The sequence below is a fragment of the Embiotoca jacksoni genome, unplaced genomic scaffold (assembly GCF_022577435.1).
Source record: "Embiotoca jacksoni isolate LCO1_2020_lvr unplaced genomic scaffold, fEmbJac1.0.p SCAF_13, whole genome shotgun sequence".
Lineage (NCBI taxonomy): Eukaryota > Metazoa > Chordata > Actinopteri > Embiotocidae > Embiotoca > Embiotoca jacksoni.
Genome location: NW_027185263.1, coordinates 16,854,228 through 16,998,406, shown reverse-complemented (window position 1 = coordinate 16,998,406; position 144,179 = coordinate 16,854,228). Strand labels below are relative to the sequence as shown.

The following is a 144,179-nucleotide window of genomic DNA, read 5'->3' as shown; positions in this document are numbered from 1 at the left end:
AAAGGGAGTGCTGTCTTGTGGGACAACAGTCTCTCTTCTTTGTAATAAACATGTGACAGCTGTGACATTTAAGGGTTGCTCACCCTGACATCACAACAGAAGATGACTGACCTGTTGAGGGCGTTGAACATCTCAATAGTGACCAACACAGACAGCGCCATGGTTGTGGGGTAGCGGGACTCAAACACCTCACAGTCTATTTCCTTGAACATGGGGTTATCCTCGGTGCACTGCATGAAGTGTCGCTGTAACGACAGAAGCAGATGGGAGTTAGTGCGCATGAGTGCATGTGTGTCTGCTCCTGCGTGTGTGTGCGTTGGCAGGATATCGCTGGGACCTCTGCGACGTGGTTTGATGGGACTCAGATCTGATGGGGGAACAGCTGCAGAACCTTGGCCTCGCTCCAGCTCTGTGTGAAATCACTCCACATGGGTCTTACTTCCCTTTCTATTCCTGTCCACCTCTGGGATCGTCCACCATTATCGTGTCCAACAGCAGGGAATGTACAAAAGGCATGGAGGAGGGTACATCGGAATATTACAGATAATAAATTCATATCTTCCGAGGACAGGACTGCCGATAGAAGACGGACCGAGCAGAACAATGTTTTGTAACTCACCAGCTGATAGAAAGACACTTGTGGACCCTCTTCATCAAACAGGTACCACCATGTGGCTGCACCCACTGTTCCAAGACCCACATACCCTACAAGGAAAAGCAGTCACAATCAGATGCATACGCGAGATGTCCTTTCATATTTGTCAGAAAAAAATACTACCGGTAGATAAACAGACAAAAATGTGATTCTATACTGTATCATACAATTTTATTGTGATGTGTAGGCGATAAAAACAAACGAGAATGACAGAGCTGACAGGGAGACTAACATGAGGGCTGATTTTTGCTCCAAACTGAAAACCTCCCTGTGAGCGAAGAGTGCCCCCCATTGGCTATTAGCACGTAGCTATTCCTGGATTTTAATGAATGGATTATAAAGAAAAGTTTGTTTTGAAGGAGAAGTTTGTAGGATTTAGTGGCATCTAGTGGTGAGGTTGCAGACTGCAGCCAAATGAAACCTCCTCGCTTCAGTCTGCTCTTCCAACAATGTAAGAGAGGCTACCCGTGAAAAGACCCCCTCTGGAGCCAGTGTTTGGTTTGTCCCCTTTAAGCTACTGTAAAAACATGGCGGTGCAACATGGACGAGGACCAGCTCCTTATGTGTATATGAAGGGCTTATTCTAAGGTCATGAAAACACAATGATTCAGGTGATTATACACTAATGAAAACTAAAATTATGAATATTATATTCTATTTCTAAAACAGCCATCTAAATCTTCAATGACTGAATAGTGTAAAAGCAATGCTTTGTTTATCAGTTTGATGTGTGTTTACACTAAAAAGTAAGGGCCAAGGAACAAGAGAATAAATCACTAATTTAAGTGGAAATGACTTGAATTAAGTCAAATGATCTGCCTGAAACTAGATTTGATATCTAATAAAACATTATTCTACTTGGTCAGATCCAGTTTTTGCAGTGTATCTTTGCAGTGTTGGATACATACTGATGTGAAATGTGTGCCGATGCTGCATTCATGTCACATTTGAGTTTCTGTAATTACCAGTTTCTTTACTTTTAAAAGTTGAACATTTCTATTCATAAGCTATCAAGACAGTGCAGCCTTTTCTTCCAACCTCCTGCTGCGCTCACATGTAAACCCGTCTATACTCTGACTTGAATAAACTACTGTTGATCGATATGTGATTATGTCAGAGTGAATCCTACCTCCGATGGCCAGGTATCTGAAGAAGAGCCAGCCGGAGATGAGGGGCTCCTTTGCGTTACGGGGTGGTTTGTCCATGATATCCAGGTCTGGGGGGTTGAAGCCCAGCGCCGTGGCAGGCAGGCCGTCTGTCACCAGATTCACCCAGAGCAGCTGGACTGGGATCAGAGCCTCTGGCAGACCAAGGATGGCTGTCAGGAAGATGCTGTAGACAGACACAGAAGAGACACACGGACATCAGCTGAGGATGCCAGACTGAGGTTGAAGACAGTCCCCGACTCCTGTGTCTCAGAGCGTGTTCAGTCTCACCAGACGACTTCTCCCACATTGGAGGAGATGAGGTATCTGATGAACTGCTTCATGTTGTTGTAGATGGCTCGGCCCTCCTCCACAGCAGCCACAATGGTGGAGAAGTTATCGTCGGACAGCACCATCTCAGACGCTGACTTGGCCACGGCGGTGCCAGAACCCATGGCGATGCCGATCTCTGCTTTCTTCAAGGCGGGGGCATCGTTCACACCATCTCCTGTCTGGGACCAGAAGGGATTATTTTGTATCATTAATGTGATCCTGAAATCCAACCAAAACACAACATTTGCATAATGACTCAAAAAAATATTTTCTGAGGCTGCAACATTAATTGTAAACTGGAGGATATTTTGTAGTGGAGAACGAGCTCCAAAGAACAGAGGAACATTTTCAGGAAACAAAGCTGAATAAACGTTTTTGAAAAAGAAAAAAACTCAAACAATTTCTGAGCCGCTCATAAACCAGTGATATGTGGCATTTTAAACTGGACAGAATTTGTTTCAAATAACAGTTGTTCCTTCTTTAAATATTGAGCCCACATAACATTTTTGGTGAAGATTATTTTTTCAGCGGTGATGAGTCTTACAAACTAATGATGATTGAAAGTGAAATTCTATCTCACTGTGCAAAGTCTAATTATCCTTTCAGATTCAGACAGCATTACGCTCAAGCTGAGCGAGTGAGATATTTATCTGACATGGCAGGACCTGAAAGCGGCTTCAGACCGCTGTGAACGGTAGAGTGAGTCTGACAGGAAAATGGTGATATTGTTGTCTCCCTCCCCTCTCTCCCTCCCTCCCTCCCAACCTCCCTCCCCTCCCCTCTCTCCCTCCCTCTTCTGAGAAGCGTGTCAGATGGGAAGCAACAGAGCAGACCGGAGATGACAGCTTTTGATAGCAGTGTCTGAGAGAGCAGCTTCACAGAGATCTGAAACATGTTACGCCTCACTGCTCTTCTTCTCATGCATCCTCGACAAGTCATTCACATAACAAACAGCTCAAGGAAGGAGAAAATGCATTTTTTTTCCCTCACAACTTCCATGAATAAATAAGAAAGTGTACAAAGTGTGGATCTTTAGGAGGCAGAGAAAAGAAGTAAAGATGAAGTAGGTGGGCCTCTGTGTAGGGCTGGAGGAAGAAGTAGAGATGTCTACTGGTAACGGTCATTGGAGCTGCGAGTTTCCTCACCATGGCAGTAATCTCGTCGAATGACTGCAGGTACCCGACGATCTTGGACTTGTGAGCCGGCTCCACACGGGCGAAGCATCGAGCCCGTTTGACGGCTTCTCTCTGTGCCTCCTGCGGGAGATCGTCAAACTCGCGGCCGGTGTAGGCCTTTCCCGTCACGTCCTCCTCCTCCCCGAAGATGCCGATTCGCCTGCAGATGGCCACAGCTGTGCCCTTGTTGTCTCCCGTGATCATGATAACGCGGATACCCGCCTCGTTGCACAGTTTCACTGAACCAATCACCTCCTTCCTGGGAGGGTCCAGCATGCCCACACAGCCGACGAAGGTGAGCCCCAGCTGAAAGGAGAACAGACAGAGAGAGGGATTCAGTTTCTCAGGACTGTATCTGAAATCACAATCTCTTTCTTCAATTCCACTGAAATGGATTTAACCACTTTCTCTTTGTGTTGCTGCAGAAAACATCTAAAGGATTTCTCTCTACTCAAAAAAGGGATTGTTCCAGGAAGGAAGAACAAAGTGTAAGAGCTATGTTCTTTAGTGGGGAAAGGTTTAAAAACTAGTGTTGTTCAAACTAAAGAGAGACGGCAGCAAAGATGACATGAAGGGATCAGTTGGACAAATCTTTTAACTTTAAGGTACATTCATTTAGCATCTTCACATTGGTTTATTGTGTCTTTAAGAATTGATTTTAAAGTTGTATTACTAGTTAATAAAGTTCTGGATGGTTGAACATGTCAATATTTAGTCAACAGTCTCTTCCTCTTTTCTCCGAGCTACTGCTTTAGATCATTGAACCTCGAGATGTACCAACAGCATATTTCACAAAATGTCAAACTTAACTTTTCAATGCTGAAAATGTAAAGAAGACTGAAATATGAGCCTGTTTGAACAACAGGGGTTTATCAGCTAAACATCAGGTGTTACCACAGTCCTCTGCTGTACCTCATACTCTACAAACTTGCTGGCGTTCTCCAGGTCCATGTCTTCTTTACGTGGTGGGGTGTCATGAGTGGCCAGCGCCAGGCAGCGCAGTGTGTCCCTGCCTGTCCCCCAGTCCCTGATCTTGGACAACAGCTGGTCCCGCAGGGCCGGAGTCAAAGACACCTTCCCTGTTCCGAGCCGCAGGTACTGACACCGCTCGATCACACTCTCTGGAGCTCCCTGAGGGGACACGTTGTAATGGACAACACAGAAGAATATGAGTGAAATTGAGGTACAAATGGAAGAGATGAAAATGTGAAATGCGTGTATTATTCAGCCATGCCTTGATGAACATCTTGCTCTGGGAGCCCAGCTTGACAGGAGTGCAGTAGACGGACATGGACTTGCGGTCGCGAGAGAACTCCAGGGTGAACTCCTTCTTCATCAGCTGCCTGATCACCTGATGGATGAAAAAAGAGGGAGACCGGAGTGGACATGAGAGAGATGAGGGTGACAGAGAGACAGAGATGGAGCTAAGTAGCCACATTCAGGTGCATCTATCAGGCTGGCAGCTGGTGGGTAACTGAGAGGTTTGGCTGAGCTCCTGACAGCTGAAGGATGATGCTTCAGACTCAACATTTAAACACCCTGTCTGCATGTCTGGCTGCTGCCTCCGATGTTGGTGTACAGCAGCATTATGATGATACTGAACCTGGCTGAGGATCATTAGCAATACTTAAAGGGAAAACAATAGCAAAATGATAACTAGAAGGTCGACCAAACTACTGCAGGCAAAAAAACATCCCTATTTCTCATCTACTATATTTAATGTAAAGTCCTGCTCTACCAGTAGGTGTCCCTCTAGTTCAGAGTCTGTGTTGGTCCCAGTGCCACTAAAAGGCTGAAAGGTTAAACACTGATAATAGCCTCCGTCCGGCCAGATGTCTGTGGTGTACACAGACATCTGTGTTAGGGGACTTCAAACATCTGATGGATGTTCTGAAATCTGTCAGTGTGACAAACTTCTTCTCTCTATCAAACACAGAGAGCAATGGGAGTTTGTCTTGGCATGCTGGGGAGATTATTCTCCTTTTTTCTTCTGTTTTCTGGCTCTGAACGACCAACAGAGACTTGAAAAGTTAACATCACCTCATCTAGAGTTTGCTATAGAAGCATGTTATTGTTTCTTCATGTCCTATATTTGTTCGCCAAGTAGGTTCACTGAACCAATTTAGAGGTTTCAAATTAAAACAAAAACATTCAGTGAGAGATTTTCTTCATCTGACTTCTGTCACTGACTCTTCTCATTTCATACTTCAAGGCATTTGTGACTCCCAGGCCTCCAGAAAGTGAAAGCAACAGGAGTTTTAATGACTTTTATTGACATTGAAGTGGAAAAGCTCAGAGTGGATGACAGGCCTGTCGGCACGGAAACACCAACATCAGCTTAGCGATCCGTTGGTCACAGGCCTCACTCAACACTTTCCTCATCAGCTAACAAGAACTTGAATTTGCTGTAGGTTGCTTTGTGTAAAACTGAACTGAACTTAAAGTACTGCAGCAGGAAAGCTTGATAAGTGTTAGACTATTCTTGTGAGTGACATTTTCAACTCCTAACCACACAGTTCACATCCTGAAGTAAAACGTGTGCCGAACAATAACCTTATGCTTTATCTAATAGAGTCTAAACCCTGACCTGTTGACTCACTCTTAGTCACCCAGGGTAAAACAATACTTTAATGTGAAATATGATCTAACACAAATATGTACATGCCGGGGCACATGAGGCCGTTATGTCCTCCCCACAGACAGTATACAGTCTGGTATAATGAGCAGAGTAACTACAGTCTCATTGGCATATTCCTGCTGATCAGTACAGCAGCAAACAGTGTGCAAACAGGGGAGTAATACACAGACCTGGTTTAACTACCTCTGATTGAACATTAAATGAGTACTCCACAGATTTGACAATGCAGATCTGTAACACTGTCAGACTCACAATTGGCAGTTTAAAACAAGATACTGTTGTACTGCCTTACGTCGCACCATCTCCAGAGGAACAGTTGTGTTACTAGGACACAAGTTAAAAGTTGCATCTGTTTTACCTCAGTAATACACACATTTATGCAGTAAGGCCCACTAGAAGCTAATATTTCTATATCAACACATTTGTGATTGCATGCTTCATGTCTGGTATAAATTCTGACTTCTTTGATTTGAATTTCTGTGAAATCTGTGTTCCTTCTTTAATATGCAAATTCATGCAGAAATGTACTCCAGAGGTTATTTAGATAATTTTCTCCATATGGGTGCTGTAAGTAGCCTGCAGAGTTTGTAGTGAGGTATCCTGTGTGTTTACAGAGTCACACAGAGAAGAGTCACAATGACGCTGGACTGCAGATGAGGCCGTTGGATCAGCTCTTCAGATGTGTTGTGTTAGTAGCAGCTAATCCTCAACCAGCTAGCCTCAAGCAGATGAGGAGCAAGTTACCGAGAGTCTGGAGGCTCATTTTTTTTCAAACGCCATGCCAAAATATTTGTTTTATTCTAAATGTCATGTGTGACTTGAGCCAGTTGAACTGAAGATCACAAAGTCAGCGTCACCAGACTTTACATAGAAATATATGCAGAGGCGTTTTAATACTCATTAAGATCACATCGCCGGATCACATGCATTTTCACATGTAACTCACCGAGTTGCAGGCCCCGGCACGTTCCACCTTTGTGAGTCCAGACAGGTCGGTCTTGAAGACGTTCATCTTCTCCACCAAGGTGGTGAGAGCTGTTTCTGTAGCCTCACCCACCTTCTCGTAAACCCCTTTGGTCTGCAGGAGAACAGAAATTAATCAAAACATGTTGCTCAACTCTTTAGTGAATTCAAAAAGTATTTAAAGAATTTGAGGAGTGTTTCAGGTACTGTATGCTCCTGTTTGTCAGAACCATTCAATTCCAAATAAGTGAAATCCAGGTGCAAAGAGCCACCTTGTACATGTCTCCATTATGTTATGTGAGCAGCCGAGACAATATGTCTCATGGATAAACATGCTGCATGTAAATCTGCAGGTCATTCACCTCCACCAGCACCATGAACTTTAAGTCATACATGCAAAGTGTTATAAAACGTGTGTCCTTCCCAGCTGAGATGAAGCAGTAATGGCACACTACACATCATTTGTTTATGTGACCGGCCATAGAAAGCAATAAAACACCTCGCTCCCCTCCAGCACTCGGCTCCTCTTTCCAGTTCTGTCTCTGCCGCTCTCTCCTGCGTCACCACACTCTCATCTCACACTCAGCCACTTTATTCAGAAATGCACCAAATTGGTGGCAAAACGACTATTTACGAGAGCAGAAACAGTTAATTTAGGGAGGATACATGGGATTTAAGAGGTGCCATATCCTTGGCCTCCCTTCTCAGCATGGTTACCATGATACCATGGTTGATGACAAAGAGGTGAGAAAGACGCAATCCAAAGCAGATGAAAAAGATCAGACATCAGAGTAAAATTAGCTCAGCTGAAGAAGCGAAGGCTGCATGCGTGTGTATTCAAAAGCTATCTTTTGTGGAGTCACTGCAGTCTGATTATGCAAACGTAAACGCATGCTGGAATTTTCCAAGAAACCCAACCCACAATGCTGCGTGTCACAGATGGATCTATTTTGCATAGAAAGTAAAAAATATTTGTTTGTGTGTGATAATGACCTCATTGTAGTCCAGTGAGGAGTCATTGCACATCGAGCACACAGTGGCCAACTCCAAAAGCCCATCGTAGTCTCCACACTGGACGGGCCTTTGTCCTTTAAGTCTGGAAGGAAAAACAGAGACACACATACAAACACACACACGAGTGTCACTCACAACAGCAAAACACAAAGGAAAAACTCTTCACAGTTCACTTCACCTTAGACACGGAAACCTCATGAATATTTACGAGTGGGGATGGCATTCAGTTGTTTAGCATTCCGAAGTTGACTGGAGGAACAGTGGTTGTACAGTAGTAAACAGTGTATTTGGATATGCGCGTGTGTGCGTGTTCGTGTGTGTGTGTGTGTGTGTGTGTGTGTGTGTGTGTGTGTGCGTGTGTGTGTGTGCGCGCGTGCGTGTTCGTGTGTGTACGCTCCTGACAAGCAGTGCTGATTGCATGACAACCATGGATCCCTTTCCCAGTAGAGACTGCAACGGTTGCTAGCGAAGCTCCCACACAATAACCCACACTTGGCTGTTATGAAATCGACAAGTTCATATAGAGTCAGAACATTGTGCTCACCAAACAGCAAAATAAACAACGCGCACACACACTGATCAGCCAAAGTCCCTTCTCCTATCTGGATTCCTCCACAGATACATATTTTTTTAAGATAAAAAAATGATTCTCACAAAATTCAAAATCTGTTTGTCCAAGTTCACTGCACTTCAACAACCGCATCCCATAAGGTGAGTAATAGGAATACAGAACATATAAGGCTTATGTTAACCATCATCGTTAATGTAAGTAATATTTTCACAATACCATAATATGCATATAATATTACAAGCTGTTACCCTGGTTATTGCAGAGATTTTATCAAGACATGAAGCTATTTTTGATAATAATAATAATAAAATCAGATTTAACAAATTTTTTTTAATCGCAAACCAAATCAAAGTTTGCTTGACTACATCCATTAATATAAATCTTCTATAAAATAAATAAATAAATTGAGCCAGGAACAGGAAAGTAAGAAAAATACCACCGACAAACACGTCTCATATCAGGAGTTATTAATGTGGGCAGAAGTCATGTGTTTTCCTAATCAGGAGATAAATCGGTGACACTCACATTTGTCCCTCAGGGGCATACGTAGAGCCGGTAATGGAGAACTCATGCAGGGTGCAGCTTGAATCTTCCACCTTGTCCGCAACGAACATCTGGAGAGGAGAAATGGGAAAAACAAACAGAGGCGGAAGAGTTATCTTATTAGTCCGAACTGTGGTCGTTCCTTGTGTGCTCCAGCTGCCCACTGCTGCTAGGTTAGGATGGGTCAAATGCAGAAATCTGGATGAATTATTCTGTCTGTGGAGCTGTTAAAAAAATAGCCTGTTGTTCAGGTCAATGAGAAGCCTGAAGAGGAGCCACTGATGGTAGCTTAGTGCATGTGTGCATGTGTGCGTGCGTGAACTCAGATGGAGGTTTGAGTCTGGAGAAGGTAATCCTGCTTACTAGCTATAGAAAATATTTTATTTATTTATTTACGCTCAACAACTGTAACAACAGCAACCAAGAAGGTTTACCATGAGAATACAGGACATCTGAGGTTTATGGATGCAACAGAATAATCTGGGATTAACTACTTCCCTGGTTAGCACAGAAGTTATCACATTATTACATAAAGCCTATAGAAAAACTGCCTCCAGTGAATTCATTATGACTAAAGCATGGCATGTTATGTAAATTGAGTTTATATGTACATATAGTCAATGTCTGTATTATAGGGTACCAAATCTAAGGCGATCTAATGCAACTGTTCTGTCATTAAGTATACTTTCTAATCTACTGAATCATCAGGATCACAATGGTGATGGTTTTTTTTTTATTTGTTTGAGGTGCTCCTTCAGTTCTATGTTTCAGCGCTTACAGTCATACTTGATGGTTGTGTTTGAATGCTGTATTATATTCAGAACTGTTTCTAATATTCTGCCCCCCGGTGTATCTAGATACCAAAAACGTATTAGATCAAATAATCTCCATGTGTTCCAGTACAACAACACCTTCATTAACTACGACCTCAGATCATAAACCAAGAGGCAGCCCACAGTGTCATCAACCATTAGTTTGTAAACTGATGTTTTGAAGCCTTGAGTTTGGTGTTTTACCCGTCACCATCTTGTTTTTCCGGAGCCAGAAGTGACCATATTTAGACAAGATGGGAGGAGTGAGGAGGGGTGACTGAAAACTAGAGGATATAGGGCCACCTATACTGGAAACCTGAGTGAACCCCAGGTCTGTCAATCAAACCAGACACGCTCTCAAACTGATATCGAATTAATGATAGAAATATTTTAAGATGGAAAATGAGAACAATGATTAGAAGGAGTGAATTTATCTAATAAAATCATAATGACTGAAGTTTGCTTTTAAAAAGGAGTCTATTAAAAGTCAGGTTGTTTTTTTTTGAGCCAGGCCCCAGTGCAATTTTCAGATCTGGAGGCTACATCCTTTTTTATTTAGAGTATATGTTTAAAACTGTGTAATAGTAGACTTTACGGCAGAGCTTTTGCACTGACTAGAAGAAACCCAATGAAGTAACCACTGATAGCATACAGTATTTCTAACATAGCTGGTCAAATATTATAGTCGTGAAATGCACATAAAGTCATACCCAGGAAAATGTACCTATTGTGTAATGGTGCACGTATAAAACCGCGGCATGTTGATGTAAATACTTCACTCAATAAACAATATCCTGTAGCTCCAGGGAAGTGAACATATGCATGACCTGTGTGATGCAGGAAAAACAGCTGTTGTTTATGTGAGCTATACTTTAAAGCGATATAAATCAAGACAAGGTGTGGATTGGACAACGGTCACTGCAGACAACTAACGTAAAACATAAAGTGTAAAAGTATCACAAGTAGAGAAGAAACAATGTCAATGAAGTGACATCAGCTACTCGGCAATCTAAATTTACAGCCACCATAAACTACAGATCATGAGTAAGCAAAGATATGAAGCACAGGATCAAATAATGGCTGTAAGAATAATAAGAATAAGAATAATGGGAGAAATCTTCACTGTGGAAAAAAGGGTCGCTGAACAACTCAAAGAAAAACTGGAACAAGTCAAAAACCAACAACCAGCCTTTGCAGAAGACAGAAAACTGTTCCCTCTTTCCCAGAACACGTAAGCAACATGGGAGCAGCAGTGCTCACGTCAGGATGTAAGGCTTCATCGGTCAGTCGCGCTGCCAAACACGCTCCAGTCAACTGCTGGAAAACAAAGACTAAGCCAGTGAAAGGAGGAGGAAGAGCTGAACTCCCTGAGCTGTCCAAGGATTTGTTTGGTGGCTGCTTTGTTGGCACATCTTGTTCCTGAAATTTCCCCAGGAAGTGTGGTTCACGACGCACTGGTAATACCAATACATCGATAAAAGACGGAGGGAGTGCAGCGGCTGGCGTTTTATATCAACCATCCTTCATCGTCCATCGCCCCTCCTCATCTGAAGGACACGCATACATTTGGAACGAGCTAACAGACTGCCCTTGACCTCCAATCCTTTATTCATATTCAGTTCTTTTTAAGAATGGGATATTCAAGTTCAACACTACACACACTACACACACAGACACACACACGCACACGCACGCGCGCACACACACACACACACACACACACACACACACACACACACACACACACACACACACACACACACGACCTAGTTTAACTCTGAGACTCCATTAAATCCAGCTGATTAAAGGATTAATGAAGCAGCAATTTGGTTAAACTTTCCTTCCTTCTCAACTTGTGTGTGTGTGTGTGTGTGTGTGTGTGTCACTGACTAACAGCACCCATCAATTTAAAAGGAACACAAGATCAATGACAGACTTCAGATAAGAGGCAGCTGATGTTCCTCTACAACTAAAGTTTTCAGCATTTTAATGGAGTAATTATTCTCTGCAACAGGATTACTTCATTCAGTCGACTGCTGTCTCGTCTGGACAAGATGAAACGCAGTGAGAAATGACTGTAATACTAAATCATGATTACAGCCTCTAAAAGATTCGAGTTTTGGTGAGAACGTGCAAATTAACATTAACAGCGCTGACAATGTCCCTCTTTTATTCTTATAAACAGTGGATGATTGAGAAGGAGATTATAAGTGACGGCTGTGTGACTTTCACTCACCTGTTCAACTGGAAGAACATCTGTGACTCAAAAATGAAAAAAATGTGAGCGTAGAGTTGAACTAAAGAAATCATTAGTTACTTTTGCTTCATCAGAGACAAGTCTGCTATGTCAGGTTACATGGCTGGTGCTCTCATAGAAAGTCATTCAGTGTATTTACATTCAGTGATTAGTATCCATGTACAGCTTCTACCCTCTGTATGGGTTTTTTTCTTGTTAGTGCCAATCCAACACACAATTCAGATTTCCTCTCTGTATGCACAACAAATTCACAGAATAACATGCACTTGTGTTTATCTCAGTTTGATCAGCCTCAGTGTTTACTGTTTACTTCAAACAGTGTAAGAGCTGCCTCAGGTTACTAAACTGAAACTGGTAAGGGTCTGATTTCTGCATTTGTGCCTACTGTAATCTTACGACCCTGTGCAAAAAAAAAAAACAAGTTTTAAGACCTGAAACATTGCAGTTAAAATTATGCTAACAAGGTGTCTATTTTTAAATTTGCTTTTACGCTAACTTTCAGAGCGCAAAGAGCTCAATAGGGTTCCACACCTCACTTTCTATTCCACGGGCCGGCTTATTCCACTGGTGTACTTTAGGTGGCTTATATTTTTAAGCAATCACAAAAAACAATGCAAAAAAACTTGACCACAGTTGTTCATCAAAAATTAATCTACAAAACAGGTCATTTGCATCATGTTTTGACTCCTAATCAGCCAGATCATGTAGACGGAAGAAGAAAGAACCAAAGTGAGCTGCAGACAACAAGCTGCACACCTCCAACTATTATGCAAGGTGACTCCTTCTGCTGCTCCCTGTTGTTGTACAATAAAAACCTAGTCACTCTCCTGGCATGATGGTGGCAAACCAAGTGACTTTATAAAACAACATGAGTTAATTTGGCTGTTCTGTAAACCGTATTAAGGACAAAGCTGCTTAAGGAGATTTGCTGCCAACAGAATTCTTAGACCTGCACTATTTAACTAGCCTGGTAAACCCAAAGTCACTTTGTGAGAAGATAGTCTGGCAAAGCTCCATTGGGGATTGCTTCCAGTCGTTACATCCTAATGTGCGTAGTTAGCGTAGGCTAATTCGGAGACTAATGGAGCAGCTTTTAACCAATCAGCACTGACCACCAAATGAGGAACCCGATGTGAGTCGAGGACAAGGCCATGGCTGTAAAATAATATTGCAGATTTCTTTTTTACTTTAAGCATAATTCTTGCTTCTTCAATTTTTCAATATTTGCAGTTTATAATCTTTTTATCTGGCTCTACCAGCACCACCACTATTGTTGGAATGACAAAACAAACACTTGACTTCAACGTCATGACACTCAGCCACCCCCACTTGTCCCTCGATGGTCCGCCTTCCAGAGCGGCTGAGTGAACCTTCATGTCAACTGGAGTGTGGCTCATATAAACTGCCCACGAGTAAACACGGGTGTGGCCAAATCATCCAAGACTGACTAAAACTTCAAAAAGCCACTTAAAAAAAATAGGTTATCTAATTAGATGGTAACCAAGTAAGTATTATCACGTCTTTACGCAATATCTGCTATATTATTAACAGGTAAAACCCGCAGCAGTAAAAGGGGACTAAGTACAGTACTGAAGTTTAAACAGGATCATTTTTTAGCATGTTATTCACTGACTTTTCCTTTAATTTTGGGATGTCCTGTCCTTTAAATAGCTTCGACCTTCTGTTCAATTCTTAATTTCTAAAAGGTCATCAGGCTTGTTGATCTCTGTTCCACTGTTCTGTGGTCAACAATGACAATGCAGGAACCCAATAACTTCCACAAAAGCTCAAAGCAGAGCCTAAAGAACAAAATTCGGTTGTTCTTTCATCTGGTAAATTTTTCCCTCTCTACGTGATCCTCTGTGGTCTCCTAGGAAACAAGGCCCAGTGTGATCCATGTGAGTCAGGGTTAGTGGCAGAAGTTTGTATTTTCTACTCACTTCCTTTGTGTGTGTGTGTGTGTGTGTGTGTGTGTGTGTGTGTGTGTGTGTGTGTGTGTGTGTGTGTGTGTGTGTGTGTGAGAGAGAAGGGAAAAGGGAAGCACGGTGTCTGGATACAGAGGGGAATCCCTGGAAATCCTGTCGATGTGGGGATACCCTCGAGGCCAGGAAGACACATGCCACTGTGTCAGGCCCACTGGCTGGAGACCCGCTCAGGAATAAGTACCGATGGATAAGCCTGTGCAAACATGTGAGCAAATGAACCGTGACGCACAAAAACCATAGGAGGGACTCACTCGTTAAATAACCATGAAAAACGACCATCTCCGGGAACACCGTGATGAAAAAACAACTGCAAAGTGGAACTCTGTTTTTGTCTTTGTGAAAATGTGAACGTGCTCTTATCTCCCACCAGGAAGCTGAGAGCAGCGAGCCAGAGAGTAAAGGTGGAAGCAGAAGGTCAGTGTTTACCAGCGTCAGCCCTTCTCATTCTTTCTCTGTCGGGGAGGGTTTCGGGGCTGCGGTGAGATCACTCCTCCTGCTAGAGGGAACTCCCTGCAGCTACGCATTAATCACACAGACACTCCACGTCATTGTGGGGAGCGGGGAGGGGGCGGGCAGTTATACAACAACAGCAGGGAGTGTGCCGCACAGGAAACGCTCAGTCCTCTGAATCTTACTCCATTTTGAAACAGAAAGGAATTAAGATCATAAAGAAATCAATATTAATTTTTTTTTCCTGGCTGTCATATTCAAATATAACCAAACCACTTTATTTAGTCTGTAGCACGATCAGCTTCTGCACCATAGAGGGATTAGTTTGGGTTTAAATTACGTAACAGTTATGTTGCTGTGATATTTATAAAGCTGCATTTTAGGGTTCTTGTTTGAGAGAGTTATCAGTTATCACACTCAGTTTTTCTGTGCTTTTCTGGCTTTGAGCAATCAACAAAAACAAAATTCAACTCTAGAATACAGCACTTCATGGGTCCATTCGGTTCTGAGGCTTCAAATCATTCGGTAATGTCTACAGAATTGTTGTTGTCTCAGGAAGTAAAAAACAATTATTATTTATATAAATTTGTCCTCAAAACATTTCTTTTCTATGACTTTATTTGCTATATGTTATTTGTCATTCTCCTTTGTTCTGATAGTCTGCTCATCGTATTGCTGTTTTTTTCCAATTGCAGCTGGTTTTAAACTGAAAATCTTTTTCTAAAATCTATGGTAAATTCTTGCACCTTCTAGATCAATACTTTAATTCATGAATAAATACAAATTGTCCACATTGATAGTAATGACTCCTCTTTCAGTAAATAAACAAGCTGCCATGGCGTGAGAGGTGAGGTAGAGGATGTAAGGACAAGAGGTGTTAACTGAGATTAGGTGTGTGTGTGTGTGTGTGTGTGTGTGTGTGTGTGTGTGTGTGTGTGTGTGTGTGTAGAGCCCTAAACAGGAGCCAAGACAAACAGCAGTGCTGGCATTTACTTTGTGCTTAGAGTAAAGTCAGTTAGCAAGCAACGCGCGCGCGCGCGCGCACACACACACACACACACACACACACACACACACACACACACACTGACAGACAAAGGAAAGGGTGAGGTTATGTGCTCCATAACTCGTGAATAGTTGTGGAGAAGATCTTCTGGTGTTTGTTGTCCAGTGTAATTATATATATACCATTTATACACCAAATCCTACAGAACCGTGCAGGACATGGATCATTGTACGGTGTTTAATCATGCGACGCGACATTTTGGAAACTTTCACTGTGCATGTGTGAGCTGATCTGGTGATATACTGTAGAGCTGTGGGTGCTGCTCTGAAACTCAAAGATGGCTGAACTGTGCAGACTGGCATTAATGATGAAGATCAAAGCCTTGTAGAATGACGGGACGTGGAGATCTAATACACCAGTTTCTGCTCCTCATCGGTTTAGCTGTGTTAAAGGAATACAATAACAGATAGGTCTCTAAGCTAAACTGTACTATCAGCAATCAAATATTAATTTGAACAAAAGCCTTTTTTCGATTCCTGGTTGCCACTTACTCTGCAGACGGACATCTGGTTGGTGGTGAGGGTTCCTGTCTTGTCAGAGCAGATGACAGAGGTACAGCCCAGGGTCTCCACTGAGGGCAGGCTGCGGACGATGGCGTTCTTCTTGGCCATGCGACGTGTGCCGAGGGCCAGGCAGGTGGTGATGACGGCGGGCAGCCCCTCAGGGATGGCGGCCACAGCCAGGGCCACTGCAATTTTAAAATAATATATGGCCCCTCGAACCCAGGAGCCGCCGTGGACGGGGTCTCCGAAGTGGCCGATGTTGATGACCCACACGGCCACGCAGATCAGGGAGATGACCTTGGACAGCTGCTGGCCGAACTCGTCCATCTTCTTCTGCAGCGGCGTCTTTTCCTGCTCTGTGGATGCCATCTGATTACGGATTTTACCAATCTCCGTGGCGACGCCTGTGGCAACTACAATACCTATGGCACGGCCTGCAGCGATGTTTGTGCCCTGAGGAAACAAAGACAGAGGTGTAGCAGTATGGGGAGGTGTAGCAGAAATAAATCTGTCCAATTGGAAATCAAAGAAAGTTGATTTTTTATTAAAACTCTTTCTCACCAAATCAGTTATTTAATCAAATCATTTAGTCACCAATAAAAAGGAGCAAAGAGTTAAATGTACACACAGCTTGTGTGATATGATCTTTCTTAGAACTGCAGTAACTACATCCAAGTACACAATCAAATGTCAGGGTTGCATAGCTTTGTCTTTGATGATATCCGTTCCCGATATGAAGGGAGAAGATTAGCTCGACTCAGGGAGCTGCAGAGGTGTGCTTACAGAAAACAGCATGTTCTTTTTGTCCTGGTTGACAGCTCTGGGGTCAGGAACAGGGTCAGTGTGTTTGATGATAGAGACAGACTCCCCTAAAGGAAACACAGCAAGACAACAGTGCAGGATTAGATCTGGGAGTGCAACAGGTGGTGATTATTAGAACCAAACACAGTTACAGTCACAGCCTGAAGGAGAGGAAAGTATCGCAGACAATATTACAAAAATATACAATTAAGTTCATACAATAAAGTTACAAGGGAGCACGTCACACAGTTCTGTGAAAGCGGGGCTGTTTGGAGAAAGGAGGAATACCTGTGAGGATGGACTGGTCCACCCGCAGGGTGGTGGACTTTATCGAAGTCACTCTGATGTCAGCAGGCACTTTGTCACCAACTATCAAAAAAGAATAAAGAAAAAAAAAAAGAAAAAAAACAGAACATTTTACTAAATGATTACTAAAAATAAACATAAAAAAAAATGTAAAGAAGGCAAATCTGTTGAAGTTCGAGTGAAGTCTGGAGCAATGCTGGCAGCTCTGTGAGGCCGTGATGGTCTGAGCTAACTGTTAACATTAGTATTGTATACCACCATCCTATCACAACGACAATGCTAACATGCTGATGTGCAACAGGTATTATGTTTACCATGTCCACTATCTGGGTTCAGTGTGTTAGCCCGCTAACATTTGCCAATTATTAAGCACAAAGTAACGCAGTAGTATTTTTATAATCATAGTATTTTTAAGATATCTGTAGCAAAGTTTATAGTAATCTATCCAATAGTTCAAAAATATTTCACTCCAAGGAAAAGTGAGGGAATCTTCAAAATTGTTATTGTGCAGGGAAATAGAGGTCAACTAATTGTGTAAATTAAGTGAAAATCAGAAGATTACTTATGATTACAAAAGTGTCACCTTCTGGGTGCCATGGATTTCTCAATAGTACATAACAATATACATACAGTGAAGAGACCATGTGTACTTGCTCTCTGAAGATTTTCCTTGAGTTTAAACCTTCAGGAAAGTCTCTTTGTGTCTGCGATTGCTGCTGCAGGTGACCACTCAGTTACACCCTACTGGATGTCTATGTTTAAACAATAAATCCTTGAGCAAAGAAACAGCGGCAGGTGCAGTCCAGTCTCAGGCTGCAGCCGCAGGTAAACAACAGCTCGATACAACCTTGATAGACTCACGTTGCTGTTTTAAAATGATCGATTCCACCCCCCCCCCTTTGTTCTCTCTTCCCTCTCTGCTCTGCACCTCACCCCTTCCTCACACACGTCAGACATAAACTACAGACGAACCCTGCAGTAAACGTATCAGATGCATTTCATCATCTCCACCAGTGTAATTGTCGGCTTATTAAGCCTGAATATTAAAGTCGTATTTCATAGCCAGAGCATTTTAAGCATCGAATACCCCAAAACTAAATGGTTATTACTTCCTCTTTATCAGAGACTTACAATGTACTTTTCATGCAAATATTTTCACAATAGCAGGAGGGAGGGGGCTTGTGAAAAATGGATTGTTTGATGCAGCCAGTGACAATGATCTCAGAGCAGAGGAGTGGGAAATTGCTCTGAACACTCCAGACAGATGTAACACTCTTGAGTAGTTTCTTTCCTGCCTGACAGACCTTTCATTACTTGGTGTAATAAGTGTCTCATTAATGCCAGCTCAGAGTCCTCAGCCGTCACTGCTCTTCAACGTTAATCGCAACAAAAACAAGAACTCGGCAGTAAATCTCTCATGATTTTTCAGCTTGAAACCGATTTGACATCTTGTAGAATTTCTGCTTTTCATCGTTCACAAACTAGAAGACACTCAATAGGCAGTTCCTCTTCTGTTCGGGCACACTTAACTGTAAAAACTTTTCAAAGTAGTCAGACGCTGATTAGTTTCTGAACGTTCCTCATTCTGATCTCACTGCATTTCTCTCTGACCTCCATCATCGCCTCTTGACATTTGCTCAGACTTCTGAGACTCGAGGGGAATTTGTCAAAAAAAAACAAAAAAAAAAACTACGGACAGAGCGAGAGAGAGATGTGTGGAGCTTTTACAGCCTCCACTTTCATTTCCGTCCATTTCTCTGTCTGGTTGTGAGAGAACGGGAGTGGGAGAGGCGGAGGGGGAGAATGAGAGTTGTGTTTGTGTGGGAGATGGCTGGGGGCTACAGGTTCACCGTAGCAGGACTGGCTGAGAGGCTTTTTAAACGCCTACCCACAGATTCCTGCTCCCCTTTCTGCCATGGCCTCCCACAGACACTCTCCATGTGCTCGAAGACACATTTAATACCAATACAGTCACGTTGTCTTCAGATATGCAGACTTTTAAATATTATAAAGATAAGAATTTGTCCGGCTGTTCTCGTTAGCACTTGAAATCATCATCATACCTCAGATTTCACTAATAACTTGGAATGTAACACATGCACATCTGATCACAACAAATGGAGCCAGCTTGTTCATGCAGGCTAAGCTCTCCTTCCATTTGGTAAAACTGGTTCCAAACTAAATCTGACTGTCTTGCATAATATTCTGGAGTGACTTGTTACTGGGAATGGCTTGTTGCAGGTTTCTTCTCTTCAGGTTCTGTGTAATCCCTCCAGGAGTTCCTGACAACCTGACCGCATCAGTCAACCCATTTAAAAAAAAATAATAATTAAAAGAACAGGAAAGTTCCAGTGGAGTCGCAAATCACAACTGTGTTGTAACTGTGGCTGGCATCGCTGGCAGCGTGCGAGAAGGCAGGCAGGCAGCTCTGGTGGAAACTTGAGTAAATATATTTAATGTTCTTCTCCTTCCCCAAAGGCACTTGTGGTCAACAGTGTCCTTTTCCAATATCTCCATGCAGTTTATTTTACCCCCTGGCACCAAGTTCCCGTGGAACAACCGCAGGCTCATGTGAAGTACAGGAAAGCCCGGGAAAATCAATGGAAGAGAGGAAATGAAAGATTTGTTTTCTTTGTCACCGTATCCCTGCATGGTTCAGTCCGAGGGGTGTGCTTGAAGATCCCTGATACTTAGTAAGTGAGGAGAGTGCGGTGCAGCACCTACCTCAGCTGTTTACCCCTGTTTAAAACTGCTTAGCAACAACATGACCAAAGCGCTTGATATATGACTTTGTATATTTTACAAAAATGCAGCAGGGTGCACAACATCACTGTGAACTTTGATAATGAATGCACTCAGTACTTGAGACTAGCTGGGTTTGAAACTTTAATTTGTGTTTTATCTTCAACAGAGACTTAATCTTCATAATCATAATTATCTTAATAATCAATAAACTGCCTTTTCTCTGTCAACCATAGACCTCACGAGTTTCAGGCCAATAAGGTAATATTCTACAAATGAAAAGTGGATAAACTGTGCTAAGGTGACATCACTCCCCACAATGTCTCACCTATAGATCAAAATCTAAGTTGTTTTAAATAGATTTCCTTTTATTTTACTGGTTTGTTTTTTAGGGACGGGCTTCATTGATTAAAAGTAGTAGCCAGTGTTGTTGCACAGCCCCCTCCTCTTTATCCCACAACAGGACATCTATCATGGATCCATCCAGCAGCTGCTGACAGTCAGATATAATATCAACCCCCTTCTCCAAACAGCAGATGGCTCGTTTGAAGCCACATCTCTCTCCGCTCCGTGCTGTCATCACAGGTGTCGTTATAACCTCGGTCGCTCGTGAACTTCAGCGCCACGGAGATGAGCCGAACGGAGCTGGGGAGTGTTGTCATGGTGACGCCGTTGGTGTTGACAGTGGCTGTGATGGTAGTGGCAGTAGGTGGGGGCCGAGTAGAGTCATTTTGGTGCTCACTACCTGTGTGGGCTTGTCTGCGTCTGGCTGCGACCGCACGCATGTGTGATCGAGGATGTCGGCTATAACAACCCCAAATTGCGAGAACACAAAACATGTGTACTAAGCTTAAAGTAAACTAGTCTCTCTTTAAATAACGAGATAAATTATTCAGAGAATTTGATTTCATTCTATACCTGCGGGGAATGCCATGAGAGCCCTCGTTTATTTGGATGGATGATTTCATTTTCATTTTTCAAACCTTTTGCTGAAAGCCAAGGCTACACTACAGCATGTACAATCCTTCTCTTTGCCTCTCTGTGTTGTGATTATGAATGAACGCTGTGATCACACACACACACACACACACACACACACACACACACACACACACACACACACACACACACACACACCTCCCCGCCGAGCCCTCCCTCCTTTCCCACACATCCCTCTGAGCCACATGAGACGAATCACCAGCCGTGCAAAGCCAAGGGTTACACTCCAAAAACCGGTCATGTTGACGGCGAAGTGATCTCCTCGGTGCCGCCTGTGCACATTTAACGCTGGCATACACAGATGTTCTGAAGCCAGAGTGACAACAAGACTATTTTTAGCCGAGGCTGCCCACACATGGGCGAGTTTACAGCAGGGGAATTGTCTGTATGTGCATGTAACATGGAGGGAGTGTGAGTGAGGAGCTGACAAACATCCAGAAGCATCCAGGTGGTGAGACTGAGAGCATGGAAAGCAAAGGGAAGGGGGGAAAGCTGTGGAAAACTTAAACTGGGCCTTAAATACAAGGAGTGACCACAGCCACTTGCAGAGAACCTCACACACACAGACACACACACACACACACACACACACACAGACACACACACACACACACACACACACACACACACACACACACACACACACACGGATAGCAGCCCTGGCACCTGCACATCCAGGGAAAAGACTCTTATGTAATCCAGTCTGAGATATTCCAATAGTGTTTCCAGACTCATGAATGGGTGGCAAAGGCTTGTGTGAGTGTGTGTTTCTGAGCCTTTCTGTGCCAATGGGAGCATACAGGCAACAGGGTGACAGCAGTGAGAGTCCTCTGGAGGTAGACAAAGCATAAATCAGCCTCAGTGAGTGACAGTAAGAGTTTGACTAACCTGCCACCTCCACTATGTCCCCGGGGACGATGTCTCTGGCTTTGATCCTCTGGACAGCCTTGCGGTTCATGCGGTACACCTTCCCCATCTCCGGTTCATACTCCTTCAGAGCCTCGATGGCATTCTCTGCATTGCGCTCCTGTGCAGAGAGATATGAGGAGGAGAAAGTCATGTCAAGGACAGTTTGAACATTTGCTATTAGATTGATGCTCTACAATAAATGTAAGCACGAACAAGTCAATAAGCACATAGTATCATAAAAAAAAGGCAACACAAACGCACTAAGAGAATGAAAATGAAATTCTCTGTGAATTTTCAGGACTCCAGTGTGTGTTGACGTGTTGCTTTGAGGAGTGACTTGTTACACTGTTTCCTAACAGCAAAGTGAGTATGAGCTGCATGAGGGCATTTTGCATGAGCTCCATCGTTTGTTTATGTTTTGACTCGACACACACATGCTCGACTGTTCCACTATTGACTTGTCTTCTCCCACTACAATGTGTTATTTGGACATACAGATGTTAACACATGTTAACATGGTGTCACTGTGATTAAAGTTCATGGATAGTTCTTAAATATGTCTTATATATTTGGGCACCCTTCTTAAGATACTTTGAGAATCTTGGACCAATTCAAAACTTTGTTTTTGTTTGTACTCAAATATAGTGAGGTAAGTTTGTGTGTACGTGTTTATATATATATATATATATATATATATATATATAAAAATACATGTATTTATGTGTATGTGTATGCGTATATGTGTGGGTCATATATGCATTTAAAATGAGCAGAGTTCATTCATATAATTGCCATTTATTTATATTTTCATTTATGTATCGATGCATTTACCTTAATAGGCAGCGAAATTTTAAACCCTTCTTCTATTATTAACTTTCTCCGTTCACCTTTAAATTGAAGACCTTTTTGCCTCTCTGTGTTCCTTATTACAAAATACAGTCTAATTCAGGAATTGCAGAAATCTCAGCAAAGGAAATACAACTGTAGGTTGAGGTGTCGTTCAGTTAGTGAGTTTAAAAATATGTTTGAATTTTTCTTTTGTACACTGTTCTGCGATAAGATTTGTTTCTGATTATCTTTCAACTCAAAGTTCATAGATAAAAAGGTCCATGAATCCACGTTTCCAGGGAGACGGGATGTTTTTAACTTCCCTATCTCCTTAACAATTCTGAGCCTTTGTAGAAATGTGAACACTCAATGGAAAGAACCAACATGTGTTTGTACACTTCACACAGAGAGCATCAAGAGTGTATCTCACCTGCCAGACCCCAATAACAGCGTTTGCAATGAGGATAAGAAGAATAACAATAGGCTCTACGAAGGCGGTGGTTGTCTCTTCTCCTTCTTCAAACAGAGCCAACACCTGCAATAGACGAACATACAGAACACATTAGAAAACACAGTATTGTACCTCCACTCCTGAAGTCCCGAGGTAGCTCACAAACATGTTCAGAGGGAGTTTTCTTTGAAACATTGGGAGGAAAAAGTGTCTGGTTTTCTTTCCCAAGATTTTCCTGCAACAACACTCAAACTAAAAAAATGATTTGGACAAAGCAGCTGCAGCTGAGTTCCAGTGAGTGTGTACCCTTCAGAAGTAAATGTATTTTATGTCAGATGTACCACCGCAGTCCTATCCGACGAACTCAAGTACGCCAGCACTGACAGTTTGTATTCATACCACGACTTGGAGCCGCAGGAAAATGGACATTATATTTATCAATAACTTGTAATTTATTCAACTGTTTATCCATTAATTTGAGCTTATTATTTCAACCATCTGTCCACTAAGTGACGTATTATTAGCAAACCATTTCAACTGCTTATGCATAACTTTGAGCTATCTGTTTCCACCGTGTATCATTACTTTTATGTCATTATTTCAACCATTTATCCATCAGCATATTTAATAAATTAATCATTTAAGCTTTTAATCCATTGGTTTACTGTTTGCTTATCATTTCACAAATTTTTCCATTAGCTTACCTTTGTCTATTCAACTATGCATTCCTTTTAGAGTACTATTTCTGCTTTTGGAAGATAATCGGAAACCTGCAGGACTTTTCTGTGGTACAGAAGCCTCTGGTTGGAATCTGCACTACAGTGACTGCAGTAATAACCTGACCTCCACAGCCAACAGCAGGTGATAAAGTGCAGCTGGGGCGAGTAGCGGTCCACTCAGTGTGCTCTATTCACAACCCAACACTCAAAAGAAAGGTTGGCAAATGGCAGGAAGGTCCGAGCCTGTTCTTCTGCAGTACATATCTGACATCCATGTTGTTTTTTTACAATAGCTGCAGGGATTCAAAAGAAATGTAATTAAGCCATGCAGTTCTAATTTTACACACACACACACACACACACACACACACACACACACACACACACACACACACACACACACACACACACACACACACACACACACACACAATGTTGGGTTGCCTAAAAGGACAATGGCAAAAAAAAAAAAAAAAAAATTAAATGAAGTGAGGTCACTGGCCAAATTAAGACATTGGGATTATACTGAATGAACTGGACTCATTTAAAACAGGAAGCTTACGAAGCTCAGTTTAGATCCGGTGCAGAAAAACTTTTGGAAGGTTTTTGGAAGTCACACACAAATTGACATTTACATAAGGATTTTGTGAGATCCACTTCTTTTGGTGGTGCAGTCATTTAGGATGATTCTGTAGATGACCGTGAGCAAAGAGTGCTAAAAATGACGTGACAGTTTAACAGCTAAATTAGTGAAGCTGATGTTTGTTTGACTGAAAACATTATACTTGTTTACGAGTAAGACAGAGACAAATATTTACTCACAAACACAGCTGGAATTATCACTTATGAAAAGCATTAGCATTCATTTGTCATTATGTTTCTGGCCACTTGCTGAATGCAAGTCCAATTTCAGCTCTCCGTTTGCAGCTCTGTTTTTGTGCTCACAAACTTCTTAGAAAAACACATGTTTCTGGAGCTGCTACATATTTTACCGTGTTCCCAAGCTAGTTGCTAACTTTATCCATCCATCATTTGGAGCTGAGCGGGTAGCATACAGTCGATTTTTTTTTTATTTATTTTTTTTATGGAAAACAAAACTGTCTGTTGTGGGTGAAAAATGGTTCTGATGAGAACAGTGAGAGTAAGTAAAAACAGAAACGTTGCAGGCTACGAAACCAAAACAATAAGCTGAAAGATGCTAAAAAGCTCAGAAGAACTTGCAGTCGGGTGATATTTCATTGCGAGTTTGTTGCTACGAGCTACGACCCTTTTCAGTTCCAAGCAGTCATGCAATCAATTGTGCCTTTGCCACTTCTCCATAACTAGACATAGTTCGATAACAACTGAACACATGGATTCGACAAAGAATGCAGAGATGGTTATTACTTATTGTTATAATAAGCTACAAAGTTATTGTTAAAAGATAAAAACAGAAAATGATCTCTCCTGTTTCCACCATTTTGTTAATGGCAGATGGAATGAGACAAAATGACTGCACCACAAAAGCAGCAGAGAGGTGGATAAAGCATCTCTACTTTCCAGTGATCTGATGGGGCTTATGAAATGATAGAAGAATATATTCTCTTCAGAGTATTGAGCAGCAGAGTGAACGTCACGGCAGCCTGAGCCCGGTCGATAGCTCATCATTCACCATCATTTGGGACGGTAACTCTCCCTTCTGGCTGAGCCGAGATTGGAGGGCAACAATGGCAGCGCTCTCAGTAAAGGACGGTTCAAAAGACATGTCACACAAACAGCACACATTCAGGGAGCGGTTTGAATACCGAACTCCTACTTTCACACTGAGTCGGAGTTCAAATGGAGAGCAGAGTGGGGGTCTTTTGGTTTTTAGAATTTAAGGAGGGAATCTGGTGGAAGCTTAACTGCGTGCATTTGTCAATCTGAGATTGAATTAAACTCAGTTTAAGGACCAGGTTTTCAAATCAAAGCCTCATCATCAAAATAAACCTCCTCTTATAGCTTTAAACATTGCACTCTTTACACCCCACATGCATAACTGAATGCAGAGACACATACTGACAGATGGCCCATTATATCTGAACGTCTCTAGTGTTTAGGAAACAAAGGCCTCAGCGAAATGGAAAAACATTGTATCATCTCAAATTGATCAGAAAACCATCTTCAGACTCATCGTTTGTAACTTCTTAAGTCCCTTTCTATAATATGTTAATCTCCCTTAATGTGGCTCAACCTTACGTAGTGAGGAAGTGCAATGATTTTCAGGTGGCTTATGTGGCTTTCTGTGTGGCTCTGCTCTAATAATTCCCAATCAAAGAGTTGTATTGCTGAATACGTAGCTTCAGCTAAATGAAATTACTTTAATTTTCAAAAGACATACAGCAGTTGAAAATTTAAAAATAGAAATTGAGGCACATTTAAGGCTATAGCTCCCTGAACTGTTTGTGAATTAAATTCTCCATTTTTTTTTTTTTTTGTTGTAAATCTATTCACATATACAGAATATAGAGTTTCGTTACGTCACCTAACCTGCCCTATTTGGCCTTAATATGAACAGATGAACTTCACTGTTGGTTCATGCAAAGGAAGCAGGAGAATCTAATAATCTTAATTTGAATATATTTAAAATAACAGCCAAATGAGTCCCGGTCAGGGTTTAACTTGAACTCCAGCTCACTCAGTTTTAGCCACTCCCAGATTATACTGGAAGAATACTAAACAGAGCCCAAATACAAAAGCTAAAAGGAAATAAAAAGGACTACACGAATATAATTCGTCTACAGGCAAGCTCAGAAATGTGTGTTATAAGAAAAACTGCTCTGGAGTGTGACATATTTTTGAATTCAAGTCAGATCAAGAAGTCAGGTCACAAGGAGTCTCGCTTTGGCTACTAAGCTGAAACCATTCCAGGCCACGATGACACTGTAAAGCATCAGGGTCTGTGCGGCAGTGGAACAGGGGCTTGTTCCACTATAAACACCCTTATTAAAAAGTGAGGGAAGCCGGATTTACATAAGGAAAAGGGAGCCAACTCTCCAGAGTCATGCAGTTACAGCCCACACTTGCACTCCGAGGCCCTGCACTGACACGAGGAACCGGTTCAGATATGTTATGTCATATACATTTTTAGAGCAGTTTTCCTACGGTCAGAAATAGAAACAGCAATTCCATCCAGAGACACCGGGGACGTGCTGTAATAAATGGAAAAAAGTTATTATGCAGTCAGGATTCCCCCCACTCCGACCTTCACCACCTCCCGACTGCAACCAGGGTCACAGTTAGAGGCGCCGCAGCAAAGGGAGTTTTGATTGATAGTTTAATTTCTACTTCGGCAGAAGCACTGTGTCTGTTATCCTCACTGAAACCATATCAACACTGGGTGGAAAAGCCTGTAAAGCACATGTTTCCACTTGAAAACAGACCTAAAACTGGGTTACGCAGAGTTCTAACAGGGGAATAAAGCTGCTGATGGCCAACAGAGAAGTCTATTAGGTGAATATTTCCAGACCATTGTCCAGTTAGGGTTTCAAATCCCAAAGGGGTTTTTAATTTGAGAATAAAGATCAAAAACAAATATGATGAGAGCCACTGGCATCTGAATTATCTGGGCGGTACTTACGAAGGAGACACAGGCAGCTAGCAGCAGGATCCTGACCAGGAGGTCTTCAAACTGCTCCGCCACCAGCTCCCACAGGGATTTGCCTGAAATATGCAAATACACGTAACACACCTTTATCCATTACACTTGATCTACAGTTCAAGCCTTTCAGCGTAAAGGACTTAGAGTGTGTCCTCATGCTTAAGGGTGGATATGATCTACAAGATGTATTGACATTAGCTCTCCAATACAGATAAAGCAAGACTCATGCTGTGTTTACAGAAGAGTAGTGGTGTGTGTGTGTGTGTGTGTGTGTGTGTGTGTGTGTGTGTGTGTGTGTGTGTGTGTGTGTGTGTGTGTGTGTGTGTGTGTGTGTGTGTGTGTGTGTGTCTACGGGTGGAAAGGTGCTGTAGTGTACACGCCCAAAGTTTACCCCTCAGTCTACAGAGAAGAAAAGATCCAGGCTCAAGACACTAAAGTAAAGATAGTAAAGGGAGGAGAATCACAGCTCATTACAAAGATCAATATTTACCTTCTTCAGCCGGGAGCTCTGTGGATGTCATATCACGCAGGGCCGGAGAGAGTGGAGAGGTTGGAGTTGGAGGTGGGGGTGGGGGTGGGGGTGAGGGGTGAGAGGACAAAGACAAGGTTAGTTAATACATTTGATGAACTCAGCCTGACTCTGAGATGCGCAGACACGTACGGACGGCTCTGCAGAATTGTTCCGCTTGGTTATGATGATTAAATGCTGCATGCAGGGAGCATCGCAGCAACACGGATGTTTTTCCAAGTTGAGCATTACTGTCTGCAGTCACATTGTTACAAACTCTAAGGTATGCTATGGACTCTCAACTGTGGATGCTTACAAGTCTCCATTATCAACTGCACAGCAACTCTCAGAAAACAACACAGACATTGTAATGAACGTCTTCATGAACCTTTGTATGATTGCTCATCTTGGACTGGTAAACTGACATCACTGATGGGAGTCAATGTACCCACAATGCACCAGATGGAGTGTGTCATCTCATAGAATGAATATCTTTTTATGAATTCATATTTCCCTGTAACAAATTCCAATTGCAACAAAATCTTGAAAATCTCGGGCTGCAACTAACACGTATTTTCATCATCAATTTATGTGTCCTTAGATTAATAATTGGGTCCATAAAATATCTATAAATAGTTTTTAAAATGTTCAACATATATTTTCAAAGGACAAGCTGGCCACTTCCGATTGTGTTTTGGTCTGTTTGTCAGACAAAACAACCAAAGATTTAAGACATATTTAAATTTGAGAGAGCTCAGACCTCGTATTATTCAGTTTAACTTTAAAAGAAACCGCTACTGGTTATAAACAGGTTCTGCCGGTACTTACTGTGTATTCGCGCAGCTGGTAATTTGGAAAATTACCATTTGAGAGCGTTCACAAACAGACAACATGGCCGCTCCCAAAAATTCTGCTCTATATTTGCCGTCAGAAAACAGAAAAGTGACATCCAACCTTGTTATCATCAATAAACCAACCAATCAATAAAATTTGTACACTACATTTCTATTTCTTTTTATGTTCTGTTAGCAAACTAAGATAGGCTAGACTAACCAAGTCTGTCCATTTCACCTTTATGATTTTCCTTTTTGCTGCCACATCAGGTGACATCAAGCCTCCCTCTCTCTCGGTGGAGTATTCCCAGTTTGACATACATTCTGCTCATGAACGCACCATCAAATTAATTGTTTCGTATGGAATATACTCTCTTCACTCAAAAAGGCCATTACCTATAAAAGGTGTACATTCCTAAACTATCTTAGTCAAATTGCAAAAGTTTTGATTAAACATTTTTTGCCAAGAATTTTTTTTTTTTTTAGCAGTCACTACCTCTCAAATGTGAGAATTTTGTATTTTTTCTGCTTAAATCACCGCAGAACATTTTGGAGTGACTGATGAATATTATTTTTACTTCCCAACCTTTGTCACTTCATTTACAGTTAAATGAAAAAATATTTCAAAGATGAAAAAAAAATAAGGAAAATAATCAATGGTTGGAGCTTTATCTGAAATGACTTTCAAAATAAAAGGTACGCTTTAAATGCTTGTCCAGGCTACACTTTTTCTTAATCAGTTGATGTCATTGACATTCATGGTGCAGCCTGAGCCTGGACACTTAGTTTTATTAGTGTCAGCAGTCAGTCTACTCAGCCTCCTGAGATCAAAAACAAACCCATGAATCCAAACACGCTGCTCTTTTTTTCCACATCATCCTCTCGTTTTTTTTATCTGTCGTTTAAATGGAAAAGTAGAATTTTGACTTTATTTATTTAATTTTTTGGCACTCTGAGACAAGGTAAGCATCTTATCCACCCTGATTTAAACAAGAGAACACAACACCCACCACACGTATGAGTCACTGGTCTGAGCAGAAAACACATCCTTCATGTTCTAAAAACGTCCCAATTGACAAGTACTGTTTATCAGTGTCACCACAATGACACAGACAGGCTTAGTCACTGAATTTGTCAGGTCCTCATCCAGTCCTACGCAAAGGTATGACTGAACAGGTCCACTGTAACAAACAACATCCACCACATGTGAAAAACTTAAGTTGATAACATCAATCTGATTTTTTTTTTTTTCTGCATCTGTCTGAGATTAAAGTCAAAGTTTTTCATGATCTTTTTTTTCCGGAAAAGTGGGTTTAAGAGTCTCAACCACAGAATAATACCTCAATAACATCTACAAGAAATGCTTATTATATATGGAGTGAGTAAAAGTTTCAATTACAGCGTTCACTACAGAATGATTTAGGAAAAAGATGCTATATTTAGAAGGCAGTGGGCAGCAACCCTAAATGACAGCAGGATTGTGCTGTGAGCAGTGGAAACCTCGTGTTCCTCTGCATGTTTTGACCACACCGCGCAACACTGCGAGTCTCAAAGAAAGAGTAAGGGCCGTCATGCAGCCCACAGCCTCCTTCCAAAAACAAAAGTGCATGGCGGAAAGAAATTGTACTTGATTTCTTGAATTGTTTTAATATATAATTTAAGGTGTTTCTCGGTGGTCAAGAGACATCAAAAGCAATCTGGGAATTTTTTCAGGTTTGCCCAATAAGATCTCAGGTGGAATAACTTTTTTAATTTGGTTTGTAATAAACACTTTTTTGCAGTCCATATGTGTAAGAACACAGATGTAGTTACATAGGCTGTAAAGTCTATCATCTGCTGAACATTACTAGTTCTGCACAATCTATTAAAAAGCAGCCTTCCTGGGGAGACTGAGCCTTAGGCAGAGGTCATCTCTCTGCTCCACAGAAGACCCTCCTCTGCCTGTGTAATAATAGCTGATGAGTCACTGTGAATAGCTTTTCTTGCTGTCTGGAGAGTTTTCAGAGTTCAGCTTGGACAAGGTTGAACTCTCGGGGGACTTTTGGCTGCATTCTGCCAGCAGCAGCAGAAATGTGGAGAAGTGGGTTCTGCTGTTTTCCACGGTCCACCAGTCTGACATAAGCCTGTTTCCCCATTACTGTGCCTCCCCGGTTGTATAATGTTTTTATGGCAGACAGGCTGGCTGCAACTCAAGTGCTGGAGACAAAGACCGACTGACTGAAAGGACAAGACAGACTGGAGGGTGAAGGGAGGGGGGGGGGGGGGTGTTACAGAAAGGGAAAGAGCTGGAGGTGTTGAATGGGGTTCCCCGGCTTCCCTCTGCCAAGGATTCCCTCCCAGTCATCTGGGCTGTGTCAACCCCAGGCTTGCCCAGGCACATTCCTGAACACTGACTTCACCTCCCTCCCTCCTTCCCTCTCCCTCTCTCTCTCTCTCTCTGTCTCTCTCTCTCTCTCCCTCTCTCTCCATGTCCCCACAGAACCTCCCGCCTCCTCCTCCTCCCTCCCAGCCGACCCAGACAATGAATAAAAGAGGCTGTTTACACTCAGCAGAAAAATCAAGCAGCTCTGAGCAGAGGGGAGACACTTCCTGAAGACAGTTGCCAACAACAGCAACAGCGTTTCTGCATCCAGAGTCAAGAAGCAAAGCAGGAAACTGCCCATCAATCAATCCACACTGCAAACAATCTCCGATAAAGCACCTCTCAGTGCGAGCTCCTCTTTCTCTTCTGCATCTACTCTGACTGAGTCCATTAAGGAATTACAGCCCCAGTTAGTGGGACCCCCAGTAAACATCACATGTGACTGTGGTTTAACTGTATTAACGAGCTGGAGTTCAGGCCGTCTTGTGAAAACTACAAAAAACAAGACCGTTTTCAGCAGTTACCATGGCGACTTGGCTCAGGAAGGCTGCTTGGAAATAAGCGTTTCACAAGGTAATGTTCCAGTGTCTGTCAAAATTTACCAAGAATAACTGTTATACAATCAGCAGGGCCTTGATGCAGCACACTCTTGACTGCAGGCACCAAAAACTCCACACATTCAGATGTAGATAAGCTCCTTTGTGGCTTCTGCAGGCTGCTAATACACAATTTGCAGGAGTGGTCCTATGCAGACAAACAGACACGCCTCCAAATAAACAGCTCACAGTCAGCCAGCTGGTTGAGTGTGAGCAGGTCTGTGTCTGACTCCACTGACTCCAGGATCCTGCTCCATCCACTAACCAGGAGAATGTAAAACAGGCCTATAAATACCATGATGGTAACCCCTAATGATAGCTTCCTATATCCACTCCATCTCCTAATGCATTCTCCCACCGGAAAAGGTCGGAATGCATTAACCACATCAAATGTGAATGATAAATGCGCCTCATTGTCCACCCTAACATTATTATCTCTGCTGCACAGCATGGCAGGTAACTGCAGAAGAGACTTTGTCGCAGGCAGACAAAGTCAGTGTGTCCTTCATTTACATAAATATCAGAGGGGCTCTCTTCTCTGAGGAAGTCAAACAGTCCATGGCAAGTGGGCGAGTGTCAGCAGCTATCTTTAGGCGCTCTGCAGACCTCTGAGAAACAACCCATGAGAGCCAAACGAGGGCAGTCTTACGAGTTCACAATCATTCCTCTGCAGCATAATGAAACAAGGGCATGAAGCCGTCACATGCAGCGGCTCTTCAGTCATTAAAGAAGTCCGTCATATCGGATGAAAGCTGCACTGCTCAAACAAAACAAGACTAATGCTGTGTCCCAAATTACGTACTTATGCGAGTACACACTGTTAAGTGTGGAAAAATGCGGTGCACTGTTCGTACCTCAATGGTATACTCATGACTGTGATGGAAAACTGGGCATTTTTCACCATCAACGGTGGCCATCATGGCTACGTAGTGTTAAGAAAGGGACCAAAAAGCTACAGTATTTCCAATCCGTAGCAGCCGAGGAAGCTGCCGCTATTATACAATACTATACAAATATAACTTGTGCACGTCCACAAAAAAAGTGTATATTTTGTACGAAGCACATCCATACTATTGTTGGATAGAAACCATTAGCATGTTAATTGTGTGTGTGCATGAAAGAGAGAGCATGAAAAGAGCCGGCAGATATGTTGGTGGGTGATGCATTCAAATTTGATGGTTATTTCCAGATATTGCAGAACGGCAGTGTGCGAATTGAGACAATACAACACTGTCAAGAGTACATAACAGAAACATGCGATATGACACATGTACAGACACAATGATTGCCTGAGCTAAGTGCTAAAATTAGCATGCTACCAATGCACAAAATTACAATGCTGATTTTTTTTCCAGGTCTAATGTTTACCTTACTTTATAATACTAACAAATATGAATTAGCTCTTAACACAAAGTACAGCTAATGCTCATAGAAATTCCACTGGATTTATAGGTATCAAGTCATAAACCAAACTGTTCGACTGACGAAAATGTTGAACTTGGTGTTCGATGAAAAGTCAGCGGATCTCTGATGTGATTACAGCTTATTTTGAAGGAGCATGAAAATGTTTACCAAACGTTTGTGTCAATCCTCCCAGTACATGTTGAGATTTCACTGGTTTAGTAAAACATTTGATCTCGGTGGCGCTAAAAGATGAATCCCTACATTCCTTCAGATTCATCCATCAGTGAACATGAATGTCTGATAAAAGTTTTACAGTAATGCAGTTGTTTAATACATTTCAGTCTGTATTTCAGGACGACCCGACGGACCATTGCCATTCCTGCAGCTGTGCTTTCAGCAGGGACAAAAACACTTTATAAGGAGATATTACCAATCACAACTAAGGAACAGTTAATACGGGTTTTTTTTAATGGTTGAGAGCAATTACAATTATATTAGTCAGTATTTTATATTTGTAAGTGTCACTGAAAGCCCAGTAGAGTTTAGAACCAGCTATTATTTATGATGAGAAATATTTATAATGTATTATAAAATATTCTGACATATTTTTTGTTTTTGTAACTATTTTGAAATACTAACTCAAAGTTTTTTGAAGCACCAAACCATAAAGTGTCAAATGAAACGTAAAAGGTTACTATTAATTTCAGTCCACAGTAGATTTTCCACAAAGACTGAATGAGACTCGATCTGCAGGAACATTTTCCCAACTAACAAAGGTTTAAAACCTGCTGACACATCCAGACGGACACTCTGAAAGGACTTTAATAGTCCACAAAGGAAGGAAATAATGGGTTCATTTCTGTGAGAGGTGAATCACATTAACATGCACAGCAGGAAAAAGTACACTGGTGGAAAAGAAGTAAGACGTCCTGCTCAATAAAATTAATATCATTTCAGTCGCTACATCTGATTTACTGATTCAGCTTGTAATTCTCCTCACGTCGGGGACACAGAAAACATCAGCTGTCAAAGTTGCACTGAAAGAACTTCTTTTGTGAAGCTCATCCATGAAAGACTGTCATGTCAGACGAAGAGAATTCATATCAAAGTAGAGATTTTTATCTTTTTTAGCCGATTAAGATAGCAAATGACACAAGACTCAACTCAGTGGCTGCAGCAGCTGTTGATTGGCCGGACTGTCTGTGACGTCATCAAGCTGTGGTCAGGGAAAAAGAGACTAGGTTTTTCCTTTGGTTGTTGCACAGGATAGTGCATGCTGAAATCAAACTGCAGCATCACTCATATTTGACCTGTGAGTGTATCTGGGACAGCTACACAAGCATGTGAGTGGCCTGTATATTCTGCTTTCATATTTTTAGGAACTTCACAAACAACAAATGGTTTGGTCAAACGGATTAGAAAGTGCACACCCCATAAATTCTGAAATGACATCTACATTTATGCATTTACTGTCCATACACACATGTTGCTCAGCCTGCATTCGATTCAGGTTTAAATAAACACTCTGAAACACATAAAAAGACAGTCCTGCCCCACATTTTAAAACTCTCTGTGATCAGCTCTGCTAACCAGTTACAGAGGAAATAGAAAAAGGGCCTGTCAACAGAACAGGACATGCATGAGATGATTAGCACACAGCTGATATCTTGTCTGGGCTCAAAGCTTCCTCTTTAAGGTCACAGCTGTGTAAGGAACCATTTTTTTTTAACATCTCAACAGGGCAGGAGGATGGCACCCAGCCACCCAGTAGCCAACTGGAGAAGCTGAATGCTGTAAAAAAAAAATAAAAAAAAAAATAGTCAGTAATCCCCCTAAAGGCAGACTGAAATATCTGTGTTAACACCAGGCTATTTATGAGGATTATTCTAGGTTTAGAAACCAGAGCGACACTTTTATCCAATCAAATGCCTGGTGCAGTACAACTTCATTGATCTAATCAGTGAAGAAACACAGGCTGATCTAAGTCGTGAACAATTTAAACTAGCTACAGCTAAAAAAAATGCATACACACAGACAGTAGAGATGTATATTACTGTAAATGATAATGTGAAACAACCTAAATGCCCCCTTTGATTTGCCATAATAATATTAATTGCAATGATATTCTACATTTTCAACAAACCTATAAAAAAAAAAAAGACTAAAATCAACATTGACTTAATCCTACAGATAGATTTTGTTTGTGAAGCTAACACCTGATATATCTTATTCTCAATTGTTTTCCAAAATGACAATAAAACATACAAACTAACAGCAACAAAAATCCCACGTCTGTTTGGGTTCACTGGTCGATATAGTCCATCATGATGACAAGCCTGCGTCTTGTTGTTTATTTTCAGACCATAAATGGTGCCATACTACTACTACTACTACTATTTACCACCACAGCACCAAATCTTCAGCTGGAAATAAATCCCACAAAATGCACATGTTAACGTGTCACATCTGCTAAAAAAACACAGTGCGCAATTCTTCTAGGAAATGAATTATCCTTCAAGAAATAAAGTGCATATTTGTGACAGTTTTTGAAAAGTAAGATATCCACTTGGCTGTAGGCTCAGGGCTTTGTCTTTTCATTGGATTTTTTTTAGCAACAATTTTACCCTTTAAAAATCAGTGTTATCTTAAAATATAGATTCATAGTGAATTTTATTTTTATTTACTACAGGGTAGTGTCACTACACTTAAACTCAATGAATAAAATACACTAAGCAGCGTGTCATAATGGACTATGTGACTGAAAAGGTGGAAAAAGTATATTTAGCCATCATATCCAAATACCTAACTCTTGTAGTATTGACTTACTTTTCCAGGAACCAATGATCTGCACTCTTTATTTTACATTCAGCTCATTAGACGGCACAGACAGGCCTCTATCTCGCTCTAAATGCTATTTGATGACCTTTGTGGTATACACCTTGATGGTATACCCCGTTATGGTACACCTTGAAGGCAGACACATGATGTGCAGCATATGCTCTGTGTACACACACTCCTTGAAACACAAACACCTTAAAGCACACGTCTTCTCAGTGGACCAAACTGTGCTGCTGCAGAGCATCCGGGCAGCACGCTCGAGCCCGCCGACTCAACATCATCTTAACATCAGGGCATGACGATGACTGACAAATGCAGAGGTGGGAGGGAAGGAGGCAGAAGACAAGTGACAAGCTCGAACAGGATCGCAGCTACTTTGAAGGCAGCCGGGCAGGCACACACAGAGCCCACTAGAACTCACTAGAGAAGTGACTCAACACTCCAAGGACTTTAAGTGACTTCCTTCTACGACTTAACTCTCCTTTCTCAGCCCACATAACGCCAATACCGTTACCACAGCTTAACTGTCAACGGGACAATTTTCAGTAAAGTGGGAGCCGGCAGCCCCTGATTGAGTAGCGAGCTGCAATGTGCAGTCATGAGTGAATCGGTGTGAAGGAGGAGGAGCAGGAAACAGCACAACTTCTCTCGTATTTCAAATGAAGGAGCGAGTAAGTCAGGCTGCTTTCATGTTGAAACTACCCTGTAAGTAAGATCCCATCAAAGGAAGTTGTAACTATCAGTTGTGGCAGACAACGGAGTGGAAAAAGTGTTGCAACATTTACTAATTTCACAAAGATGGCATCCCCTAATGATCACAAACACCGCAGTCTTGGTACCTTTGGGATTGCATCAATGACAGAAAACAAACATCTTTTAGGTGCCAGAGGTTTATTGTATTTCCACTTTTGAAAAGCATGCGCACAGGTCTCATCATGGGATCAACGAAAAGAGCTAAAATAAACAGAGGCTCAGTAGAGTTTGGGGGCGATGAACAGGCTGATTGGTTGGAAAGCATGATTACCTGGCTGAGAGTCATCTTATCTAACATTGGACACTGTATCATGATGGTGTAATGACATTACCAGTACGTTGTTTAACCTGAATAGGTTGCGCAACTCTCTGTGAAGGAGTGTCAAGGAACATGTTTACAACCCAGACTAAATGTAAAGGCTGTCCAGCTGTGCAGAGTAATTTAAAAGAAAGTAAAAAAGTGATTTATTTAACATGCTTTGTTTAAAAATGCTTCTCAGTTCAATTATATTCTAACATTTTAAAGTCTGAAGCCGTGATGGATGAAGTTCTCTTTGGAAATTCTCTTAAATGTTAGAAAAGAAGACTAATCAATAAATTAAAGTCTTCAGTGATAAAAGGTCATCTTCCCTAGACACTTCTTCCCCCGAGTGTCAGTTCTTCTGAAAACTGCTGTCAAGAGGCCCCCCCCCATGAAAAAAAACAACAACAACAACAACAAAAAAAAAAGGTTGATTGCTCATGGGAACAATATGCCCTTTTACTGACACTTTCTAAAAAACGAATGCCGTGCACCTTTGAAAACGAGGTTGCGAGTGCACAGGACACAATCATCAGGCACCGCAAGCCGTAACAGCACAAACCCTCTTTGTGCACCCACACATACACACAGAGGGCGAAACTGTGTGCGTGTGCGTATGTGTGTGCATGTATGACTTCCTCTTGCCTCTACTTCATCAGAACCAACTATTTCAAAATGAAAGTGATAAACCGTCTTATAAACTGAGGTGCTTGTATAGTTCTCTACAGTAAATTATGTGGATGTCTTCAGTGTGTGTGTGTGTGTGTGTGTGTGTGTGTGTGTGTGTGTGTGTGTGTGTGTGTGTGTGTGTGTGTGTGTGTGTGTGTGTGTGAAGTTTGAAATGACCGAGCTGCTCGTAGATCATAAATGGAAGGTGTGAATAAAAGGCCAGCCCCTTTCTCTCTTCTTTTTCTTTCTTCAGCACTGACTGCATTGTAGAAAAGCCCATCCAGATGTGGTGGATAAGCTAAACTTCCAAAGAAGAGAGGGTCAGAAACTCTGGTGCTGCTCAGGAGGGTTTCTCTGTCACAGCACATACACATACAAATTACTCCCCTGTCTTTACATACAGTGACCAAAACATCATAAAAAGACAAATAAATACCAAAAAAGGTCAAAGTAATCATTTAAATCCTTTCCTCCTAATTAAACAAATAAATGGATAGTACAGTTTGAGTGGATGTTGCCATCTGTACCGTGAAACAATCAGATAACCAGGCCAAAACATGTAACCTCACAGAGGATTCACATCATTTTTTTACTTATAAATGATCTGTATAGTAAATCAGATGACACACTCTCGTCATGTTTTAAATCGAAGGGACGGCTAACAGCTAGCAGACAGTTCTCTGATGTTTCCGAGGTTAAACTCCCTCATCCATCCCAGAGATCGAGAGGCAGAGCGAGTGTGTAAAACCTCTCCAGGCCCACGGAGGAGTCAAACATGTCACACCATCTTCCCAGCATGGCCGTGCCTCCTCATGCAGACACTTGGAGCAGCACTTAGTGTAATTTTAACCTCCTGTTTGCCTACTCGTGTCTAAACTGAGACGAACGCTGAGCAGAGTGGAGACCTCGCATGTGGACATGTTTTGGGTTAATGATCCTGCTGATAATGAGATCCTGCTAACCAGTCAGTGCACACATGTCAATGGGAGAGAGGTAACCATACCATCCTCAAACCTCTTTGAACGGGTGCTCGCTGGAACAAAACAGCAAGGCTCCGATGGAGTCCTTGCTTCATTTGCAAAATCTGTAATTTGTGAGCAGAGGAAGGAGCCATTTCACAGCCGTAACTGTAAACGTAACAGTTACTCTGCAACTGTAAACTAACTACAGCCACTCTGATGCAGTTTTTTTTATTTTTTTATTTTTTTTTAACATGTTTGACTCGTGGAGACCCCTGAACAGTTAGACCCAAATGAGGAAGCGGGTATCCCCCCCCCACCCTTCAGTTTTTATCTGTAACGTGCTCACACAAGGCAGGAAGTTCACAGCTAAAAGCAAAGAGATCTTATCTGTGGCAAGACGTTGCTTTTTTTCCATGAAGTCATCACAAGCCCCTGGGTAGAGTGGCTGGCTGCAACAAAAGAGCCACTGTTTGACTGGCACAATGTGCTGCTCTGCTCCACAGCTTGGCCGCACATGCAAATGACAGGCCAGGAGGGAAAGGTGTGCTGATGTCAGGTCCGAGCTCGGCACAAAAGTGCCCGTCAAGCACAAGTATGTGTAGATAGGTAAAAGATGATGGAGACTTTGGTGTGTGTGTGTGGGTGTGTGGGTGTGTTTGCGTGGGTGTGGAGAGTCCACACTGCTCAAAAGAAGCTGTATATTCATATTAATTCGTGTTTTGAAAGCCAACACCAGATTCTCTGTGATCTTTATCACCCTACAATAGTCCATTTTAAATCTTTTTCCTTTTTCTATCTTGTAATTTGAACTATAAAATAAGGCCATGTGAGGAACAACTGTTGAAAGTGAAAACAGGTTGTTCAAGATTTTGTTTCATTATGTGCATCTTCTTCCTCCTCAGCAGCCTGAGCCTCCCTGCTCTGCACTTCCTGATCCCTGCATGACAGCCAGGGATGTGTGTCCTCACACACACCCAACTGCACACACCGAGTCAAGACACAAAGTCGGGGAGGGTTGGTTTTCGATGAGATATAAGCTCTTTTTGGGGTTTTCTTTTGGAACTGCTGTCGCAGCCGTTTGACTTTACTTTCAAACGCGACCTGACATGAGGCGACCTCGTGGGACAAACTGAATTTAAAAAGTAGCTGCATTATTGCACTTGATCAATGTTAAAGGAGTTGATTTGGATTGCTCCTTCCCTCTCCAGATGTAGTAACTTTAAGCAGTGTGATGTGGCTGTATGATTTCAACACAGGAATGTGTCTCACTGAATGTGCCACTTCCATTTCCACTGACTGTGCGCCACAGGGAATATGATTGTTTTTTTACGCGCACGATCTGCCTCAGCTTGAAATATAACGGCAGTGGAGGGATTTCCTGGCAAATGAATCGATACAGGCTCCAACACGCAGCACCTGAACTAAAATAAAGAGGGGGAATAATTTATAAAACTACTCACCGTTCGGTCCATATTTCTCCAAATTGACTTTGACCTGTTCCACAGTCAGCCCAGTGTTTTCGTTCACACCGAAGTTGTCTAAAACTTCAGTCGCCGATTTAGTGTGAGCATTTTCCATCTTGGTGGACTGGGCTTAGATGATCAGATCAAAATGCATGTAGTAGAGTAACATCTATTGTGGCAAGTGTGGGGAGTGAAACAGCAGTAATTTCCACCGATGGACGTTCACGCGCTCGGTCTGCTCTGTCACCTGTCCCCCCTGAAGAAAACCTCCGGATCCGCAGTTCAGGCGCTGTCGTCGCTCGGTTGATCGACTGCCGCTGCTACTTCATCTCCATCTGAAGGTGTGCTGTGTCTGTGCCGGCGCGGACCGCCTCTTCGCTGTTGAGCACTCCCTTCTGCGCTCCCATTGGCTGCGCGTACCTGAGCGCACGGTCCCGCTCCCGCTGCCTCATGCAGCCACTTCAGACATCTTCCGCAAAAACAGGATACGTGAAGCGTAACGTGTGCTGCAGGTGAGCAGCTTGTACGTGTACCGTCATGTTTATTTCTCCTTATAGGAAATGTATCCTTAAACACAGCCAGCTGCACATCAGCGCACTGGGGGACGAAGTGGGTCGTTCAAGGACACCATTAAAAGTGTGGTTTTAAAAGAACTAAGCACACAAGACTGCTGCTGCTTATGTGAGACCAGCGTATATAAAGAGTGCAAGTTGCATGTAATGGACACAAAAACGTGAACAGAGTCAGTGGTGGAAAGAAACTGGAGCAGTCCTACTGTGTTAAACTACAGTTGAGGCTGCAGTGGAGACTACTTGTACTTTACTTGAGTATTCCCATTTGATGCTACTTTATGCTTCCACTTCACTATATTCCAGAGGGAAATGTATTTTCTACTACACTACATTTATCTAGCAGCTTCAGTCACTTTTAAGATGAAGATTTGACACAATAGATGAGTGAACAAGCTTTTAAAATACAAACCATTGTTAAAGATTAAACTAGTTGTTTCCAACCTGTTGGGCCTCTGACATCTCACAAAAAGTGTGCATTCGGGGTCACATTTCAGATATCTGAGTTGTTACCAGCTCTATTAAATCGTGATTTTTTTTTTTCCCCCTCTAAACTTGGTTTAATTTCAATAAATGTTCAAATGATCCAATGACTCACCAAAAATAAAAATAAAAAAACAGAAAAAGTTCAAAAACTGAAAAGAGATTTGCGGATCAGAATTAGTTTCTTTCCTTTCCTCTTCCAGTAATCATCTGACGACCCCTCAGTTTTACCTGCTGTCCCTGTGAATACAACTCTATACAAAATTGTTCAAACTAGCTCCATTTCCAGCTGCTAAAATCGTAACATGCTGTTTCCACTGTGAATCTTCAGTATTAATAATCTAATGATGTCATATATTTCAGTAAGAGGGACCAAACTTTATTTTAATACTTTATTTTGCTGCTAATACTTGCGTACTTTTACTTTAGTAGGATTTTTTTTAATGTAGGACGTTAATTTATGGATTTTTGTATGGATTTGCTTTTAATGGTATTTTAAATTGCTGTATTGGTGTTCTGCTTTTATTCAAGCAAACAATCTAAACACTTTTTCCACCACTGAAGTATCAAATACAGCCCTGAGGCCTGTTGCACAAACATTATGTTGATTTAGTCAATTAGGGACGATTTTAGTTTCTCCTTGAAATGCTCAAGACAAAAATTAGACTTGACTAATTTTCAGTTGAAACAGATAGCAACTTCAACCTCCAGGCTCTTTTCCACTGTGAAACTGTCCTCACAACTATAATTAAAAAAGACCAAAACTTGGCGTGTAATTTATGGTTTGATTGCAATTTTGTCGAGTCAAGATGGAAAAAAAAACCCTCTGAAGACAGCATATGTAATCACTAAAAATATGTGTATTTTTTAATTCAGTCATTTGTTTCACTCATCAGCGAATGTTTGAACTGAATTATTCTTAAAAATACTTTGAATCTTATGCACATGAAGAGACGTGAGGAGGTTGAACTAAATGATTTGTCAGCATGTTTCCAGTTTGAAAATAATCACCTGAGACAGAAATCTATAAGATGTCTATATTTATGAAAGCGCCTCCAGACAAGACAAGATAAGTCACTGCAAGGAGGATGGCAGGAGGGACCATTTTGAATTATTCCAATAACTGGTGAATTTGTGTTTTAACAGAAAAGACATGGCAGAAATGATCAACATACAGTAACTGTGAAATCTTTGCATATTTTATACCAGCTGCTGCTAATTGGAAACAAGGCTTATCTGTAGAGTGTAGAATTGATGTTCCCTAACTATAAGTACAAAGACATGGGGTGACTTTCTATTATGTTTTTTTTAAAGCTCACCTCTAGAGCTCAGGTTTGGACTATGGTTTCATTATTTGCAAGATAATGCACTTTTAAAAACTGGAAATACAATTGACACAATAAGCAGCCATAAGAATATGCTGTGTAAAACATCAGAGTAAATGTCATTTGTCTACTATGCTACATGGGGGTAATGCTGTCCTGTCACTTGTGAACTGAGTTACAGTTTGAGCTGCACAATAGCAGCTAATCAGAACAACTCAAAATCTGACAGCTGTGTACTCCGTCCTTGTGATGTTGCCAGACTGTTTCCTCAAGGAGACTTGGCAGGAGCGTCCTTCTCATGTCCATTGTGAGCGTCCTGGTGTTGTGAAACGGCCTCCGAGTCCGACCTCAGGACCAAGGTTGAATACCACCGATTCAGAGGAGTTTTCAGATGAAGGGCCTGACCTGTGAAAGGACAGTTCATTTTGAGTGAAAATGGAAGCAAACACAAATTTCAACATGTAATGTGTCAAGGCCCAGAGAGTTATTATAAAATATAGGAATTACATGTATTTGCAAATACAGCATGTAATATCCATGAAGAATGACATAAATAAATAACAAATAAAAACATTGTCCAATTATTTTCTTACAACAACCACAAAGTGAGGCTTCCTTATTAAAAAAAAGATTTCTTCATGCTCTATGAACAATATAAAAGTACTAACGTTGCAGTTTCAACTCTCGTAAAAAATACACCTGTACTCATTAAATGTACTAAAACTATCAAAAAATATGAATGTGCCAATGCATTTTAATGTTGTTGTTGACCCAGAATCAGTTTGTCTGAATTCCTTTATATACATATACGTCATAAGTCGGAGCTGGAAATGATATCACACCTGACATGACTATGTTACACTACAACTTAAATAAACCAGGTTAGCCTCTGTCAGCCTTTGCTAACAATAGCAGTTAATAACGATGCATTCCTGGGTATTTTCTGCATGAAAACACCTTAACAGCATGTCCACAGTTGGACAGAAATGTGTGAACAGTTGATTTGAGAGACGGAAAAGGCAGAAGTGCAAACAAACAGCTGTCCCGATTGTAGACGCCCAGAGTGGCCATTTTGGATTTTGAGTTCAGGTAAGGTTCTTCCAACTTTCCAAGTCTAAAATAACACTTCAGGCTATTCCAGTTGAAATTTCTGACTGGGAACTTGGAAATTTCCATTCAAATGGGACACTCCTAGTTCAGGTGCTCCTAACCTTGGGGTTGCGTTGTCTCTGATGGGTCACAGTATAAATATTAGGGGAGGTGAGATGGTTTGTGAGATGGGAAAAAGTAAAAAATAAGGTGCAATTTCCTCTAATGTTTGCTTTTTCTGAAATATTGGATAATTTGAAAAATTTTGAGAAAACAAATCACAACCTTCATGATGACACCAGTGGCAACATACTGATTGTACATATTTTAGCCCCGATGGTTGCATCCTGGAGACTGAAATTAAGAATCCAGTTTTTGGCTAAATAATTTTTAACATGAAGTCACAATCCTTGTTTATTACGACCCAAATCACCCACTTTAACTCGTTGCAACAGCCCCTTTCAACCAGATAAACACAGAAACATGCAGTACATCAAACTGCTTTTGTCCTGTGACTTTAAGCTCCACACATGCTCATATTCTAGTAGAACTGATGGCATCAGGAAAAAAGTGCCTGACTCCCCTCAGTGTGCACTAAAACATTGTTTTGCATGTCATTCACTGAGACCACTTTGGGACTTGGACTTCCTGGAAAACTGTTGTTTCCTGGAAAACAGCACAGGTGACCTCATATGACATGATCAGTAGGTGTAACTGAATCTTCAAACTGCCCATTTCTCTCTAACTGACATCCCATTGGTTGAAACCTGTGAACAATACCTCACTGGCCTCAATCTATTATAAACCTCTATTGTTTATGAAAGAAACATGAATGTTTGCCATGCCTCACAACTCATGAATGTGGAGCTCCTGTTAGCACTTCTGAGGGAAATCAGCAGTTTATTGATGCAGTGGCAGAAGTTTAATGAATTTGCCTATTCATCGTCGGCTGGGGACGAATCAGCCAACTCAATGCAAGTAGGGAAAGCGGTGTTCCAGATTTCCCTCCCATCACTTTATCCTGAGCGTAAGGTTACTGCAGCACAATCTCCCCACAGTATGCGGACTCTGAAATGGGTCTACTGTTGGAGATCACAGGCGCTGGACTGGGACCTCGTTGGGCACAAAGTATAAAAGGAACAGGGTGCTCCAATTCTGTCCCTGCTCACAGCCGGCCTCTTCTCTCACAGCAGAAAAACGTGTATTTATATCTGGAGCTTACGTAACTTCCAGAACTGCTGTCTGGAGGATGGTAGCTGGCTACGTGAAGTTCTTGGATGACAAGTGCCTACAAGCGCCCTCTTGCTTGCTTTGGAGGTTCTGTCTTTGCCTCTGTTTCAAATTTCTAACCCAAGGACTTCTATTTTGAAAAGCAGAGCTCAGCTCTCCACAGATCCTCAGCCGACAGCCATGGCTATAAGCACAGGTTCCACTCAGGCTGCTTGCTGCCCACTCACACGCCTAGTCAGTGAGATCATTAGTCATCAGCAGTGTCGACTTGTGGCGTGAAGTTCTCTCTAACTTGTGTGTGTGTGAGTGACTATCTATCTGTGTGAGCTAAAGCCTTTTGCATCAGGCCCCATGGTGACATACATTTCAAGAGCTCTTATGAAAAGGAAATCCCCACCCTGACCCGCCTCTTTGGATCGCCCCTTGTTTTCCCTTCAGTGGCACACACTGGGGGACTGTGCTTGTCTCAGTGCCAGTCACACAACATTTTCCACGCAGCACCGTCAGACTTCTATTAGCATTTGCCTTCCCATTTCGCTTGTAGCACTCATTTGCATGAAGGAAATGATCTGTGGCCTCCCAAGCATAAAAAATATATATATTTCCCTCTACCTTGCATGAATCACAAACTCACTGCAGCCCATCTAAGATGAGACATGCTATTCTCTGTGCACCTGAGCTTCAGAGCTTCATATGAAAAGAAGATTATTTTAAATTAAGCTCTGACAAACAGGCACCCTTGATGTTTTTCTGCTGTCGATGATGCAGACTGGGAGACAAACAGCTGCTGCTGCCATTGACTTTGAATCAAGGAGATGATGTGAGTGACCACAGTATGGAGCAGCTGTACCTGACAAGCAGCCCAAGCGACAAGTCAACCCCGCCCAGCAGCCTCGCCATTAATAAACCGCTCCCCTCTTTTCCCCCTTCCTCCTTCGCCTCTTCCCCGTTTGGAGGCTCTGCACATCTGTGAGAAAGTCATTATTTCAGTCGGGCGCCGCAGGATGTCACACCGCCTCTCAGCCCCATGAAGAGAAGGGAAATGTTTTATGTCAGGGGAGAACTGCCCTTCTTTTATGCTGTCTTAATGTCAACTCAACATTTGAATGCAAATGTAAATGAAATTATATTTTAAATAGCCACATTATTTAGGAGACAATCACCTTTTCGAGCAGCAGAGGAATTAGCTAGTTTCGGTTTGCACCATCTCTTGCAGGGACCTGGAAAAATGACCCCAAATTCCTATATAGAGTAATCAAATATCTCCCAAACAGAATTCCTTCACAAACTTAAGATGTGGAAGTGATGCCTAACACACCTTGAATCAGATATATTTTAAAAAGCTGTCTCATTACTTGCAGAGAATCATTGTTAAAAAGAGATAGAAAGCTCTCAGTCTTTTATGTAAAAAAAAAAAAAAATCCATTCAGAGCAACTCTTTTATTTCCTCTCATTAGGGTCAGTTTTCCACAGTTATGGGAGTCAGTCAGTCACTAAGGCTTTAAGGTTGGTTTCCTAGAGTGAATGCTCCCTGTTAGCACCCGGTCTACTGGTCACAGTGAGTCCTGTTGGGAATATTACAGCCTTGCTCGGCCAGTCTTGACTTTGTGTGTAAAATAATTCAGGAAAAACAGTTAGGTCGATGGGAATGGGATTTAACTGACGAAGATAACACTCCTGATGTCAGACTCATGATTGACATTAGAAAAAAAAGTCATAAAGCAGAATGAGAGATATTGTTTGACCTGATTAAATGGATTATTTTTCCATGTCAAAACCTGTCGTGTCTTTACCTGCACTTGACTCCCACTGAACTGTCAGTTCAGTTCTGATAGGTAATGCTGGTAGCAGCTGATGCAGCCTGGAGCTGCTCGTCTCAAGCAGAGATGAAGAGAAGGTCTGCAGACGTCTGGGAAGCTCACTTCTTTCTAACTCCACAATTACACCGGCAGCCTCAATGTGCTGACTCAAGTGACATCATGTGAAGCAATTAACGGGGCCACAAAATGTTTCATACAACTTTTTCACACATGCAGTCAAACTTTCTCAGGACCTGTAAACAAAGATCTCCATTATATATTTACATTTAGTGTTTTTGCAGATTTTCTCGAAACATCTTCTTTTTTTTTTTTTTCAAACAAACTCTTCACTCAGGAAAAACTCTCGGTTGTAAACTTTCATCAGTCTATGAACACATCATGCCGCCTCTGCTGGAACGTCATCCCTTCCTCTCCTCCTGCTCCTCAGTCTATTTTTCCAAAAAGGCTTATTTGCAAGATAAACCTTTCAACAACCCGTGAAAACCTACACAATGAAGGTGTCGGAGTATTTCCGAGGCTACAAGAAACCGTTTTGAGATAGTGGTAAACAGCAGAAGTCGGGAAAGTCACTCATTCACTTATTTACACAGCAATACCATATCTAAAGTTTGTTGAGATTAGCTAACATTAGCCACCATAAGCTAATGGTCATATCAGCAGTTCTGTATCTGCAAAACCTCTCAAGAGAGCGCTTTATTGACACTGAATTTAACTTTTGTGTTTTTGTTTGAAGGGAATAAATCACATTTATTCTGCAGTTTGTCTTTAATTGTGTTTATTTTGACCAATGAAGTTACAGAACATGTAATCCTAAGTGTTTGTTAGCATCAGTGTTTTTAATACAACTGCAGATTCTTTTATTTGTCTGTCATTTTCACTCTCGCCAGCATTGCCCAAACAAACCATGTGAATTAGCCACAGCTCTTATATTGGTCATGATTAATGTTTGTGTGTGACAGTATTAAACTGCACAACCTTTGACAGATTACTTTCTACACTTGTCACTATTCATTTTCTGCATAACGCCACATTCCAATTCAGAATAGATGCACACACACAAACACACACAAACACACACACATCATCATCATCATCATCATCATCATCATCATCATCATCATCATCATCTCGACCACCACCACATCCAGGCTGTTTGCTACTCAACCATTTCTGGACAGGATGAGTCACCGTGCGATGATGAGGCTCATCCTGTCAATCAGCCCGTCTGTGATGTAATCAAATGCGGCATATGAAACAATTACCTGCATCGCTGATGATGAGTGTTTAATAGACAGTCCAGTGCAGGCCTGTGCTGTACATTTGGACACACATAAACTGAGATCTGGTTTGAAACTCAGCTCACTCTAGTATCACTAGTATCAGATCAGAGTCATTTATGCTAATGTGAGATTTCACTAATTCTGTATTCAATGTCACTGTTCCTCGAATATGTCTTTTATGACTGCTGGTCAAACAACAGAAGTCATAAAAAGACAGTACTTAAGGGGCTTTGCTGCTATAATCCTTTGATATGTTTTGGCATCATCAAAGCAGAGGGACCCACATCCACATTACAGAATCTTAATTCCAGTATTTGAGCCTCTGAGCTCAACCCACAACTCAGTCAGCCCACAATCAAATCATTGGTCTCTGAAGCCCTGTGTTAAATCACCACCAAAGTGCCCTTAAAGGACTCTGTGTGCTTTGATTATATGACGCATGCATTTTAATCAAAGAGAGTAAGGAAATAAAGACACATCTACAAGAGGACATATTTCAGTCATTTACATCTAAAGAAAGATGTATAATTTTTTTAAACCTGCTAATTGACGACTTAGTTTCATGTTTTTCTCCCATGATCTTTTTCCTGGGATGCCCTGGAGACGCTGCTTGTTAAAAATCTTCTCACCTTTGTCCGGACTCCCTGTGAGTACTTGAGACATCACAAAAATGATTAACTGGGACCAAACAGTTCAATCCATGACTATGAATCTGAGCAGCTTTTCCACTTAGTTAGAAGCCAAAACCACAGAGTATCATTTCCTCATGTCATTGAGATGTACAGCGTTGGAGTCTTCCCGGTAATGACAAATGGTAGAATGACTTCGTGCATGCAGAGTACGTTAACACTGTAATTCACTTTATTTATTTTTTTTTTTATAGAGGAAGTAACTAATCTGAAACAATATGTACCTATATTGCATCACAGCTAAATCTCTTCCAGTCACTTTATCAATCTGTGTCAAGAATCCAGAGCTGTAAATCAACAGCAGCGCAGATTCAGACATAAGACGAATGGACTGCCGGAGACAGCACACAAACACAACATGAAGTGTCCTCAGGCAGAGGAAGGACAACGCTGAGTGATGAATATTGGTATATTCTCCTGTTAAAGTGATGGATTGGATTTTGCATTCTGGATTTGCTCTTCTCGCTCGCCTTCAAGCTCACTAATATTGCTATTAATAGCAGTGATGTTCAAACTGAGACGGTTCCTTCTATCTCTTATGGAGCTCCTCATCATTAGCCAGAGGCTGCTGGTTTGACAGGTCATCTACACCAATTAACTCCAGCATGAAACGCTGTCAACAAGCACAGAGGTTGTTTGACTTGACATTGCAGATGCTGGTATAAATATACAGACGGAGCAGCGGTGGATGTGTTCACATGTTGGCCTGTGTGCTTTGAAGGGTGTCATCAGTCCTGTGTTATGGATTGATGAGATGAAAATAAAGAGAATTCCCACCTCTGCTTTTGGTTATGAAGAGAAATGTCCCTCAAAATTAAAGAGGTGACGGTTTAAACAATCACACTCCAATCAGGAGATTTATTATGTTTCTTGAAAGTCAGTTCTGCTGTAGCGTTGGTGCCCTGCCTCCTTGAATCATTCCTCCACACTGATCACCACCAAGGACACACTGGGCCATTACAGAGAATCAAGTGGCGGGTCGTTCATCCTCCCCCAAGAGCTTTTATGTAAATTACCGATGAACGTGCTATTTCATATCACAACAGACAGAGCGCAACGGCAGCGGAGGATGTCACTTCCTGTCTGACAGCTCCAATTCCCAATCGGTGACCTAGGAAATAGATGGCGTGTTGGGGGGAGAGGGGAGACCGAGAGGAGCAGGTGATACAGAAAGCAGAAGTGTCAGGACCTGGTGAACGAGTGTTTTTACATCAGATTCATTGACGGTGCTTAAACAGAGCTGATGTTGAATTGCTTTCTGCTTTGTCTCTGTATGTACCACCCTGTGGAAATTTGAATCCTTTTTAAAGCCAGGCTGTAGCGGAGAGAAAATAGTTCTGTCACTCACAATATTGGTTTTCAGATAAGGAATAATTGTGGCTAAATGCATCACTTTGTTTACTAGCTAGTCGCTAACTTTGCCTGTTTGTCACTTGGTGTTGGGAAAGTAGTGTCTAGTGAGTCTTTCATGCTGAAAACAGCTGCACGGTGGCCAAAAACAACATGTTGGGAGCAATGACAATGACCCAAATCAGCAGTGTTCTTTTCTGTTGGTTATTCACTATGAGCACCACCTTTCACATTGGATATTTGATGCATTTTTATCATAAAAATATTAAGTATAGGAACTAAAACCCGACCCTGTTATGTTTGCAGGCCAAATTGACCCATTACAGTTTAAAAGTACAGGAAAAATATTTTTGATCATTTTTGGAGCATTAAACCTTCTCTGCTGGCTTAATTACTGTAATGAACATATAAATGGAAATGACACATTTAACACATTTGAAAAAAAAAAAATTTTTTTATCGAAAATGACTGAATTTTAAATCATGATCATCATCATGATCTGTAAGATTTCACCAAATAGGGATTAACTGAGTTAAAGGGTTCAGGGAGAAACATTTATTTTTTAACAACTTTCAGAAACGTGCACTGGATCAGGAACAGCATTCTTACATGTCATAACAGGAAGGTTTAATATAGAAAGAAAATAATTTTACTGCTTGTAGCTGAGTTACCTTTAGCTCCAGAATGTACAATAAAAACAAAGTGCATTTAAGTAGACTAGCATTTGCATAAAAGCTGCAGAATCCCCATTACAAGTGCTTTGCTATGTACTGAACATTATAAAGGACCTGTAATGGTGATACATGTTATAGTCCATGCAAGATGCAAATCACAAACACACACACACACACACACACACACACACACACACACACACACACACACACACACACACACACACACACACACACACACACACACACACACGCACACGCACTGGATCAAGGATGACTCCTTGTCTGCCATGGCAACTCTGAGAGCAGGAAGACCAATAAGAGTTTCCTCCTTGTTCAGAAGCTTGAATACTCACAGATGTCATGTTGCCCTGGCTCTTGTCTTACAGGAACAAGTGTGTGTGTGTGTGTGTGTGTGTGTGTGAGTGTGTGTGAGTGAGTGTGAGTGTGAGTGTGTGTGTAGCTACATGTTTTAGGACTGCTGTGTCCAGCGGCTCTCCCATCCCCTCGATAGTTTTTAATGAGTGGCAGATGGCTCCTCTCTGTCAGCACCTCTTCCGCTCATCATCTCTTCATCAGTCTGCAGTGTATTAAAGCAGAACTATAGTAGCGTAATGACAGAAGCTTAATGTTTAATGCTCTTCGTAAAGGAACTCCCCTCTGGAGTGAAAGTTCAGAGGTGTTGTTTAGATTATGCTCAGGGGTGATTCAGGCTGTTGGGACTGACATGACAAACATTTTCAGATGGAACAGATGGGTGAGGATAGTAACTCTTCAGTTTGAATATCAACACTTCCTCTTTTAGAATAAATGTGTGACCTTATTCAAACAAGCCAAGAGAGACACACTTCCTCTCTTTGAGTCCTCACTCCCTGTCAACAGAGTACATTTCATTTAAGCACCAGATTTCATGGCGGTGTTCCCTTGGGTATGAATATTTATTATATTACATAAACCAGTGTCATCTGTCGGGTTCACCCACTGACCTGCAGGAAATATGATGTTTAATGTACTGTGGATCATCAGAGGAGGGAGAATAAACATTTAATTATTTTGTTGAAACCTTAGAAATTTGACTAATGAAGTTAAGCACTTTCCCATTTTCGAGCTGCCGGGAGGAGTTACTGTGCAGCGTGAAATGCAGAAATGATTTCTAAGCAAGAAAAACACCAATTTGAGAAACATAAAGTGCCCAGAATTGTGAAAAAATTAAATGTTCCTTTAACAGCTTTTGTCCCTTCCTATAATTAGTTGTATAAACTGCACTGTCTGAAAAGTTTTCTAATTGTTGTTGTTCAGTCCAAAAGTTTGACTGTTATGTGCAAAATGTCTCCTATTTCAAGTGGAAACTATTCTGGACATCCAGCTTCTCCAATGTAATTATTTGTTACTTTTCCATATAATTAATAATAATAATCATAATCATAATAATAATAATAATAATAACGATAAAAATGGAGAATAAAATCATTTAAAAAATGATCATTAGTTACAGACTGATATATAACGGTTAAATTAACAGTTTCCCAATTTAATCTAATGATAATACATAAAGTAACTTTTCCTGATTATACTTTCACACCAAAATGTTCAGACTTTTACTCATATTTTGCACCGTGATTGTAATAATTTTACTTAAACCTGCAGTACCAAACTTGTCCCCTTCTGTCACTGGCAGTATTTACAAAAACACTATTAACACGTGCTTAGCTCTTAACTTCCACCGTAGACTACTTCTACTATAACCACTGTTGCGACTGTAAAATGCTGGTTGACTTTTTAACATCACATTCACACAAAATCACTTATTTCTCTCTTAGAATTTAATCCATTTGTTCTGATAAGATTTAGAAAGTCCAGAAGAGAACAGAATTATTTTTTATCCCTCTTCAAATTAACGGAGGTCTGAACCAAATATGTGGCTCCTCATATCAGCTAAATTGCTCAGTTGGGATCAACAACTAATTACTGAATTTGTCTGAAGTTTGGTGTTGTGAAGGTAGTGAACTGAGTTTTTTAGAGCCTTTTTGCTGACAACAACTGCACATATCACATAAATGAAGAATATCAAGAATATCAAGAATAAAGGACCAATGAGAGAGAATCGAAACAGTAAAAAAACAAAAACAAATAGCTGAAAATAGCTCCTGATGATGGGAACTGCAGAATGACATGATCATTCTGTGAGTTCATCACTGTGTGAGACGCTGTTCATATTGCAGTCATTTGCTGAAATATCGCTGCTTCAAGTTGTAATACTAAACTACAGCTTGGAGTGAATTTGGCAGAAGGAAAGTATACACACCATCCTGCCTCAGTGTTCAGACTTAAGTGATGATTTTTCCTTCAGTTTTATATCAGACACGTCTGAATGGTAAAACTGCTCAACAAGTCCCCGAGGCAAACTACCTCCTTCCTTGGCCATTAAATACCAACATGCAAAGACGCTGTACAGCAGATGTATTTTCATCTCCCTCATTCACAGCAGCAGTGAGGTTTTGTGAGGTTTGTGCGCTGCCAGTCACAGCTACAGAGTTTTAAGAGTAAAGGAAAGAATAACAGGAAGGGGAGGAGAGAGCCGTGGAGGCAGGTGGGTCCAAGATGCTGTCAAAGAGCTGTTGGTGTTCCACTCGCACAATACACATGGAAATAGCTCCAGTGTGGAAAGTACAGACCAATCTGGCCTGATCAGGTTCATTCTTCACAATACCTGGACTCCGGAGGGAACGGAGGGCTTTTACATTTAAAGAACAGCTTGAAGAGAGAGGCTCCAAGAAACGTACTTCTACTGCACATATAACAAATAAACTGTCCATCACGAGTTTGTGAGGGAATTAATGGTCCAAAATGAGTGAATACCAGACAGCCATTGTAAATTAAATATAATCCGTCTATAAGACACGATGCAAAATTGTGAATAAAAACAAACCCACAGACTGTTAGGATGTGGGTTAGGTCAATACAATAATATAAGTGCTTGTCTCAATGTCCAACTTTATCTATAAAATTGCAGTCTGCCATCAGCTGTGGTTGGAAAATGGCTTATCTGCTCGTTACAGATATATCCAAACCTCCATGAGCACCATAGAAACGATTAAAATGACTGACAGAGAGGAAACTTCTCTGTTTTTAGTAAGTGAAGCCCAGACAGAGAAGACAGCAGCATGCTGTGAATTTAATGAATAATAAAATATGCAGAGTAAATTTCAGGAGACACGCGTTACATTTGAGTAAAGATCCAAAGTGAATCACTTGGAGATTCTGGGGTGCATCACTCTGCGTTACGTTTTTCCCTCCTCTCATTCAGACCATTTGTATTTCTGTCTGTGTATCTAATATGAATAAATGGTTTGCCTCTGCAGGTGTTTTTTCTTTCATTAAACTGCTTCGCTCATCGTGTCTTCTCTGAAACTGCACTTTACTTCATCTACAACTTAACTCCATCCAACATCCTCTGTGGAAAGAAGCTTTCCATCACAATGACATGTCTCTGTGTTAGTGTTGTATCGTACACATTTTTCTGAACACACACTGATAGAGTACACCCTGGAGCCACTCCATTCAAAATGACAAGGACATTAACTTCATAAACACTTTGCCAGAATAATTCAGCTCTTATTCATCAGAGTCATTATTTTACAGCACTGCTTTCCTTTCCAAACGAGAGAATAGAACAATTTCAAGTGCTTTTACAGCCATGTTTTTCACCTTATTTTTACATTTTTAGAATCAGTTCTTTATGAGGCTGTAAAGCAAAGTGAAACACTTTTCTTCCCTGCCTTGTTTTTGGCTGTTGGGACATCAGTGTGTGCTCAGTCGTGTTCATCTTGGTATCACGTCAAAGAGCGTAATACCCATCACATCGTGGTTTGCGCTAATGTAAGTCATTTTACGTAAATTTGTAACATAAGTCACTTAATGTACGCTACATAAGTTAAATGTGTTGCATTATCGACGTAAATATGTACCTGACTGAAACAAAATCCACAATGACTTTGGCTTTCTAACGGACTCAAACTCTATTCGTCTGGGTGAAAGTTTGTTATATGAAACCTCTCTAAACCTCCACAGACTTTATCACATGACCTCCTTCTTCTACTCCAGTCATACGTGCGTGTACTTTTCACTTCTACAGGTGGGGTAAAAACGTGACACTGACACGGTATCCTCGAGTGGACAGACAGGGGTATTACACACTTAAGCGTGACAGCTGCTGGAGCGTGTACCTGCTTTGCCTCTGGACCTGGCCAGTCTGGTCGTACTTAGCTCATCTTCTCAGGGATGTTTCCCCTCATCAGCGGCCTTACGTCACAGATTGAATTCTAACAGATTGAGACGGACAGGGGAGATTATGCAGCCTTTTAATGCCTTAATGAGCTGTCACCCCGTCAGACTCAGACAGATAATTAACCTTGATAATTTGTTATGTCATAATATCATCGTAAGAGACTTTTGTGGGCCTCGCTGTGGTCCCAGTCGTGCTCTTCAGCTGACATCCAAGTGTCTCCATTGCCAGTATGAGGCGATGGAGGGAAGGGGAAGAAAAAGTTAGAGAAGAGGAGTGATAGTGATGGAGGTCAGAGATTAGACCAGCGGATGTTGATACCTCAGGGAGTGCTGGTCCTCTGGGAAGTCTCATGCTTTTTATAGTCTCAGTGGTCGGACCAGAGGGGCCGCTGAGATACCATACACTTCATTTTCTTCACTTTCTTCCTCTAAAGGAAAGCCAACATAATGTTTGTATTGAAAGTGCAGTGCTCTTCCCATGACTTTCCCTTAAAGTGGCCAAGAGGACTGTTCAAATAAACACAGCACATGTACTACATGACTCTCACTCGCTGTTCTTCTCCCTGATGGAGGCAGCCTGGGAGAGTCGCATGTTTACTTTACTGTTATCAGACATAAATGGCATTAATGACGCAACACCGGGGATGTATGCAGCGAAATAGAACTGAGAGGAGGAATATGCAGTCGGCGGTTCAGTAAAAAAAATTCACTATTGAAATGTGAGAAAAGGAACGAGGCAAGAAGAAACCATGTGAGCGGTGTGAGTGTGCATATACTGTACACACACACACACACGCACACACACGCACACACACACACACACACACACACACACACACGCACACACACACGCACACGCACACACACACACACACACACACACACACACAACCAGGCACGACACCAGCTATGAGAACAGTGAGAGGCTGCATCATGTCTGTGGGTGGGACAAGATGAGCAGACAGTCCAGCTTAACAAGCTGTGATCTGAGCTGGAGCATTGTGAGCACCGGCCGGGCTCTCAGGCCGGGCAGAGGGAGGGGGGCGGTGGTGGTGCGTGAGGGTTTTACAGCTCACCTCCAGGCTCTCTGTCTGTTTGTTCTCTGTCACACGCAAACACATCTGGAACCACCACTTATTCTGGAGGGGGATACACACTACTAATGGCTTGTACTCCACCTTGTTTTTGGTTTTGTGTCATCTTTATCAGCTCCTCTAACCTGGTTATTTTCTTCCCGAAAGAGTGCAGGCAACTAAGAACAGTTACTCAAGTTGTTTAAAAGGGGCCTCTACTCTACTTCATACTTCTAAACATGTGAAAGGGAAATATTGTACTTTTTACTCCATTACATTTTACTGACAGGCATAGCTAGCTAGGCTACAGGCAGAAAGTAATGTGCTGGCCCCTGATTTCACCTTTATTCCTGGGTCCCCCAACTTGATTGGATTATAATTTGATTGAATACCAAATTATTCAAGAATATGTAGTATATGAATATAATATCATCTAAACATTAAACAAATGAAAACTAGATTTTTAGACTGAGCTCCTTCTCAAAGAAGACTCAGTATTAAGTATCATTATTTTGGTTTGATTATTTCATTTGTGGTGCATACTAAAGGATTAATGCACGATTTATCAAATTAATTCCCATGAAGTTGACTCAGGGTTCATGTTAGTTCCTCACTATGACTATTTGGTAATTCTTTCTACAACTGTAATACACATACAAACACATATATACTCTCAGAGAAAAGAGCTCTGGTGAGAACTTTTAGAACAATCTGAATGGACAGACTTATTGAAAATCAGGGAACTTTTTAGATCTGAATTCCCACACACATGCACCCAGGAGCTAAACTTTTGGTTCTGTATTAAAGCAGTTTTTCTTATTGCAGTCAGATTAAAAGTTCCCACATATCAATGTGTGAAACACAACAATCAAAGGGAAACTTTGGTTCACTAAATGTGAAAAAGATGGCATGTTATTGTAAGAAAGAGCATTTGATAGACATGTTAATGCTTTGAAAGAGACAAAACCATGTTCTGCAGCTCAAATAAGAAGCATTTTTGTCTCTATTGTTTGAGGTGTTAGGATGCTGCAACAAAGCACTGAACTTTTAGAGTTGTCAGAGGAGTTTGTACAATGAGCAGAATAAATTAAACAGAGCTGCAGAGGAGTTTGATGATTGTATTAATGGTTATTTTAAAGGGATCATTGTCATATTCATTGTTATCAACAGGAGGATCACATAAAGATATTCACATCAGGTACTGAGATGAAATAAAATGAAATCATAAAAGCGATCGAAGCACAGTGAACTCCTTTTCTAAACCAACCGATGATGAGATGTATTGGACACAGTTCTTCCGCTACACTGGAAAACCATGTCTAGAAACACAGTGCAGATAAAGTGTGGAGAATGGCCTGGCAACGAGAGACATGCACGTCGCTGATGGCGCCGTTAACTAGCAGACCACCAGCAGGATGGGAAGTAGCTCAGGAAGCAGTGATGTGTCTGATAAAGGGAGACAATACTCATCAGTGGACCTGACAGTCAGTCTGGTTTCTAAGACAGGTTCACCCTGTACTGTCTCTACGACTGCTGAAAAGATAAACCTCAGTAGTATGAATACATTTACATCCATCCTTACGTTTGTCTTTCTTTTGTTTTTAGTTCTATTAAAGTCCTCGTCCATTCAACGATCTATTTTACTTCTTGTTCCTACAGATTAATGATTGAGGCTGTTTTCATATTCATCTTCTGCGAACATGATTTGTGACATCACAAACAGTTTGGAAGCTGATGGTGGTCTTGGAACCACCAGTGCACATACAGTACACAGAGAATGGACTTTATATGAAGCATGAGACATCTTGTGTTGTGCATTTAAACTTTAGAAAAGTATTTTATACATCTTAAAACATGCCTGGGCAGTATCTTTAAATTAAAACCTTCCTTCTGTTTGTACTTATATATATATGTATGCCCTTATTGACAACTTATGTGACATCACAACAAGTAATAACAGGATATTTCTGAGAAAAATGTTGTGTTATCAGATGTTTTCTTTCTCCAGATCAGTTCTATAAGCAAAATAGGGAATCCAACAAATCATTTTCTCAAACATTATACTTTAAACTTCTCACATTTCTCACACGTCTCTCTCCTTCTGCCCCTCTGTTATATACCTGTGTTCTCAGCAGCTCTGTGGATGTGTGATGCTGCAGTCTTTACCGACACCTTTACAAAACTAGGACACAAGCAAGGGAGCCGTATGTGTACTTCAAGTGTCTTTCATATATATGGAGCAACTTAAGTTCCACATGGACACTTTAAAGACCCTAAAACACTATTTTATCAATCTGCTTCTGACAAGTTTGTTTTCTTCCTCTACTTGTCCCATTACTTTGAGGTTAGTGAGGCTCGTTTGAGAAAAAAGTCTATCGTGTACTTCTGTGGACAAATCAGTGTTTAGCAATATTTTAGATAATTGTGGGCAACTTTTGTCCCAGTTGTCAGTCAAATACCTGATAGAAATTCAGCTAAATTGCTTCATTAGATTAACTGAATGTTGTTAGTGTTAAATTTGTAAAGGGAAACTCCACCAATTTTACACAATAAACTCTGTTTACATGTCTTATGGAGTACATCTGCATTATGGGAAAGTTGTATGCAACATTTTGTGGGTTGGGAGGGAGCAGCGCGAGGTTAGTGACGAGCTGCTATTAGCATAACACATTCAAATCTCAGAGTGAGCTGTCAGTAGTTGAGTGTGCACCAAAAAAAGACGACAGGCTTTCTCTGGTTCGGCTGCATCAATGCTGGTCTCTTTTTTCTAACAATGTAGCCCAACAATAGAAATGCAATGCCAAATCGGTGGAGTCAATCAAATCTAATCAAACCACATCCACACAGTCCTAATGGGTCAGATTGGCTGATTTGTGTGTGTGTCAATGGCTAAATGATCAACGTTTATACTGTAGCCTACTAAGACACTTGGATGTATCCATACTCAGCTACAGTTTGCATCCTTCTGCAGGTTTTGTTGAACTGATTTGTGCCATTGAAATTTATCAACTTAATTGTGTTTCCCTTTATATGATCATTATCGTCTTTCATGAACTTTCACCGCTGTTTGTTCTTTGTGGTGTTGCAGCTGTGATCCACTATGATGTTGATGCCACCATAATAATGGTTGATGTTGTCCTTTCAGTGTAACCCAGCTCCCGACACCTACTGACAGTCACACTATCAGAAAAAAAAGTCTCACACTACGTACCTCCCAACGTTTTAACATCCACATCAGTGAGTGTGTCATATTATACACCTGCACTAATCTACAGCACTAATATATATTAGTAATAATACACACATATTTACAGTTACTGATCTTGCACAGAGAGACTTGTGACAAATAGACTTGCCCTTGTCTTTTGCTTGTATTATCGTTTGGCTTGGCGAGCTCCGTTCCTTCATTTACCACTCAATGCTTCAAAGAATCCATGTTATGAGCTGCCCAGCTCCAGATTGCACCAGATTCCAAGTTAGGGCAGAAACGGGCTGAGGTGTTAAAAGTTAGTAGGAGGTCTCCTCACCTCTATGAGAGCTGTGCTGTGAAGCATTGAAACCCCTGAGAATTGCCGCTGCCCACGTTACAGCCTTTAAATAAAACACTGCCCTGATTATACTGCTCTCTTCCAGGCACAGACCTCGGTTTCAGACACATGCAGCAGAAGGCAGCTTGCCTACATGGCCTAGATGGAAAGACCGGCTCAGTACAGTGAAGCGCAGTACAATAAGACAACGGGCGGGATGATGAGTGCAACAAATCTCAAAAAAGAGTGAGAGCAGTTGCATTACAGTATATTGATCCTTGTGTTGCTAAAGACGTCACCTACACTGTAAAAATCTGCCAGTGCAGTGAGATGATTTACTGTTTTTATTGCAAAGCACAGGTTAGATTTTAAAGTTTTTGAATAGGAAAATAACATTTAATTTGTTTTAGGTAAATCTGCAGGCAAAGCTGCAATCGGCAAAACAAATCAATTGCAGTTTTCTTTGTCTTGATGTCAGTGAAATACGAGCTTTAAAGGGCCATGGTTCAGTTTACTCATCACAGGCAGTAGTCTGTGTGATGATGTCTTCTGTGGCTCTGCTGTGTCAACTCTGAGAAAATGCTGTCTCATGTACAGATCTTACAACAGTATATAAACAAACTCAAACAAAGGCAGCATATCACTGTGGCTGAAAGCTCTGAAAAAGCTATTTTGTTTCAGGACACTTGTGCAGTCGCGTAGAAATGTAATCACTAGGGTTGCTGAGCTGATGATGTCAGTTAATGTTGCTGTCTCAATGGAAAATCCGGTGCACTGCTTTCGCTCATGCACTGGAATTTGGACTCCCAAGATCACAAGGCCGAACTTGGTGTACTCAGCAAGACCTATAGGCTGTTACCAGGAATGGAGGAGCTAATGAAAGGACAATATACAAGACAGTGTTTTTGGAGCTTGACCCAAATTGGGAACTTTTTTAGCCCCGAGTATGGGTCAGGTATGTAAAGATATATCTGGCGCATTAAATTGAACCTTTCTTTTAAAGGTCACACACTGTATAAATTAATATTTCCATTTTTTTTTTTTATTATTATTATGAAGCAGCTCTTGGTGCGATACACATTCTGTGTAAGTGTCAAAATGCAAACACCCTGTATTAATCAACAGTGTTATTTGAACAAGCGGTTTGGACCTCTGTAAGCTTGCGATGTCACAAACTCACATTGATGTCATATGTCCATTCTCCGCTGGGCTCACTGTCTAACCTTTTATGAGCAGGAAAACACAGAGTGGTCTTTCCATCCTGGAGCGAGCAGACTATAAGACTTAATAAAACCTGTGATTGGTCATCATGGATGTGCACCACTCAGAAAAGTTAGCCAATCAGAAGAGAGGGTCACTGATATTAATGTGTCTTAAAGACACAGATACAAAACAGCCTTTTCTTCATAGAGCTCCACAGAGACGGGTAAGAGAGAAGATGTAAAAGTATATCGAGACTTTAAACCACAAAAATATCCTCTTATGGATATCAAAACTTCAAAATAAAACACCAGATGTAAAAAAAAAAAAAAAAAGGTTAAATATAGGAGCTTTAAACATGTCCCTTGCAGGCCACACATCTGTTTTGAGGATACCCTACCCTTCAGGATATATTATAATGTGGAGTTATTTTAGAAATGAGGACAAAAACACCTTTTTTATGACCTGATTGGAGAAAGAATACAGGTATGTACTGCCGTGGCTCCTGACACAGGCTGCAGTCTGGAGGACATCAGGTGACGGCTAGCCAACCTGAGGCATTACAGAATTTGAATAACAAATGTCTGGCAGGCAGTGACGGACACTGGATGCAAACAAGACTGAGATCATAGACACTGGGTTTGGTTTCTGTGTGACACGCAAACCTCTCTCAGTGTGCACATTATTGCTGTTACCTAAGGAGGTTGAAAAACATTGTCAGGTATTGTCATTTATTGTAGTATAAAAAAAAAAATCCGATCAACACAATACTTTAGCAAGAAACATATTCAAAGCAAAATTGTGACTTCCAGAAGTGTGCGCTCATGTTCAATGTTCCTATTATGCAAAGTTCTCTGTTGCACTGTTGAACCTCCGTCTCTATCTTTCACCAGCGGTTGAAGATAAGACGAGTCTCATACAGAAAAGCACATCAACATATCAGACTCTAATTTAGACGAGGATGACCATGTGCAGTGGTTTCCTTGTATGATTAGTCCTCAGATGAGGCAAAACTGTTCATGTGAAGTTGTTTTGGAAGCCAGGTTTCATGGCACATGGCCACTGTTGCAGTCAGACATAAATTCTCCCCTTCAGTGAAAACAGGCTGAAGCCTGTGTGATGCAATAGTGCTTCAGTCTAACAGAAACAGATAAACTCGACAGATGTGTTAAAGCAGGTTCAGTTTAAAGATGTGTTGAGAGGAAGTTTCTGCTCTGCACTACTTATTCCTGGACTCCATTACAGCGTGTGCAATGGAAAATCTTTCAGTTTATGCACGAGCTCTCACACAGGTGGCTGAGACACCCGACTCTTCAATGAAGTGACAAACCAGCTGCCTCTGACAGACAGCCAGAAAGCCTGCCTGCTACAGCACAACTACATTTACTCCATTATTTGCTCTCGCTTTCTCTGCAGCAAAAATTCAGAAAAGGGAAATCCCAAAGGAAAGATTTGTCCAGTATTTTGCCCCTCAGTTTTCTAATGATTTGAATATTTCTGCCGACAATTACCTGTAATTTTCAGTGATTTCAACAACTATAATTTAAGACCTTTCCTTTGTTCCCTGTTAACAAAAACATGTTTTTGTCCTTTTTTTGTAAGAACACAAACACAACCCAGTAAAACATGTATGCATACAGGCTCTGCTGCTCCAAGTTCAAGTAATAATAGAAATGGCCATTAACTATTAACCAGCTCCCATTCACTTACGCCGAGGCTTCTGTGTCTGTCAAGGTTGTTCGGTCAGAAAGGATACAAAGCCAAGAAGGCTCAATAAAAATTAACGAATTAAAATATCATCTTTCATGGCCATGACTCCACTGGAGCGTTCACATTCGACCTGAATGAGTTCCAGTACAGTGAACTCTTAAGAACATCGCATTGTGCCGTGAGTTAATGATAGAGTTACAAGTAGACCACTGCAGCACATTGCTGTGCATCAAAGTGTGACCTGAATCTGGGACAAGTGGATGTGGAACAAGTGAGGCACGAGTTGCAGCAGGCTGTTAACATTTTGTCAGCGTCTGGATTCCTTATCAAAGTGAAAAGCAGATATATGTATTAACTGTATATGGACTGGAGGTTCCATGTGCATGCACCCGAGCACATGTTTGACCTTTTTCTTTTCAACTCAGGGCAGCAGAGCTAACATCAGTCGATGCAGGCAGTGGATGACACACTTCTCCGTCTGGCATGGACTCCGTCTTCTGCACGTGTGGTGTATTTCTTCTATAAAAAAACACACTTAAGCGACCAAGGCGACGTCCCTGAAGAAGATTAGCTTAATTAGATCAGTGGATCGCTACACTGTAATAAAACAGGCCTGTGTTGCTGCATGGCGTGGGCCATACGATGTCTGCTTCTCTTAACACCATGATGCTTCTATGTCTGTGCATCCTTGCCAAAACAAAAAGAGTATTCATGCATCAGAGAAGGTTTGAATTTTTGAGTGTGCTTGTCTTTGTGGGTTTGAATCCCAAATGTTGCAGTGGTGCAGCAGCAATGACCTTGCAGAGCAGAGGCTGGGATTTTCCCCTGCATAATGTTCCTGTTCCTTAGTACCCACCATCCCCTCCTATGCTTCTCTTATCTGTGACTTTAATAAAGTCCAGTGTGTGGATTTGTGGGTGAAGGAGTATTCTGTCAATCCCCTGAGCTCTGCTGAACAAGCATTGTCCCTGCAGGATGTAGATCTCCAGCAGAACATTTATCCAAAAGCATCTGTTTTGGATTCAACAAAGTACACAGTGTGCAGCTTCTGTGTGCATACACTGCAGAAGTTGCTGTATACAGGTGGAAGATGTATTCAGATCCCTTCAGTGAAAGCAGTAACACCGCAGTAAAAATACTCCTCTGCAAGTAGAAGTCATTATAAATACTTTTTAAGTAAAAGCACAGAAGTATTGTTAGAAAAATGTGTATAAAGTATTCAAGTTAGAGAATTTGCTGTGTTTCATATTGTCATAGAGATCACAGGCTTATTTAAGCATGAATTGTTGACTTGTGTTTTGTAAAATGCAGCAAAACAAATTCTCACTGTTGTACTTCATTTGGCACTATAAAATCTCAGATACAATTTATTCAATGAATTAGTATTATTGATTCTTTGTAATTATATTTGTTGTTCAGTTCAAGTTAAAAAGAAATTCTACACTTCAGACACTCCCTGCTTCCTTTTACATGGAGGACGGGATGACACAGGAGTCATGACATGGGTCATGTTGAATAGTAATGTTCCTTTTGATTACCATCATCACCATTTGTAAACCAAGAATTACAAGTGGACACTGTAAAGTCTAATTTGAATTGTTATGATGTAAAATAAAATGTTACTCTACCTTAAAATAGGTTTGCAGAAGTAAAAAAAAAAAAAAATCTAAGTTCAATGCATGTAGCTTCCATGACATCACCCATAGGGTTCCTGAAGAGCACTTTTGAAGCTCAGCTCATCATGTCATGTTGGCAGTGCCCCACTCAGCCTCACTCCCGTCATATCCAAAAATGGCTAGATGGGTACCATAGAGCCTTAAAACAATTTAAGCAGATTAGTTATATAAAAATTCCCTCCCTGTACTGCTGTCATGAACAGGAAAATTAGAGACCAAAACCGTTTTTTGTACCAGGCAGCTTAACTTGGCTATAATATTGGGTATTTCAACATGAGGGTCCATCAGGATTGACTCTCTTTTGGAGTCAATCTCAAGTGGCCGTTTGAGGAGCTGCAGTTTTTGGTGTTTCTCCAGATGTTGCCACTTGCATATACTCAAGGGGGAGCTGATTCTTAACTTCTTTAATTCGTGTTTTGAGGCTTAACCTGAACAAAACTTTATCATATAGAGTCCTACAAATCCAATTTTTCAGACAGAATAAGGTCAACACCTGAACCAGTAGAACAGATTAAAATAATCCTAAAAGACAGCAGATTTTTCCTCTTTCAAGGAGAGTAAAACTTTAAAGACTGGATTGTAGTCTCAAATGAAGGAGAACCCTTTAATTATTTTTTTTTAAATATGCATAACAATGCATCATATGTTTTGTTTAAAAAGGTAATTGCAATAAGTCCATTTGTGTCCATGTGTGACACCTCTAAATTGAAGTAGAACAGGCAAAACTCAGGTATAAGACATCAAAATTGTACAGTACTTAAATGCAGCAGTTGAGTGAATGTACTTTTCCATCCTTGTGCATATGTCTGATGTCAGACACATATTTTTCACCAGCAACTAATAAGATTGCTCAGTTTGGGAATAACTGGAGACACACGTGGAAGCTTTGTGTAGCGGTGACGTTCTTTCTTTCAAGCCAACAAGAAAACTACAGGATCATCCACCCATCCATTATCTATACCCGCTTTATCGTGAACAAGGTCACGGGGGGGGGGGGGGGGGGGGGGGGGGGGCTGGGGGGGGGGGGGGGGGGGGGGGGGGGGGGGGGGGGGGGGGGCTGGAGCCTATCCCAGCTCACTTTGGGCGAAGGCAGGGTTACACCCTGGACAGGTCGCCAGTCCGTCACAGGGCCAACACAAAGTGACAGATAGAAACAAAGACCATTCATGCACTCATTCGCCCCTAAAGGCAATTTTGTAGAATCACCAATTAACCTGACATGCATGTCTTTGGACGGTGGGAGGAAGCCGGAGTACCCGGAGAGAACCTACGCAGGCACACGGAGAACACGCAAAATCCATACAGAAAGGCCCCAATGAATTACTGATGTTGGTAGTCAAACTTGTTTGTAAAAGCAGGGCTGCTGAGAACAACAGAATGCAGACAAAGGATGAAAAGAGGAGAGGAAGAGAAAGATAGAGAAGAGAGAGGTTGGCGTGACAAAGAAGAAAACAAGAGCGGAGAAGAGAGGCGGGAGGCGCTGCTGTCGTCCAGGCGTACAGGTTGGTAGGTTCACCTGGCATGGGCAGCCTGCTCCGCAGCATGAAGACACACAACGGGGACTAATGCCGGGTTTATGATACTCTAGCAGCTTTCAGCCATCTCTCAGCACCTGACAGCCTCCTACAAGAGATGGCACGACAACAAGCAGGCCTCCTGTGTCACAGATGAGCAGTGAAGAGTGACTACACAGCTGATGGCACTGTTTCCCGAGGATATCTTTCATTTGATCTTTGCTGCGCTTTGTTACAAGCCTTGAAATGCTTTTCACCAGAAAGGAGGAAGCACACAGCACAAACCCAACCCTCACTGACATTTGTTTGGGAAACAAAAGGAAAAGCCACAGATGGTCCACTTGGGTTTTTAAGTGTCACTCATTTCATCTGAAGCTGTATTGATGCTGTATAAGAATCGACTCAATGAAGGACTTTAAAGCTGGCGAAGATCTAACACTAACATTTGGCTTGGCTGTTAAATGGTGAATGAACTGCACTTTTAGTGTGTTTTAACCATATTGTGTATATAAAATAATGCATGTCCCAGATACTGGCGCCGCCAGCTCATGCTGGTGACATAATTTGGAACCACGGTCTGTGCGGTCGTAATCGGGAGGTGTTTCTTCTCAAACACGTCAGTCAGGCCAGCTGTATACTGTATACAGCCACTGGTTTGTACCTACCTTAGATTGTGACTAAGTTACCTAAACAAAGTCAAAAGTATTTTTTCCAACATAGCCATAATTTAGCATGCACCACTTGCTGATGAGGGGGGATTCACTCCATCAATCAATTTCAGTCATTTGGGACGGGAATGTTCATCCTCTTGAAGGTTACGCAAAGATGTTTGAGCTGCTGAAAATCCAACATTTGCACACTTCCGATGTCCTACTTTGCTGGCTGCAATGCAAACAGCATTCAGTGTAGCTTTGGAAGGGGGAAGGGCTTATGATTAAACTCCATATCACAGTTGATTTGACTTACTTCTTGGAAGGGTACTGACTCAAAGGCAGGTATCACACCAAACCCTGGTCTCCTTTGTGAAAGTCCTACTTGCAGTTTAACACTTTTGCAATTTGTCAGATGACCTTCTGGGGGGCATCAACATCAGAAACACTCATGCCAGCGGAGGATGAGGCGGTGGGACGCCTGTCTCCCCCATCCAGCAACACAGGAGCAGAGACCACCTTTACTTCCCATGTAGAGGCTGCAGGGGAAGTGGATCCACGGTGGTCCTTCAGGCAGCCAGAGGAGGGGGAGAAGGGACAAATAATGAATAAATAAAATAGAAAAATGATGAACATCTGCCATATTGAAACACTGTTGATGGAAGGTTGATATTTCAGTTGTTAAATTCAAGGCAATGTTGATTCAATGTAATCTTTTCAACATTTAAACTTTTAAAGAGTTGATCCACCATTGATTTTTCAACTTGATCAAAAAAACAAATATTTCTGCCCAAAATTCAATGTTGAATTAATATATTTTGCTCTCTGGGATCCCTCTCGGTCACCGCAGTCATCCATGCGCAGAACAAGGAACAAACATGGCCTTTAGTTTGATGCAGGCTCTGGGCTCGACAGGTCGTCTCCATCACATTAGAGTCACTATCTCGTTGTAGTCATACGCAGCCCTGGTCCAAATGATCCAGATTAGTTACTCGGCACCGCAGCTGTCATGTTGGAAGACCCAGCTATCCGTTATAGTCCACCTTCTCCTGGAGCCACAGGTGTCTGTTCCTATAACAGCCCGCTTCTAACCCAGATAGGAGAGAGGCGAGGAATTAGATCAAAAACCGCGAGCTTCTCCCTCCCAGTGCAATCAGACAATAGCATGTGCTAAATATGGGTGTGGGCCTTCGGTGTTACTTATTCTCACTGGGTTCTTGAAACTACCCAATTATCCCTGAGCCTCATGAGAGGGGACCCACAGCAGCCTCATGTCCCAGGAGGGTGACAGAAAGTAGGTCTCATTATGACAAGGTGAAGGTGGAGTTTCCTCCAGCGTGGGAGCAGTTTCATCAGCGGGGTTGAGGGTGTGGACGCGGCCAAAGGCACACGAGGAATCAGCAAGAGGAGCTAGAGAGATGAGCAGAAGGACATCGTCGTGCAAACTGAGTCAAACCAAACACATTTGTTACAGTGAACCTTGTAACAACAGAGACATGTAATTCACTGTCATTACCAGACTCAGGATTTGTAGTTCTCATTACTATTGATGTTGAGTTTTTAGGATTTTTTTTTTTGTAATTTGTTTCACATTAGAAAGGAGCGGTGTCAACCTGTGAACTAATCATCTTGGACTGTAATGTACTCCTGCATTGTGTTGTATTGTTCTGCGGCATTTCAGTTGTCTGGCCTTGTTCGACCTCAGGCGGTCCCGTTTCATTGGACTCTTGTTGAAACTCAGTCCACTTGTGGACATTTCAGTCATCGTACAAACAGACATGTATATATTTTTCTGTGAGCATTTTTATTCAATTTTGTGCCACTCTGTCATGTTTATCTGTTTGTGGTTTGTTTTGGTATTTTGTGAAATGAACAAAATGCCAGATTTATTGTATTTACAGTATTGATTTTTGTAATTGATGAATGGAAGTTTACTGTAGCAAGAGTTTTTTGGGGGCAAGCTCCAATTGGTCCTCAGTAGTATTGTAATTAATAGCTCTTCTGCATTGACTTTACTTTTCAGACCTGGAGGCTATGCCAGCTCTTATATGCAGTCTATGTTCTTTATGTTACTACGTCATCTTGTTGTGCGTCCTCTTCTGTCGTAGTTTAATGGCCCAAACAGGACTATTAGCTCCACCAGTCGTTGAACAAACTCCAAATATCTGCATTAGTGGACAGTGTGAAGAATTAGTGCAGTGGTTTTTTTTTTGTTTTGTTTTTTATCTCATTGCAAAATGTTGGAAAAGCAACTAAACACCAACTGAAAATCTTAGTTTTGGTGACTTTGAGTGTTTTGACTTCTCACCTTGCTGCAGTGATGCATTAGTGTACTCCAGGGTGTGTCAGTACACCATGACATCACCTTACCTCATTGAAAGATGATTATATAAAAATACATAAGTTGAAAAAAGCATAACTCCCACAGAACAAAGCTGCAGCAGCAGAAACAGCTCTGAGGGTGAACTTTGCACTGGTGGCATCATCACGACAGGCTCGATTTGCAACCAAAACAAGTGACCACACATGAGAAAGCATTTGACAGTGTGCCTCCGAAAGTGACGCAAATGACACATGCAGCATATGTCTGGTGACAGCAAAGATCCCTCAGTGGGAGAAGAAGGGAGGCACCACAGGAGGAGACTGCAAAGATGCACATGGATTTGACGCTAATGGTTGTTGGCGAGTCATAAGTGTAAACAGCTGAAGGAGATGATCGTGAAAAGCAAATGTTGCGGTCGTGCTTGGTGCATATGGCCTCCTGAAACAAACTGTGACTCTTTCTCTTACATCACTTCAGTCCTGAAAGTTATGCTAACACAGCAGTTCTTTCCATTCGGTCTCTACTTGTGCTCCAGTTTTGCCTTCAATTACATGTAGTTGCTATTAAACAACTGATTTTAACAGTCTCAGTGAATGTCTTTTTGATGCATTTATTTCTGGAGGCATTCCATTAAATAAGATGAATAAACTAAAGTCTGAAATGTGGAGGCTTTAATTCTGTTTCCATTGTTCACATTATTCCAACACAATTTTCACATTTCACTTGAACAAAATATTTTTTGTTAAATTTCTCCACATCCCCTCCAACTCTTAGATGATCAAATACATTAGACCTTCTTCTAATGATGATGTTACTTCACCCAAAATCACATCTTTCTAATCTCAACAAAGTAACAACCAGCTAAACCAGGGCATCCCCACACCATGATGACATCACCGCTACTGTAACTCTTTTTTCTACCTTCACAGCTGCCTCCTTTCACCTTGAGTAAACGAGAGCACTGGGAAGCTGCGTGAAGAGTAAAAAGCGCAGGGGAGAGGAGCAGGGGCAGGAGGAGGGAGAGGGGGGGGAGGGAGGAGGGGGAGGGGGGCAGGAGAGCTGACTCACTCTGGTGTGTGGGGGGGCTTTGGTGGCGCAGAGGGGCACTGAATCATCTGCAGCCTTATTGAATATTTCCTCCATTTGATGTCATTATCGCCCCAGTGATCATCACTCCCATCATCAGCTCTGTCCCTCAGACTCCAGATTCCAGGCAGGGGAGACACGTCAGGAGGCAGGCAGGCGGAACAGAGGCTGAGTGGGCCCTCGAGGTGAAACCAAGGGGAGATGGAATAAACAGAGCACCACTGTTCGGCTGGAACCCCCCCCAAAAAAATCCTCAACTCTATTTTAGTTTGCAGACATTAGCTTATTTGGCTCAAAATGTGGGTATTTTTTGAAATAAAAGTGTAAGAAATGCATTTATTTTGTTCCAGCTAGAAGCAGCGGGAAAGAGAACTATTGATTGTGTTGGATCTGTGGGTAAATCGAAGCATACACGCTCTGGGTACAATGTCTACTAGGAGGAAGAGAGTGAGTGAGTGTGTGGGTTCTAATCAATCCATGATTTGTCGGAGCACAGAAATTCAGCGTTGAACCCACACATAAAGAAAGATGACAGCACTAGTCCAATTGAAGTCATTTCTATTTTTATTAGAAATGGATCACTTTTCAACCCAAGCAGTACTTTTGTTTTACCTTCATTGTGCCATGCATACAAAATCAGAGTCAAAGTGTCCATCTGTTAGTGCCCAATAAAGTTTATATTTGTTAGGGGTTGATATCAAAGTCTTTTCCTGTGCAATTGATATTCACAGATATGTACATTCAAATTAATCAGCCTCAAATATCAAGCATCCTTGCCAAAAGAAACCAACAGTAAAAGTAAAAAGTTACAAAAAACCTCAAATTAAACTATATATTTATCTTTTAAAATAGAATTAATAACAATTCCGCTAACATGAGTTAAATTATGATTGCTTCATTTTTAACCATAGGCACGTCGTAGATAGGTGAGGTGTCGCAGAAGCCCAACGGAGGCCATGCATCTCCTCCTGTCTCCTCACTGCAGCTGATGTTTGTGTAAACAAAACCACCATAGCGTTCCTGTGGTCCATTGTGGGACCACTTCAAAATAAAAGTCAAAAATAAAAAGAACTGAAGGATGTCTAAAGGTTTCTTCTGCTCCAGCTTCTCACAGGTCAGTTAGCTATCTGATATGTGAACAACAGAGAATTAACTCTACCAGGAGCTCTGTTGGAGATGTTTCATGGTTCACAATGACTGGTTTCTTTGGTATAAAACTACCATGACTTCCTACAAATAAAAGAATCTCTTCTGAAATTTAAACAGTAATGACTGAAAAACTACCCCGCGGTCAACTCACTTTCCTTGAAACTGATGTCTGGATTAATCAACATACAAAACTCGATGCCTCCTTTGAAGTGAAAGGACGTGTCGGATGTGGCTACAGGTTCACCTCAGCATTCATAAGATGTGGGCTTAGTGTGATGTGATTGGAAGTCGCATTAAACATTTAAGGAAGCGTCGCACCGAATATCTGTGGAGTTACAAAAGATGAGGTAATTCAGTATAAAAGAATCTCTCCGCTTAATGATGTGTTACAGGTGAATACGTGGGATAAATGTGTCTAATTTACACTCAGCTTTGTGTTAATCAGTTTATCAGACACAAGTTATGAGGACATAACTCTCATTGTTGATTCGATCAAGTTTTTTTTTTTTTGGTGGAAATAAAGCAAGACTGTTGAAATTTAAGATACAACGAGAATAGTAAGTAAACAGATCTGTGGATGGAACTGGAAGGCCTTTAAGAGACTCAGCGTTTCTCAGTGACATTTTTTGCTGTTATTCATTTCAATGAACATCAATTTATGACATCATGATGGTCTTTCATTCATCCACTAGTAAAAGAGTGAAAACACTTTAACGTCTTGGCAGAATAAAGGAAGGAATGCATTGCAATCGTATATTATCACAGTTTTCCCTCAGATGTAATGTTCCTTTATTCCCATCCTATGCAAAGACTATGGCTATTGTAGAAATCGCTGTTATCCTGGTCAGCTGTCACCAGGTCTGCACCGGGTCCTAGTTCCCCTCAGACATAGATCAGATGTATTGTTGGATATGTATGATAATACTAATCATACCTTTCAATGAGAGCCCTAAAAAATACCATCATCTACTTCTGTTGACTGAAAAGTAGAAGTAAACAGGAAAGGACAGAAGGTGAGTAGGAAGAAAGGAAAGGAGGAGGCGAGGAAGGAAGGAGTGGAATGAGCTAGTAGGTCATTACTTTCTCTCCTTGGTGACTAATGAGACTCCAATGTCCTGAACAGTATTTTTAGGAGGCTCTACATGTCCACCGAGACATACAAGTTGCCAAGGTGACCTGTTTTCACCGTGATCAACTATGTAACCCAGAGTGGCTGCTGCTGTAGGAGGGAAAAAAGGGAAAAAAGGCAGGAACCCGAAAAAAAAAAAAAAAAAAAAAAAAAAGGCATTTACTCCCCCCTGAAGGTTGTGAATTTGGCACACTTCATGTCCTTTAGCACGGCATCTTCAAGTAAAAAAAACAACAACAAAAGAGAGACCCCGCCATTGTTCCTGTTTCATTGAATGCACATGCTGATATACTGGATTCACCTAAGGCAAAAAGGATTGTGAATAAGTGTGGAAAGTGCTCTTTGAGTCTCCCCTCCACAGCGAATGTCCACAGTGCTGCAGAGTTACCGGTGTCAAGAGAAAAATGAGGGGTGTGTGTGCGCGTGCGTGCGTGTGTGTGTGTGTGTGTGTGTGTGTGTGTGTGTGTGCGTGTGTGTGTGTGTGTGTGTGTGTGTGTGTGTGTGTATGGGGGGGAGAGTGGGGGGGTGGCTGTTGGAAGAAAAGCTCTGGATGATAAGGGAGGTTTTTCTCCCTCAACTCTGCTCCTCGTTCAGAGTGAACCTGCTGAGTCAGGACGTGTCCCCTTCAGGTGGCTCTCCTCCCGTTTCCCTGACGACCTCTCAAGGGGACATGTTGAGTAGCTTGGTAGACTTATTGGGGTAATTGATGGCTAGGCTGATGGCAGCGATATTCTTCAGAGCCTGCACAATAAAAAGAAGAAAAAAAGAGAAGTGACTGAGTTTGAGAATTCAGAAGAAAAGATGCAGCGAGAGAAAATCAAGAGGAGTGAGACATTAGAAACCTTCTCTGGCAGTGCAGGCTGAATGGTGATAAACAGGAGCGCGGAAGACGTGATGAATTCTGGGCTGTTTAAGTCACCTTATTTAACATCGGTGTTTAACAGATTATTCTGCCCTTCAATGTTTGTACTTATTGAAATTTGATCACCATCATCTGTGTGTTGGGACTGTCAGTCAGTCAGGCTGTCGTCTCTCTCAGTTTGATCCTGAACTTGTTGTATTTAATTCAAACTTTCATCTTGGGTCATGTAGACTTGAACAAACAGCCAAATTTCACAATAGACTTACAGGCCTGGTGTTACCAGACTCACATTCACTGTGTGAACATAGACGTGTATAGGCTGCATCATAAAGGGCGTAGAGCTCGAGTTCATTTTGAAGCTGAAGTAATCTCCATCCAATTGGCCACCATGTGACTTATGTTGTGCCTCGAAACTCTTCCACCACCACTGTTGGAACAACCTTCAGAAACATACGCTTGAATTCGATGTGATTGCGCACAGCCACTGATCACTGATTGGTCCAGCCTTCAGAGTGACCAAGCAAATCTTCATGTGAACAGGGTTTCATCACAGTGAGGACTGAAACTGTGACAAACAGGCAGGTGGAGTCAGTCTACTACATCGTCACTGTCCTGTGGAGGACATTTCCTTCTGTGCCACCCACAGGTCACATATGATCATTGGATCCATCTGCTAGCTATGTAATGAAAACTGCACATTGAAAATTCCAAGGTTGGCTTAACTGCCTTATACCTGTCATTTTGTTGACTGGCGTGTGCTGCCATGACGATGGTCATACGTTAAATCCATCTTCCTGTACCAGTAAACATATTCTGGCTCAAACATACAATTCAGTGTGACAAAGAGTTTTGGTGTTAAAGTGTGTGTGTGTGTGTGTGTGTGTGTGTGTGTGTGTGTGTGTGTGTGTGTGTGTGTGTGCGTGCGTGCGTGTGTGTGCGCGTGCCCCCCCAGGATATCGATGAATGCAGCTTTAAATGAATATGTTAAATCTTTCCTCAGACGCCTCCTACAGAAGAGACCAGATTTACTTATTTCTGAGGTTTGATGACGATCCTCCAGTCTGCACTTTCCATCGTGTGGCTGTTCAATAATTTGTAATTTTGCAACAAAATTTCTGCTCCTTAAAAAGTGTCCCTCTCCCGGCGACTTCCTCTGAGCTGAGAACAGTGATTCCTCTCCGGCTGATGCCCGACACTCAGCCGGACCTGCTGATAACATGCTCACACGGTTTGGTGGGCAAAGACATCATACATGTCATTTGATAAACACAGGTATCTTACACTGTGGTAAATTCAGTGGAAAATAAAAACCACTGAGCACAATCCTCTGAACACCGGTGATGTAATATATATATATATATAAAAAAAAAAAATTTAAAAAAAAATGTTTTTTTAAGAAGTAGGCCACCAGAGGAAGTTAAAGCCTTTAAGAGAGCTCAAAGAAAACTAAGTTGAAGTAAGTGAAACTGTAGATGGATTTTTTTTTTTTTTTCCCCAGCCCCTTGAATGTGAACTTCAACCAATTCACCCTTAGCCTTTGCATCACTGTTATCATAATAGTTATGACTACTGTGCCAACTCACCTATGGTTTTGTTTTCAACCTGACAGGTATTAGGTAACTGCTCAACAAAGCCACCCACAATGTTTTCTCACCACCCCGCCTCCTCTGCTCCTCTTAACTGCCTTCAGGCTCCTCCACTGTATTACGGGGTCCTGTGGCTCGCTCTGCCACAAGCGCGAATGGCCTATAATTACCACATACATTCGTCCTGAGCACGACCCACACACGTTCAAAAACAAGGGGAGCGGGGTGCCACGGGATCTGCTGGGAGTCAACAACTCGCTGATTCACTAGCAGCAGAAGAGACTCCAGTGGTGAGCTGACTCACAGCGGCTGAGGACCGTTCAATCAGCGGGACTGCGTGGTTAAGGAAGAGTTGCATAAGACCTCAGGGTGCACGGACAGCTTCTCTGCACTACTCGCATCCACATGAGGCACCGATTCACAACTGAACACATCCCAGATGACCCGAGAGTCTGACTGAGCTGTAGACTTTGATTTTAGAGGAAATGTTTATAGTGATTATGAAAAAACAAAAAAAGTAGTGAGAGTCTTACCATTGCAGTGTGATTGAGGAGCTGCTCATCAGTGGTCATGGCTAATAAGTACTCCTGGAGGATGCCCTGTGACTGGACAACACATCAAACGGTGGTAATTAATACATCTCCTACACCATTCAAACATTTAGAAACGCAGATAACCTCACAGGCCAGATAGCTGTCAAGAACAGAAGGAACTTCCCCAGACAGATTAACCCAAAGAGGTTACATAAGACACCTGTTCAGTTATAAATGAGGCCTGGCTCCCTGACCTCTCGCTTCACCTCCATCTCGGCATCAAATTAAACTGTAGAATGTTGGAAAAGTCATTGAAAATTAAGAAGAAAAGACAGAGAGCTTCTGATAAAGCCCTACAGGACAGAGAGGTACTGCAGGTTACATAAGAACAAGGACTTCAACAACACAGATAAATGGGCCGAGACCGGCCAAATGATTCATTTCTATCCTGTAAATATGTCTATTTACGTTTTATATGTCTATTTATGTATGTCTGTTTGGGGTTTTTTTGGACGCCGAGAGCGAACCTAAAACAGGAGTCAAATTCATTGTATGCGTCAACATACAGTACATGGCCAATGAAGTGATTCTGATTCTGAAATGGGGCTTTTACAGCCATGGAGACACAGTCCAGAGTCCCGGTCCACCACGGTTCTCATAGCACCCTGAATGTTTGGCTGGGGGATCGTCCCAGGACCATTTGTACAGTAATGCACGACAAACTATTTTGATTCCTAAATATAACCCTCACTTCCTGGGGTAGAGAGTTCATTGAATCTCAGTGGACCTGGCCACCAACTCCACGTGCATACAAAGACCGAAGACCGATGCCAAAACGTGAAGAGCTTTGACCACTAAACCTTCAAAGTAAGAAGGTTGCAGCCTCAGAGGTCTCCTTGATGTGTCGAGCTGCTCATTATAGGTTCCCACGATTTTGCAAGTGTCAACATGGAGCTGTTGAACTCTACTGTATCTCATCACTGCAGTTAAGCTCATATGATGCGAGGCCTCCTGATCTATGTTGTTATGGAGGATGGTGACAGATGGTGCAGTGACCACGGATCCTTACAGGTTTTCCAATATTTATGGTCAGCTGCAGGATGGACAGTGGTTTAAAGAGGGATTTTAGCATGAAAACAGTCCAGACTCATAATTAAGATGTGAGGAAGTCCTGGAACAATGTGTCCAGTTCCAGCTGAATCCTATCTGGGTGTCGCACAGCAAAATTGTCACCTATTAAACTGTTTGAAACCAAATTCACTGTTGTCATTCAACTGACAGTTACTATGTCCAATTTATATTACATAGTAATAGAAGAAATAAAACACCAACAACACCAGCCGACCGTCACTGACATCTTGGACAAGAGGTAGAGAGGATAGATTTTTTTCTGAAACCCAAAAAACACATTTTACTCTTCTTGTGAAAAATGCTGGCAAAACATTATTGGGACAATTGGATGAGTTAACTTCTCTTTTTGTGAACAACCACTGTGCGTGTCCTTGGGCAAAACACTGCAACAAAATCCTATTCATGCAGCTCTCATTTACCTCAGCTAATACCTTCGTCTCAGCTTATTTCAGGCTGTGAATGAGGAGCTGGAGGTGACGGACAACTGCAGCAAACTCGTTTGTGTTTTGCAAACGACACGTCTCTGTGATGATGCTGGACGGAGGCGTTAGGACGTGTCACACACCATCATCATGTGTCTGTCGCTGCTAGCACAGGACTGCGGTGTCCATAAAGGGCAACCGAGGCAGCACTGTGGAGTACTGCTACTGCCCCCTGGTGTTTGTTTACATGAGCTTCTCCTTCTCCCTCACTTGCGGGTGCGGATGGGAGCAGATAGTCCGTCCCGTGTTACAAGTCAACTGATGTTATTCTATTGTCAGATCAGAAGCTAAAGGTGCAGAAGAGGTAGAACTTTTCTGGGACTGTCTCGTTCAATTGAATCCACAGATGGGAAACTCCTGGCTGATGGCGTGCTCATAATCCTCAAGACTTCTATTAATTAATAATTCAAGACAACTGAGCGAGAGAGAGAGAGAGAGAGAGAGAGAGAGAGAGAGAGAGAGAGAGAGAGAGAGAGAGAGAGAGAGAGAGCGTACACACGCATCACAAAATAGATAGCATCTCTTCCTCTTTCAAGCAGTCTGCAGGGAGGCTCGGTGGCACTGTGCTGTGTAGCAGATGGCATGGCCGGGCTTTGGCCCTAAGCCCAGCGCAGAACAGGTGGGTTGAGGGAAAAACATGCTCATCTTACAGAGACAGATATAAACAAAGAGAAAGAGAGCGGTGGAAAGGCAAGTAGGTAAACAATATAATGTGAAGTAAATTCTATTCTCATCATTTCATTTAAACTTCCTCATACAGAAATTGTTATCAAACCAAAAAAAAGAAAAACATGGGCAGGTTTTCTTTGGGGACTCAAACATGTTTTCTACACATTCAGCCTTGTTGAATCTGCTCTGTATTTAACCTACAAAGTCAATAAAGCTGTCATCACAGCAGAAACAACCAACACAACTAAACAAACAGCGAGAATGTCAACTAGCCACACCTCCCACTTTAACAACGATACAATAACACATGTGATCCGTTTCCTTTCAAGTGGCCGGCAGATATATACATATTTATATGTTTATGCATGACTCACGATGGCACGGGCCTCTGCGATGAAGAAGAGTTCAGTGAGGGCTCTGTGAAGAGGCAGCAGCACGGTGATACTGGTGGGATCCTGGCTCAGGCTGTTTTCCATAGACATAAAGAGCTGCCATAGAGGTCGCAGCAGCGTCAGCTCGCAGGCTCTGGAGCACAAAAAAAATTAACAGGACGGTGAACAAACATGTTGCTGGAGTTTTAGTGTATCACAAAAAATGAACAGCGACTAATGGATAATGGTAATATTGTTATTAAATGAATTGTGACTCTATCTTTCTGTATGATGACACAGATTTTCGGTGTACTTTTCCATTGAGACATGTAGATTGTTGTGTCCTGGCTTGACAGGTCATAAACTCTGATGGAAAATGCCATTAAAAGATCCCTTAAAAACATGTATAGATGTATATAATTATCTGTTTAGAATAATATTTACTGTCTGACATAGTCCTTTCCAACAAAAACAAAAAAACTTGTTTCAAAGCGGGAGCATTAACTTCTCATAAAATGTGTGATCGTTATTGTGACCAGATGGTGGCTGAGTCAGTCTGGACATATGCAAATTCCTAAACACATACTTTACCTAATTTCCGTGGTGATTACCAGCCTGAAAAGGCTTTTATGCAAACTACCTGTGGGGATCAGGCCTGCTCCTCCGGGCCAGCTTCAGGGAAATATGTGCACTAAGCACGCTTTTTAAAATTAGCATTACTGAGGTCCAGGTGCATGGGACTTCTGCACTGAGGTGAGAATGTTTGTGCATATCACTTTGGGTGTCTACACATGACTACAAGCCCACAGTGAAAAAGTGTGAGAGGCATAGAAAGAATCAGAGGGAAATAGAAATGTAAAAGCGAGACCGGACTTACGTCTGTGACTGACACTGCAGCAGACGCAGCAACAAGTGAATGGCTTTTAGTCGCTGGTTTCCAGTCTGACGACAGGCCACGCCCACCTGCCACTCCCAGATGTCATTCAGTGGCAGGTGACTGAGCACTTGGTCATCGGCTAACATTTGCTTCAGTATCTCAAAACCTGATTAGAGATAACAAATTGTGGAAAGAGGATGAACACCTGAGCAGCCAGAGGATTGAGTTTGAGGTTAATTTGCAGTTTATGAAGTAGTCTACCGACTAAAGCAGGTTTTAACAAATCTAAAAGGAGTGTACGAGTTACAATGTAAAGCACCTGTCTGAAAACGTCCCCTGTGGCCTCCTGTAACCGTGAACTTGTAGCCCCACTCTGTGTTGCTCATGTCTGACATGAACCTGTAGTACAGGGTATCACCTGGAAAAAAAACCAGACATGTAGCCTCAAGTACAAACTATCTCAAATGCACACACGTAGAAGAACTTGGAACATAAAAGGGTCCATACCAGGGATCTCAAAATCAGACCATTTCTGAGGAGATCCACTGAAGTTGTGGACATCCTGGAGGAAATCACTGCTGCTCGACATGATGAGCTCATCACAGCCTTCCTCTGTGTAGCAGCGGGAGTCAAATTTTACAGACAGGTAGATTGCGCCAGGAATGTGCACCTTGTCCTGAGGAGAGAAAAGATAGACATGACATGAGTTTTCAAACAGAATCAGCAAAGATTACAGGGGTAAATGTAAAGTTAAAATACAAACACAGTCCTGACCTTACATTTGATTAGAACCTGCACTAATAGACAGCTCTACTGAAAAATCTCTTTTTCGATAATCAACATATATTTTGTGACCAGCTCAAAGGTTGACATTATAAATGAGAAGGTATTGAATTAAAAATGTGTTAAAACAGTTACAGCGGCTGCTAATTAAAAAATAAAAAAATAAAACAGTTCACCCACCTCAAAATTGGTGTTGTTATCGTACGGGTGTTTGGACTCTCTGACCTGCACGGCCATACCTGGCTCCTCCATGAACTGACAAGCAGTGAGCGACAGACTGCACAGCATACTCTGACTGCAGCCCTTCAGCACCCTCTGGAGAATCTAATTAATACGGAAATATCACAATCACATCAATCTACAAATCACCATGAGCATATCATATGTTCATACCACACAGAATGTACAGGTCAGTAGGAACACAATTATTCTCCTTGCTCACCTTCTCCCAGAGCGGCTTCTCCTCCAGCTGCATCAGCATGTCCAGGATGTAAGCCATGTGTGAGGCCCCGTTCAGTTCCAGGGCCTCCTCGCTGAGCGCTGCCTCTGCAGGCCAGTCGGCCAGCAGCGAGGCCAGCACGTGGCGAGCGTACAGTGTGGCGATGGCCTGGTTGACCTTCACCAGGTATTGACGAACTGCCCGGTTGCTGCGCACATCCAGTTCTTTGTGCAACAGCGCCGAGCTTTTGGTGCGTCTCTGTTTGGCGTAGCTGAGCTGCAGGTCACTCTCTGAATTGGTGATGAGCTTCTGGGCCACTACGTTGATTTCCTCTGTGGCCTTTTCACAGTGACTGGGCTTAGACTGTGGGAGGAGAGCAATGAGGGCATAACAACATTGACATATAAAAAAAAGAGTAACTAATGTTGATACTGCTCATCTTGCAGACTAACATTTTTAAGTTGTGTTTTTGACATCTAAAAATTTCCCTTTAATGTTGGTACAACATATTAAAATTGGAGACTTTAGGGCTCATTTTTTACAACTCACCATGCAGGACACCACGATCATATCAGTGTCCACGGCCTTGGTGTTCCTCTCCTCGGAGCGAAGCCGCCTTGTCGGTTGCCACTTCTGAGCCAGCGTACGGATTGTCTCATCTGTTTTTATCTCTTCTCCATCAAATCTGAAAATAACACAAAGGCACAGCATGTAAGAGAAGCCAAATTAGATTGTAAAATATGACCTTTACCAGGGCAGACCGCACAAAGAAATCCAATTGAAAAAAAATAAATTCTTGATGCTGACCTCTTTTGCACCTCCAGGAAGAAGGAGTCGGTCCTCTTCATCTGCAGCTCATACATGGCTCGCAGGATGGGCAGAGGGGCGTTCAAGGCATCATGGGTGATCTGTGATGAAAAAATAAAGACTTTAGATTATTGTGTCATACTACATTTTGCTGCATGTATTCCATGGATAGCATCCCTCATCACCTGGAAGCAAATCTTTGTCTCCTCATCGAGGCCCTCCAAGGGGTCGGGCTTGTTGACGTCGGTGTCGTCGGCGCAGCAGCTGGAGTGGTCCGAGTCGTGCTCCTTGTCCTGCTCTCTTTGGTCTCGCTCAGGGTCCTGGGCCATTGAATGGATCTCCCTCTTGGAGGAGTACAGCATGATGGACAGAATCTCCAGATCTCTCAGCAGCCACAGCTTGCTGAAGCCCGTCCCTTTGCTGCACTTCCTCACCAGCAGCTGGGTGAGCCCCGACTGCTGGATGGCCTCCTGTGCGTGCTCCACGCCGTGCTTCTACACAAGACAACATGGAATGAGAGAATGTACACAAACATATCCGTGTGGTGTTTTGTTCATTTGTTCCAGAGCTTCCCACACTGGTCATGTTTGATACACTGTTGATGGAAATAGTCTTTCTAATGTGGAGAGGTGGGATTAGGTAGATACCTTGAGTGTGTTGTAGAGGCCTTTTAGGGCCAAGGACAGGACCCAGGAAGCCTCCACGGCATCAGGGGAGCCATTGTCCTGGCATGCCTGCAGTAGGTGGCTGATGATGGAGGTGAAATTGCTCAGGTAGCGACTGAGCAGCGTCTTTGGGCAGCCTTGGCCCTCTGACTGCCCCGGAAGCCCGGCTGTGGTGGAATCCTGAGACTGGATGAGTTGGTAGTCCTTCACTATGATCGAGAAGAAACACGCAGCGGGTTAATCCTGTCTTTATTTCTCAGCACTGTCAATGGTGTTCAAGTGTTCACTGCACAAACCTGTTTTCCTCTTGCGCGTCTTAACATCCACCACTGCAGCATGGTTCTTCTCTGTGAAGTGTTTGAGCAGGATCATGTTGTGCTGTTCATTGGCGTTGTCGATAAACACCGTCTGGGTGCCCACACACAGCACCTGACACACACACAGCGGAGTCACAAGAGTCAGAGAGCACTGTCAAGGCTTACAGAGGTGAAAGTCTTTGCAGTGGAACGAGCCTGAATAGGGTTGTACCTACCTCAGGGAAGCCCACCAGCACCAGCAGGGTGAAGAGGTTGGTGCGCTTCAGAGTTTGGGGCAGCTCCTGAATGCAATGGTCAGTGAAGGCAGCGATGACTGTGCTCCACTCAGGGCAAGCATTTAGACTGTGTAAAATATCTGCCACTGTGCATGCCCAGTCCAGACCGATACGACTGGAGAACACAGAAAAAGAATAAAATGGTTCTCAATAACATGCAACATGCATGTATAATCGTCTAAAAAAAATCTAGAAAAACAAAAACAAACTTTCTCGTAAATAAGCTCTCAACTGTGTGGTTACCACCAGGTCTTTATCTGTTAATACATTACTGTGTGTATTTGGAGTTAACATGCAATGATGGAACTAAACAATCTATAGACTGCAGTAATAACAAATGTTTGTGGCTTCATGAGGTCTTCCTTCTTCTTCTTACCTGTCTAAACACACAGCCCCAAGGCTGAAAAGCAGCTGGGTGGTCTTCCATCCCTGGATGTCTGAACACGCTGCCTCTCCTTGTGTCAGCAACTCAAATTTGTCAGCCAGGGCTTCAGTGACAGCAGTGTCGGCCTCCGTTGGAGGGATCCGGAGCAGCAGCTGACCCAGGAGTCCCAAGGTGAGGTGGTAGGTCTCGTTGAGAGAGCCAGCATTGGAGATGACAGCCCTGAAAAGCTGAGGCAGGATGGCGCTCAGACTGGGCAGAGACAGGGTGCTGCCCTGAGGACACAAAAAAGGCAAAATAAATGTTATTACAAATGGAAAACAAACTGATGCAATACAAATGAAAAGTTAACATGAACATGAGTTTTGGGTAAAAAGTAATTTAGTATTTTAACACCACCCAGACTAAGCATTTCCCCGTTCTCAATCTTTACGCTAAGCTAAGCTAAAAAGCTGCGAGCTATAGTTTCATTCATGTACAGCTATGAGAACGCTATCAGTCTTCTACACTCACTCTATTTCAACTATGAAATGATTTCTTAAATTTTAAACTTTACATAGAATTTCAACCCCAAAAACCAGTCTTTGGTTTGACATACTGGTATGGCTAGTGGTAGCATGGCGGCTAGAAGTCCCAGGACTCTCTCTCTGGAGCACTCTGAAAACACGTGCTCCTGAAGGGGAACCTGGGGCAGTCTCTCATCTGTCTCCTTGACAACGTCAGATGGTGGAGAGTTGACTGTTCCTGGTCCACACTCTGAAACTGAGGACAGAAAAATAACATTATTCAGACAGAGATGCGACAGTCGTGATGACTACTGAACAAAGCAGCGAGGACAATGATTTCAGCACATACCTTGAACCACAGGAGAGAGGGGGTCTTCGCTGGACACAGAGGGAGTCTGGCTGAGGCTGGGGGATTCTAGGGTGTCTTGAGTGACCAGCTTCTTTTTGTCCCCCTCTCCAGTGCTTGGGGGGGATGACACCTCTGGAGGAGCAGGGGTAGGAGAGCTCACCTCCTTTACCTTTTTCTCCTTACCTGATGGTTTACTTTGGTTGTGGGAGGATGACTGTTAGAATATGAAATATTGTAGTGAGATTTACATTACATATTTAATAGGTATATTGGCGTATCTCTGTATATTTATGTACATCAGCCAGATCATCTTCATATATTCAGATGTGTTCCTCACCTTGCCCCTGGGAGATGTTGGAGAGCAGATAGCTGCAGTGCTACCAGGGAGGGAGGAGGTGTCGGTGGCTGTACTGAGCTCCTGAGAGGACTCGGGAGACACCGGACACAGATCACTGTCAGAGGCTGAATCATTGGAGGACAGCAGAGCGAGCAAGGCTGAGGAACGGAGACCTACGTGGAGGAAAAAGGTTTGCCACAACATTAAAATCTAGGTCACCATTGTTTCAGAGACCATGTGACACATTGGTAAAATAACTGTAATTTATAATTCTGCAAATACTGAATTGTGGTGTTATGATAATAAAAAAAAAAAAAAAAAAAAAAGCTACAAATAGATGAGCTACATTTCTGTGTAAAGAAATACTTTGTCATTATAAGTATGTAAAATGCGTTTTGGTTTTCCTGATGAGTTAAATGAAAAGATCAATACCTCTCTATATATGTGTATATGTGACAACCATAATTGGTTGTCAGTTGGGGGCCCTCCTTAGCTATCTTATTGCCACGTGGACACAGCTTTGAGCTTTATCCGACTTCACTGGGGTTGTTAGCGGTAGCCATGGTTAGCTAGTATCCCTCATAGGTTGGCACTCGTGACAAAAGCATCACAAGTGCCAGCCAATGAGGGCTGAGGTAATGGCATTTGAGCTTCGGATGAGGTCATGCAGGAGGTTTCTCATAGTGAGTCATGAAATGAATAGCCTGGTGTTATCAGACCCAGAATCATTTTCTGCCGTTGTATCCCACTGGGCAAAGACCGCAGGTGAATTTTTGAAACTATTGGAGCAGCCTTTAGCCAATCCGCATTGACCACCGTATGCACCAAAACCCAACCACTGCTGCTACAACTACATTTAGAAAAAAACAAAACACTCGACTTAGATTTCATCACACCATACTGGTTGCTGATTGGGCCACCCCTCAGAGTGGCTGAGCAGATGTTAATACAAACAGGGTTTCCAGACTCTCATCACAGTAAAGAAAATGGAGTTAAGTGAGCAATAGTCTAGCAGAGCTAGGTTATGAAGCAACTGCTTTGACAGAGAAATATTCCTTTAAAAACAAAATTGTGGTTTGGACTAACCTTTGCCAGTCTGCCCCTTGAGCAGGCAGTCGGTGATGAGTTGGGAGCAGCGTGTCTGAAGGTCGGAGGCCTGGTTCAAAGTGTTGCTGTCCAAAGACCCTCCCTCCATTTGCTTCTCACTGCTCAGTTCTGACGTGTAGAGGGCCAAAGCAGCAAACAGCAGCCAGGAGTAGTTGTGGATGTAGGGCTGGATCAGCCGGTGACGGTCACTGATCCGTATGGTCACCATGGGGTACACTGTGATGCGATGGGTGGGCAGGTGGCTAGAGATGGGAATGTTATAAAATAATCAAATGAACAATTCTGAAATAAAAAACTGAAATAGTTTTTTCTTTTAACAGGATTAAAGTGAACTTGAAATGTGTCACCTGTCTGGATACTTCTTTGCATTGTAACAACCAAAGCACAGGTCGAAGTCTTCGCACACGTTGCAGTTGATCCTGCTGCCCACAATGAGCCCCTGGCAGTGGTCACAGGCGTATTCCATGTTCACCATCTCATGATCGTCCTCATGACCTTCAGGTTTGGCACCACCTGGTTACAATGCACACATCCACATTTAGTTTGACTCTAAACTGCTCCTCCTGTTTGAGTTTTCATATATCAGAATGAAGTGTGTGAGCTCACTGAGGAAGCAGGTCTTGCAGAGGTCCATGTCCATGCACTGCAGACATCGGTAGCGGTGCCAAGGTGCCATCCTCTCACAGCCGTCACAGGAGATCACAACATTGAGCAGGTCACAATAGCGTGCAATGAACATGTGCATCTGTGGATAGGACCAGATGAATGAATATCTATTAAGAACACAGTATTTTTGTCATCGAACGATCTTGCCTTGCTTAACAGATCTTTGCAAAGATGTAATCTGCAGTACTATTCTGGTCTACTTTTGGGGTGCATAAGGAGGAACATGAGAAGTAGAGAAAGGGCCAGACTTGGCATGAATCAGGTTCAACTATGAGCCATTTGTTTCCCCCGACAAATCAGACCCACGACGATATTGTCAGTGACACTTTAACGTCTTTTATGGACTGTGACGCACCTTTCTCCTGTCCTCCATGGAGTCCTCTTCCTCGATCTTGTCATACCACTTCTCAAACATCCCGTCCATACACTCATCCATCCACTCCTGGTTCTTCTTGTAGTCTGCGATTTCATCCTCCTCTGTCCATTGACTGTAGATTAAATTAAACCCAAGAAGTAATCAATCATCTCTGAAGAGATTTGAAAATGTATTCACGAAGAACAAAACAATTTGACTCTTCACTTTTTGTGAAAATGAAAGTTGTGTCTTTTGGACTTTGCCGTTATCAATCAAAAAGGCCACATTTCATTTCCACTGTGTAGGGCTATATTTTCTAAGATGGGGGGCTGCTGTTACCTGATGGCAATGTCATGAACACTGATGTTCTCCTGGGACATGCTGAGCAGGAGCTCCGGGAGCTTGATGCTCAGGAAGAGAGGAAGGTCGTGCACCTCCCAGCTCATGTCTAGAAGGTGCAACAAGCAGGTCTGCACACATGACAGGGCCGGAAGCAGAACTCTGGAAGCAGTGATCAGGATCGGGTTAATGCACACACACTTTTACACTAATCACTGCTTTTTAATTCCAGTGACTGTAGTTAAGAGTAAACATGGTGGGTTAGGGGGAAAAAGGAGAAGGGCTTACTTCTCATTGAGGCTACTGAAGCCCTGCACTGCCTCCACCAGCATGAGCACCAGCTGATGGTAGGAACGCCTCACCTCCTCTCCGAGCGCCTGACCACTGTCTGACAACTGAGAGAAGTAACTGAAAAAGAGAAAGGAAAATGTTACTACTGCTGTCCAGTTATGTGTCAGCATACAGCTTTTCAACACTAAACTCACTAAACCAATCAATACAGTTTGTCCATAAAACATGAAACTTGTTGGGGACAACATTATTCCAAACTCAGCCTATACAAACAGTTGTCTAATGTCTGCTGTGGCTCTGGAGTTTGTCAGGTTTCAGGAAATGACATCATTTGTTTATGGAGAATACAAATTGCTGTACTTCAATCTGGCAATGAACAGACATCACTGTTTATCAGTCAGGTGAAGGATTATGAAAGATGCCATTGCATTTTAGAAATGTAGGACTCACGTCTTTGGAGATTTGACATGACATGACTAGAATAGTCATGATATTTCAGAATCAGAATCTGCTTTATCGGCCAGGTATGTTAACATATACAAGAAATTTGACTCCAGTTGTAACTTATTCTCTCAGTGTGCAAAAACAAAAACAGACAGACATAAATACACTTATCAAACATGGACATATATACAGCTAAAAAAGAAAGAAACAAATATATACATTTATACACCTAAACAATATTTCTCTCCCTGCAGCATTACATTTGGCCACTCTTTTTTCTCTTGTTCTCCTTTTATCATATAACATAGAAAACTGACTGCTGTTGTTTTTTTTAACTGATTAAACAGATGTACCTGGTGAAGTCTTTCTGGCATGCCAGCAGCTCCTGCAGGAACAGGATGCAGGGAGCTTGGAAGAGGTGTGGCTGTCCCAGGGAACGTAAACACTGCTGCACCATCTCCAGCACCTTGCACACACTCAGAGCCTGTGCTTTGTTCAGGGACAGGGTCTGCAGAATGCTACAGGGAAAAGAACTGGATGACTTAAACCTGTATGATATGAATTATGCAAACACAAAAGGCAAATCAGTCTCATTTTGCATGAACAAACAGACGTCAGCTACCTTGCTGTAGTGAGAGCCTGGTCCCTTGTGAAGTTCAGGATGTGTTTGAGTATTGGGTAGCGATCCCTGACAGACGGGGTCATGCGGGGCTCTTCGGTGGAGCGACAGGACAGGAGGCGTAAACGTGCCCGACTGAATGGGGGTTTACGCGGTAAGGCAGAGGGGGAGGCCGGCTCCCCCGGCTGGGATGAGAGGTTCTCCATGGAGCCTCTGTTGCCTCGTCTGCCATGTACACAAGAGTTTGGGACTTGAGAACTGGGTGACTGAATCTGCACTGCCCCGGCATCACTGCCCTCCACAGACCCTGCAGTCTGAGGTCCCAGAGAGGGACTGGCCTGGAAGTCCCCTTCTGAGATTGAACCGGAGCGGAGGAGTGGAGCACTGCTGCCCTCTGCAGCCTTGGAAGAGTCACTGCCGTGGCATGGTACTCCACATGGAGCGAATCTGAACAGCAAGAGGCTCTTCTCAATGCACATCTCAGCTGGAGTGAAAGAAAATGGCAAAAATCATATAATATTAAGATATAACAGTTGTTGAAAAGCACGGTTTGGCATTACTTTAGCTTGAGTCCTCACCAAGTGTCTCCATGGTAACCTCATCAGGGACCCCTTCCTTGTCATCAAGAACATTAATTTTGCCAACCAGGTATCTCTGCTTCATCTCCAACTGACAGGAAACAATAGTTCAGTAACAGAGCAGGAAGCGGAAAGTCAACAGAGATATAAACTCTGTCTGTAACACTCACCATCCATGTTCTGATGCTGTCTGCCATCGAATACACCTGCACAAACTCTTCACCCAGACACGACTTACAGTCCTGATTAACTACTCACACAAACACAAAACAAAAGAGAGAAATCTGCTAAGTTAATCAACCATGCAGAATTACAGTGACATAAAAAACTGAACAAGCAGGACAGCTTTTTGCTTCATGACCACTGATCACAGACAGCTTTACCGTAGGTCTTCAGAGCGAGGTTGAGGGCTGGTGTGTGGTATATCATGGCTGCCCAAATGGCATTCACAGCTTGGTCTGCCTTTGACCCAGCCGCAATCTCATTTCTCATTGGCTGTTTTCTGCACGACTGCATGAGTGTCCTCATCAGCTCTGTTCGACTGTCTGTCAATTCCTGGGAAGGGTTCCAACGGGCAAAGTCTTCCAGTAAGTACATTAACTCATCAAGAGTCCATGTGCCGGTGTTCGTCTATAACACAGAAAAACAACAAATTAATTGAGTGATTTCTACCTGCTGAAGTCGTCAGGCATTCCAATAGTGTAATCCTCTGACTAATACTTGTACATAACTGGATTAAGCAGACTTGACTTCACCTGGTCTGTGGCTCTTTTAGTCCAATTCGTCTCCTTTGTTTCACACAACCCGTGTCTCAGGATGGGTTTCCATAGAGGTGAAGCCTGAACATGGGACATTTTACCTGCTGGAAGCTCCTTTACAGTGCGAATCTCTGCAACAGACAGTAAACAACAAATATCAGCATTTACATTCTTATTCAGGGGTCTGAATTATACTCAGGTTTGATATCATTTTTAAGCAGCCTAAATTAAATGGACCTCAAAACCAAATCAAACATTTTTGCCCAATTTGGAATTTTTTTTTAACTGTGATCCAGCACAGTAATTTCCAAGTTTCTCTGGTCAAGGTCACACAGAGAAAAGCTTTCGATCACAGGCCTTTGTTTGTGGGAAACCGGCCTCACCATGAGGGGATTTCAATGCCAGAGTTCTGGATGCCAGGCGACCCATCAGGCGAGCCACCAGCAGCTGCAGGTCCGACATCCAGGAGATGGTAATATCCGGCAGACCAAGGGCCGTCACGGTGAACTTATAACCCCACTCATTATTGCTGCTGTCAGAGTGGAAGAGGAACTGCAGCTGAGGACCAGCGTCGAATGTCACCTTCTGAAGGAGCAAAGACACAAACAGACATGTGTAAATGAATCAAATATCAACAGTGTTGTATATAGGAACCACTCAGGGGTTTTTCATGGCCTACCTTTGGCCACTTCTCAGTTCCAACCTTCATGTCATAGCGGACCTTCCCACCTCTAGAATCTGTGAATTCCAGGTAGTCATATCTGTGAATATGAAGAGCACAGAGAATGGATAAATAAAATCGACACTGAGAATTGAAGAAAAAAAAAAAAAAAAGCATTTGAATATTTGAGATTGAGCACCTCTTCTCTGTCTCACAGCGCTCGTCAAACTCCACTTCAAACGAGGTCGCCCCGGGGCAGGCGAAGATGCTGGTCTCATGGCGGCTGTTCTCGTAGTTGTGAGGGGACTCCATGTTCCAGGTCCTCAGCACCACCGGCTGCTGGGGTTGGTGCCAGCTCTCTTGATCAACCTTACAGTGAGATGTTATATATAATATGTTTGTTACTGTCGGTGGTGGAATCTACAGTAACTAAGAACATTTACTCAAGCATTGTACTTAAATAAAAAGTTGAGGCAATTTACTTTTGCTTTTCCTTTTTATGCTCTTTTAGCTTTTACTTCACTCAGTGAAATACTGTACTTCTTACACAAATACAGTTATAGGCATACATTCTAGTGCATCAAGGTCTGTGATCAAAACGGACTGACCTTAGAAAAGATGTCTCCAGTGTCACTTGAAAGGCTTTTGAGTAGCTCGACCAGAGAAGAAAAGCTTTTCAGCAGCACACTGTGGGGGATGTCCAAAGAGCACAGTTCCAACAGGAAGATCATCTGCCAGGACCGGAACAAATATTACATTTATTCAGCACAATCAACTCTGTACTTGTGTTACAGGGCAATACAAAATTAGAGGTAAACGTGTATTACCAGCTGTCTGAAGACTGTGGCAAGGATGGAGCTGCCTAATTTGTCGGTAATTTCAGCACAGGTGTATCTCTCCAGTAGAGAACCAAGGACATCTTTTATACTTCCCAGGAACTGATCCACATCTATTAAAACAAACCGTTTCATCACTCTAAAAGCATATCAAAGATGAATTATACCCAGAGTCAGTGTTTGTGCTCAATCATTATACATCTTCTTAAATTAAAACATTCTTTAATCTCTCAGACCATCACATTTGACAGATTGCCACCAGGCTTCATGCTCATATAAACACAGAACCTAAACCTGGAAAAAAGAGGCTAAGTAAGAAAGTTACTTGTGTGCGCAACACTGTCGATGTATTTACATTTTAGCAGGATGTCTCGGGCCAGCGCCATTGCGACAGCAGTGGAAGATCCTCCTTTGAGTTGCAGGTAGCACCAAGAGAGCAGACTCCCCTGCAGAGCCCAGAACAAGGACAGCAACACTGTCCTGCTGGCTCCACCGCTCTCATCCACCATCATCACCTCACACTGAAAGATGGGGGACAGAGGAGGAGAGAGGACCGTCAGAAAAATAAATAGAATCATGGCATTTTACATTCAAACATGGTGAGGCAAAGAGAACTGCTGATAAACAGTAATAATAAAACATATCCAAACAATTGACTCACCTCTCTTGTTGCCACCAGCAGCAGCGTCTCCATGACTGACAGTATGGGGTTGATGTCAAAGTCTGAGGGAGCTCCTTTAGGTGGCAGCAGGAGAAGGCCACTTGGATCCTGATCACTGCGGAGAGACAACACAGCTGTCACTGATCCGATGTGATGTCAGAGTGTGTATGAGTATATGCTCATGTAAAGCTGCGTATGCTTACCTGAAGTAATTACAGAGAGATTCAAACGTCACCTTCACTGACTCCGGCTGATCCTCTTCGGTAATATTTTTCTGCAGAAAGGCATGTTTTTGTGATTATTATGATGAAAATCATGATGATAATGATGTTTATTATCATAAACCTACCATCATGTGAAAGAGTTTGTCCCGCCTGACATGTTTATCAGGGAAGAAAACAGCTGCTCCATTAAGAATAGCTTTGACTGCTTCCTTGTGCAAAGCTTTCTCCACTAATGTCTCTCCCTCGGGACCATCCACAACTGAATCACAAAAAACACAAATATTTTTGCTACATTGACACAAATTCTAACACATCAATTATAACAAGCTTCAAGGAATCTGCCATCTTTTGAGAGAATACTGCTCTGAGCTGTGTGGAAGCTGGCAGGTTCTTACTGTGGCAGAGGTGAGTGTAGAGTTCCCACACAGCCTTCGCAGAGCCATTCAGAGGCTCTGCACTGCTGGATGTGGACGGACAAGCTGCTGCCGTGGCGTCTTCATCCGGCCGTCTGCTCTCCTCGGGGTCCTGGGACTCCAGTGGGTTGGGCAGCATGGGGAAACAGTTCTGCATCAACTGGAGCAGCAGGACTCTGCTCTTCAACACCTCCTCTCCCACACTGAGACACAGACACATGCCCAATTACAGCTGAGAACTCAGTACAGACATATGTTTCCTACCGAGTGACAACTGAGCCTCAGCATGCTAAATAGTAAATATTACTGTAATATTATTATAATAGAGAGCTTGTGATATAACAAAAAGCAGCGATAGCACCACTACTCACATTTCCCTGAGTTTACTGTAGAAGTTCCAGAAAAGGTTCAGGCTGAGAGCACTGAAGTCCAGAAGATACTTCTGCTTGAAGTGAGAGGCATCCTGCAAGAACAGAGAGACAGGAAGACTGTCTGACAGGCGTCAACAATAAAACAATCAACAGTTCAGCAGGGCTGTAGAAGGATGTTGTAATGCTGCGATGCCTTGTAATGGCCACAAGGGGACACACTGACTCATAAATAAATTAATGAACATGGTGAAAGTGAAAGAAAGTCACTTGAAAGCAAGTGAGTAAACAAAGAAATGAGTTAGTTGGTTTTCTACATTCTATATACATATGCTATTGTGGTACAATACAAGTCTATAGTTAATGTACTTACAAGGTAAAGACTCGAGTTAGTGGCATATTAAACGGTAAGAGTTCCCATATATTTGTTTTGCTTCCTGTCAGGGAATGTTTCTGGTTTTTCTCCATTTTTTTTAATCCCTTGACAGGTGGTGTCATGTGGGGATTCAGTACATTTCCCACATTTCCACACAACATGGAGGAACCCAAAATTTTCTGCAACGTGTTGGGATGGAATAGAGGTTCCCCTGATTTTTCAGCTATAGAATGATGGCATTTAATAGTAACTATTGCATCATTACTGATAAGGTGCACATACTGTAGCACCTTCAAGCAGTGATATGTGGTTACCATGTCTCGTGTAAGCTGCTGTATGAAGAATAGTGTCTTATTTAGCAGACAAAGGCCAGTGACAGCATCACGGTCAAAGCTCTCTCCCTCTGGACTGAGGTCATCCAGGTCTGCTAGCCTCTCTGTCCCAGGACACAAGTAGCCGCTGAAGCTGAGGGACTGCACCCCGAGGCGCTCCGCTGAGTCCTGCCTGGTGCACAGGAATTTCACCATCAGGAACTGGGGGGGGACAAAGAAACAGGAACAATATGTGGGGTGACGTGATAATGTCAGCAAAAGTCAAACTCCTGAAATTCATGCAACCCAATACAGTGTTAAGGATTACCTGGTAGAGTGGTGAGGTATAATACACAAAGTTATGATTGTAAGGATGATTTAAGAGAACAGAGTAACTGGATGTAGTTTGTACCTTTGCAACACGACACTGCTGCAGCTTGATCTCCACATCATTCCAGTCATCCTCCAGCTCAAACCAGCCAATCGGCTCGTCCTCACACTGGGCTGGAATCCTCACACTGCAGGTCAAGTGACAGCATGGTGTGTCAGCCATAAAGCACATACACGACTGAGGCAGACCCCCACACTGCTGAGGCGTATCCAAAACACAAACAAACTAACAATACTGCAGGGGCAGTACCCTACTCGACTGAGTGGTTCATTCAGGTGCTAGCTTGTCCTGATTCTAACATATTTATTCAGATGCACTCCAACCAAAACAGACTTTTCTTAATATCACAAAATCACACAAAACTAGAAAACAGGGCAAAATAAACTTCTACAAAACATCTATAAAGACATCCTTACTTGTCTTGGATGAACTCTTTGTAGTCCTTGTAGTCCCACGCGTCGTACTTTTTGAACCTCTTGAAATGTTTCTCTGCATCAAAAGGATCTTCCTCCTTGTACGCAAACACCAAGCCGCATTTGGCTCCGATGGCTCCTTTTCGCACCTTGCCACACAAACCAGAATGTAAGTGTTATGTACAGCACTGTCTGTGTTGTAGGATTTCATATTGTAATAAAATAAATAAAATGAAAGGGAATCTCACTTTGATCTTCATCTGAGTGACCTGGAAGTTGCTCTGATCCTCTGTCGACAGGATCACGCTGGCCTTCTTCCTGCCACTTTCTGTGAGAAAACCTGGGAAGGAGCAAACACTCAGTTATACATGAGGGAAGCTCATACTGTACTTACACTGAAGATGAATCATCATTGGTCTCAGGTGTACCGTCTCCTGTGGAAGACTCTGTGAGCATGTTCTCCGGTCCTGATTTCTCCTCTTTACTCTTCACATCACAGGCCTGCAGGTGCAGCTGGAGGGGCTTCCCTGTAGTGAGCAAATACTTTCAGTCACACCATAATGAATAATTTAATCATTTTCTATAATGTTTGCAATTTCATTCCCATACTGGGAGATTACAATCACCTCACTGAAGTGCAACTTTGTAAACAGCATTAGCAATCTTTCACCGCATTGTCCATTAATACATCTCCTCCTTGTCGGCTAAGCACTTTCTCTACTGACTCTATGGTTTCAAATATCCTCGTGTGATTGAGGTGAAGGAGGGTTGGTCACGTTACCATTGCGATAGAGTAGTCGCAGGCGAACGGAGGCCATGGAGACGATGAGGGAGGAGGCCTTGTACTTGGTCTCTAAATGATCGCTGATGCAGGACAGGGCCTGGAGTATTTTAGCCACGCTGCCTCTGGCCAGGGCGAAGGCCAGGAGGGTGAGCTCTGCATCAGGACTCACACAGCAGCTGCAAAGAAACAAACACCAGTCAGTTATTTGGTGCTTTTAATCATTCAAATGATCATTTACGGCCAAAGTTCTTTAGGTCAACTAAGTATGGTCATGAATGTACTATCATATTTCAAACAACAGGTTTACATTTCTTCAAGTCAGCACAATGCTCACACACCCATGTGTAACCTGAAAGCATTACTTCTCACTATAATTGTTCCTGTTGTCTGTTGTGCCTGTTGTAATGGAAATACAAATTAACGAAAAGTTAGGGGAAAAAAGTCGTATTTTGATTTTGAACCTTTACCTTTAACTATGCTAAATGTATGTCTGAATAACAGTAGGTTTCCTTTTGCTCATGAATTGTTTGATGAGCGTTTTAGTCGTGTTGCTGTAGTCGTTGATTAAACCATTAATAGTACATCTAATGGAACAGAAATAGTGTGTAACCGCAGCTCTCAATCAGGACTTTGATTTGAGCTTTTTTTTTCACTGTGATGATGTCAGCATAGTGTGGCAGTGATGGCTGAGTGTGCTGATGTAATCCCTGCAGATCCTTACTCTGCTATCCTGAGGAGAAATCCGTCCACCTCCTCCAGGATGTTCAGAGAGAAAAACTTGGGGAACTCCGTAGATGACGGTGTTAGGGACAATGGTGGCATGTGTTGTAAGGCTTTTCTGAAAGGAAAACAAAACAAGACACCATAAAGACTCGAGCACTGGACAAATCACAACATGGGCGTCAACTGGAGTAGACTGAAATATCAAAATGCTTCCAAACATTGCAACTTTTTTTCAAACTAAATACAGAAAATCCTGAGTATTGCATCTTACTGTGTGCTCTGAAGGACAGTCTGAGCCAGTGCAGGGTTAGTCTCCATGGATGCAGTGACCAAGGAGGTGAGGAGAGACAGGTACCAGATGGCCGAAGCATCCGAAACAGACACCTCTTTACTCTTGGTAATCTGATAGCCCAGCGTCTTCAAGCCATGAATCCGCGTGTCACATCCGTCGCTCAGGCACCGCTTAATGTTGATTTGGATGTCTGGGATTTAGTGAAGAGATTCAGTAATGCCGTTAGATGACAGCAAGCAAAAAATGCCAGTCGTTCGCTTCAACCTCTGAAAGGGACATTACATAGATGTTGATCAAGGGAGAGAGAAATGAAATGAACCCCTTCTGCTAATGACCATTTGGAGCTTAACGTATGCAAAGCCAGCAAATGACTTGAAATGAATCTAACTAATAAGTCACAGTCACAAAGCACAATATGATTTACACAATAATGGGCTGTGACTAGTTCAGCAAGTTACTTTTAAAATACACTGCCCAATTTCTCATTATCATTTGAACATCTGCTTACTACAGTTGATTCTGAATTTATATATATTCTTATTTGTGAATTAAATTCACACTTTGGATGTGTGATCTATTGGCTCGACAGATAGCCATTTAAGACTTAAGACAGATGATGGATAAAACACACGTGGCCCTGGAATGGATCCTTTCATTCCTGTTTTTATGAAAACTTGCATGTGGATCCAAAAGTGAGCCACTAACTTCCATTGACTATCAAAGAACCGAGCAATGCTGTGCTGTAGCTGACACCATGCTTTGTGTCCAGCAGACGGGCGAGAGAGAGAGAGAGAGAGAGACAGTTTCTCTACAAACGTCAGTGAAAGAACACACAAGCCCAACATAAAGAAACACTCCACTGTGCAGACAGACTGACAGATGGTGACTCACAGGGGTGTGTAATGTTGGCATTCTCCAACAGAGCTACGTAGCCTGTGACATTGCTCGGGATGCGGATGTCTCTGATCTCCTGCAGGGAACGCCGGTTCTTTCCTACAGCGACTGAGACCAGCTGAGGCATGTAGCTGTGGTCGTTGGAAGCCACGGCGATGGCCAGACGTCTCAAAACCACATCTGGTTTCATTTTCAATCTGGGAACAGAAGAAAGCCGAGTTTCAAGTTTGAAATTGAAAACAAACATGAGGCCAAAACATTTATAATTCGAGGATCAGACACACGTGAAAATCAGCCGTGAAGTCTTCAGTCCCATTTTACCTTATCCAATGAGAGCGAGCGCTGCCGTCCGACTGCCAGAAAGATGCTGTCTCCCCATTTGTCATCTTGTAAATATCAGCAACATTGGATGAAGCTTCTATTGTGCTGTAGCACTGTGTGACCACCTTGACCTTGTCGACGTCTGGATCACGGTCCAGCTCCGCTCTGTACTGGATATCTAAATCTGAAAGACACAGATGAGGACAACTTTCACAAAGGTGTGTGGCAGTGGGAGACAGATGCACTGCTAACAATGTATTTATCTGTACCATAGACTTAAAATCCTGAAGAAAACATTAGAAAGTCACAGTTAAAATCCTTTATTTAGCACTAGCCAGCTCTGATGATCACCTTTCTCTTTCTGCAAGAGGAACTCCAAGAAGTCCTGGACCACACTGGACCTCATGGTGCAGATACTGTTGTAGCCCTCTAAAATAGGGAAAGGGATGGCACTGCTAGGAATACGATTCCTATGTAGGAATTTAAGGATCTTAGAGGCATGTGCTCCTAATCGGTCTTTATTCTTGGAGAATATGTCAACAAAACCTGTGGAAAAAAAAAAAAAAAAAAAAAAACATTCAGAGTTAACTTCTCTGCCACATGCAGACAGTACCTATTCAAATCAGGTCGACCTTGCTCATCCAGGAAAAACAAATCACACATCGTACCTGGGGTTAGAGAGCACGCCTGCAGCTGCTTTATCACATGACTCAGCTCTCCCTGTAGATTAGCTCCATTGGAGTTCTTTAGAGCAATCATCATACTCTCTACGTCCACCACTCCATCTCCCTCTGCATCGAACTGTCCAAAGGCCTGAAACATGAGAAAGTCATTCCACATAGTGACCCTTTACATACCGACACAATCAATCCCAAACCTGCACGCCATCACACAAAACAAACTACAGGAATGCTATGCTTAAAACACAAATGGGCAAACTGTTGGTGTTCTTAATCAGATCTACTTCTGTTCCTTATTAGAAACTATATTCCTTTTTAAGGGTTATTTCAGCTATACATATTTTATGTCTGTCACCTTTTGACTTGGAAAAAGGCAGATAGTATCCCTACATCCAGCTGCTGATCATTTTTAAAGGAACCAGCGTAGCATTCGGTATTTAAAGCACAGCAGTGACAGTCCATGACTACACACACAAAACCAGCGCTGACTAAAGTAGACATGCATTTGTTAACCCATTCATCTACAACCTGTGGTTAAACAAATGTCAGTCAACAGAAAACAAAGCAGCCTGCTCTGCTACTACGGGCCAAAGCTGAAACCCCGGTGTCAATAAACCTGATATGTATAGGTCATAGGTTCACTGCACACCTTTCAGATTACCAGAGATTATATGGTTTAATTCCTGCACCTCAAGGTCTCTATAATATTTACTCATCGATGGGCGTGACAACGGCTTTCAACCGTTGTACCCTCACAGCAAGAAAACACATGACATTACAAATCATGACATTTTACATCGCTTGTGAGAGGCACGTCTGCGTTTACTCCGGGTTTATACCTCTTCACACTCATCCCGCGGGGCGTCTCTGCTCTCCAACATTTCACAAAATTGTTCTACATTGACAGACTCTTCTCCTCGGTTTAACCGGTCCTCCAGCCATCGCATCAGGACTCCCTCATTCCCGGCCAGGACAGACTCGTGAATAGCGACCCCCGAGTCGCTAATACGAGCCGCCGCTTCCCTCAGTTTAACTTGCTCCAGGAGGACCCCGGGGCTAGGTGGTCCACCGGTGGGCACTGGCAAGGTATTCGATCCCCTTCCGCTTCTCCCAGAGCCGGAGCCTCCACCTCCACCGCCTCCGACACCGCCGCCAGTGGCTGCAGAGGCCGGACTGTCTTCCGCGAAGCCGGGGCTCTCCGTTTCTACGTCTTCCTCGTCGCCGCTGCCTCCACCGCAGCCGCTCTCTGCGTTCCCCATGTTCGTTTCACCGAGCTATGGTTCCCCCGAAAATCTCTGCGGCCCGCTGGGAGTCAATTTTGAAACGGCAGTACCGGTCTGTAGCCAGACCTCTCCAATGTTAACCTACAGCGAGGGCTCTCCTGTTCACTACTACCGCATCGACGTCCTGTACGTCAGCTCCGCCTGAACAACGTCCTTCGCGTTCTGAACTTGCGCACGCGCTGTGCTGTTCTTGTTTACGGAAGCTCTTGCGTTGTCACTGTTTTTTTTTTTTATTATTATTATTTTTTTAATTAGGAATGGGATTTGATGTAAATGAATGGCGAAACAAAAATGCTCAGCTATGTATTAGTCGCGCTTTTATCCGTGTCACTGGCAGTGCTTTTTATTCCTCGCGAGTGGTCCGTTAAATTTGGAAATCAACCAAGCCAGGAGCTCCCTGTTCGGCTGCTGAGCAAGCGGGACTTATCCCTGTACGACGGGGAGGAAGGCAGCGACGGCCTTTACCTGGCCATACTGGGACAGGTTTTTGATGTGCATAAAGGAAACAAGCACTATGGACCTGGTGGCGCCTATCACTTCATGGCAGGTGATCCCCTCTTAAAGTGCATGTAACTCATAGTCTCTTAGACATCTTTTCATGTTTTTACTGTTGCACAGTGTTTCAACACTCCTGGATGCTGCCCAAACCCTCAACAAACCTAAATCAGGGATATGACTTCCAGTCTAATAATAGTACATGAACAGTATCGTATCCTACATAGTGTGTGTTTGTATTTTCAGGCAAAGATGCCTCCCTGGCCTTCATCACTGGAGACTTCACAGAAAGTGGGCTGACGGATGATCTGACCAGTCTGTCCCCGCTGCAGGTGTTGGCCCTGTATGACTGGCTGGCCTTCTATCAGAGGGACTACCAACCTGTGGGTATGTGATTTTGTCATTTAAATCCCTGTGTAGTACAGATACATTCATTTCTTCAAAAGCAGGATTACTCAGCAATTGCCCTTCAGGCATCTTGCAAGATCAGGTACAGTTCAGCATTATTAAAGGGTGTTTAAATGACTAGCATATTGTTTAGATTTCACCAATCACTACTTGTATCAAATTGATTAGGTTAGGTTAGGTAGTTACTTTATTAATCCCCGAGGGGAAATTTTTTCACTACAGTAGCATACAGAAGCAATAAGATAATAATAGAACAATAGAAAAGCAATAAAATAGCAGTAAAAAATATAAAATGCACAGTATATACAGTATAGTATATATCTATATATATTATATACAATTATCAGGATCATTTTTTGATTACTCAACACTGCTATGTCAGACCATAAAGACCAAAGCTTTCTTTAATGGTTTAAAAACTTCTGGATTTTTTTCCCTACATGCATTAGAATTGCTTATGAACATAACCTTAAAAAAATTAAGTCTAAATGACTACAGAAAATGACATGTTCTGTTCAGGTGAAACATGCCATGATAGTCTAAAACAAGCAAAAAGTTCATCTGTATGAAAATAATAAATATTAAAAAAACAAAAACAAATTTATACAGTATAAATACTGATAAGTTTAATTCAAGTTAATTTGGTACAATTTGGTGAATTTTCCAGCTGTAGTTTGTATTACAGAAAAACAAGAACCTTTTGGTTGTGCATTGGACAGAGTATTTCTTCAAGTGTTGCTTTATCACTCTGAGTTTCTCAAAGATCACTGTGACTTGAATAAAATGGTAATATTGTGCATGAGGAACAAACCCAGACTGGGACATCTCTTGAACATAGTGTGAGCTAGTGAAGCTTATTTTTTCTCTGTATGCATCTGAAAATAGAGACATCCTGGAGAGCTTATATTTATAGAACTGCAACAGCCTATGACTGATGATTATCCCAATTTAATAACTGATGACTTGAATGCATTACATTATTTCTGCCTGTCAGTGGGCATCCATCATCAGTAAAATATGTTAAATATCTTATTTCAGGTGTGGTAATTGGCCGGTTCTATAGTGAGACTGGGCAGCCCACAGAGGCCCTGTTAGAGGTAGAAGCATCGCTAGCAGAGGGCCAGCAAATCAAGGCCCAGTCTAAGGCCGAGATGGTACGTTTCCCAGCCTGCAACTCAGAATGGAGTGCTGCCAGGGGAGGAAGAGTCTGGTGCTCCACTAAGAGGTATGGAAATAGTCTAATCAAATATTAAGAAGTCTACAGGACATAGGATTGTGATGTGCTGCTTAATGCGTAATGGAGCATTTATTACACTAGGGGGCGAACTAAAGTACACATACGTCAGTATATGCAGAACCGATTTGTTTTCTTTCTGTAGTGGTGGAGTGGTAAGAGACTGGGCGGGTGTCCCACGGAAGCTCTTCTCTCCAAGCTCCGGTGGTGTTCGTTGTGTCTGTGTTGAAGACCCGTCTGCAGCGGAGGAGGACCCCAACCTGCTGAAATATGACGGCTGCCCTCCACATGCTGACTCATGCTCTGTGGGAGAGTTTTAATCTGTGAGCCAGGCCATAAAATGGACCTATTTACAGCTGCTCCTCAGCAGGACAACACTCAAGGAAACCCAGGGACTTTAGTTGGTAAATCACAGCGGTTCACTTTTTCCACAAGAAGGAGGCATAATGAAGACATGTCAATGCAGTATTTTTTGATGACCTTTATGTAAAGTTGTCCTCCCTTTCTCTAAAAGAATACACAAGGAAGAGACGGGCTAGATATCTGAGCATACAGATACAATACAATGTGCATAAAAGATTAAACAATGTGCATAAAAGATTAACAGAGGCAAGATTTAGGTTTGTCACAATGACAAGCACAAACTGCATTAAAGTACAAAACAGTTGTAGTGGTCAAAAATATTACACATTTATCTGTACAATTTAACAATACTTAAAGAGGCCCCACTACCCGGCCATCCCTCTACATCCTCCCCAATGATCAGAAATGTCATGTGATCTTGATAAAGTGCACCCGTTAGGCTTAGAAATCAACAAGCGTTAAATGTGATGGGTCAAGATGACAACTTGACATGAGGCAACTTCGGGGGGAGGGGACGATGATCTGAATGACTGATGATCTGCGAGGACCTAATGATGGGTCAAAAATGGAATGTAATCATCTTGTGACTGATTTTAAAAATGATTTATGATTATAGCAATGACATATAAAGGCTTCAAATTAAATGACATGCATAGGCATAATTGGCATTTCTGGAACGGAGGAGGTTTTCTCAGGTCAGATTTTCTCAAGTGTTCATGTTAAAAAAAACGGAGCTTTTCCATGTAATTTGGCTACACACTACACACTATTTACCAGTTGTGGAGAAAAACAACCTCATTTCATCTTTGTCCAGTGGTGCCATCTTTCACCTTCATGGTAAAGTAATGCAATGTCAGTTTTACAACCGTGACTAAAAAGGATTGGATCTCATTTGGAAATGAGGCTCTTTTAAAAAAAAAAAAAAAAAAAGTTGAGTTGCTTCCCTTTGAATCCTCCTTGTCCGTCCTATTTTATCCAGTCAGAACAGAACTGTAATGACTGAAGAGTGAATGAAAGATTACAAAGAACGTGGATTATTCAGTTATTGTAGAGCAACTGATCTAGGGGTATTTTTCCAGTTCTACACTGATCTTGGTTGACAGCTGCTTCAGCTTTTATGTAAATGTAAATATTTATTTTGGAGCATAATTTTGGTCTTTGTGCAGGCGAATATAAATCCTGCTGATGGTGAAATATCCCAACAGAGAAAAGGAAAACTCCTTATTAAGGTGATCATATCATCGGATTGAAATCTCTGTGTACAACAGCCACCTGCTTGTGAAAATAGGAGCTAATCAGCAAAAACATCAGAGCATGGGAAATTAAAGAACTCTGTCCAGCCGTCACCAAGCTGGAGAGCTGCTCATGTCCACCGTAAGATACTTTGATTGAAACAGAAACAAAAAGACAATGTCTCACTTTCTATTTGAAACGTCCCTCTAGAACATGGATAGTTTTTCATAGACTGGAATAGTATAAAGATGATGGTCCATAACTGTCTGGGAATCTCTTGTTAGTCTGTCCTGCTACAGATGTCCTTTCTCCTGGTGGGCCTGGATTATTGTGCCAAGTTGGGCCTGGCATGGCCAGAATCAGAGGTTGGAGATACCCAGGCCACAGCATTACGACACCCCGCCCAGAGTTAGTACATCAAAGCAGATGTCACACACCCTCACTGGCTTGTTCAAGTCAAACTTGATGATGGGTATCTCCTTTATAGAGCACTTGTGGCACAACAGGCGCCCACAGTGGCGGCTAGAGTCAAAACAAGAGAGACTTGATTAATCATAGGAAGAAACAAACAAAAAGAACATGATTGAAATTAATTATAGTTTTTTATTTTTATTTTATTTATATATACACACACATATATATATATATATACACATATACATACATATATATATATATGTGTGTGTATATATATATATACACATATATATATATACGTATAGCATGTGTGTGTGTGTGTGTGTGTGTGTGTGTGTGTAAAACAAACAAAAAAAAAAGTACTAACCAGTGATGTTTCCGTGTTGTAACGCCAAACTTGGCAACACATTCATAGCAGTTGGACCCATCACACCACGGGGGCTCTTTGGACAGCATGTCTTAACAAACCAGTGACAAAATCCAAGTAATTCAGCCAGAGGTCACCATGGGGGGGTCAAATACTTCATCTCAGGTTGTCAGTTTGTATATGATAACTGCCTGATGAATAATCAAGTGAGAAAACGTACCTAGAAGGCGGAAGAGCAACTGTTTGGTTGCAACTTGGTAGTTGAAAATGTTGATGCCCTGATTATTATTGACGCCCAGTCGAGCCCCAGCTCTCACAATGGCACGGCACAGGTTTGCATTTCCTTTCATATAGGCCAGGAGTAGAGCTGCAATAAAACACAGGTCAGTCTTTTCACTACAAGCGTGTATGTGTGTACTGGTAACAACAGAAAGAATTAAGCGTGCTACATTACCCGTGTTCCCTTCATTGTCTGGTTTGTCCAGAGGATATTCAGGCATACACTCCAGGAACAACTCAAAAATGGCAGCGGCGTTCTCTTTACCATAATGGCCCAGGACGTGCATGGGTGACTGACCCCTGAGCAGACATAATGAGACGCAAAGGCAAGTAGACATTTAGGTGTGTAGAACGTTATACGTTACGTTTTGTTTCAATCGTCTTATTTAAAAATGTTCCTCCACTTCATTGGTAATATTGTACGTTTTTATGTGTTAATGTTGCTGCTGCAATGAGCTTAAGGTTAGATCTTACCACCTGATTTCACCTGCCTGTGAAAGTAACAGAGTGTACCTGAGATTGAAGGCCTCAGCATCAATGTTGGACTCTGTGAGAAGGGCTCTGACATTGTTAAGGCGGCCCTGCATCACAGCCAGGTGCAGAGCTGCAGAGGTAAGAGGGGCGAGAGAGGAATACAGTGTTACTCACAGATTATATGTAGTGCTAGTGGAATGATAATGAATAAGGCAACAACACAAGAGAGTCAAATAACCCCAACTTGGTTTTTAAGATGAACAAAGCAAAATCTGCAGTCAAAAAGTCTGGTTGGGACAGTTTTCTGTTGTGATTGTACTGTAAATACCCCCATCAGGTGTAAGAAAGCTGTGATCTGAGCCACAGATAGTCAAACACCTCCAGGACAGGAGTTCCTATTATTCTGGCCATTGATCCATTTTTTTTCCAGTTAAAAATCATTTTACGAAGCTTTTGGAGATTGCAGTGTGCCGACATGAAATAAATGACAATCTTGTCTGTGACACTGTTAGAGAAACATTCTGCACTGCTTATCTATCATAACTAAACATTAGTATTTGGAAAAAAACAACTCTGTTTTATGACGACTGAGCTGAATTTAACTGTTTTGTTTATCAAATACTGATTTGATTGATAATGTGACTGACTGGGAATTTGTCAATTTGAGTGCTTTTTACTTAAGAGAAGCAAGCATCCCATAATAAAAAAAAACTAAAAAAAAAAAACTGGAGCAGAATATTGAAGAATATAAAGTACCATTATTGCCATTCTCATCCTCAGCAGCAAAGTCGACTCCGTTCTCCAGCAGCACAGAACAAATAGTGGCCAGGTCCTGCTGGGCAGCCAAATGTAGTGCTGTCTGCCTGTGTTTGGTCAGCTCATTTACTTTGGCTCCGGCAAGCAGCTGGAAGCAGAAAAATGCAAAATAAAAAAACAGTGTCAAATGCACCACTCTTTGAGTAACACTGAAGTTGCCATGAGTTAATACTAATGCAGAAGCAGACTACGGTAGGTTTGTACCAGGTTGCGGACGATGATCTCTGATCCAGCCTGGACAGCCAGGTGGAGGGGGGTGAGCTTGGCTGCATCCTGAACCCTGGAGTTGACGTTAGCTTGGACACTGATGAGGAACAGGACACTTTCGATGTCTGAATTTTGGACAGCCACGTGGAGAAAATTACGCCCTTTGTTGTCCACCTGCACGGTAACGGATGTTTAAGGTCAAGAGAGATAAATATTTCACACATTAACGCAGACACAAAGTGGTGCATCTACAGCAGCACTACCTGCTCAGCAGCACCCGGCTCCCTCTTGAGGATAGCCTCTGCTGCCTTATTGTTCTTGTGCGTCATGGCACAGGCGAAGGGCGTCATTCCTTGGCGGTCGCGAATGTTGAGGCGAATGTCTGGATGGGAAATGAGGAGCTGTATAATGACGTTGTGCTGGTTGCTAATGGCAGCGTGGATGGGAGCTCTGCCCTCTGCATCCTGACACAAATGAACACAAACAGCTTTAAACAACAGCACATGTTGAAATGCCATATTTACAACTCACTTTGCCATCAGACAAAAGTTCACCCACTGATGGGACTGACCTGTGCATTAACATTAGCTCCAAACTCTAGAAGGCACTGCACCACCTCCTCCAGTCCCCAGCTGCTTGCCAGGTGGAGGGGCGTTTGTCCGTCTCGGGCTTCTTCGTCTCCTTCCCCATTAGGGCCGGGCTGTCTTGGGCTGTTCACATCACAGCCACTACACACACATAAGACAGACCGCGAGTCAAAATAGTAAGATATATCCATTTCAGCACCTGAAACTTACTAAAAGACAGTCTACTTGTAGTATTTTTGAAACAGCTCAAAAGTGCATTAATTTAAGCAACCATTCAGGATATGGACATTTGTCTAGCAACTGCTATACTATATTTTAAATGTATCATTATTAAATGATCAAAACTCGATTGCAACAATGATGAACAAAATGTTTTTTGCCTTTATAAAACAGAATTACAGTTTAAATAAACATGAAACCACGGAGAGGAGAATTGTCAGACCTGCGGATGAGGAAGCAGGCAGAGACCTCATTATTCTCATCAACAGCTCTGTGCAGGAGCGTCTGCTGGCAGCCAGAGGGCCCTGTGCTCCAACAAGTCGCATCACAGCCATGGCGGACCTAGATGGGGCAAACAGGAGTCACACAGTCAAAATGCAATGACATTTTATTTTAATCTGTAGAAACATAATACTGCCTGCAACAAGACTTTAGATCAAACTGTTACTGGTGTGGATAAAAGAAACATCAGAGGTTTACAGTATTTTTTGAAGCAAGTCAATTCTGATGGTTTGCATAAGACTGTCAAGAATCTTCGCAAGATGTGTGACATATAAACATCTCTCATGTTTCAGTTAACAGTAACATAAGAATAAATGTATGTATGTATGTATGTATGTTTCCACTTTAGATATTGATAAACTGCTAGCTCAATATAAAAACACTTATAAATGATTCCAGATACATCCGAACCAAAGACAACTGACTGTATATCAATGAGGAACTATGAGGGTACCAACACCTCTTTGCATTCGTCTTACCAGAGTGGACGCAATATCCTCCAGGCTATTGTTAAGAGCCAGCCACAACGGGGGGTCCCCCTTGTCATCCACCACAGACATATCGGCTCCTCTAGTGCAAATGGCATCCACCACCAGTGGCAGCTGGTTACTGATGGCCAATTGTAGTGCTGTTTGCCCCTCCTGGGTCCTGGTGTTAGAGAAAAGATATACAGATAAGATCCAGACAATTAAAGCACTCTAGTAAGAACTTAAAAACTCTCCCATCGAATGTCTAAGCTGCTAAAATGCTTTACAATTGAAGTAAATTCTGAGCATTACCTAACGTTGATGTCTGCCTGATGTTCAAGAAGGAAGAGGGCACTCTTGCTGTCCTGTCTTTGAATGGCCATGTGAAGCAGGGTTTGTCCATTGGACATAGTGTCATTGATAGAAGCCCCTGAGCCCAGCAGCTGAGCTGCTATGGTGTGCATACCTGAGACAGATTATATTTGTTAAACATCACCTATACCAATTAATATATCACTATTATTTACTTCAAAGACCATTTTGATACATGCAGAAGGATTAGGTGTACTGCTGTGTACCTGTCCAGAGGGCCAAGCCCAGGACTGTCTGGTCCATGGAGTCTTTGAGACTGAAGTCTGGAATGATCTGGAAGTTGTTGGTGGCATGAAGTGCATTGGCTAAAATGGAGTCATTAAGAAAGAAATAGGTGGATTAATTTGAGCACGTTCAGGGACATTAGAGATTACACATAGTGAATAAAAGTAGAAAGAACTTCACACACCCATCATGTTTACAGTTTAGCGACAGGCATTCAAATGCATACAAGTTCCAAAACATTTGCTGACCTTTCTGCTCCAGGATGACGGAGACCACATCCGGGTGGTTGTGAGCGATGGCCATGTGGAGGGGGGTCTGCATTGCCACACCGAGGGTGTCCTCAGGCAGAGCCTTCTGGGTCTGCAGGTTGGGGTTGGCTCCTTGCTGCAGCAGCTCACCTGTCAGGCTTGCCAGGCCACTGCGACACGCTGTATGAAGCGGGCTCTCACCCTGAAAGAAGATAAGGGGATTCAGAATATATTTATTAGGATCATTTACAGTTCATGATTTAAATTAAGTTAATTGATTATTTTTTTTATTAATTATTTCAGTTGTGCTTTATGACTGAAATCCACAGCATGTTACTGATGCACTGGTGCCACACCTGTGATGCATTATATTAAGAAATAAAAGGTGTCTAAAAAAACAGTTAAACTTAATGATACATTTTTAATTTGTTAATTTTTGAACCCATTTGTCATTTCTTCCATCCAATAGTAAAATGTAAAAAAAAAATCTGAATTGACAAATGTGATACTGCTGGCCAATGTTCTGATATGACTGGCCCGCACTTTGAAATGAAGAATTTTAACCTGTTAAAAAGAGATATCATCTGCACACTACTGTCTGAAAGTATGTGTTATATGACCAAATGTTTATACGCACCCATTTGTTAACATGGTTGACCTTTGCCCCGTGAGTGGCAAGGAAAAGTGCAGCTGCCTCATTACCTGCCCGGGCTGCTCTCTGCATGAGGCAGTTTCCTACAAGAATGAAAATGAAGGGATACGAAGACAAAAAGGCGTTTAAGGCACAAGCATGTTTTCATTTACACAGAAATGTAAAGAGAGGTTATTAGACAGCACCTGTAGTAGTGTCAGGTGCATCAGGATTGCTTCCTCTCTGGATGAGCTGGGCTGCGAAGCTATTCTCTTCGAACGAGGTGCCGTTCACGACAGGTGCATCGTCCTCAAACGGGTTGACTGAGGGGTCTGAAGACATGGTGATATACTGCAGGGCCAGCCACAGAGCTGTGCTGCCCTCATGATCCTTGAGCTCCAGGTCGAGCCTAACAAGAAGGACAGATTACACCAGGTTACATTCAGGATTATCTTGAGGGTTAAATGATGACCACAGTCACATGATCTTAAATATTAGTCCCTTCAAACCGTGGCTTTGTTTAAGAAAAATTTTGAAATTCAAATATTCTAAATTCCTAAGCTGTGACGTATTTTTTTTTAAAATGGCACAGCCCAAAAAACATTTTCAAAAGGAAATAAAATGTAATTGCACATTATCCACTTAAGTCAGTTGGCTAGTTGGAGTAATCTCACGAGTTCAATTAAATGAACACCAAGCATGCTGTGTGCAACTTTCCATGTCCGACACAGACTCACTGTTTGCACCCCAGTAGCTGGTTGAACACTGTCTCATTTCCTGATGCCACAGCTTCATGCAATGGAGTTCTGAAAATGACAAAAGACAAAACTGAAACACCATCATACTTTGCACAATAGGTAACCTCCTTTTCAATAGAATAAAGTTTATAATGCTAGAGTCGTGTGACCTACCTGCCCTTGCTGTTCTGCATATTGGGGTTGGCTCCGGTCTTGAGCAGAGCCTCTGCGATGCGTGCCATGCCACTCATCACCTCCACAGAGTGTTTCTTGGGGCTGAATGAACAGACCAGGTGAAGTGGGGTCTCCACCGCCCCCACTGTGGATGCATTCACCTGAGCCGAGTGGCGAATCAGGAAGATGGAGGCAAATTCATCACCTGGTGGAAGGAAGACAGATTAAGTTCAATGAATAAATAATAACGTGTTTCATCTCTTAAATTCTTCATCTTGTGTTTGCAAAGTAACAAAGCCTGTGCAAGAAAAAGCTTTGAAATGGGGTAGAGTAAAATTTGGATCAAGTGACTATCATGGTAGGTATACTTTTAAGAGAACATAAACAGGTGACAAAAAAAATATAGTGACAATGACTCCTCCTCACCTCTTTGGATGGCCTTATGGAGGAGGCTCCAGCCGCTCTGGTCCACCATGTCCACATCGGCTTTGTTGTTAACCAGAGTGGTAGCGATGCTTTCCAATTTACGGGAGAGTGCCAGGTCTAGTGCCAGGTCACCGTTGTTGTCCACCTCATTTAGCTTTCCAGGCAACTGAAAAGAAGAGATAACAACATCGAAAACAAAACATTAAACTTGTTCACGGCAGAATGTATTCTACCGTGCCGGTTACACTCTAACAAGAAAAGAACAACGCGACCCAGATATTTAATCAGTTATATAGTGAAGAACTGACCTGCGAGTCCATCTCAATGAGATACAAAAAGACCACATCTTCTCTCTCAACTTTGATGGCTTTGTGGAGAGGATACTCTGTTTTAGATTTGATCATCTTGTACAGAAGTTGGGCACTCATGGTGCTGAAGTCTTCTTTCCTCAGATCATCCTTTTAAAAAGACGGTCAATGGAAAGCAACAAAGTGTCAGTGTCAAATATCAAAACTGGACCATGATGGACAAAGTCAACAAGTGTCAACCTCACAATGCTACTAACAGACTAATAAAGTGGAGACATTTTTGCTTGTGTTGAAAGCAGTGATCAATGTTTGATATATATAAAATAAACAAAAACAAGAAAACAAAACACAAACAGAACAAAGGAGGTATCAGAAGCTGGTGACTGTCAACAGCTCCTCTTTACAGTCCAGTCAAGAAGGTAACAATGGGTAAACCTGTTGATCTGCATTTACTGTATTTTAAATTATGATCTGTTAAAAAGATATAAACTTGAGGATATGAGCCCGGAGAGGACCACAAGGTAAGATTAAAGGTGGTTGTTAGACAAACAAACAAAAAAAAGACATTTTGATTCCTTAGGTAATTATAACAGATTTACATTATCTGAACAACAAACAGTAAAAAGTATGCTGCTACTACAGTTCATCCATCCCACCCACCCACACATGAACATGTACAAACAGGTACTCACCCAGTGACTGGCGATGATCTCCCCGCAGTAGTTCATTAGGGTGGTGGCATTGAGCTCCTCAGCTGTTTGGTAGAAGCGAATGCAATTCCTGACATTCACTGAGGACATTACGCCTTTTTCACACCTAGTGGAGAAGAAAATGTATTTTCAAGCCTTTACGTCACATATGTTGCACTGTAAAACGTTGTGATGCTGCTACTATTAACAACTTAAGTTCAATAGTAGGCTGAAGCCCAAAATGCAGTATACTGCAGATGACCTTTACTGACCTCTCTCTGAGCAGCTGAAGCTGGAAGCGGTTGGCCAACTTCATCAAATCAATAAGAAAGGCGTCGTCCTCACTGAGTTCCAACTCATCTGTGTATGCCCAGCGCAGCATTGCCATAGCAACCTCAGGTTTGCAATCTGAGACCCAATCAAGGTATAAAATGAAGTTATTTACAAAGAGAGATCAATTACTAATCTCAGACAAATGACAATACAAATTAGTAAAGTTTTACCTTTACTTTAAAAAACGTCCTTATTTGTTAACATTTGTTTAGTGGAACTGTTATTCCGCATGCAGCCATTTGCACACATTTATGTAAAAAAAAAAAAAAAAATAGGCTTGAGGGTCAAAACCTCCCCAGGTCAAAACCTTGTCCTATACTGGACTTTGACAGTCTGCATAATGTTCTCCAAAATAAATATTCTGTCAACATCTATTGACCCACAAGTATGTTGACTGTCAGCGGGCTGGGGGGCTCACCAGTTAGATCCAGTTCAGAGGTGGAGGCCAGGTTGGCCAGACTCCAGACATCACTGCGAGCAGCCAGCACAAACTTATGAGCACTAAGCTGCTCCCCGGTAACTTTCACTTTCAGATCACTGCAAAACAAACACGTTCATACATGAGATACCAAGCACATAATTAAACTAATCTGTGTCTTCAATAATGCAGAAACTAACAAAGAATTGATCATCAGGTTCAAGTCAGAATATGTTGCTGAGAAAACTCAACAGCTCTCCAAACATAACGGTCACAGGCTTCTGTGTTGTTCTATGAAAGCTCATCAGTGTAGTATAGCAGTTCAGGCAGCGTACATCAATACAGACAACAAAGAGCAATAATAACATTTGCAGGACTGTTGCAGTGGAAACACTCTCAAGCTAAACTCATCCATTCCAGCCTCGATCCCCACCTGTACTGTTCCTGCTTGTAGAGGTCGGCCACGATGTCCAGCAGACGGCTAATGAAGGTGTCTGTGGTTGCAGGGCTGACGGAGCCCTGCCCTGAGGCCTGGGCAGCGAGCACGGCACAGCGCCTCTCTGTGTCGGCCAGCTTCTGCTGCATCTTCACATACTCCTGCCTGAGCAGGGCCAGGTGCTTCTGCAGCTTGGCCACCTCCTCTGTCCCACATCAAAGTGAAGGTGACAGGCAGAGGACAAAACAAGATGCAAGGATACAGAAAGTAGGTTAGAGACCTATTTCTGAACACAGGTTACAGCTGAATGCTTTGAGGGAACTTTCACATAAAAGTAGAAAGTACAAATTTCCCAACATACAGCAGCTATCAGACCTGCAACGATGAGTCAATTAAGAAATTACATTATCTACCGAAAATTATTTCTATCTTTTTGTGAATTGACTAATAGTTTTTAGTCATTTTGAATTCAAAATACTCAAATTCTCTGATTCCAGCTTCTTAAATGTGAATATTTTCTGGTTCCTTTAGTCCTCCATGATAACATGTAAATATGTTTAGTTTGTGGGCTGTTGGTTAGGATGAAATGAGACATTTCAGGCTGCACCTTGTACTTTCGGAAACACTGGTCGACATTTTAAAGACTAAACAATTAATCAAGAAAATAATTGACAAAATAATGCTGCAACCCTCATAGCTATTATTTGGGATTCATGTTATTATAATTTACTTTCCAGGATGTATTTTGCACAAAAACACCACTGCTGTTTGAAACCAGAAGTCACAATAAAACTGGAAAGAAGAATGCCATATAGGCTGTAGCCTTGGGTTGCGCATTCAATAATCCTGATTTGAGAAATGTGACTTAAGCCGTGAAGCGCCATCATAACACTGGCTTATTTGATGTTTAAAGTCTGTTCCCGTGTGGCCTAAACTACACAGAATCTGCAGATGTGGTCCATGTGCAGGGATTACTGAAATTCTCTTAAAAACAGACAACAGCAGAGGACTATAGCTAGGCCACACCTTTCCCTGTTCCTCTACAGATCTTCATGTTACAACACTAATTCATGCCACAGCCAAGAGTCCAGTGTGACTGAGGCCCATTTCCTTCCTTCAGGCCAGTAAAGTGTTAGAAAAGTGAAGAAAGAATGCTGAGGCGGCACGTTACTTTGGCCCGTCTCGTAAACCGTTACAGGCATGGTTACTGGTCATGAGGAAAGTGAGGGGGTGTTTCTGCAAACCACCTGACCAGCTCAACACAGGAAGAGTGAAATGCTGGAGCAGCAGCTTTAGACCAACTCACCAGCCACTGCTCAAATTCAGAAAACATGCATATCAAAATCATATGACAGAGATGAGCAGGCATCGGTGGTGCATCTGGGAAGCAAGTTTTTATGTCAAGCTTTTTGAATGTTCATCCGAAGACAAACTTGTGTCCCCTTAAACAAAATTGTGCTCTGAATCAATTTGCATTAAGTGTTCTCAGTTCTGTGAGGACTTGTGAACATGATCCAGTTGCTTGCACTTTGTACAGCCATATAAGCCAAGGCACTACATGTCTGCAACAAAGGTCCTCCTAACCTGTGCCACTGGATAGAGAATACACACACTGCAGGACGACTTTGAAATGAAATGAAATGAAATATATATATATATATATATATATATTCTCTTTTTCATTTTAATTTCATCAAGTAATTTAAACCATCTACAAAACCTATTTGTCCAGCTCTGGAGCAACGGACCAGCTCCGTGCACAGCTCTCAACACCACCGACGGGACCGTCTGGTCTCCGGATCCAAGTTGATAAGCAGATTTCCTTTAAGGAGGAACAGCAGTCGATCACTTGTGTCTCGGGCCAAACATAGGTGGCGCAGAGGATACCTGGCGGGGAGTGACACCTACCCTGTCCCGCCACGTCTCCTGTCCCGTCTTCAACCTCCATTTAACAAATGATGTTTAAAACGTCTTCACACGAGCACACGTTAACTGTTGCTCAACTACGGCTGGATGTCACTTTGATGCGTGACGTTAACATTTGGCTAATAATCAATACCAGCGTTACTGATCAATTCTGTAAGTTAACATGCGGTTTTCTTGACGTAACGAACCAGCTGCCTCCCTAAAACAAACATGCGGGCTCTCCGCAGTCCAACCCGGCAGCATGTTCTTGCCCGGTTCGGCGAACTCGTCGCTACGAAATCCAGCTAGCACCATGAACGGGCGCTAACGAGACGGACCGCTGCTCACTGGGCGAGACGAGACACACCAGGAGACAAGAGCGGTGTCCTCAGGCACGGGCGGTTCACGAGACAGCGAAGACATTACATGGTTTCGTCGGTCAGTTAAATAAGCACGCTAAGCATAAAAGGAAGCGAGTCAAACAGTCCAAAAAAAAAAAAAAAAAAAAGATCATCCTCATACCTTCCGCCATGTTGCTCAGCGTTAGCTCCGCAGCCTGATGGTGTCTTATCGCGAGATGATGAAGCGGCTCCTGGTCAGTGGTGCTGCGTTCAAGTGACTCACAAAAACACGTTGGTTTATAGTTTATCACATGACCCGAACTATGAACTGACTTGAAACTGAATTATCTGTGGAATTAAGGTGTAAACGTGGTTTCATTCACAACAGGTTCATGATCAGCACGCAGGTGTCTATACTGTAGAGGCTCTGTACATGTTGTGTAAGGCTCAACAGGTAATGACATACCAGGTGATCCAGTTTATAGCCTGCTGAGGGTGGGGTTTTTGTGTTGCTGATGTTGCAAATGAAGCTGACAGAATTGTTTCTAGATTATATTTCTATGTACAAAACTATTTATTTCACTGAAAAACAAAAACTCACTGACTAAGAGGATTCATAAACCCAAATTAAAGAAGGCCATATTTGTTGATCTGTATGATGGAAATAAAGTCTCTAGTTGCATTTGTTTTGTCTGACAGTCCTGTCAGGTCATGGTGGAAACTCTATTTGTATTAGATATATTTTGGAATTCTACATTTTATTTACTAAAGAAAGCAAAAATAATCTAAAACATTTCTAGTTGACAGTGATGTTCTTGTAGAGAGGCAACGCTGTAGGAGAGAAACTGTTCACACACCTAACTATGAAATAGATGTGTATAGAGTTTAGCTGCCATAATGTTACATCAACGATGCTGATGTCCTAAATCCATCATAATCTATTCATGTAACTAACAATATTTAAAAGCATGAACTTCTGAGAAAACCTTTCAACCAATTAAATTAACTAAAATATTGTCTTATTAACTGTCTAAATAGTTGCAATATTTGGTTTACATTTTGTTTGAAATACTGGAGAAATAAAAATAAATGTCTGAACAATGATGACCCTTTGTGTGGATGAAAAGCTTCTGTTCTCTGTCACGAGTTCTATGTTGTATCCAAAACTAAACAAAATTAAAAACACAAGTAAATATTGAAAAAAAGTCATGTTTTAGAAGAACTCACTACAGGTGACAGGTTTCATAACATGAAAAATATACATCAGTATTTTGTCTTTGTACATTAGGCAAAACTGCAATAGTTCAGTGAGCAGAATAATCATGAGATTGTGGATGAGGGGAAAAGAGCAACAAAACAAAACAGGCATACATACTGTAATACACAAACACTCAAACATTCGCAAACGAAATCCCAGAAACATTCGGCAAAAAAACAAACCCCCGAAAAGTAAGATAAAGCATGCATAACAATTCCTACCGAGGACAACACAGACGAAGGAAAGAGGCGCTGCTAAAACAAAAGAATATCGGAGAGGACTTCAAATTGTATCAGGATATAAAAAATGAACGTGTGTACACTTCATACTAGGGGAGTTATTGCTACACCAAATTGTTACCCTAATTACACAGACTCCCTGTGTACTGGCTATTAAATCAATTCAAACTATAGGTGGTACACAGTTTCTCCATCTTTTTCCCACATTTTTAACACTTGCTCAATGCAGGGTGAAGTGGCCAAGCATTTTATTAGGAGGCACTTTTGAAAAAAGATCAACAAAATTTATCATGCACAAAAAAATTAAGGGGTATGTTTCTTTCTTAAGTCAACTGAGCAGGATGGTAAGACTTAGAACTGATGACGAAAAAACAAAATCATTCTGGTACACATGTGATGTCGAGCTCTGAGTGTTAAAGAACCCACGAGAATAGCTGTGTATTCTAATATGGCGGTAGTCCTCAGTCAAGTCATTCATGTCTGGCTTGAATCAGCCGAGCTCTTCGCAGGAGACACTCCTCCCACAGCAATGTGATTCTCTTTCTATGCAAGACCTCCTGTGAAAACAATCTACAGAGAACTAATGCATGCTGGAGTCGAGAGAAGGAAAATGGACAAAAATAAATCTATCCAAACCAGCACTATTCATTTGGTCTAAATGTCTCGATGGATGGAGAGGGAGCGTATATATTATCCGGTTTAGTCTGTGCTATATACATGTCTTTACAATATCTTCCTGAATGTTGAAGCAGTTCATAGAGTTGAAAAATGTTTTATCATCTTCTGGGCTTTTTCTGTTTGTTTGTTTTTTTGGAGTTGGCACTTGCTTGGCGATTTTCTGTCAGCCTTGGTAGTCACTGTTATGTTCTATTGCAGCCTACGGTAGCCAGTCTGTTCCTGCCAAAATAAAGGAGGACAAGCCTGGCGACAGGGTGGAAGAGTGCAGGAGACAGTGCCATGTTGATTTTCAATTGGAGACCTGTGGGAAAGCACACAACAAACAACCGAAAAACATGTTAGCGAACAGCAAAACCCAGTCAACATGAGAGGCACGCATATTAAATGATAAAAACATCTGCAGTTTATTCACACCTTCTTCCGGGCAGTTTAAATGATACTAACTTTTCGGTGTATCAGGGTGTAACTTGGCCAGTTAAACCATGATACGGACTGCGAGTTCCACCCACTGCGCCAGGCGCAACACAAGTGTTTTAGACCGAAGTAGTTTTAATTTCCCGCTCAGCACCCACGTTGCCCATGTGGGAGCGTTGGTCTTCAAATGAAGTGTGGTCAGACACATTGTTGGCACACTGCAATCTGCAGGCAGGAAACAATTGCACGATTGACCAACAAAAATCTGGTCGTAAATCAATAACTCAGTATGTTAATGTTGTTTTAAGGGCACATTATTAAGATAGCAGTATGCATCGATAAAAGTGGGTCCAGAATGCACACACACTCTGCTTGTTACACACACACACACACACACACACACACACACACACACACACACACACTCTGCTTGTTACACACACACTCTGCTTGTTTCACACACACTCTGCTTATTACACACACACACTCTGCTTGTTTCACACACTCTGCTTGTTACACACACTCTCTGCTTGTTACACACACACACACACACACACACACACACACACACACACACACTGCTTGTTTCACACACTCTGCTTGTTTCACACACTGTGCTTATTACACACACTCTGCTTGTTACACACACACACACTCTGCTTGTTACACACACACACACACACACACACACACACACACTGCTTGTTTCACACACTCTGCTTGTTACACACACACACACACACACACACACACACACACACACACACACACACACACACACACTGCTTGTTTCACACACTCTGCTTGTTACACACACACACACACACACTCTGCTTGTTACACACACACACAGGGATATACAGCAGCACACTAACATGTGACATTAAAAATAAAAAGAATACAATGTGAATGTTATTATTGTGTACATCAATCTGAGCGTGAGCAGATCTGTTTTCTCAGACAAGTGTTCTTTCCTGCTATTTGTCAAATCCACTTTTATAATAGCAATCCACCAAGGTCCCTGGATTTCAAAGGGGACGGGAGATGACACTCTGACTGGTTTATATAATGTTACACCCAAAACACACCTATGATTAATTAAGAAACTAAATACATCCACTTTGAGATATGCCCCTCACTACACTCAGACTACCGCCATTAAACTGTGGTGGCTGTGGCCCAGATCGTAGAGCGAGTTTCCCACGAACCACAAGGTTGGCAGTTTGATTCCTCTGTCCTCCTGTCCACATGCTGACGTCTCCTTGGGCAAGACACTGAACCCCAAGTTGCTCCTAAAAGTGATTCTGACTCTGATTCTGATTGCAGGTGAGCACCTTGCATGGTGTGTGAATGTGTGGGTTGATGGGAGGCAAACTAAAGTGCTTTGAAATCACCAAGGCAGGCGTCTCCAACCTGAAGCTTGTGAACTACCAGACTGCAACCCAATTCTGAGTAAATCGCAAAAGGTTCAAACAATATGCAGTGCTTCCCATACATACTTACTTGGGCGGGCCGCCCAGATATATTGACAGCTGCCCAAGTATATTTGGGGATCCAAATTTATATACTTTTTAACCTATCTGAGGGAAAGATGCTATCAAAGCGATTAATTAGCAAGTGGACAATCTCCCCTTTCTAACTTCACCTGTGTCTGATCCGCACCGTGTGAGTGTGATAGGGGGTTGGAGTGTGTGTGTGTGTGTGTGTATGTGTGTGTGTGTTTGGGAGGAGGGGGGGGGGGGGGGGTCAAGAACGGTTGAGCTCTGCCGTTTATGAAACACAGACAGATCAGAGTATTGTAACACGACCTGCAACATGCCTCCAAAACGCAGCAAAGGCTCTCACACTGAGCTGGAAAGAAACGGGAGCTCATAAATTAGGTAAACAACATAAATACAATATTTTCGAGTAAATGAGAGATCAAAGTTACACCACAGTTTGGCTGAAAGCAGCGACTTTTCAAATTAAAAGCCCTCCAGTTTCACGCAGGCTCCTGCCGTATACTCAGTGTTGACCTAGAATTTAGTTTCTTTCAGGATTTTCCTGGTTAAAATCTTTTAGGACGCTTTATTTGACACACAACATTGCATGCACTGCTGTAGGCATTTAAGCATCATCTGTATAATTGTAGATACATAAAATATCCTCAACAATAATCACACAGTTGAAGCAACTCATCTCTAAAACATTACAAACTGTATAATAAAGGGAGCATGTATTTTACTACTGGCCTACTACAAAGCACTAGTTTTAGCTCAGTGTACCTAATAAAAAGAAAAGTGAAAGTAGTTTAGGCATATTTCCACTTAAATTTTCCAGGCCCAACAGGCAGCCATTTCTAAACAGCTGAGCTTAGTTGTGATGGGTGAAGAAAAGGTTTTTAAAGGATGAAAGTCAAAAATACTTGCCCTGAAAACATGAAGCTATATCCTTGCTAGACATCACTCAAACGCAGTCTCTTGGCTTTTTCGTACACAACGGGCAACTTTCCTTTTGAAGGCGCCGTGTCTGTCCTCCCTCCACTCTTTCTGCAAAGAGCAAACAAGATAAGGACAATTCAGTTGCTTCATCATTATTACATTTAGCATATCACTCAGTCATTTACAGTTTTATTCAGGCAAAATTATAGTGGTTTATTATGATGCGTCTGTCATACATTTCCTATTTATTGCCATTTAAAACAAACCACCACATTTTGGGATTTCACAGAAACTTATGGTTTAAAAAGGAATAACCATTTATGCATCAGATGACCATCAGATGTTGTTCTGAATGTAAAAGGACATTCAAACTGAATTTCTGATCAACTTTTTTAACAAGCAAACTTACTGCTGCATCCACATTGGCTGGTGAGTCACCATTTGGGTCTGCCAGCATAGAGATAACACTAATCATGATGGTTTCCACTGTGTGGATAGGCAGCCAGCGCTCCTCTGGTTTCTCATAGCCATACTTGTCCTCCCCAGGCTCGTGCAAAATAGAAATACATACGTCTCCGTTCTTGTCAACTGGAAAAAAGAAGAAATAACAAAACATCAAAAATTATGTAAGAAGTAGAAAATGCTTCAGCAACCTGTGGCAAAATAGATGCTAATTCTTGCTCATAATACTCATTGATATGACATTTAACCATTCAGCAACAGATTAATGACATGCCTCCACTTTGAGTCAATATTTGCCAAAGGCTCCTTTAGTTGCAGTTGCAGCCTTGAGTCTGCAGCATGTGAGAACATCTATCAGCATTTTTTTTAATGTATTAGTATTTTATGAATTAAAAATATTTGATAGTGTAACAGAAAATATTATACAATTTATGGCACAAATTCAGATAATTCAGGCAGATAAACAACATGGAAAAAAAACTCACAGGTCGCACTACCTTTTTCACAATCTGGTTACACCGTATAAATAAATTATTCAGAAAAAAATGGCAAAAAGAATTTGATAGTTAATATAATACTGTAACGCATAACCTGAAACGCAACAGTCTGTTATAAGGGATAGTGACCAAAATTTGACCTTGTTCTACTCGTTACCAGAAAATGATTCAACTCCTTTTCTGCTTGAAGGTGCAAAATACTGGGAAGGAACATTCAAATAGAACAATTTAGCACCTGCAACAATATTTACTGGAAGTAGAAATAAGAGAAGTAATTGTTGTGTATTTTAGTACGACTGAAGGTGTTAATCAGGTGTGAACATCTGGAGAGACGGCTGCTCTTATTGTGGTGAGAAGACGCAGGAAACTAAAGATAAAAACGTGTTTTACACCCGTGGGATATTGTTTTGAGATGACAAATTTATAAACTATTCAGACATATCGTTTGTCCAGAGATGACATTTCTGAGTTATTGAATGAACTGAATGATGATTGACAGCCAACAACAAGGAGGAGCCACGAAATACCAGCAACGTCAAAACTTCTTACGACTCAGCATTTTCCTGCCTCTGGGTCGTTCCAGCGTATCTCTGCTTGGACGTCCCACCAGTCCCGTTATTCAGGTGAGCTGTCAGAGGTCCTGAATGAGTCCCGCAGAATTCACAGGTTCCCTCATCAGGTTCACGAGCACTCGCGAGACACTGAATGAAAAGTCACCTGCTCATCACAGAAAGATCTGGACCTGCTGATCGGTGTTTGTTGGAGGATCTCATCCACCGTCGCTCCTCTTTTATTTGCCGACGTTTTATTATGAAGTCATTTTTTGGCCTTTTTGTTTTTCCCACAGTTTTGACTTTCTTGCTAATAATCTCCTATAAAGCGTTTTGTTCTTGTTATATTTATATTTCTTAATTTTAATGGGATCAGATTTCCTTTTGCGGTCGCTCTGTTTTCCATTGCTGGAATCACTTTAACACACACAAACCCCTCATTTAAAGCGATTTACACCTAATTTCAATGATGCAATTACTCTTAATAAATCACCCGCAAAACGGGTGCAAAAAAAAATTGAAAACTTTCAGAAGAAACATGCAATTTAGTACCCTTTATTTGAGATCTTAGTAAATCAGGCCCTTACAGAGCGATGTAAGCTCCATATCCTCAAATTCAAATTCTTGCTAGAAAAAAAGTAAATTTCATTCACAGGTATGATAAACGTACCATTAGGGTGCCAGATATCTGTAATAAATTTCATTTTAGGTGGCCTGAGAGGGTAGTCTTTGGGAAATGTCAGATGAGCTTTAAACACACCGCCTTCACTGTGAACAGAAAAAAAAACAATATAATTAGTTAACATGGAACAAGTTCAAAACATCACGAGCAATAGAGAGTTGTTCAGATCACAACATAGCAACACATCGCTCCGACTGCATCCCATATATAAGACAGTGAGACTTACTAGAGAGTATCAGGAGGCCCAATGATCAGGACTTCCCATCTGTAGAGATCATTGTCCTCGATCAGACCTGCTGAGAATCCCTCCACTGGGTTTTTGTTCAGCTCTAGAAATAAAAACAAATACCAAAGTCAAACCACCAAGGCTCATATCACAGTACCTCCGCTGTGAAAACTGGACTCATGTTGTGCTTTTCTGAGGACTGCTGCAGAGACAACATAACCCTCGTCTCAGGAGGCCTCGCTTGGGGGTAAAGTAAAAAGGAGCATATTGTTGAAACCTCATAGGTCACTCACTGGGTCTTTACTACTTTGTAACTCCTTCCTTTACACTTTCATTATGCATTTTTAATTACACAATAATTACATAATCAAACACACAAACAACTCAGATAGGTGGTTATAGAAGAGTGTTTTGGTGTAGAGAAATAAGAGTTTGGCTCAAAATCTCTCAACTAATTCTATTAAGATAACAAATGTCTTTTCTGAATTCAAAAAGCTCCAGGGATTTTGTTTCTAACCAAACACATGTGCCCAACCTTTCTCCCATTTTCTGCAGTTTAAAAGACACCTTTGTTACCACTCCTGACAAATTTGATTAAATTTTCATCGAATCAGGCATGTGACATATTAAGATGACCACCCAAAAGTTGTTAAATTTTTTGATGCACTCTAACATATTGCCAAAATGTTTTTAGACATTGCCAATTGATCCAGAATTTGGGGCGATAGAGTTTCAACTGTACTCAAAACACATGCACATAAACATCCAACGATACTGCAACGATCTGGAGGGATTTCACCGAAAGATGGCACTTCAGCAACACTTCAGCCCATAACTCAGTGGTCCCGAGTCCGCATAATAACACATTAACTGGATCTAGAAATTCTCCAAGACCTGCTGAGATGCCAATAACCTCTTTGGATTAAATTGAGATTATAAACTTAAAGCATTCTATTGTTTACTGGCCAGAGTTACAACACAGCTAACGATACAGATTTGCATTATTTCTCAAGTAGTACTCTTCACCTGAATATTCAATCGGAGGCACATTTCTAAATCGCTGCAAAGTGAAGTCTGAGGCTTGGTTGTAGTTGACGGTTTACAAGCATCGCTGCCCTTTGAAAAGCTTTCTTTGGGTTTCAATGGCATTCATATAAAATTAAAGATTCCATCCAAATGTCTGCAGCATGTAGACACGTAACCTATATGTCAGTGACATGATGCCAATTTCATTTTCAGTTGCTTCTGCATCAGATGAAACTGGCTGTGACATAACGTTACCTCGATCACTCTTCAGCTATATCTCACTCCACAATGAACCATGTCCATGTCCAGGTCCATGTCCATGTCCAGGTCCATGTCCATGTCCCACCGCTTTGGAGAACATGAAGATCTGAGCAACTACAAACGACCAAACTGTTCCTGACAGTTTATATATGGACTTTTCCATCTTGCCCAAAACCTCAAATCTAACATTAGTGATTAAAAAACATAAATAAATCCCAAAACATCACACAGTGTTGGAGTCCGCTGCGGGTGTAAAGTGTCCGATATGAGCAGCTGACTGAGACAACAGCGAGCTGACGTTAGCTCGTTAGCTTTAGCGTGTGGAAGCTAACAACAGATGAGAGAGTCCACACGAACAGTTCGGTGAAGGTTCGCGGGGAGGACGGGTCGGCTACGGAACCGGTACTCACATCAATGCGTGCGAAATGTAACCAACACGGTGTTAAACACGCAGCTGGTGAACGCAAATGACCCGAGCAGCACTTGTTCTGGAGGTCCAAACATGTAAACACACCGAGACGGGGCAGCTCCGAGCTAACCACCGGCTCGGTGCTGCTAGCCGGCAGCGGGTCGGAACCGAGACACCGAGACACCGACGACGTGTGTTTATCAAGCGAGAAATGTGATCGTCGACTTCCCCTGCCACCACCACCACCACCACCACCATCATCATCATCATCACCCCCCCACCCCCTCCACGCGGTTTATGTGTCGCGGGACGTGGACGGATCAAAAGAACAGTTTACAGCAGCTCCGTCGGTTCAATCACAGCAAACGGTCCCGGTGAGGGACATGTTGGTCCCGGTGAGGGACATGTTGGACCCGGTGAGGGACATGTTGGACCTCAGCGAGGCTTCGTTACCTGCGAGCTGTCTCCTGAGCAGCAGCGCTGACTGAGGCTCCGTCATCCTTCAGCAGATGTAACGCGGTTGTGTTCAATGTTAATATTTGGAGGTAACAGCGTTAATTCAACGTCCACTGAACAGTGATCCTCTCTTCTAGTTCCCGTTTAGCATTCTCGTCATTATTCTTCTTCTTCTCCTTCTGCTGCTGCTGCTTCTTCGTTGAATTTTGACAGCAGCCGGCGCTTTCATTTACGCATGACTGCCATCGTGCGGACAGTCATTCGATTTCAGTATAAAATAAAATAAAATAAAATAAAATAAAATAAAATAAAATAAAATAAAATAAAATAAAATAAAATAAAATAAAATAAAATAAAATAAAATAAAATAAAATAAAATAAAATAAAATAAAATAAAATAAAATAAAATAAAATAAAATAAAATAAAATAAAATAAAATAAAATAAAATAAAATAAAATAAAATAAAATAAAATAAAATAAAATAAAATAAAATAAAAAAAAAAATAAAATAAAAACAAAAAAATAATTCAACCCAGTCAACGAAACAACTTAGGTTAGGTAGTTGCTTTATTAATCCCCGAGGGGAATTTTTTTTCGCTACAGCAGCAAACAGAAGCAATGAGATAATAATAGAAATAATAGAAAAGCAATAATAGAATAGAATAATAGAAAAACACTTCTTACTTCTAACTTCTCCTAACTAACTTCTTTAGTCCAGCATATATTAGTCCTGTAACCAAATTCTCAGCACAGTTCACTGAAATCAGTCACTTTCATAAAATACATAAATAGATATATTAACATCAAAATATAGTGCTGGACTGTTGCAGCAGGCTGTATGCAAGATTACTCAAAGACTGGATGCCAGTTTGTTATTGTCATTGAGCTATAGCTCTGAAATCAATTGCTGTCTACTGTAGGCCTACTTTTCTCACATTAGAATATGTAATAATTTTAATTTAAGTTTAAATCGTTTCCTAAATTGATTGTAATATTTCATGGCACTTCTTGTGGCTAACCACGGTAAGTCAATTCCGATGAATATAGTGATGTGCCGATGACTTTACCAGTTTCGACACTTGTGCCTTCTGTTCTCACAACTGTCGGTTATAATTAAGACTTTCTGGGATGGAAAATGTCCATGTTTTGAATGCTGAAGGCTGGACAATTGAGCATAACTACACACATTTGTCTAGTGTTGTGTGGACATTGAATTGATTGGTTCTCAGGTGTATGCATCAGATGGTTGTAAGATAAAGGTAAATAAAGTGTAATAAAGTGAAGGTATAGTAATTGCTGTCAAATCTCGTCTCCCTTGGGATGAGACTCACTCTGAAAAGCTATACATGAGAACTGAAGCCCCCTATTGAGCAGATTTAATACTGTAGTTATTGCTGAACATAATACTCGCATTAGACACTAAACAGCAGCAAGTGATGTCATTCCCAAGAGCCATGAACAAGATTAGAACATTTACTTTGGTTGTACTTGATATTACCAGCACTACTTCTCCAGCTATAACTAATAATTACAAATAATGAGACAAATCACCACACCACTAATAAAAGAAGTGTTGAAAAACAAACATAATAGATAGACAAATACAAATTTAAAAGACAATACAAAAATGAATACACATAGTGGGACATTTTACTCTTATGATGTTAATTGCTATATTCTCATTTACAGCTAAAGGTGATAAATGATCTCACAGTCTGACAAGTTTACAAAATGATCTAATTTGTGTTGACAGCGAGGGAGGAAGGGGATACATTAGAATCACTAATTATTTGCAGTGGCGACAGCACGTGCAGCTGTGGTGGTGGGTGATGAGTTTGGACCTGTCTGTCTTGCCACATACTTAATTTAATAAGGTTTAAAAAGTCTCTGAAGAAGCTACCACAGCTGACCCTGTGGCGAAGCTGAATGCTTAGAGGTCCTTTTGAAGGAATGTAGGCCGATTATAAAACCATAAAGTTCATATGACTCCACAAATTAAATACCAACATTGACCATGCTGCTGAGAGAAAATGATTTTAGATTTTACAGCAATAACCTTGGTGCTCTGGTGATGTCTGTGAACCCTTTGTGACTCCCCAGATTTGACTAAAACCAACAATATTTTCGGGGTGGAGTTGGGGGACAGTTCCTAAAACAGATGCATTTATTTCACAATGTGCTGAGAGATTCAAAATTTTGTTGTGTCATGGGTAAGCCATTGCAAAGAACATCTCTCACAGCTAAAAATGGTGACGGACATGATGACAAAGGGCATGTTCAGAAAGTTTATGAGGGTGAAAGTAAAAAATAAAAATGAAATGTAAAAAATGGCCATGCAATAAAATGTGAAGGGCAGAAAACTTATCAACATCTTTTAATTATAATTTAAACAGCTGAAAAACAACAATAAATAACTGTTTTCTTGGTTCTTTAAGGGGAAATTCAAATGTATTTGAAGAGATATTTTTCAGACTTTAAGGAAAAACGTTTTAAAAGTGCCACCTTTAAATCTGTTGTTGTGCAAAACATTTAGAATGACATACCATAATGCATCAAAGGCCTCTCACTGATTACAGTCATAACACATTCAGCTATAGCCTAACAACTGACTCCTACATGCATTATCTCAGCTCTTTTGTCCTTATGTTGCATGTGTACATAAAGCTGCTAAAAGTTAAAAATAACTCAGGCCAATGGTACGAAATATTAATATTATTGCTTTATTTTCTGATACAGTAATAGATAAAGAATGAAAAAAACAAGAGAAAGACAAGAGGAAGAGGAACAAGATGTGTGGCTTGTTTGCAGCATTGCATCATGGTGAAAGATCTGTGTGAGAGCATATGACCAAACCCAGAATGGGCTGGTCCTTTCACTAACTTAATATATCTGGAGTCATTTTAGAATTGAGGTCCTTGTGAGCTTCTTCAAGCCTCATAGACACACTGAGAGCCACGCCGTTCTCTGACAGCTGCAAATCTGCAAACATGGAATGAACTGAGAAGATTCAATAAAAGAGGAACCACCAGCAAGTGAGTGAGTCTATTTTAATTCATATTTTGCAGTAAAAGCTGAAGAGTTCTACCCGTGTGATATGAGTTCATCATCAACTATATCTGTAAAGGACCCAAAGCTTTAACAGCACAACTGTGCAACACGATGCTGTTTAGAGAAAAGATTTCATGCACAATAGTCTCACTGTTGTTATTGCACGGACTTTCTAACCTGAGGAGAAAGCATGTGAGCTTTTCTGTGAGCACAATGTTGCAGCCAATGTGCACAAAATAAAGACACAACATTATGTCTCTTTTATGTATTATGTTCTTATCATGTTACTTTATGTATGTATCTATAGTAAACCCACTGACGTGTCTATTTTATTTATATATAATGAGCTCTAAACTGTTTTCCATAATAACCCGAGTAAATCTGGTTCAATCATGTTTTTGCGGTGTTGTAAGAACTGTGAAATAGCAGAGAAAAAGTTTACTAAACATCTTTCTTCTCCTTTTCTTATTTAGAAATAGTTGCAGCAATTTCCTCCAACACAATTATGTAATTGCCTTTTGTGTCACAGACTATTTCTAAAGTGTTTCCACTAACCGTGTTAACTGATTAAACTCAAACTAGATGACTTACCTACAGTACAGGACTTCAAAAGCAACAATGTGTGGCACCAATCAATTATCAAGTCACTTATTGTTCAGCACTGATGGAATCAGACTTTACCTTAAAGATGAAAGGAGAAGCTGTCTACTTGTGAAATGTATTCGTCAGACTTCATGCATTTTAAATCTATTCCAGTCACTGAGCTTTATTTAGTTGTCAAAGAGAGACTTGTTTGTGCACATGCTGTACATGTCATACATTTACACCGGTCACACATTTACACCGGTCATACATTCTCCACTTCTAGGTGCAGGAAGAGCTGCTCACCATGGAGCCAAAGGGATCAGTGACATCACCACAGGACAGGCCGGTACGTCGATGGAGCGTGTGCTCCAGCTCGGGTCTACATTACGGCTCTTTTGTAAACAGCCTTTCATCACTCACACCAAATGCAGTGGACAAACCAGCCATATCACCCAGACGCGGCTATATAGCGATAGCTGTGCTTTGCTACATCAACTTGCTCAACTACATGGAGCGGTACACAATAGCAGGTTATTGAGCTCTTGTATACACATGACAACACTGCATATGAACATTTATTTACTGCCTTATGTGGCGGGGCTTACAATGCCTTGTATTTATTGTCATGCAGGTGTCCTTTCCGACATTCAGAAATACTTCAGCATCAGTGATAGTACATCTGGACTTCTGCAAACAGGTATGACGATGCATCTGCACGGCAGAAACACTCACCATCTACCATGTTCGAAACCCTCAAAAACCCACTTATTTCTGTCCTCATTTGACCCTATATTAAGTAAATGTAAGTAAATTGCAGAGCACTGACACACACGACCTCTTTTCCTTCTAAATTAATCAGATATCAGTGTGTTGATAGTTATGCTTTGATTGATTCTTGCAGGGGCTGTTTTGAAAAAGTGAACTTGGCACATTACTCAGATGGACTTATGTTGTTTTGTCAATGCATTTACAGTTTTCATCTGCAGTTTCTTACTTCTGGCCCCTCTCTTTGGATACCTCGGGGACCGCTACAACAGGAAATACATCATGATTGGTGGTTTGAGTGTGTGGCTTATTACAGCAGCCAGCAGCTCTTTTGTCACTGCATCAGTAAGTGAGAAGTACAGTGGTGTGAAAAAATGTTTGCCCCCTTCCTGATTTCCAATTTTTTTGCATGTTTGTCACGCTTAAATGTTTCAGATCATCAAACAAATTTAAATATTAGTCAAAGATAACACAAGTAAACACAAAATGCAGTTTTTAAATGAAGGTTTTTATTTTTAAGGGAAAAAAGAAATCCAAACCCACATGGCCCTGTGTGAAAAAGTGTTTGCCCCCTAAACCTAATAACTGGTTGGGCCACCCTTAGCAGCAACAACTGCAATCAAGCGTTTGCGATAACTTGCAATGAGTCTTTTACAGCTGTGGAGGAATTTTGGCCGACTCATCTTTGCAGAGTTGTTGTAATTCAGCCACATTGGAGGGTTTTCCAGCACCAACCGCCTTTTTAAGGTCATGCCACAGCATCTCAATAGGATTCAGGTCAGGACTTTGACTAGGCCACTCCAAAGTTTTCATTTTGTTTTTCTTCAGCCATTCAGAGGTGGTGTGTTTTGGATCATTATCCTGCTGCAGAACCCAAGTTGGCTTCAGCTTGAGGTCACGAACAGATGGCCGGACATTCTCCTTCAGGATTTTTTGGTAGACGGTAGAATTCATGGTTCCAAGAACAAGAACAAGAATGAAAAAACTTTGCAGTTGCATCAAGTGGTCTGGAAATATGATCTGATCTTTATCTTTGAGTCACAAGTATAGACACACCCAAATAATAATAAGAAAAAGTTCTTTATCAAACTCTACCATAAAACATGTTTGGGTGAACAGTCCTCTTGAGGTCATTCCACAACACCTCCATTGAATTAAATTCTGGGCTCTAACTGGACTTAACTTGATGTTTGAAGTCATATTGTCGTAGATTTACTTCAGTGTTTAGCGTCATTGTCCAGCTGCATCAACCAACTACTACGGAGCTTCAGCTAGTGGGCAGACAGCCACCCTGACATCCTGTAGGATAGCGGATGGTGAGATGACCAGGCCTCGAGGCAACACAGTTTACTCCACTGACCTTTTCCTCCCACTGTAGATGCTTCAGAAAATACTAAATGAGTCAACAACATAAATGTTAAGTGTTTTTGCTCATGTGTTTAGTGTGCAACGCTATGCAATATGAATCTGCGGTGTTGATTGCTGTAGCTCTTCTTGACTGCAGGGATGTTACATCTCAAGCTGTGACAGGATGATTGTTGTGTTTCGGACTGAACCATGTTGAACTGCTGCTATGCCGTTGTCTTCATCCGTTTAGCACTTCTGGCTTCTCGCTCTGCTGCGAGCGCTGGTCGGTGTTGGAGAAGCCAGCTACTCCACCATTGCTCCCACCATCATAGCTGACCTCTTCACCGGGGGTCAGCGCAGCGTCATGATCTGCATCTTCTACGTCTTCATCCCCGTCGGAAGGTTAGGAACAAACTTAGTCTATGTCCACGGTTTTGTTTTTTCTCATTGCTTGTTTCAACACAGAAATCAAAATAATTTACTCTGCACCTGGAAGCAAGAATTGTTCCATTGTGGCTCGTGAATATTGAATTCACTGCTGGTGGGAAACTCTATCATCTTAGATTTGATCTTTTGTGGCTTTGACCTCAAATTAACTGTCTCAGATGTGGAAATTGCTTTTCCATGCAGCAATAACAGAGGCATGGTCCTAAATTCAAGTCTTTTTTGTCATCATGGTCACAGTGTCATATGCTTTCAGTGGTCTTGGATACATAACAGGGGCAGGGTCTGCTGCTGTCACAGGGGACTGGCGCTGGGCTCTCAGGGTGAGAACATCTTTAGGTAACACTTTAGTTGAAGGAGTGTTCATAAGATCTACATGAAATTTATCACAGAAATATAGTATGAATGTTTATGGCAGTTATTATTAAGTGTCATTCAGTCAAATATGTCATTTTCAATGCAAAGCTGACACTGTTTGAGATGTTGTTATGACAAACTGACATTAACCAAGACAACATAACCTGTTGTAAACATGTAACCCTAACTTCATGACATTATTAGAAGTACCTAAGTACCGGGGTTAGTATTAAGTTGTGATAACAAAGACATTCCAAGTAATATCCACTTTGCATTAAAAGTGTATTTAAATGACATGAATGACAGCAGTCATTGATATGCATCAAGACACCTTCACATTAATGGTAGTTGTTATTTGGTGTCCTGACAGTCTTATTCACCTTTTTGAAATAAAGTTTAATGAAGAGTGATTGATACCTTATTGTATTTCCGTGCTGTCAGATCACTCCAATCTTGGGTGCAGTGGGACTCATCTTGATGGTCTTCCTTTGTCCTAACCCACCGAGAGGTGCAGCAGAGACCCATGGAGACGGAGTTATAGGGCAGACCTCTTACCTGGAGGACATCAAGTATCTTTTGAAAAAGTAGGATGTGGAGACTGACACTGGATCAATACTATAGCATATATATGAGTGTAAACAATCCAATAACAATATATCAGTAAAACAAAAAATCATATCACATAACAAAAGCAACCATTTTTGAGCATCTCTTAAATTTGATTGTTAAAGACTTGGATATCCTGTGATAAGTTCTGTTTCTACTACTTTCCATTAGTCCTGACAGAGATGTGATTTTTGTTTAACATTTTCTAATCTCTTGTTTGTTTGTGTACTCCGACCCTAGTAAAAGTTACGTGTGGTCATCACTGGGAGTCACAGCTCTGGCCTTCCTCACCGGAGCTCTGGCCTTCTGGCTGCCTACCTTCCTGACCAGAGCTCAAAGACTCCAAACACTGTGCACCGAAGAGCACTGCAACTCCAAACACAGGTGCAGCATGACCTTTCCTTCATGATCTTTCCTCACTCTTTAAAATCCCAATAGAGTTTTTACCATTGACTGTATGTCTGCCTCTGTGTGCTGTACAGTTACATCTTCGGTGCTGTGACGGTGGTGACGGGCATCCTGGGAGCGAGCCTCGGCACTGGTTTATCCAGACGGTTTAGAGAAAAGTTTCCAAACACGGACCCGGTCATCTGTGCCGTGGGCATGATGGGCTCGGTTCCCTGCCTTTTTATCACCGTCTTTGTAGCATCAGTGAGCATCCCAGCCACTTATGTAAGACACAAACTTCTGTCTTTTCTGGTGTCCTCAAGCTGAAATAAGAGTTCTAGAGGTGGTGATGTTGGTTTGTCAGTCAGTCCACCATTGTGGTCCAAACTGAAATTTGTCAATGACTATTGGATGGATAGATACAGTATTGAAGGTCCCCATGAATCCTACTGAGAAGGAGATCCCCTGACTCAACAATTTTGACATTTTGACATCTTAAAGAATGCTGGGTAATTTGCTATGAAATTTTGTATACACACTCCTGTCCCAAAAATGTATATCATTGTTGATGCTTTAACAGTTGGTCTGGCACCATCATCAGATCAAAGAAGATTTAAAGGGAAGGTTGTTTTTTTTTTTTTTTAGAGGGATTTCCATTGAATCCAATGAGCATTATTTTAAATTCTAGTTAAGATGTCAAGGTTGGTCAAGGTCAAAGTCCAGATGAGCAAATGTGGACACCATGATCAATCAGCTCCTGACATGTCACTTAGTATGAGCATTACATTAAAAATCATAATACATATTGAAGGGATAATCCAAATGTCCATTAAGTATAATGAATAATTTATCAAATGTTCCTTAAAGTTCCTTACTGGGTGTCTGAAATGTTTTATTCCAGGTATTTATTTTCTTCGGTGAATTACTGCTCTCTCTCAACTGGGCTGTCTTGGCTGACATACTGCTGGTAAGTTTTAATTGTACTTTAGGGAATAAAAATATGGATCAGTCTGCTAAAACTTGAAGCTAATATGTTGTTTTGTGTGTACATTTTTCTTTAGAATGTTGTCATACCAACCCGAAGGGCCACAGCTGAGGCTCTGCAGATTACAGTGGGTCATCTCCTGGGTGATGCTGGGAGTCCTTACCTCTTAGGATTGGTGAGAAATAGTCTTCCTCCCTTTTAACTGTACTGTTCAGCACCTCTGTGAGCTTAATGAAACTACTTTTCTCCTTGTCATTGAGCACTAATGCTGTTTTCACACCTGCACCGGCAGATCTCTGATGTGATACGCAGATCTAAACCTGAAACCTACGAATGGAGCTTCCGCAGTCTGAAGTACAGCCTCCTGATCTGCCCATTCATGGGAATAGTGGGTGGGCTGTTTTTCCTCATGACTGCCTTCTACATTACTGAAGACAGCAAAGCAGTTCAGCGACTGCTAGACGGTAATGTAACACCAAACACACAAACAGCAAAACTAAATGGTGATACACTAAAACCCAGCTCAGGCACAACAATTCTGCAAACTTTACAACATACTTTCTTTTGAGCTGCATGAGGGTTTCTTCATTTTGTATCTCTGCACAGGATATGTTTTTGTGAATGACACACTGGTACGTAGAAATTGTCCCCATTTGTTTGTTAATCTCAGTGTCACTCACATGCTGGAGTTTCCAGCTTTCTCTGAACAACAGTCTTTTATTCAACTCACTCAGACCTGCAACAAGATAGCACTCCTCCTTATCCAGTTAAGAACAAATTCCACTTCTCTGCACACATACCCCAACAAAGCACTGGCAGTCTGGTTTTCTGGCAACTCAGAGGCCGAGATGAGCCAAAGCTGATAAACACAACATTGTCTTTCTCTTTGAATCTGAACTGACCTGGTTCTTTCCATTTTGTGGGACTGTTAATGAGGCAGCTGCACCAACAGGAATACTTGCATGGTTTACCTTAATAGATAAGAGCTGGTTCTGGCACATGGACCTCTCTCATCCTACACCTTCTCTGTGTGTGTGTGTGTGTGTGTGTGTGTGTGTGTGTGTGTGTGTGCGTGTGTGCGTGTGTGTGTGTGTGTGTGTGTGTGTGTGTTTTACCAGCAGGTCCTCCACCTCAGCAGGATGCTGCACCGGAGCCCTCCCTGGAGCTGAGCAACAAGAGAAATGAGCTGGAGTCAGACAAAACTTGAACAAAAGAAACCAGCAGTTAATTATTATATATTTGAAGTGTAGAAAACAACATGTAAGAAATGTGAAGAAATGTCTCTTTTTTTTTTGTCCCTTTACACCCACATACTGATTATAAATGCATAGAAAACGTGTTAATTCCCCACACTATACCATCACCAGCTTTTTAAAAAAGTGTTTCCTCATTTGTTGCACAGTTGCACTCCGGTCAATTCAGTTTCACACACCCCCACATCACAAATTTGCTCAAAAGGTGTTTTTTTTTTTTTAAGTCTGTTCAACACACAACACCATCAGTTAAAATAAGAAACACTCACCTATCTTTTTACAGTAGTTAAAATAGAAAATAAAAATCTGCCTTTTCTCTTTATATTTTCACATTGGCAGTGGGCTGTTAACACTCACAGTATTACCTCCCATGCAGTTCTTTGCAGTATACTTGAAAAGTAAATGCAATTTATATTTTTTTCCTGAATGTAAATATTGTTTTTCACATTTCAATAAATGTACAAACAAAAATGTTTCCAAGCATTCCATCGTCCGTCCGTCTGTCTAAATTGTGAACACTCTCCCAAGGCCAAGGCATGAATAAATGGGTCATGGTGAACAGAACAACTGAGAAGTAAAAGGGAAAGAAGAAGAAATGCTACACAAATTGTGACTTGTGAGCCTGTATCCAGCAGACAACTGCAATCTACTCCATCAACAGTCACTCTGCTTGTACATTTCCTCCCTACAAGTCGGCTAGGCAATTTGCTATTGCTGTAGACTCCATTGTTTAAGCTGATAGCCCTCTTAGTCTTTGTTAGGTTGGGATGTGGTTCATCCCTAGCTTCTGTTTGTCCCTCAACGGAAGATTGAGTTAGTTTAAATCCAGCAGATCTGGGGTGATGTGATGAATTTCCCACATACGCTGCTTTTCTTTAAGCGCTCTTCTCTTTGCCTCAACTAGGGCTGGGTTTGGGTCATTATTGCAGTGGGAGGCAATGTGAGCGTCCTCACCACATCTAAAACAATACCACGGCTTAAGTTTAGGCAATTTGGCTGTGATTTGTTTGATTTCTTTCACTTCTGGTTCATCTTTTGTCTTTTGTCATTGTTTATTGGTTTCTCTTGATGCTCTTTTTTCAGGTTTTGTAGTGCTGCAGGCTTTTAATTCTGCTATTTGACTCTGGAGATCTGCAATCTGCTTCTGGAGGTTATTAGTGGCAGCAGAAAAAGCATCACTATCAGGACTGTCCATGCTTGGAATGCATGTGGTCTGCAAATGTGAAAGCGCTCTAGTTTTTGTGATCCCAAGATGTTGCTTCATTTTTGTTGCTTTACTTGCTTGCTTATCCTCTTCAGTACGCAGGAGAAGAAGCAACTCAGTAAAAGATGGGTGCTCATTTCTCCATTGTTCAAGCTGGAAGCAAGTTATCAATGGACTATCCAAGCAGCCACGACAAAACTGTCAGAGTAGTTGTTTATCTGCATCAATAGGAGAAATCCCGTCTCTGCTTATTACTGAGCTTAAAGCCGTCTGCAGCCTATGCTAGTAGTGATAAGCTTTCTTGCCAACATTCTGGTTGGTGTTCAAAAAGCGAGCAAAGAGCTCATCACCATCCTCAACTGTGGCATAAACTGAATCAAGCAGGTTAAGGTAAGCCTGTGGCTTTTGGACCAAGTGACTTTACTATGTTAGCAGCTGGGGATGAGATGCTCTCCACAATTTTCCTCACAACCTGGGTACCTGAAATCATGGGGTCATTTAAGCAGAAATCCACACTGCTACGCCAAGCGTCATAACCAACTTCAAAAGCAGGGTGGGGGACTCTTCCTGAGAAAGGCTTCAGTTTATAAGACAAGTTGGACTGGGACGCCACCTCACTGCTTCTAACAATATGCTCCACAATCACACGTTGCACCTCAGGTGTGCTGAGTAGATCTGCTGGTAGCTGGTGTGTCATTTTTCCTTCTTCAAGAGAAACAGTTTCTTTGACAGTTTCAGAAGACTGAGTTGTGACACGAGTGGGGCTTATGTCCTCACTAACATAGAAGATAGGTGATACAAGTTGAGGGTCATCTGAAAGAGACAGTGGCGGTGGCTCTGCAGGAGATTCAGCAACATGAACTTCAGCCTCCTTTCCCACTGATTCCCCTATCCTAGCCAACTCCTCACTTAATATGTCTTCAAACGATCTGCTTCTCATTTTAGCTCGATCCTTCAGCTCAGTCAGGTAAGATATGGTTGCAGAAACACTAATCTCACTACTATAAGCATTGACTAGGCTTTGAATGTGGTGAATAACTTTTGGGTCTGCAGTGCATCGTCTGTCATAAGGCAAGTACCGTTTCTCCAGTTCTTTAACTGCCTCATGTTGAAACTTAGGCCCAAACTGTTTCAGGAAGTCAAAAACTTCATTGTGTATGAATAAAATCCACTTGTTTTTCTTTTCAAAATGTTCTCCTGAATTTTGCTGATGCCCATTGATGCTCATGTGGCCAGTTGGGGCAGCAGATCCCCCTCCACCAGCTCAAAGCCCCCTGAATATGCTGACTTTGACCAAGTACTCTTATTGAGAATCATCAAATTAACCTCTCCGTCTATGAGTGTCCCAGCCAGCATACCGCTACTGCCTCCTAATGAGGGACCACATGGGCCTCAGGCTGGACCACAACATATGCAGATAATGGATTTAAAGAATCTTTATTTTACAATCTTGGTGTTTATAATGAAGCAGTGGCTGGAAATCCATCTCCTGATTCTGCTTTCACCACATATCTTACTGGGTCCTGCCAGGAATTGTCTCAAAACTCTGACTGTATGTATGTTCATGTTTTGTTCAATGTAAGGAAATTTAAGGAGTGGTTTCACAGAACATCAAAGTGTGCTGTTTCTATTACTTTGTTCACTAGATGGCGCAGCTGCACTATTAAAAATGCTATCATGAGGCTCCCAGTTGTGTTTCATTAGTGAGGCTCAATGGATTTCCCAGATGTTCACTAGACCTCCCGTAGATGTGGTGAAAAACTGCTCATGTTTGCATGCACAGTGTGCAGTTCTACTGTAATGGTCTTTAATGTCCCTCTGAAGGAGCACTATTTCATGTAATGACCTCACTGTAATGAGAATGTATGTATGTAATTAGCACGTATGTTACAGAACAAACTGCAAGACAATGTTGTGTGTGTGTGTGTTGGGGGGGGGGGGGTGTAAAGTATACACTCACCTGCACTTTATTAGGCACACCTCTCCAACTGCACGTTAAAGCAAATACCTAATCAGCCAATCACATGGCAGCAACTCAATGCATTTAGACATGTAGACATGGTCAAGACGACCTGCTGAAGTTCAAACCGAGCATTAGAATGGGGAAGAAAGGTGATTTAAATGACTTTGAACGTGGTACCATTGTTGGTGCCAGACGGGCTGGTCTGAGTATTTCAGAAACTGCTGATCTACTGGGATTTTCACGCACAACCATCTCTTGGGTTTACACAGAACGGTCTGAAAAAGAGAAAATATCCAGTGAGCGGCAGTTCTCTGGGCGAAAATGCCTTGTTAATGCCAGAGGTCAGAGGAGAACGCCCAGACTGGTTCGAGATGATAGAAAGGCAACAGTAACTAAAATAACCACTCGTTACAACCAAAGTATGCAGAAGACCATCTCTATACGCACAACATGTAGAACCTTGAAGCAGATGGGCTCCAGCAGCAGAAGACCACCGGGTGCCGCTCCTGTCACCTAAGAAGAGGAAACTGAGGCTACAATTCGCACAGGCTCACCAAAATTGAACAATAGAAGATTGGAAAAACGTTGCCTGGTCTGATGAGTCTCAATTTCTGCTGCGACATTCAGATGGTTTATTTTTCTTGTCACACTTTGGGCCCCTTAGTACCAACTGAGCATTGCTTAAACACCACAGCCTACCCGAGTATTGTTGCTGACCATGTCCATCCCTTTATGACCACAGTGTACCATCTTCTCATGGCTACTTCCAGCAGGATAATGCGCCATGTCACAAAGCTCAAATCATCTCAAACTGGTTTCTTGAACATGACAATGAGTTCACTGTACTCCAATGGCCTCCACAGTCACCACATATCCATCCAGTAGAACCTTTGGGATGTGGTGGAACGGGAGATTCGCATCATGGATGTGCAGCTGACAAATGTGCAGCAACTGCGTGATGCTATCATGTCAATATGGACCAAAATCTCTGAAGAATGTTTCCAGCACCTTGTTGAATCTTTGCCATGAAGAATTAAGGCAGTTCTGAAGGCAAAATGGGGTCCAACGCGATACTAGCAAGGTGTACCTAATAAAGTGGCCAGTGAGTGTATACATAAAGTATATATATGCATGCATGTGCATCATATATATTAATGCATATGTTAGCACATCCATATCTCAACCTCTCTGGAGAGAAAGTAAATTAATAAATAGCTTGAATGTTTTATTCCTTACAGAATTGTTGACTTAATTCACAACTTGTGGTATTTCTGTTATGTTGTTGACATGTGGACATCTATCTTAGGCCTCCACTACATCTAGGCAGTGGTAGCACTGCCATATAGACTAATATTTAGGATATGTATTACTCTACCAGTGTAAAAATATAGTCACAATGTATTCTCTGGCACAATAAAGACATGTATAGTCACCTTCCAGATATACTCTAAACCCTATCGTCATTTCCTTAAGTGACTGCATTTTTCAAAACAAAAGAATACAGAATGAGTCAATAATCTCAAAATACATACATTGTCCAGTGCTATCTGTGTAACATATGACAAACAGATACTTTTATACCATTTCATAATCAGGAAGGAAGGAAATTTCACAGGTGTAAGTCATTTCAGTGTACAGCCTTCCATTTTCCTTTCATGTATTATCAGTTTTCACATTGTATGGTGAAGGCAGGTGTGATATTAAAGTGTGAAGGTGAGAGGAATGAAACACAAGGACAGTACTGACTGAAATCCGGCAGCTCAAACATGGACGTGTTCCTCTGATCATTTTTCTCCTCATCGATAACAGTGACATCAGTACAGATGTGTTACTGTGATAAACTAACCATATGACTTTTAATACTTTCAATATCATCTATGTATATTTATTGTTGTATATTGTCTGAATATGTATTTACTGTTCTCATGTATGTTGTATTTGTTGTTGAGTTATTGCTATTTTGAAGGCCCATCTTGAATTCTATAGATGCTGTGCAGCATCTGTTAATGCTGTACAAATGAACATGAAATAAATTCATTGAATCTCACACTGTGACTGTAAGTCTGTGACCTCTGCTGAGTACAAGGAACATGATCGGTGCTAGCACTCATCATTTTAAGCTTGGCTGCTCTTGTCAAAGATGAAGCAGAGACCAGAAAAACAGAGCATATTTACATACCCCAGTGTGACAGCTCCTTGTCAGTCTGTTTATAAACCATTCAGACAGCTGCTGCAGAGGTTTCTAACCTCCCATGGTAAATCTGGAAAACAGCTGCATGTCCCGGCATGCCCTCATTGTTTTGTACCGAAGTAAACCATGCAGGGAGGTCAGAGGTCATTGTCCCTGTCATTCTCAGGTACAAGGTCATACTGTAATTGGGCTGCATTGTCATCATAGTATTAGTTAGTCTCAATAACTGGTGCACAGAAGGACAGCTTGGCTAAACTGGAGTATTGTACTGGAATTTACTGCTGATTGCTGACATTTCTGACCAAACATTTCCGATTAAAATGTTGAAACCGTTGACTTAACTTGACATTTACAAATAAATGAAAGCTAGAGTTCAAGGATGCTGAGCCATTGTTAAAGGTTTCATAGCTTTATTGTTGAATTCGCTGGTATTTCCTTTTGTTTTTGAACATTTCGGCCTTACAATTGTAATTTTCCAGAAGTTATGCGATTACTCAGTATGTTCAGGGAATAGATGGGGCAGCATGACATATACTGTACATGTTGAATAACAAGCAGGCACACACGCACACTAAAAGGTATGTGGAAAACCTTCTGGAGGTAATAGTCCAGCCTGTAATTAAAACACAATAGGTATTGTGCACCGTGTTTCTGAGCACTTTATCTGCATACCTCTCCATTTCCCCTGTCGACCCTGGCTGTACAGGAAGCTGTCACAATGACTAATAAATTGTCCAGGCCAATCAATGAGGGAGCCAGGAGCCAAGCGGAGAGCGGATACAGTCAGTGTTTATTCAAAGATGGGGAGCATTTTAGTCGTGAAAACAGACATGCTTCAGACGCAGTCACACGAAAGAACCGGCTCATACGTACAAGACAGGAGCAGCCCTCAATCACAATGCTGTCATTAATAACAGAAATGGCTCATGTGCATCACACACAGTTACTGTAAGAAATGAGCTGCTTATCCAGTCCATGGTTGTGTTATTCTCAGCCCTTCCACAGATCAGCCGCAGAACGATGATAAGAGAAGTCCAACCACATTTGTGGATGCGAAGTTGCACTCTTTCCTTATCGCCAATGAACTGCTGCAGTGACATGACATCATGCGGAGAAAGCGCCTTCTCCACCCTCTGTACTGTCACTTATTTAGAAAATTACATCACACAGGCCTTCCTGTCTTCAGTAAAGACCAATATACATTTCTTGTTTTACTAAAAAGAAGAGCCATGTTGATCACATGATTAGTTTTACTTGTTTACTTGTTGTTACTGTTACATATAAAATGCACAGCTCTGTGTGTATTTGGTACAAGAACAAAATAAATGTGTTGATTGGACTGCTGGAGGCGATAACTCACGCAGCCATACACCCCTGCAGTAGTTTGGAAATGTCTGTATTCATTAACTCAGGGGTTCGTGAAAGGAGGAGACTTGACAGGAAGAAAAAAACGATGTGTAAAATAGTGTTACTTTCAGCTTGTTGAAAAATGTGTTTGTTTTTAGGTAATAATTTATTTAAATAATCTGATGGTGTATTACTACAGTTTTTTAGTCAAAGATGCTCAATGGATCAGTGCAGCCTTTTCTCACTGTCACAAAATGCCTTTGTCAGGAGCAACGAGTACAAATGTGGACTGTGACGGAAGTCCAGCCAAATCTGAGGTTTGCCCAATAATGGCATATGCACTTTCTGGTCCTATGTATTTAGCATTCCTGTTTCAGAGGTTTGATGGCCGCTGGGCTGGAGAGAGAGCTGATTCACAGACACAGCCATGGCAATAGGGTAATTACAAAGACCCATGCAGCCTATAAATATGAGCTACAGCACCACACTGCTCGAACTGCAAGTCAGCCTTGGCTATACACAGCAACTCCAATTTCTCCAATTAGGCAGATCTTCAAGTAGGTTTTTCAGCTGCATAAAGAATGTAGTCGGAGGAAAAATCTTCAAAAGAGGAGATCAACATGATGATATTGAGGCAGACAGAGGAGTGTGGTTTCACCTCCCAGACAGATGAACTGAGACTGATGACCCAAGACCTGGGAGTCCAACTTGGATGGAGCTGTCGAATAAATAATTAAATGAGCAGATAGAAGATGGCGTCTCTGCCCCATAACACTATATTTAGTTGCTGCTGTCTCTCTGCCTCCTGCTGCTGCACCGTACAGTATAGCCCCCAGATCACACTTCCAAGGAGCGGAGACATCAGCCCAGATCAAATCCGCAGCTGCTCTTCTGCCAGACACGCTGTTGCTTGAGTTTGGGAGTGCATGGCAGGAGAGAGGGTGGGGAGTTGGCTTGCTCCTGCAAGCTACAGTCAGGCACAGACGGTCCAAAGGTCAAGAGGTCACAGCGGATGAGAAAAGGTCAGAATGGCAGAGCCCACACCTCAAGACTGAACAGAGCCAAGACGTCTCTGGCTCCAAAAACAAATGTACGTATCTGAGGAGAGTGGAAGTGGGAGGTTTAATGCCACGTGACATCAGTGTACAGTCAAAAGTCACAGTTCCCAACATGTGTTGGTGATAACAGCTCAGTCTGAAGAAGAGACATTTTACTGAAAGGTGCTTGATAGCTTGCTGTTGTAAAGAACAGTATTGGGCTTCATTTTTTAAAAGAAATGTCCTGAGACTCTGGCTGCAGACTCAAAAACATTCTGGTTAATGCGGTATTAATGCTACCAAATCAACTACTGATAAATGAACAGAGACGTTCTTCCCCAGTTTTTTCTGCCCACTCGCCTCCATGAAATGCTTCACTGGCTGACCAGTGAGCCAAACAACTCTACCAGGACTGATGACATGGGTCCAACAGCAATGGAATTAACAGAAACATAGACCAGAGAACTGAGTATACTGTATAATATATCATGGTGAACTACTCTACTCCACATTAGAGAGACAGATGATAAAAATAATTGGAATTGTACATTAAGGATTTTGATAAAAGTCTTGAGAAGACATCCAACAGAAGAGGTTGAAATAATCTCAAAGCTGTGACTGACACACTGGCACAGCCAATCATAGTGGGAATTCAAAACACTCTGCTATGAAATGTGACAGAGGTGTTAGATGTTTAAATGTACTCAATAGATAAGAATGTTGGACAACATAAATGTACAGTGGGATGTTTTTCACTGTGGCATCCTGTTTATCCCCCCCCCTCCCACCGGATCTTTAATGTACATAGTGTAGTAAGAGACGCTGTTCCTTGGTACAGGATATTTAAATGGACATAAACATGGCCAATGGGGACAACAATGGGAGAATCACACAGTGTCATGTGATAACAATTTTAAAAGTCTTTGTTTATCTGTCAGTTATGTTCAGACCCAGAAAAAAGTAAAACATTTAGCATAAAATAGAATCCTACATGCATTAAAAAAAACAACAACAACCAGATTATAACCCTTTATCGCCATTAAATGTGCAGCTTTTAGAGGGATTCAAGTTTAGAAATGCAAATCATCTGCATCTAACAATGATAGGAAAATGGCATGAATTTCACTGCATGGACAAATAATCCATACAAATTAAACAAGAACATTAATGCCCTGAAAACAGTCAATCAAAAATGCTTAAGAAAGATTACCGTAATACGTGTTATTGCTGGAGTGCAATACAAGATAAAGAACATGAACTGGAGGTTCTTGTGAATTTCATGAGCTGAAAGAGGTGAAGATGCCTTCACCAGAAGTACAGCTGACAGGCACCCAGCTGACAGGCACCCAGCTGATAGACACCCAGCTGATAGACACACGTGTCACTGGAACATTTAAACTTTATTGGCAGCCACATGTTAGAGAGTAGAGAGAGCCGGCCTTATCGTCCTGCAGGCGCTGGGCCCGGCGATTAGCAGGTTATCTCCCATCCTGCACTGGGGGTTCGGCCCTGAGCTGAGACAGGAAGGAAGGCCGGGGCAGTGACTCAGTGGCTCCGGGCCACAAAGCAGAATAAAGCAAGAGATAGGTTCAGGCCCACCGAGCCATTCTGCACGATGGAAAAACACACAGGATCCCACCGACATGACCAGCATATCAAACACATGCCAAAGAAAGAGGGAGAAGCGGGGGGGCTCCACAGAGGGAGACAGGAACAACTGTTTACTGGGGCTCCCTGTAAGCCCTCTGCATGAGACCACTGGCTGCTTTGGCCCTCGTCTCTTTTCCTGCATCCTCTCTGTCTGCAGCGGTACAAACACAATTCTTGTCACTATCAGTAGATCATTTTCTGCTGAGCCTGCCAGGCTGCTCTGTTTGTATCATACTTTCCAGACTCAAACACAGGGGACTGTCAGACATCAAAGTCATCCGTGAGTAAATGGACGATTGCTTTAAAAGAAGTTCTGACAATCTAAACTCCATGACGGGCTTTAGGTTTCATGGGCAGAGCTTTCTCGTTTCAGACATTATAAAATAATACAGGTTAGCTCAGTGCATGCGGATGGATTCAGACCTCAACTTCTAATACCGTTCTGATGCCAAACGTGTGCAGAGCAGAGCCAGGCAGGCTTCCAGCCTTCTCCCTGACTGGTGCCAGGATTCAGCCTCCCTCATCTTCTACATATCCACCTCCCCCCAGACTTTTGTTTAGCATTTCACTGCTTTAACACAAGCTCTGATACTATTTGAGTTTCAGGTTAATAGCATGAGAGGTAGCCTATATGATAAAATAAAACTCCCCCTGGATGTCTGTTGCACAGTCATTAGCAGGAAACCCAGTTTATCAGGAGAACAGCCTGTTGGCCAGCGTCCCTGTTGTCTTAAAATCAAACTACACTTGTCAGGAATGCCCCTCAGCACACTCACCTCTCACTCATACACTGAACTCTGAACTTATACTGAACCAACTGCATCTCCTTTTCTTGCTCTGCCTTTCTATTCGAATTCCCTCAGTTTGATTCAGAGTAATGAATTCGCCACACTCCGCTTTCTGGGATATAAAGTTGATCATGCCTGGGACAGTTTGGGATTTATGTCTTGGCAAAGCCAAAACAGCTCTGATAGAATAGTGATAACAATTAGCTGGACATGCTGTCTGTGTTCTGACACAGATACACTCATCTGGGCATTCAGAAACGGGTGCTTTTTCTCTTCAGGCAACATCTCTGGTGCTACCATCACCACATCTTGTTTTAGAAGCTCATGTTAATAAGTCATCTCAATGGATATCCACTTTGAATGGAATATTTCACACAATAAGACAAGAATGTGTTGGAGGACATTGACACTTCGTTGACTGATAGTTAAGCCATCCATTAAGAACTGAGCTGTCTCTGAGCAGCATCATTAAAGAGAATTACATCTACTTTTTGTGATGAAGATGTTTTACAAGTTTTAGCGACTTGCAAATGACTAACGTGGTGGCTCACAGACACTTTTATTTTGTCATGTTTAGTTTTTCATCCAAAAATAATTTTTCAATTACATAATTTGGTTCAAAACTCAGACAGAACTGCAAGGAAAATGTGACATTTGTGTCTGAGTGAAAAATCAGTGTCCTAATTGTTCTGCTGTGCTGGTGAGTGAAAAATCACTTATGCAAATTACAGTGCCGCAATTACAATAACCATTCACCAACAGTGTCATCTCGGGATTGTCTGCTCTTATCTTTTGTGTAAACATCTCCCAAGTGTGTGCAATGCAGGAAACCCTGCAGACAATCAGGAGACTGAGACAGATGAGTACTCTGACAGGCAGCATTACAGTAAATCATTTGTTCCAAATAATACAGTTGTATACAATGTTATTTGATTATCAAAAGACAATTTGTAATTTTTTTTCTGCATCAGTGAGTCATTTATGGAACTACTGTGTCACTGTAAAATATTCAGCTTTTCATTTCACTCATAATTGTGGGGTTTGAAAACTGTCATTCAGAATAGTTCTATTCTAACTTTTGAGAGCCTGATGATACACAATTGACATCCGCCTCCACATAAAAACATCAGATCAATGGGATTTTAGGATGCAACAGAAGACTCCACTGAAACTCTCGATTCTTCTTCCTGCCTAGTTAAACAATGGAACTCAACCCATAGTTACTTATATCAGTTCTGCCCGAGGTCATTGTTTGTGGTGGGAAAGCCCAGTAACCAGTGGACTCTGTTGAAGTGACAAAATATGCGAGACAGAAATATGCAACATAATTTAGAGATTTAAATATTTATCCATTTGGGACCGTTTACTGACAACATGAGCCATCCA

At 41.9% G+C, this 144,179-nt stretch overlaps 6 protein-coding genes across 11 annotated transcripts in view; 2 read left to right on the top strand and 4 right to left on the bottom strand.

The window, feature by feature from the left end:
* The window catches only part of atp2a3 (ATPase sarcoplasmic/endoplasmic reticulum Ca2+ transporting 3), a 45,812-nt gene extending 5,285 nt beyond the window's left edge, over positions 1-40,527 (bottom strand). For both annotated transcript variants that reach the window (XM_069146994.1, XM_069146993.1), the window contains exons 1-18: positions 40,171-40,527; positions 27,975-27,992; positions 27,464-27,546; positions 23,126-23,230; positions 21,847-21,985; positions 17,200-17,280; positions 16,894-16,979; positions 16,099-16,563; positions 9,020-9,108; positions 7,903-8,005; positions 6,893-7,024; positions 4,543-4,659; positions 4,221-4,439; positions 3,279-3,614; positions 2,092-2,312; positions 1,785-1,987; positions 620-705; positions 112-245 (exon numbers count right to left, since the gene is read on the bottom strand). In XM_069146994.1, coding sequence (XP_069003095.1) covers positions 112-245; positions 620-705; positions 1,785-1,987; positions 2,092-2,312; positions 3,279-3,614; positions 4,221-4,439; positions 4,543-4,659; positions 6,893-7,024; positions 7,903-8,005; positions 9,020-9,108; positions 16,099-16,563; positions 16,894-16,979; positions 17,200-17,280; positions 21,847-21,985; positions 23,126-23,230; positions 27,464-27,546; positions 27,975-27,992; positions 40,171-40,288 — 2,735 coding nt within the window. In that variant the 5' untranslated portion in view covers positions 40,289-40,527. The remainder of the gene's footprint in view (positions 1-111; positions 246-619; positions 706-1,784; positions 1,988-2,091; positions 2,313-3,278; positions 3,615-4,220; positions 4,440-4,542; positions 4,660-6,892; positions 7,025-7,902; positions 8,006-9,019; positions 9,109-16,098; positions 16,564-16,893; positions 16,980-17,199; positions 17,281-21,846; positions 21,986-23,125; positions 23,231-27,463; positions 27,547-27,974; positions 27,993-40,170) is intronic.
* A 29,747-nt stretch (positions 40,528-70,274) lies between these two features.
* Positions 70,275-98,284, bottom strand: zzef1 (zinc finger, ZZ-type with EF hand domain 1). Its single transcript, XM_069146985.1, has 54 exons — positions 97,722-98,284; positions 96,871-97,015; positions 96,554-96,748; positions 96,203-96,386; positions 95,879-96,078; positions 94,967-95,177; positions 94,694-94,810; positions 93,970-94,148; positions 93,617-93,715; positions 93,437-93,528; positions 93,192-93,337; positions 92,797-92,902; positions 92,388-92,606; positions 91,701-91,792; positions 91,312-91,532; positions 91,042-91,175; positions 90,896-90,966; positions 90,693-90,807; positions 90,387-90,552; positions 90,023-90,144; positions 89,804-89,926; positions 89,395-89,564; positions 89,214-89,295; positions 88,918-89,119; positions 88,532-88,665; positions 88,160-88,406; positions 87,947-88,026; positions 87,777-87,867; positions 87,202-87,682; positions 86,933-87,097; positions 86,133-86,252; positions 85,845-86,006; positions 85,506-85,638; positions 85,091-85,229; positions 84,832-84,997; positions 84,464-84,726; positions 83,378-83,550; positions 83,041-83,254; positions 82,784-82,947; positions 82,180-82,460; positions 81,744-81,918; positions 81,508-81,640; positions 81,194-81,420; positions 80,732-81,040; positions 80,547-80,647; positions 80,289-80,424; positions 79,743-80,102; positions 79,481-79,624; positions 79,025-79,193; positions 78,837-78,935; positions 78,518-78,683; positions 77,644-77,794; positions 74,988-75,059; positions 70,275-72,747 (listed from the first exon to the last, which is right to left on the bottom strand). The coding sequence occupies exons 1-54, from the start codon at positions 98,139-98,141 to the stop codon at positions 72,667-72,669; spliced, it is 9,147 nt and encodes a 3,048-aa protein (XP_069003086.1). The 5' UTR covers positions 98,142-98,284; the 3' UTR covers positions 70,275-72,666.
* A 59-nt stretch (positions 98,285-98,343) lies between these two features.
* cyb5d2 (cytochrome b5 domain containing 2) lies at positions 98,344-101,309 on the top strand. Its single transcript, XM_069146992.1, has 4 exons — positions 98,344-98,712; positions 98,907-99,047; positions 100,107-100,293; positions 100,448-101,309. The coding sequence occupies exons 1-4, from the start codon at positions 98,439-98,441 to the stop codon at positions 100,620-100,622; spliced, it is 777 nt and encodes a 258-aa protein (XP_069003093.1). The 5' UTR covers positions 98,344-98,438; the 3' UTR covers positions 100,623-101,309.
* Positions 101,310-102,287: 978 nt separating this feature from the next.
* ankfy1 (ankyrin repeat and FYVE domain containing 1) lies at positions 102,288-113,475 on the bottom strand. 5 transcript variants are annotated; one of them, XM_069146991.1, is made up of 25 exons: positions 113,438-113,475; positions 111,008-111,215; positions 110,575-110,693; positions 110,096-110,231; positions 109,827-109,950; positions 109,135-109,284; positions 108,827-108,992; positions 108,401-108,605; positions 108,227-108,295; positions 107,696-107,898; positions 107,496-107,593; positions 106,859-107,060; positions 106,592-106,690; positions 106,326-106,479; positions 106,026-106,194; positions 105,488-105,606; positions 105,030-105,186; positions 104,722-104,922; positions 104,456-104,632; positions 104,192-104,339; positions 103,475-103,565; positions 103,137-103,261; positions 102,903-103,049; positions 102,683-102,773; positions 102,288-102,420 (listed from the first exon to the last, which is right to left on the bottom strand). In XM_069146991.1, the coding sequence occupies exons 1-25, from the start codon at positions 113,445-113,447 to the stop codon at positions 102,288-102,290; spliced, it is 3,501 nt and encodes a 1,166-aa protein (XP_069003092.1). In that variant the 5' UTR covers positions 113,448-113,475. The 5 variants fall into 5 exon arrangements, with proteins under 5 accessions (XP_069003092.1, XP_069003089.1, XP_069003088.1 ...); XM_069146988.1 differs by lacking the exon at positions 113,438-113,475 and adding an exon at positions 112,919-113,325; XM_069146987.1 differs by having other exon boundaries at positions 102,903-103,261.
* A 974-nt stretch (positions 113,476-114,449) lies between these two features.
* Positions 114,450-123,022, bottom strand: ube2g1a (ubiquitin-conjugating enzyme E2G 1a (UBC7 homolog, yeast)). The gene is made up of 6 exons (XM_069146984.1): positions 122,833-123,022; positions 120,684-120,786; positions 120,446-120,543; positions 118,675-118,853; positions 118,254-118,373; positions 114,450-115,732 (listed from the first exon to the last, which is right to left on the bottom strand). Exons 1-5 carry the CDS (start codon positions 122,876-122,878, stop codon positions 118,287-118,289), a joined length of 513 nt encoding a protein of 170 aa, XP_069003085.1. The 5' UTR covers positions 122,879-123,022; the 3' UTR covers positions 114,450-115,732; positions 118,254-118,286.
* A 2,759-nt stretch (positions 123,023-125,781) lies between these two features.
* spns3 (SPNS lysolipid transporter 3, sphingosine-1-phosphate (putative)) lies at positions 125,782-133,096 on the top strand. The gene is made up of 13 exons (XM_069146981.1): positions 125,782-125,872; positions 126,753-126,999; positions 127,101-127,166; positions 127,443-127,579; positions 128,832-128,983; positions 129,282-129,348; positions 129,824-129,966; positions 130,229-130,372; positions 130,471-130,660; positions 131,277-131,342; positions 131,437-131,535; positions 131,653-131,824; positions 132,479-133,096. Exons 2-13 carry the CDS (start codon positions 126,774-126,776, stop codon positions 132,565-132,567), a joined length of 1,551 nt encoding a protein of 516 aa, XP_069003082.1. The 5' UTR covers positions 125,782-125,872; positions 126,753-126,773; the 3' UTR covers positions 132,568-133,096.
* The last annotated feature ends 11,083 nt before the right edge of the window (positions 133,097-144,179 follow it).

Coding starts and splice junctions, on each gene's coding strand:
- zzef1 (XM_069146985.1), bottom strand. CDS start 98,141: ATGGGGAACGCAGAGAGCGGCTGCGGTGGAGGCAGCGGCGACGAGGAA. Junction 89,120..89,213: donor GAACTGAGAAGTGGCCAAAG/GTAGGCCATGAA, acceptor TTGCTCCTTCAG/AAGGTGACATTCGACGCTGG. Junction 82,948..83,040: donor CCTCTCTCCTGTGGTTCAAG/GTATGTGCTGAA, acceptor TTCTGTCCTCAG/TTTCAGAGTGTGGACCAGGA.
- ube2g1a (XM_069146984.1), bottom strand. CDS start 122,878: ATGACGGAGCCTCAGTCAGCGCTGCTGCTCAGGAGACAGCTCGCAG. Junction 120,544..120,683: donor GGGCCTCCTGATACTCTCTA/GTAAGTCTCACT, acceptor TTCTGTTCACAG/TGAAGGCGGTGTGTTTAAAG. Junction 118,854..120,445: donor AGATATCTGGCACCCTAATG/GTACGTTTATCA, acceptor TCTTTTTTCCAG/TTGACAAGAACGGAGACGTA.
- cyb5d2 (XM_069146992.1), top strand. CDS start 98,439: ATGAATGGCGAAACAAAAATGCTCAGCTATGTATTAGTCGCGCTTTTA. Junction 98,713..98,906: donor CGCCTATCACTTCATGGCAG/GTGATCCCCTCT, acceptor TTGTATTTTCAG/GCAAAGATGCCTCCCTGGCC. Junction 99,048..100,106: donor GAGGGACTACCAACCTGTGG/GTATGTGATTTT, acceptor ATCTTATTTCAG/GTGTGGTAATTGGCCGGTTC.
- spns3 (XM_069146981.1), top strand. CDS start 126,774: ATGGAGCCAAAGGGATCAGTGACATCACCACAGGACAGGCCGGTACGT. Junction 129,349..129,823: donor ACTGGCGCTGGGCTCTCAGG/GTGAGAACATCT, acceptor CCGTGCTGTCAG/ATCACTCCAATCTTGGGTGC. Junction 131,825..132,478: donor AGTTCAGCGACTGCTAGACG/GTAATGTAACAC, acceptor GTGTTTTACCAG/CAGGTCCTCCACCTCAGCAG.
- ankfy1 (XM_069146986.1), bottom strand. CDS start 112,958: ATGGAGGTTGAAGACGGGACAGGAGACGTGGCGGGACAGG. Junction 108,993..109,134: donor TCATTGAGATGGACTCGCAG/GTCAGTTCTTCA, acceptor TCTTCTTTTCAG/TTGCCTGGAAAGCTAAATGA. Junction 105,607..106,025: donor AGGATATTGCGTCCACTCTG/GTAAGACGAATG, acceptor TGCCCCATCTAG/GTCCGCCATGGCTGTGATGC.